Consider the following 144,179-nt stretch of genomic DNA (forward strand, 5'->3'; position numbering starts at 1 on the left):
ATGGAATGAAAAAAGATACAAATCAGTATATATATATATATATATATATATATATATATATATATATATATATATATATATATATATGTGTGTGTGTGTGTGTGTGTGTGTGTGTGTGTGTTCCTTGAATGTGCAATAAATATATTATTTAGATAATGCAATAAAATATGAGACCAAAATTAGACAATAATGGATTTTACGTTGTATTCAATGCTTCCTTAGCCATAAATGAGTCAGTGAAGTTTTCTTATTATCAGCCGTCCATTGTAATTTACACTGTTACATTTCGTTTCATTTATTGCTATTGAATTTGATCATTAGACTTTAATCCTGGAAGCCTTGACAACCTTCTACTTCTAAGATCCCTTGTGGTGTCATTCAAAATAAATAAATATTAAGCTAAAGCAATTAAAAGCGTTTAATTTGAATATAGGCGACCATTTCCAATAAAAAAAACAATGTTTACTGTGACGGAACGTAGAAAAGAAAAGCTTCAAGTGAGCGCATCATTAATAGTGTTATCCATATTGCATGTACAATTTAACAAAAACAGATTATCACATCTACTCATAATGAAACGTTTATGTCACGTGTCGTTATCTACAATGTTTGTTCACCTATTAAATCATCTTTAGTCAATTTTCCTGGAATATTTGTTTTATTTTCATATCTTCGAAATCTATATATTTGCCGGGACCTGATATCACTTAGGTCAGAAAAAAGAAAGAGATCACTCGTCTCTCAGCCACCACCCGAGAGTTAAAAATGGAAATAAAGTATACTTGTCCTCTGGTTATCTTAATATATAGGAGGAAATAATCATTTTACAAATGTGTAAGAATAAGTAACACATTTTGCTGGCTCAAATGATAATAATGTCCCGGGGGACGAAACATTACCTTGTGCGACATTTATTTTACATTTCAGAATATTTGCTATTTTAGAAATGGTTGATGAAGTGTAATACGCACCTTATTCACTGTTAATCCCTTATTAAAAGTACTTGAATCGATATAGCTTTGTTGATTTATATTTTCAGATATGTCGAGCAGTCAATGAATCCTTAAATCCCTAATCGTACGTAATCCATAACCAAAGAAAAATATTCATTATATGTTCTTGCATTGTGTAGTCTGATGTGATAGCATAATTGAGATATACTTTTATACCTTTTCAGGCTGTTTTGTCCGTCTACGATTACGCGAGGGATAACGTAAGCAGTGGAAATTCACATGACATCGGAAGTATTACTGAACACAGTTTCTATGATTATGCCAGTCCTATAGAAACCTGTCGTGTTGCAACAGCCGATATACATATAACATTTGAGAACTATATAACGCCCGTACATGACCCTGTCAGTCCTATTGAAATGTGTGATAGTGGGGAAATGGATGTGCTGGGAACAAATCGAACTGATATAACCACAAGTAGTGAACTCGCTCATTCAATTAATGAAATTAACCTGGATGATCCAGATCATACATATATAACCCCAATTATTTAATGATCATAACAAAAAAAATTATATGATCTCAAAATCATTATCAGTTATTTTAGTCCCGAAGTATAAATGCTCCTGTTTGTTCGAACGTTGAGGACAAGTACTGTTTTGGAAACGTTAAAGTGAATTCAAAGCTTGAAACATCCAGAATCTGAAGCAAAGAAGTTGTATAAAATATAAACAATGAATTACCAATATCATGCACAATATATTCGACAACATGTTTTATTCAGTTTCAATATTGTTTATAGGCGGCTTTTATATTCATCTATCATCGTTTTATGACTGCCAAGCTAAGTGGTGACAACGCCTATTATGACTGGCATACATATTTCAGTACAGTGTGCTTTATCGTATTTAGGTATAGGATATCTTATAAAGCTAATATTAAACAGTAGGAACTTATATATCTGCTCCCAAGAACTATTTTGACTCATTCATAGTCGGCATGTGGCAAATTATCCACAATTAGTGAAAGTTCAGATCTCCAAGTCACTCAATCTATGAGATTGTAAATCATAAATCTTTGCCCATTTTTACGTAATTCTCCTAGTTCATATATATATATATATATATATATATATATATATATATATATATATATATATATATATATGCAGCCGTTTCGAGAAGCAGTCTCAGAGTTGCCTGTTCAATGATACATATTATGAATTTATCTAACAGTCATCAACACTAGTACTATTATGCGTAATCTACTGAAACGTTCTGGGGGCAAACATCTTCATATAAGCTTTGGACGTCGCACAATGAGATGAAAGGTATTCAAATTACTATTTCGTTCGTAAAGTTCCGTTTGATGGTTTAATTAGCAATGTACAAACAGTGTGTTTGCGAAAGAGCTTTTTACAAGACTACACGTCTGCAGTTTCTTTCATTCGGCCTCCTACTCAAGCTCAATTCCTATTATGAAAAACACATAGACGAATATGACAGACAACTCAAACCTGAACAAAATAATAAAACACAAGTTATTTACTTTACTGTGAATATAGGAAAGACATGTGGATCGTTTGAGCTATAAAACCTTTGGAGTAACACTCATATGAGTGACAGATTTCCTTATATATGTTTTATGAGCTCTTACCTACAACAGAGTCTAATGAAAGGCCTTTGTTTTATTTCATTTAGACATATTGTCTGGAATATTTTAATATTCAGAGACCATGTTATGTATTACGTCACTGTAAAATGGCAGCTAAACTGAAAGAAATAAGTGAAATATGAAAGTGCACAGTTATTCCAATTTAAAATATACAAGATCTCTTTATTTCTCTTAAGACTGAATTAATTTCGTTGTTTTAATTTTGATAATATATTTCTTAGTTTGTTCTTTAATAACAGTCTTATTTTTGTGCTAGTATGTTTACTACTTAGTATCCTGAATATTAAATACTTAACGTATTGGTATTGCTACCATTGTATCCATACATTTCGTTGTTTCTCCCGGGTCGATTACAATATAAAGAAGCCACTAAAGCCGTAACTTGTTTCTTTCCACTCGAGCTTATTTAGTGTAGATATTTTCACACTTCTGTAAATATTTTCTATTTATTATGGAAGGCATAATCTGAATGCCTGTCTGCCTATCCATATATCCTTATATTAGTCCTATCTTGACCTTTTCGTCAACACTCCTACATTCATTCTCTCACATGATCAATACAACTTTCTCCCTCCCGATCTTTCTCTATTTAACAATGAATATCAACGAAGCATGCGGAAAACTATTAAGCAGTTCCTGAAGAAAATCACTTTCAAAATCTAATGATATTCTCTCGGATAAGGAAGAGAATTGAATAATATGTGTTATTATGAGAAGCTACATATGTTTATTTTTTATATTAAATATAAACTTTTTCGAGTGTATCATTAATGTTTGCAATTGACACATTATGCATTTGTCGATTTAAACTTTAGCCAACAACAGTTTTGAAGCATGCCAGAGCATAGGTTCCAGAGTCTTGAAATTTCTTACAAAACCAGTAAAACTGTATGACCACATTTTCAATCCCTGCTTACGTATTAAACATAATGGATATGTATCAATATATACCACCCCAGTAATATATTATCCATGCACTGTACAACCCAAGGTAATGGTTCCAATCAATATACATTTTAATTGAAAATGTATTTAAATATATAGATTGCAGAGTAAATAATGGATAACATCTTGTGTATTGTGACTTATATAGACTACATTAACGAGGAGTTCCGCATGTTAGAAAGGCCAGATTGAAATCTTACTTTTTCAAGTAAAGCGGGGTAGGTAAAGTTCGCATACTGCCATGTGGAATAAACCGAAGGTTGGAAATCCGATTTTTATCCTGCCAAGATGAATTATGATAAGTCTTTGAAAATATAGTTTAAAAAATTAATTATTTAGTACAAATATTTAGTATGAAAAAAATTCTCTAACTTGTATGACATCATTATTTGCATAAAATATGAATTCTGACTACTATGAACAAACATTCTCCTATATAATCCAGGGATAGGACTTTACGTTTTGTCTGGTATATATTTATAAGTCTCTATAATTAATCCTATATACCTTGATTTATTTCATAAGAATCCAGAAGGACTGTGTAGATGATAACTAATTGTTAGGTCACCATGGGAGTGTGTCTGATACGCACACTTGCATATAACAACGACTGAGTAGCATCATTTTTTGGTGATGTATCTTAGTCATGATGGAGTATTGGCTAGTATGTGCAGGAAGGGCGATCGGTACCGTTTACCCGCGTACCGGGCATCGAATTTCAGTAGAGTACGAATTAAAATTTCTCTATCCTGTATGATAGTATTATTTGTATTATATATTATATATTATGTTATATTATATACATACATACATACATATATATATATATATATATATATATATATATATATATATATATATATATATATATATATAGTAAGTTAACATATATTTACCATATATAGCGGAAAGTGATATTCCTGGGTCCTACAGGATCATGAGTGCTATTGTAAGTGCTTTTTTAATATGAAGAAAGAATGTTACATACAGGTTGGATAACTTTTAATTCGCATATTTGTGATGTCTAAATAATACTGGCAATAGCCAGTTTCACAAACGTACCTAAAGCACAAACCGTTCTTAAGACATATCGAAGGAAAGGATTCCTTTCTAAGTGCTTCCAAGAATGTTCAAAGCTTATAACACTACAATGATCATTCATAACATTACACAAGGGAACGATGTTCCTTAAGACAAATTGTGTATGTGAGATGCTTACTCAAATTATTTTGTTGCTTTTTAGGTTAAATTACAACAGCGAAAATATGTCTAAAGTTGTAGATGTTGTGATGAAGATCATCGTATTGATTATTGGTTTCTATGAGAAGGGGTGGATGCTGATTATGATATTGTCTTTTAAGAAAATAGTCTTTTGAAGTGTTATTCTTCTCGTCTCCACGTTGGAAGGCTTTTATAGAAAGATAAAAAAATAGTTTACCACCTTTTTATGAGTATGGGACAATATTCCCAACGACCATGTCTCGCGCTGTCATCATACAAATGGATTATCATCATGAAAATCAAAACGGTTCTTATGTATGAACCCAGTCTCTTCTTGCTTTCGTCTTTCTATTTGTATTTTACATTCCTGGTGATGATGACAGTACTATAAATGATATGCATTTATTTCCCACATATAACGTCAAATGGCAGGTTAAATTGTTTCAAATAACACCCAGTTCTTTATCACCTATTATACCTTTGTTTCTAAATAATTACTCCAACATCTATTGTAACACATCAATGTCTTTGTCTGTGATATTGCTTACTGGTATGGCGTTTTCTACATTATACCTGTATCGCCCTGTGTGCTCTACTGAGTAATAGAAGTTTAGGGGGAAAAGCTGGTTTGGAACTGTCATATTAAAATTCGTAAATATTGGCGGAGTTTACTGTCGCTTCTACATCCTTTTAATTATTAGCTGTTTCTATCCGTTTCCAAGAGAAATCGTGACGTACATATATCAAGAGCGGATAAAAACACACTCTACCACGAATTGTTATTGTTATTATTCATGGAATTTGTACATTTAGGAAGTAAAATGTCAAGTAAATAATACCCCCGTTGATCCATCTTCATTTCCAGATCGTTTGAATATTCTATAAGTTGCAAACTTCAACCTTAAATTAATAAGTAGGTAAACCGAGAGATTTATAAATGTCTGAAAAGTCTTAAGACAGTTTGGGTAGCTGACTAAAAACATCGATTTGGCAAACATTTTAGGATTGAAAGCAACAATAGCCGTCTGGATATAAATATGAATGATTATGCTAGCCATGTGTTTAATAATTTGCTTTGTAAATGGAAGTATGAGCTTGATAGCACCGCCATACAAATTAACAAATGGCAAATTGTCTTTTAGTCCGTCTATGACCCCGTGCATCACTCTCTCCGGTTAGGAAAAGAAACAAATAGCGAAATATTAAAAAGAGTTCCATGACATAGAAAACTTGTACTATTTACAATTAAGCATTATACAAAACACAACTGAATATTAAGATAATAGGTGCAGATTCATGTTCAATTTGAAATTAATAATAAATACTTTCTGCCCTTTGCTTACCATCCGGCCTCAGTGGTTAGTCCCCGTGTGTGTTGTGTAGTTCCTCTGCGTACATACGCTCCACCTCGTAGATACAACCCTTGGGATCGTATGCTGGCACATATTTCTGCAAGTTGTGAACAGGGTAGACCTACGGGGAACCTCTAGTTGGCAGGTTCTGCAGCATCGTCCAAGTTGCTGGAGCCAAGTTCACTAAACCAGCTTGACGGCTTTATGGCGTGGTAATCGGTTATTACGTGTTGGTGGTCTTCATGTTCCGCTTTTTCACTATTTGCGAGACCCCTTGGATCCCTTACCACGATCAGGCATATGACCATGTCCGTCAGGAACTCTTGACGAGTCTCCGCGTTTCCGTGATAAGGCATTGATGTTCTCGGTCCTGCTTCTGAAAAGAAAAAGTTTCTGAGGTTGTCATTGTCTCCCAGTAATCGTCGGTGGCGGGGACGTCCTTTCCCTGCCAGAAGGCGACCTGGGCTGTACTACATAATTCGTCAATATTTTACACTCATCGTCGGATGTGTAAAACAGCTCGAACTCCTGGTCGTTTTACATATTTGGCAATGATATGTCTAATGTCCGCGAATGCTTACAGGCTACCCTCGGCAAGCTTCAAGCGCAGACATGATTATACCTTCGGCAGGATGGTCTGCGTATCAACTGATTTATTCTCTACCAACATAGCTGGTTTGGTATCTTCGACGCGTCAGGTTGTGATTTAGACGCCCTGGCCTTCTCGGCACTCATCCTGATAATCTCAAGAAATGGGCCAAATATTGGTCGGCGGGTCATGGCCTACACTTTACGGTTTAAGTCCTGATAAGCCCTCAAGAGCCGCACATGGTAGACCCCGTCGCAAGAAACTAACCTTCTGCACAATTCAATTTTTAGAGCAAAACGCTTTCTAGACATTCAGTGCTAGCACCCACGCCTTAACATTCTTGCCTGCGGGAAAACTATTTGCTACTCTATGTCAACATCAGTGTCTTTCGTTAGACAAGCAAACCCTTAACCATCTGAAAAGGTCTTTTGGTCGTGAGTTGCCTGCACCCTTGTCAAACGCCTCCATTTCTTTGCCACCAGCAACTCAACTTGCGGGTTCATAATCATTGCAAATGATCTCTGACATGGTGGTAAAACCATCAGAATAAGTTACTTCGGGGGTTCCACATGGCTAAAATTTTATATTGTATTTCTCACATATTGGTATCGATCAATCACTGATTTACCCGGAATGTCTGGTTCAATTCCAACTCCACTTTGGGAGACAAGATTACCTCTAAATTTTTTAACTTTTCTGCAAGAGATGATATTTTGATAGCTTAACGTTTTTAGACATGTTTCCCAGGATGAGAGAAGTTTGCATTTGCTTCTCAAAAATTCTAACGAAACTTCCTTAGTTTCATATCCTGCCATTTTGCAAGTGAAACTAAACCATTACCCTTCATCAACAGACTCGAAATTGTGCAAAGTTCAAGTTTGACTACTTCATTCTAATTTTGTCCTCATTTTGATACAAAAATATCATCATATTGTTGACCTAAACGTTTACCAGAGATATTCAATTGTTCTGTTTCATACGGGCACTTTGTTACTCTGTCTGCTTTCTGCATTCAGTAAAGAAAATAACCTTCGTCTCTTAACATTTAGACCTACTGGTTTTGTATTAATTTTCCATGTGGCCCAATTTCACATGCTGAATTAAAAAGACTCCATTTGCTTCTCATATGCATCTAATAGTTTTGGTTAATGCTTCGATAGTTTGACAACTTTTTAGTCAATATTACTCACACAATCTTGATGTGAACTGAAGATACTTGCATCCATAACCCATTGATTCTCCGTTATGGCTCACTGCCATCTCACCTCTGTCTTTGTGGGTTTGAGTCTAAGATTCGGCCAATCTGGGTATGTGAGAAAAGTTGCCAGTAGCTTCTCATGGGTCGGTGATTCTTCCAGGGTTTCTCCCTCCGCCATTAATACTGGCTGCCATGCATATCCTATCATGTGCTGAAAAATGACGTTTAACCCCACAACAACAACAACAATAACCCATTGATTTATGCTAACAAGAGATCACCTATATTTGTTTTGATACCTCATTGCTCTCAATCCATATGAGTACAGTCAAGTCATGTCTTCAGTCATGAAAGTGTCACCAGTATGCTACAATATCTTCTTATTTGCACCATAAATACTATCTGTGAAGCATTCTATTAGAACCAGGTCCATATTTAATTTACCCTCTCATGGATCATTCTAATAGATTTCTTTTCTTTTCAGGTGACCTAAGGATTCTGTTACATGAAAAACTGCTTTGAAAATATCCAAAATTTCAAAGGTGTGTTTTTCTCACGAGAAGATTTCAATATTTTCTCCTTTGCATGGCATCTCAAACGATTCAGTAAAAACTCAAAATAATCACCACTCCTTTAATTACATTTTGAGTTCAATGTCAGACTGGCTTGAGGATCTATTCCGATATTTCTACATCAAGTTCTTTCACCAGCCTACCAGATAGTTAAAAAATGTTCTTTCTCTTTTGTTTAGAGTAATAATTTGAAGATAATATTGTTTAGAATTTTCATAAGTGAACATCATATGCTTTAATTTTAGTGGAATCCTCTTACAGCCATCAAATTTTAGCCTCAAGTTTGTCTACTTTGTCATAACTCTCAAGCAAAAGAACTTGAAGGACCCCAATAAGGACAATCATCTGAGCGATCCTAGTAAGACAAGGAGGGTACCTACATGCATATTCTAAATAATTTATCTTCTGCCATTTTTATTAAAGTCAAATTGTTATTTTATCAACAATCCAAGATAATAATTACATCAATCATTTACCTGGATTTTTAATTTTCTTTGTAGCTGTTTGATTTATACGGATGTCAAATATGGTGGCACTCTATAGTTTAACATTTTGCACAGAATTACATTTTTAAAGAACATGAATTTCCCAGTTCTCCTAACTGGCTATACTGGCCATTTGAAAAAGACCATGTATATCTTATGTTAAAAGTGCTTTTAATTCCTTTTAGTTTGGTGTATAAAATGCACAATTTGGCCTTAGTTCTGATGTGCACTAATCAAAACACTGGTAGCTCAGCTTGGTCATTTTCACTTCCATGACTTCTTAAGTGAATTGTTAAAAAAAAAAAGTTTATAACTTTCTATGACTTTTTAAATATTTTGTAAGTCGTTCATTGACTTTTCAGAAGCTATCATTGTCTTATCTGACAAAATCTGTTTTTCCCCTATTTTAATAATGCGAAAGAAAGTGTACTTTTGACTAATTCAGGTTGATTTTTCAAGCATATGGGAGAAGTCATTACGGTTAGCTGTGTGTTTAGTTCATGTACATTTTGCGCAAGTACAATATCCAAAGAAATTTCAGCCACAGTACATGAAAGTAACACTGTCCATGTTGAAATGCCAACAACTGCACCTTATCATAGGTAGGTCAGACAATTTATGAGTACCATGTCTTCAATGTTTGGTGGACTTGAACCACGTAGCCATTGGTCTGAAGCCTAAAGCAGTTGATGTGTCCCGGAATCAAAGACCCAGCACTTATAACCATTCGGTTACTCAGGCACCCGGATGCATAAACAAACATATAAACGCATGAGTAATACATCACAATACAAGGATATAACATCTTGGCAAGTCTATTAATGAACAGACTGGCAACCTCAAAATCCACTGGATTAAAGGGTTAATTATACAGCTGCTAAAAGATCAAAGTATGGTTAAATCTAATTTATGCAATGCAAATGTTGCTGCTAACAGATGTTAATTGTTAGGTTGAGATTCTTTTAAAAGAAATTATTTCTATTTATAGCTTTGTGAATCTGATACAAGTAATGTTGCATAAATGAAACAAGAGTGTAAACAACCTATTTATTAAGTGGTGTCATTTTTTGTACAAAAGCTTAAAATTCTTTTATCATAATATTTTTCAAATTTTAAAAATCTTTTCATTTTTTTAAAAGTCCACCCTAGGATACATTTATTGGTACAAAACAAATGTTCTCCTGTGCTAAAGTGTCTGACAATAATCTGCCTTTATGGATTAGCAAAATTCAGACAAATTTAATCCAGGATACTTTGCATCATATTTGGTCAAATTCTGTTTAGTGGTTTCCAAACAAAGTTTGAAGACTGACCTATTTTGATTAATGGCAGCCATATTTTATTGTGGACTGGCATAATTTGTATAAATCTTACAGCTCTTTATGCCTGTATTGCTTCTGTCAAATTTATTTAAAGTTCTGCAAAACATATTGTCATCAGAAATTGCTGCAAAGTTTTTTTTCATCCTTTTTTATTAATGGTAATCAAATATATTTCATGGTGATCAGCATCATTTGTAAAAATCTAAAAGGCCATCATGGAAGATTATTCTCATGTTTGGTCACATTTTGTTTGGGAATTTTATTTTTTAGATTATACTTAAAAGTGTTTCTGTTGAGCACATTTGCATGGCGTTTATGCCTGCTCCCTGTACATAGTGGTGCAGGTATCTGCCTTTAGCCACGTGAGGTAAAACAAAAGAAAGCAATTTGCAATAATTTTAGTTCTAATTTCAGTGGTAATCTTGCTATGGTGCTCAATAAAAGTTTCCGCTTGTGCAGACAGAACGAGAGAGAGAGGACAAAAAACGGCTGATATAGTGAAATGAAAGCCTATCTTGCAAGGGCAAAGGAGGGATAAACAACATGAATCAATTTTGAACATAAAACCTTAATGAGCACATGAACGGTAGTCTGTCATACAAGTCACAAGAAACATTTCCAATGTCGATCCAGAACCATTTTTAAAGCTCATATGGCCTTCAGCTAGGAATTTAGTTTTCAAAAAGTAACACACGTAGGCTATTTAGTGCTGAGACAGCTGGAGTAAAGTGCCTTGCCCAAGGAAGGAGAAATATTCTCAAAACTTCTGAACTTTTAGTGAAAATAAAGCACGTGCATTATCATGATAATTTTATTGATAATCAACAATCACAATGTTTGTGAACAAGGCATAAACTATAAGAAAGCATATTCCTGTCAAAAAACACGAGAAGAAAACAATAATGAATTTTGTAAATTCCATTTCAAACTTTGGTAACTGTAGGCCATTGTAGTGGAACACTGCCAGAAATAAATAATAAATACTGATGAATTACCTTTCATTAAACAGTATCATTTTCAAGAAAGAAACTTCCGTATTTTCAAGTGTATTTTGCTTTGTTCGTTTTAAATAGTAAATGTTTCAATTTCATATGTCTGATGACTGCTTTAAGAATGTATATTTCCTGCTAAAATTGCATTTTTCAGGATCCCATTAACATTTCATCACATTTCATCATGATTTTGGTATGAAATCACCAAGGTACAAATTTGAAGTCCTATTGATACTGTAAGATGATATGACAGAGATAAGTCTATGTATTAAAATGTATTTTTTATCCGATTTTAGGGACATAAATCGAAGCTAGTCTTTTGACAGTACAGTGCTTTAGAAGTATCACAGGTATGCTTCTAACCTACCAAAGGCATACAAATTGTTATAAAGAAAAACAGCTTTTATCACAATTTCAGCCAATTTACAAGCACAGACGCTTGCAAAATCCTAATAAGATTTAAAGTTATTGATGAAAAAATCATGAATAAAAAAATGTATGAGGCATAAATAAATTAGACAATATATGTGTATCACGAAATTATATATGGTGCAGGTATCTGCCTTTAGCCACGTGAGGTAAAACAAAAGAAAGCAATGTGCAATAATTTTAGTTCTAATTTCAGTGGTAGTCTTGCTATGGTGCTCAATAAAAGTTTCCGCTTGTGCAGACAGAACGAGAGAGAGAGGACAAAAAGCGGCTGATATAGTGAAATGAAAGCCTATCTTGCAAGGGCAAAGGAGGGATAAACAACATGAATCAATTTTGAACATAAAACCTTAATGAGCACATGAACGGTAGTCTGTCATACAAGTCACAATGAAACATTTCCAATGTCGATCCAGGACCATTCTTAAAGCTCATATGGCCTTCAGCTAGGATTTTAGTTTTCAGCAAATAAACACACGTAGGCTATTTAGTGCTGAGACAGCTGGAGTAATGTGCCTTGCCCGAGGAAGGAGAAATATTCTCAAAACTTCTGAACTTTTAATGAAAATAAAGCACATGCATTATCATGATAATTTTATATTTGTGAACAAGGCATAAACTATAAAAACGCATATTCCTGTCAAAAAACACGAGGAGAAAACAATAATGAATTCTGTGAAATCCATTTCAAACTTTGGTAACTGTAGGCCATTGTAGTGGAACACTGCCAGAAATAAATAATAAATACTGATGAATTACCTTTCATTAAACAGTATCATTTTCAAAAACGAAACTTCCATATTTTCAAGTGTGTTTTGCTTAGTTTGTTTTAAATAGTAAATGTTTCAACTTCATACGTCTGATGACTTCTTTAAGCATGTACATTTCCTGCTAAAATTGCATTTTTCAGGATCCCATTAACATTTCGTCACATTTCATCATGATTTTGGCATGTGCCTATGAAATCACCAAGGTACAAATTTGAAGTCCTATTGATAATGTAAGATTATATGAAGAGATAAGTCTATCTACAAAAATGTATTTTTTATTGATTTGAAGGCCATAAATCGAAGCTGGTCTTTTCACAGTACAGTGCTTTAGAAGTATCACAGGTATGCTTCTAACGTGCTTATGAAATATTTCCAAAGGCATACAAATTATTATAAAGTAAAACCGTTTTTATCACAATTTCAGCCAATTTACAAGCACAAATGCTTGCAAAATCTTAATAAGATTAAAGTTATTGATGTAAAAACCATGAATAAAAAATGTATGAGGCATAAATAAATTAGACAATATATGTGTATCATGAAATTGATACATATCAATGTTATGAATCCAACAAAGTGTTCCAAACAATCAGTGTGGAAGATATATAATAATTTCTGGAGATTTCTGGTCTTGTTATGTACTTGTTGAACTTAATTTTATTTCTCAGTTATATTGTGTTGCATGTCCAACTAATGGAGGTTCCAAATCTTAGATGTAAGAGGGAGAAGAATATACCATATACAATTTTGTGAAAAGTACATTTTCTCCTTTCGAAGAATATGATCTGATTTCTCTGTAAATATTGTAAGAAGCACTACCATTAAGTCCATTTCCAATTCTTTCCATTTCAAGTTGCAGTCTTTCGAGTCTTACTAATGTAATGGCTGATCAATTATCATATCAGCAAACCCTAGGAGAGGGCGTGTATCAGGTAAATTCTTTATGTTTTCTGAACTACATTCTATTTAACAGACCTCAAAATACTTAGCACTGTAGATGCATATAAAGAGATATTATCAACATGTTTCATAAATCTATCAGAGTTAGCAAATGTCATCCAAGGTATTTATGATGCTCAACAAAGTGAAAATCTCATTCTGAAACTCTAGCTTGGGAAGAACTGGGTCTAATTTGTTGGAGAAGATCATAACTTCAGTCTTTGATGTGTTAAAAGTTACTAACCATTGCTTGGACCATTGGTCGATAGTTTTGAAAATGTGATGAACATTTCAAATGTATGATATTCCACATTAAGATTAAAACCACAACACACTGATATCTCTTTATAAACAAAAGAGAAAAAAGTGATCAAAATCAAAAGAGAGACATATAACCTTGAAAACTAATTGAAATATGAAAAATGCACTCTGCAATAATTAGTTACATCTGAAATTGGCATACTATAGACTTTATGATTGCTATAAACAATGAATTTGAAGACTCAACGAAAGTATGAGGTGTTAAAAAATATACAATATTAGACTGCATGTTTAAGCATATATACAGTGGAAAATGATCTCAACATTTAAAGTGTCAAACATGCAATATTAACAGAATAACCACAACAATTCTACCTTTCATACTGCACCCCCATCAACAACAAAAAAATAACCCCTGAAACAACAGGTGAACCAAATCTAAACAGTAACACAACAGTAAAAATAACTGAAAATATTATCAACACATTCAATGCATATTCACATTTTTTTGGTATAATAGATATGTTATAATTGCTGTACACCATGAATCTGAAGACCCGATAAATGACAGTGCTATACAGTAGTTCCCCCTCCTGAATGGCCCCACTGAGTAGCAGCCACCTGCTTTTTATGGCCAGAATCTCTTGGCACCGATGAGTTTGTATTAAAAAGTACCTCTCAAGAACAGCCACTTATTGTTCTTCAAATGTATCCAGAACCAATAATTAATTCATGACATAAGGCAAGTAATCAGATTATCTCTCGTCAATACATGTGTCCCAATGTCAAATTTACATTACTGAAAGAAGTGTTGACTAAAGTACATGTAACAGTAAGATTAATAGTACAGTCAAACCCGGTTATCTCGATTACGTCGGGGGTGTAAAAAAATCGTCGACATAACCGGGTCCCGAGATATCCGGGTTCATAAAAACCGTTAATTTTAAAAATGTCCTTGAGCATTACTCCTGTCTCTTGCTGGTGTTTACTGGAATCCCCTCCCACTGCATGTTACAATAAAATAAACAAAACGCTTAATTGATAATAAAATGAAATGAACTAACCTGGTGTTGTTATCATTTATTCCTTTTTTATCATCATAAGTAATTTATTAAAGAAAAAATATATCTATGAACTCCTTATATCACATGTAGCGTATGCATCCATTACTGTAGTGTGCATCACTTATGTCAGATAACACACGACGCATTTTTATAATTGATGTGAATATTGAAAAACAAATCATGTTTGGTTGTACTCAGAGGTTTGAATATGTTATGAGATTGAAAAATGGATCAAAGAAAATCACAAACGAGAGAGTGAGAGAGAAACATCCACCGATTGCTTTCAGGCACCCGCCATTCACGCATAACGCGGTGTTAGGTGCAAAATAACCAAGATTGTATTATATCCAGGTTAATATATGACAGTATCTCGCAGATAAAGATCAATAAATGTTTTTGAAAATACATGTACATGTACATGTACATTGACTGTGAGTGCAAATGACACTCCTTTCGCTAGCATGGGTTACAAAGAGTATTTATTAAAGCAAGTTAATGTTGAGTAGACTACTTACCCCGCAGGCATCAATGCGAGTTTGTATCAATTATGATTCCAGATGGCAAATAAATAGATGCGCGGGTGGTGAATAAACACATCCGGTAGCGAGCAGTAAACTAATTCTTTGAACTTACCGGCAGGATATCAAATACAAAGGTTATTTTATTGCAAAGCAAACCGACCCTGCCAAAAATCTTAGACAAGTTCAAGCCATGCGATATATACAATGCTGATGAAACGGGGCTATTTTGGCAATGTCTGCCTAACAAGACGATGGATTTCAAAGGAAACAAATGCCATGGAGGAAAAAAATCCAAAGAGAGAGTAACTTTGCTTTTGGCCGGAAATATGGATGGAAGTGACAAGATCAAGCCATTAATAATAGGAAAATCAGAAAATCCAAGATGCTTCAAAAACCTGAATAGGTCTTCTCTCCCCGTTGACTATAAAAGCCAGTCAAATAGCTGGATGACAGGTGATATCTTTACCAGCTGGTTACGCAAGTTAGATCGCCACTTACAGTTTGAAAAACGAAAGATCGCATTGATAATAGACAAATGCCGTGCTCACCCACGTGTAGAAGGGTTACAAGCAATCACAGTGTATTTTCTTCCTCCCAATGCTACCAGTAAGCTTCAGCCACTCGACCAAGGAATAATTCAGGCTTTTAAAATCCATTATCGGAAAGCTTCAGTTTGCAATTATTTGCTTGCAGTTGAGGAAAAGCGATCCTATAAACCAACTCTGCTAGACGCCATCATGTATGCCCGTGCAGCTTGGAACAGTGTATCGCCGAAAACCATTCAAAACTGCTGGTTCCATTGTATTTTTCCGGAAATTTCTGATGAAGAATTTCACCAGCAGTGTTTAATTGCACAAGAAATTAAAGAGCCTCAATCAGAAATAGGTCTTGAAGCGATGGCTGATGAGATTGCGGACTCCATAGGCATTGCTCGGGATGAATTTTCTAATTATGTTCACGTGGATGATGATGCCAATGCCTATGGTGAACTTACTGATGAGGAAATAATCCAATCGGTGACAACGAAGCAGATACAATCATGCAAGCAAGATGATGATGATGATGATCAGCCTATCACTATCCCAAGCTACAGTGAAATGGCTGAATGCATTAAAAAAATGAAATTGTTTGTGGCAAGTGTCGACGGTGCCGAGCATATGTATGAAAACGTAAGTGCTTTTGAATCGTTCGTTACAAATCAGCACCGGAGTAAACAAAAGCAGACTGATATTACTTCATATTTTCTACAAAAATAATGTAGTGCACATTATGATATGTTTATGTACTTGTGTGTTTTATAGATGTATAGATTCAAAATGAAAAAAGTATTCATTTTTTTATTCATATATAGTATGCGTTTATTGTACATGTACGTGTAGGTAATTTTACCGTATATTTTTGTGTTTTCATAAAATAAAGTTACATTGTAATTTGTACACACTCTTGTCTTTGTGAATCCTTGAATATTTTATGTAGTGAACATGATATATTCTTAATAAACTAATCGATTAAGCTACTCTTACGAACCAAAAATAGAAAGAATATGAAATAAACATGTGACTACTGCCGTAACGGACCAAAATTGTGCCTGAAAATCGATCGCTTTTGCTGACTATTTCTTGTACAATTTCTGTGAGATTGACGTTAAAAAGTTGCATTTCGTCGAATTAAGCGGGTCCACATGTTACTTCGGACCGAAACTTATGCCCGACATAACCGGGTTATCGACTTAACAGAGGTCGAGATAAGCGGGTAAAAAATAGCATAACAAAGAAGAATTTTTTCGGGACCGGACCAAAACGCTCGACATAAGCGGGTTGTCGAGATAACCGAGGTCGAGATAAGTGGGTTTGACTGTATATCATTGTTATTACAGCCAATGTTTACAGGAAATGAATTTAACAATTGTATGATGTAGTTTTGGGCTTCACACATCTATCTAGTCCGATTTTCCTCTAACCCTTGCCACCCCATTTTTGATATTTGAACATTTATGTTGGGTGTAGGGTGAGAGTCCATTACCTATCAAAAAGTTAGCCGACATCATTAGGTATCGGCATAGGGTAGCCGCTTTCTAACTGGCCTAGTAAACTTTAACGACCTTTCTTCAAAATATACTTGCATGAAATCGATAGGAATATGATTTATTTTCTCAAAAATCACGAGCACAGCATTCATTATATCTTTAATCTGCTGACAACCAAGATGCAAATTACACCATTGCTAGTGTTGTTTTAGGTAAACAAAACAAACATATGAAGTAAAGTCACGTAATCTTTACAGAGAAATGAAAGAACACAAACTTCTCAAAATATTTATTCTGAAAACATGACCAGTAATCTATAAATGTTTCAGCAACTTGAAGAAAACTAGATTCACGAAGCAGAGGGCACATCTCAATGCAGTTGTCATGTGTTACCTACAAACCATCGCTCACACATGCTTACTGGTTGAAAATGGTTTTCTCCACCCTGCTGCAGTACCAATAGAATCTGGTCATTGTTCTCCGAATACAAATATTGAGAATTAATTGTGCAATATATGTATTTACAAACATTATGTGACTTCTATGTAATATTTTCAAATTCTATGTACTAGTTAATATCACATGACAATTTGACCTCTGATGTCATTGACATTTAGGACGCAAGATTTGTATAGTCATGTGACTCGGAATGCAAATGGCGAGATCCAGGTCAAATTTCAGCAATGATGTACTTTAATCTCGAATGTCAGTGGATTAAAGACACAACAAATGTGATATGCTCATGATTTTTGAGAAAATAAATCATATTCCTATCGAATTCATACAGATATATCTCGATGAAAAGTCGTTCAAGTTTGCTAGGTCGGCTAGTAACCAGCTACCTATGCCAACAGCAAATAGTGTTGGCGAATTCCAACTTTTTGATAGACAATGGACTCTGACCCTACATTCCAACATAAATGTCCAAATATCAAAAATGGGGTGGCATGGGTCAGAGGAAACTTGGACTAACATCTATCAAGTTCTTATCTTTGATAATTACAACCAGACGTAATTGTCAAGATCAGTACAGGGTCAGCATAGGCTAAAAAAAAATTGTGTATTAACACATACACACAGAAATTAACCTTGGCCTTGAGCAAAACTGAGTACCAGACAACAACTGAAAAATCATGTGACAACACATTATCGCTTCATTTACAAAGAAAGCAATTTGTCCACTTGATGAAAGTTTTTGTATGCATAATTAAATCGCATACAGTTAGCAACATTCAAACAAATCATTACCAAACATTAACATGTCATCACGTAAACAGAGATGTATTATTTTAGACGAAAGTTGGTTACTTAACAACATCGGGTGAGGTGAGGAGGGGGACCTGCCAAACAATTTTATGTAAAAAAAGACTTGAATAAAACAATTTTAGGTTGAAGAGACTCAAAAATACACAATGTCATAACCGATAAGGAGGTTATTCAGCAGCAGTGGGAAAATGAAGCAAATAGAAAGAGCATTATGTTTGTACCAATATTTAAATGACATTATTGAATGGTTTTGCAATGTGCATGACAACAATACCTGCTTGCATATCACGCTTATGCCAAGGATAAGAACTATTAATTTACATTCAGCTGGGATAAGTCTATTCTTATAACAAGAAGAACCTTTTAGTAATTAATGCTACTTTTAAACTAATATATTAAATGAAGATATTAAATACTTTAGAGTATGTAGCTGTCTTACTATGCACATTACATATACTTCTCACAAAAAAGTGAATCAAATTGGAATCTTTGTTTAATTAAATACTTTTAAAAGATAGTAAAATCATACTCTCTTTATAGATGGATTATGATTACATGTCAGATCTATACAATGTGTTATTTTGTATCTCACTTGTAATGGGAATTCAATTATGGAAAATATTTCCATTTGCATATCTAAATTACTAAATGAGTTAATAATATTCAGCCAAAACATATAGTAATCTTCGTTTTAATTAATACTCTACAGACTGGACAATGCTGTAAAGCAATACTGCAGTTGGTACAAGTCACAATATGGCTACAAGGCATAAAAATCACACTCATTTTGTTGACAAAGCATATCTTACAAAGGGCAGCTTGATGCAATTCTTGCATCTCTTTCATAGTTTCTAAATATAGACTGGGTTGATGCTCAGACAGCGTCTCTGCTTTCTCAAGCACTGGGTCTGCAAAGAAAGCAGAGTGATCTGAACAATTATTATTGTCAGAAAAATTACCCCAAAATCATAATAGTGCAAGCCATTCTAAAAACATCCAAAGGAATAACTGTGTACCAATTTTTTCATGAAAGTCACACTTATGAGCTCATTAAATGCATCTAGAAAAATATCCAAAAATATCAATAAATTATTAAGCAAGTGAACTGTTAACATTTAATCCATGTAGCACAATAATGTCAAATATCTTACCAGTCTGATGTGAAACCAAATTGTTTCTCCATCACGACACATTAGAGAAAGAGGCAAGATATACATAATGGATTTCAGATTGTTCACTCTGTACTATGATCATGGACAAAGAACATGAAATTAAACATATTTGGAAGTTAACTCTATATGTTATACACATATATCAGAGCTTAAAATAATCACATGAAATATATAGTTATCTTCTCCTTAATTTATGCTCCACAGAGTGGACTCTGCTGTAAAGAATTCAAGTGGCACATGTCAGAATATATTTACGTGGCATAAAAGCCACACTCATTTTGTTGACAAAGAATATCTTACAAAGGGCAACATGTTGCAGTGTCTGGACCTCAATCTTAGTTTCTGAATCATTAAAACAAATTACCCCATGATCATAATAATGCTAGCCATTCTAAAAACATCCCAAGGAATAAAGGTGTATAAATTTTTTCACGAAAGTATTAATGTACCTTATGAGCTCATTAAATGCATCTAGAAAAAATACAAAAAAGTATCAATAGATTATTAAGCAACTGAATTATCAACATTTAATCCATGTGGCACAATGACGGCCGATAACTTACCAATCTTAAGATAAACTATTTTGTTTCTCCATCACAATGCAATGAAAGAAGTCGGGTACATATAATGGATTTCAGATTGTCTACTCTGTACTATTGTCATGGGCATGATAAAAGAAATTAAACATAGCTGGAAATTTACTACATCTGTTATACATGTTTTACATATACACAACATATCTATGAATAATAATGTACAGTGAATTCATTTACCTTTGCATGGTTAGATATTTTGGAGATTTCGCAAAAAGTGACAGTCTCACCATGGATTACATTGTTAAAAATGGAGATAGGTCAAATTATCTTTTTGAATAGATTCTGATTACTTATATGATCTACACATTTTGTTGCTACTGTTAGTCTCACTAATAATGGGAACTCACTTTACTAAAATTATATACATTTTTGAATAATCCATATATTTATCAGATCTTATAATAAGCACATAAAATATAACACAGAGTTACTATAATCAGAAAGTGGCCAGAGATTAATTATTGTTGGGGTGGGGTAGGCTGGTGATTTTTGGGAAACAAAATGCATGCCCTCCAACAGCTTGAAATAAACGACCTTGCTCTGACTTGTAATTTGTAGAAAGAACTATTTTTATTATGTTTCTGATAATTAAGAAAGCATTATTTTATCAGGGAATTATTATTACTAAAACCACCCACCCCTGCAACCAATTAAACAGTTGGTGCAGAAGTTATATTAGATCATTAAATGTAATGTTGTCTATATGTCAAAATTACTTACATTTTACATCTGCCCTCCTCTCCCCCACCCCAACAATATCAAAAACAAATTACAATGAAAACCTTATACTTAAATTTATATGTGAATTTTTTAGACACTGAACAGTCATTTATATTATTAAATTACCAAACATTCATACATTTACAGCACTGCACATGACCCAATTTATACACAAACTAAAAGCTTACTTAGGTCCTACATCAACCAGAAATATAACTATGAATCTCTAAAAATCCTAATCTGAGTGCCCATTATCTCCAATATTTAAACATAATATTTTACCATATTTTCCACTCATTCCACCTAGCACCTTTCATTTTTCCAAATCTTTAACTCAGTAAATTTGTGGTCAGTGTCAAAAAAAGAAGCTAAAAATACATCATTTGTTTCACTAAGTATTTAAAATGAATTATGTACTTTTATGTACAGGAAAATTCAACCGCTCCAGTGGCCTAGTGGTAAGAGCATATGCCTTGGATGCATGGGGTCACAGGTTCAAACCCTGCCCGAGTCATACCAAAGATTTATAAAAATGGTATTAACTGCTTCTTCACTAGTTGCTCAACATTAGGAGGTTAGTGTTAGGACTGGTCGGCCGAGTATCAGGATAATGTGACTGGGTGGGACATCATGCTACTTGACTGCAGCATGATGCCCCACTGCTAGACATCAATATAATATAAACTGCCACACTGCAGACATTGTAGCGATATGACTGAAAAGTTGTTAAAGCTATCTTGAAAATACAAATGACACACACACACACACACAGAAAGAGGAAAATTCACAATGCTAATGTACAACAAACAATTATTTCAGCAAAGTTTTTTTAGGCCATGTAATTTTATGTATAAATAGCAAACACTTATTTTCTTTAATGTAAAATGAATGAAGAAACAAATACTTTGAAATATAACTAAGATCAACTGTAACAATTACAAAACACAATTTCATCGATAGCATCTTGATCATCAAATTGATGTTGAGCATTCTCATGACAAGCTCCACAATCATGAAGATGCTCCTACAAATTCGAAAGTTTCAAGCACTTCATTTCCAGATTCTTCAGCCCTATTATCAAGGGCTGGTTCTATGTCAGTCTGATTAAATTTCAGTGACTGGGGCAATGGATTAAAAGAATTTTTGGTTCTAAGATACTTGTTGTAACATGAGCTTGCTCTCTTTCTCTCAGCCATCTTGCAAAGTCACGCAAGCTTGTTTGTGAAAACCGCATCAATGCGTGTGAAGATACCGAGTCTGATTCTTCAGTAGGTTTTAACAGTTATGTACAACTATGCAGTCAGTCCCAGAATCTGGGGCTAGAAAATGTGCCAGTTTCCAACTTTTCTTAGCCCCTTTAATAATGAATAGGGGCCCCGAGTTGCCGAGTGGTCTAAAGTGCTTACCGTCACGGATCACTGTCATCTCACCTCTATCTGCATAGGTTCGACTGCATAGGTTCAAGTCTCGGGCTCGGCCAATGTGGATATATGAGAAAGCTTGCCAGTAGCTTCTCGTAGGTCGGTGGTTCTTTCTGGGGTTTTCCCGGGTTCTTCCTCCACCATTAATACCAGCTGCCATTTATAGCCTATTGTGTGCTGAAAAATGGCATTAAACCCTATAAAAACATATAACAACATTAATATTGTAGTGTCAGAGCGATCCTTTGTCTTTGAGAAAGCAAACTTTTCAACAAAATATTCTACTTCATTCATTATCTCAACAGCAACAACACCCTCAAAGCAAGTGAAAAGAATGAAACTTTTCCACAAAGAAGAGATGGGAGATGAATCATAGACTGTGTTTGAAAGTAAAAGTAAATATAACTGATGTGAGGAATAGCAGGTATTATTTCAGGCCTCTACAGAGTTAAGTGAACAGCTTTTTCTCTGACAAATCCTCTCCACGTTCAAAAATTTGTCCAAGAGTATTCTACACATTTGTGTGCGTTAATTAAGTTACATGATTTAATTTGTTTAGACTAAATTACAGATTAATTAATTTTAGCAGAATTTAAGTTTCTTATTTAAAAATTCTGGGCTTGAGGCTGGTAAATCCAATTGTAACATTTTCAGTTTTATAGCAGTTTAAAACAATGGAGGACAATAAAAACTTTAAAGAATGAGGTATCATAAAAATTTCTCTGCATTCAGTTAAGGAAGTTGAAACAAAATAATTCAGTGTATTAGCAGCCTGGGTTTAACAGAAAATTGAGTCAGCTCATATAACTGCATGAGTTTTAAGTTTACTGGTAAAAGAAAAGAAGACAAATGTCACAAGAAAAGCACTGCACCTCACCTGATGAAAATACAAAGTTGGTTTGTACCAGAACATTATAAGCTGTGACCTTAAGTGAAATATAATAAATGTTAAGACTGAAAATTATAAAAAAGATTGCTTAAGCAGCTTTCAGCTGATCTTTTCCTGCTGAGACTGAATTTATTAAATAAATGCACAACTATTTTGGGATGAAATATTTCAAATGGTGACAGCTGTCAAGTCAGAGTGGCCCTGGATCAGGATACAAAAAGTTTTGACAGTGCAATTGCTTAGCAACAATTTTTATCTTTAAAAAGATATTATTGTACAAAATTGAATAAAATAATTTGTTCCATTTAATTGCAGTTCCCCATGCACTTATAAAATTCACCGATGACAACAAGGATATGATTGTTGAGAACCCCAATGACTTGCTGATATTATCAGATATTAAGCAGTATGAATCTTTTGAAGAAATTGAAAGTGCTTTGAAGAAGATCAAACAAAAAAAAACTCTACATTAGAAGTGGCAGCTTTGTGGAAGTCACAGGACTGCCAAAAACAGTCAGTTGTGCTGAGTATAACAACTGCAGACTCAACAGGTACAACTTTGTACATTTGATTTGTAATGCAACTGAAACAGATGACGTGACCAAAAGTTGGTTGATTTTGTTTGTTTTTATTTGATCCCATTTCATTTGCAACTTGAGCTGTGATTTTTGTATATCCTATCTATTAAGTCAAAATTGTTTCATCTAATTATGTTGAATAAAAAATTTAACTCCAGTATATATCCACATTATTCGAGTCTGTGTGATTATGTAATGGGAAATTATCAATATACTCTGAACCTGACAGAATCCTTTTAGTTTCAGAAAAAGATTTCCTTTTTTATACAATTTAGAGGTACACTAGGTCAGCTGACATGTGCAATGCTAAGATAGCTGGATTTATAGTACCTTTTTTGGGGAAAAAAATAACTTTCACTGGACAAAACATTTCCTCAATTACAAAAAATAAAGATACCAGTACACAACACTTGAAAATCATGTGCATACTACTTGGTATCAGCCAGTACACTACCTTACACAATTAATGTTTGTTACATGTATGTGGTGGTAGTGGCTGTAGCAGCAGTTAAGAAAATTAACCAAAAATGTCTGTTTACACTGTCTGCTTCTACTTTTTCTCCAGCTGAAAATCCTCACCCACAAGTAGCTGCAAAAATAAAAGCAAAACACCTGAAGTCAACCAAGGTAAAACAGAATGTGGAATCAGAGAGTATCAACAAAAAGACAAATTTTAGAAGGGAGACAGGCTGAAAGACAAAATGACCTTGGTGAAGGAAAAACTGGTGGAACAGCTAATCGCAGCAGCAGATGAACCCCATGTTCCAAAAGACTCAGATGCAAGTTCACATGCTAGCATGGATAAGACTGATGAGCAAACAATATTTACTCACAATTTCAAAACTAAAGTTGTTACTTGTGCTATCCAAGGGAAAAATATGTCTCAGCTTACAGAACACCTGTTGGAGGTCTTTTCTAATGACAAAACTCTTGCAACTAGCAACCATGATGGCAATGTTCCCAATGGCTATAAACTCTTACACAAGACCATCACAGGTGAAATTAATCAATGTGCAGTTTTTCAACTGATATTAGTATTTGGTTTCCTCGGGTTGAGGTTGGGTTGGGTTGGGGGGGGGGTATAATTTATTTGGTCTTGCCAATTCTGTGGAAAAGAAAACTAGCCACTTGCTTAATTCAACTAGTTTGTCACTTTCATGTCTCAGCTTCAGGGTGTAATATCAAACATTTTATACAATTCTACATATCACAGAACATTTGGTTCTGTAAATCTAGAAAATAATAAGGCAAATCAGTTCACATTTCAAAATTATTTATATTTAATGAGAAAATTCAGAACACTGCTCTGAATTTGAAGGGAGAAATAATTCCGGCCAGTGGCAGAACAGTTTTCCAAGTAAATTTCTTTTAATATGATGCAGGTGTGAGGTTTATATAAAAAATAATTTGGCCGTATGTTTTAAGGATTTTATATTTTTTACCTTATTATTTCATTTCATTTTAATTCATCCCATATAGCAATAACTATGCTGACGTTCTATCAAACATAAATATCATAGATGGATGGACATAGTGATAGCTGTATTCCCCCCACACAACATGCCAGTGAAATAAAAAAATTGGTATCATTTACTTTCTATAAAAATAAATTCCTTCAGATCTGGATATAAAACTGATTATGTCTGAGAACTACTGTAAAACTGACCATTCTAATGAGTACATTCCCTTATTCATCAATTATTTGTCTAGATCAGTGGTACATTAAAATGCTCAGTCTGAGAAAGCACATAATTTTGTAATATTTCTAGGAGGTTTTAGAGATGGAGGACATATAGTTATCATCAATGGTGTTGGCCTAATTATTCTTATCTGTATAACCATTTTGCTACAACACAGATGAAATGATGAAACTTCAGTCACTGTTTCATTGTTTACTTATGATGTAAAGAGTACATGCATGACTCCATTTCCTGACTGGAAATTATCTCTAATTCTAACAATAACGAAATTATATAATAATTCTAATAAACACTGGAAGCTTATTGTAAATATATGGTCACTGTCTACAAATGATTTAACTGATCAACTGTTGTGATCTTCCTTTGAAAGTTTTTTTAAGGTGGGAATAAAAGTAGACACCACTGTGTGAGATCAGGGGTGTTTCATGTGCAAGTCCCAAAATCATCTGCAAGATCACAGACTACATGCAAAACATTTACTTTACAAAACCATGATCATTTCTTTAAAAGCAGAATTGATGATAAAATAAAGCGGTTTAAAAACAATACATAAAATCATATAGTTGTTAGTCTTCAAGCTGAAATAGGCTATTCTTGCATGTCCAAGTAAACAGTGACCCAACTAAATTTTACCCACTCCTCTGATCACAAAAGCCCCACAATGTATCCCAATAAATATTTCTGAGCTCATATTATTTTAAAAAGCTGAAGTTCCAGATTTCAAAAACTAAAAAACTTATAATATAGTTTATGTGACAAAATGTTACTTCTGTCCAAGCAAAATATACATTTTGAGGAAACGTACTTTTATTTAAAAACTTTTAAGGTGTGAAAAGATAGTTAAAGGTATTTAAAAAATCTTAAATGAAACTTAAATACATGTTTTATCTACAACAATGCTCATAAATGGGCTATTATCAAACTGCATGGCTCATGAGAATGAAGGCTTCATATGTGGATGTTATAATCGAAGAACCAATTAAAATGGAAAAATGATAAGATTACCATCCTCTATCCCAGGTTTAACAGCTTCATGCTGCTTGGATTTTATTTCCATCATGGGTACACTTTCCTCTGGAAAAAAATATTGGTATAATGTTATTGAGAGACATGGAATATCTGAATATTTCAACATTAAATGGGGCAATATAAATATGCTGGTTCTCTGATTCCTTATTTTATTCTAGCAAAGAGCAGCAAAACAAAAGTATGAATGAGGTACAGTCTCTACAGCTTAACAATAGCTATCAGAAGACAGTAAACCTCACCTATATACAAATCCCTTTCCAATACAGAAATTTATTATGAAATTTGCCTTGTTGTTTGTTTATAATTCTGATGTATAGTTACCGGTAATATATGACCAAAACCAAATTCTTTGAATTTCGATGAAAATACTAGCTTGATGTTTCTTCAAAATAAATGTTTGACATCATAGAGCCCAGCTGCTTTCAAAGGTCACCAGAACATGACTCCTAAGCAGTCACTGTAAGGTGTTCACGTATGACAGTGAAGATCTGATTTGAATCAGATTGCCATGAACTACATCTTGCTTCAAGAACAAAAAGATACCCTTCTGGGGTAAATATCTTGGTTTGCACTGCCTGTTGTTTTAGTTCTGTCTCTAGTTACCGTATTAATGCATATGTTGTGACACGAAAAAATAATTATTTTCTTTCGTGTCCCAGAACTTATGGTAATTTTTTTTAAAACTTACATCATATGTTCCAAGTGTGTGTGTGATTTGGATTTTTAACGTAGCTTTAACAATTTTTCAGTCATATCGCTACGATGTCTGCAATGTGGCAGTTCATAGTGATGTCTAGCACTGGGGCATCATGCCGCAGACATGTAGCATGATGTCCCACCCAGTCACATTATCCTGACACCAGGCCGACCAGTCCTAACACTAACCTCTTAATGCTGAGCGACAAGCGAGGCAGCTGTTAGTACCATTTTTGTAAGTCGTTGGTATGACTTGGCCGGGAATCGAACCCACGACCTCCCGCATCCAAGGCGGACGCTCTAACCACTAGGCCACCGGAGCAGTATATGTTCCAAGACTTAGGAAAATAAAATAAATTGTGTTCAATGTGCCCCCCCCCCTCAACCGGCCACACCCCATGTTACAATAAAACAGATAAATAAAATGCTTATTTGATAATAAAATGAAAGAAATTAACCTTGTACTGTTATCATTTATTCACATTTTTTTGGTCGACATTAGCATTTTATTAAAGGAAAAATGTATCCACGAATTCCGTACAAGAGCGCATGCATCCATAGTTTTATTGCTTTTGTCAGACAACACAACACATTGGTTATTGATGTTTATGTTGAAAAATGAATCATGTTTGGTTGTCCTCAAAGGTTTGAATGTCATGAGAATGAAAACTGGATCCTGCAAAATCCCATACGAATGAGAGAGAGTGAGAATTATCAACCCCTTTGCTCAAATGCACCTGCCATTCAAGCCTGACATAGTGTAAGGTACAAAATAACCAAGAGTGTATTATATCCAGGGCAACAATATGACAATCTCTTGCAAGCTAAAATCATTATTAGAAATACATTCACTGTGAGTAGATACGACTGATTTTTTTTTTAAAGCTTCATTAAAAATCCTAATCACACACACACAAATGACAATCTTTTTGATTCCATGTGTCACAAAAAGTCCTATTAAAGCAAGTTAATGCTGTGTATACTATTTACACTTAAGAACTCAATTATAACTACAGATGGCATATAAATGAAAGCCCAGGTGTTGAATAAACACAACTTGTAACAGCCATAAACTCATTGTTTGAACTTACCTGTAGGATATCAAATACAAAGGTTCATTTATTACAAAGCAAGCCGACCCCGGAAGCAGACTTTGGATGCCTTTTAGTGTGGAGACTATTTTTAAAACTATACATATGTATACAAAGTGGGCCGACATGGGGAAGCCAACTTTGATTTCTTTCTACTGGTTTTCACTGGGATTTTAAAAATAAATAGAAACAATGGAACACTTTGAAACAATAACTTCTCACACATTTACACAAAAAGGGATAAAGTGATCCCTCACTGTCATTGTTATCACTTATATAGCATATATAAAGGTGAATAAAAATAAAACAAACCACATTATAGATCTCCGCTATTATGGATAAGTTTGTTGTGCGATACTCAAGTAGTGAAGAGGCTTTGCCTCATGCATGGAAAGAAAATGCGTTGCTTTAAAGCTTAACTTAAGAGGCTCATAGGTCGACCAAAAAAGCATACCAGAGAGGAGGAGTGTGATGTAAAAGAAAATGAACCAGCTGCAAAAAGACACAAAATTGGAGACCCCTGTTAGAAGAGAGATGATGCCTATGCAAATGACGATGTCAGGCAAGGGCATTACAAGGATTTTACATTAAAGCAAAAAGAGGAAGTTGTAAATTTCTCAAAATTGCATTGAATTCGAGTAACAGTAAGACATTTCAAAATTCCCAAATCAACCATTGCAAATTGGTCAAAAATAGATTTTTCTCAGCAGCTGAATGAATGGGGACATTTAGCAGTGAGTGGGAGACCAGTGACATATGGCAATGAGTTAGTTGGAAAAATTGCAAAGTGGGTTCTTGTCCAAAGAAATCTGTGGATCCCTGTTAGTGTGGATTCTAAATGAGCTTATGCCAAGGAATTTGTGTCAAGTGAACGTCCAGAAATTGAGTTTCAAGCCAGTAGGAACTGTGCAACAGGTTTTTTAAAGCTACACAACCTTGTGCTTTGTTCACGGACAACGATGGCCCATCATCTCCCAGAAGATTTGGAGAAGAAAATAAAATTATTCCATGAACTCGTGAAGGCAAGAAGAAAAGACGATTTCAAACCAAGATGATAATTAACATGGATGAAACTCATATGTACTTTGATCTCATTCCCGGACAAACTGTCAAAAAAGAAAGGTGTTAAAAGTGTGAGAATTCACAATACTGGTGCGAATAAAAAGCATCTTTGTTGTTGTTGTTCTAGGGTTTAATGCCATTTTTGAGCACAAGATAGGCTATATATGGCGGCCAATATAACTGGTGGAGGAAGAACCCTTGAAAACTCAGGGAAGAACCACCAACCCATGAGAAGCTACTGGCAGGATTTCCCACGTACCCACGCTAGCCGAGTTTTGGACTCGAAGCCACGCAGGCAGAGGTGAGCTGGCAGTGATCCGTAATGGAGAGCGCTTCAGACCACTCGGCCACTCGGGGCCACTGATAAAAAGCATCTAATGTTAGTACTTGCAGTTTCTGCAGCAGGAGATGTGTTGCCGCCAATGATAATTTTTCATGGTGTGAGGGAGCTGAAGGATATTCAGGCACTAAAATGATGTATCGTACATGTGCAGAATGGTTGGATTGATGAGGAGGTAATGTTGCAGTGGATTAAAGAGATACATCTCAAATATACAGGAAAGGATTGATCTCTTTTAGTGATGGATTCATTCCAGGTGCATATTACAGATGCTTTAAAACAGGCTTTGACTCTTGAGAAGGGGTAACTTAAATATATTAGCGGCATTCAAGTTTGTTCAACAGTACTTGGATTATGTGAGATATCACTGCTGCTGTGTAAATAAAAGATGTTCGGTTTCGGAATTAGTATGTTATCAATCACTCTGTAACATCACTATCTACCGGTATCTCTCTCTCTTACTTTCTCTCTCTCTCTCTCTGAATATATGTTTACATAATTACAGTGAATAGTTTATACTGTGCTCGGCAATAGTTATTTTGCCAAAATAAGTTGTGTTATGAGCACGAACGGCAAATAAACCTTGACATTTAATTTTAAAAAACTTTGTTGAAGCATAAATTAGAAAAGAAAAGGTTGAACACGTTCTCATATACACAAAATGATTCATTCTTACCTGAGCTCTTGTTCTTAGCAAATTTGCATCTAGGAAGAAAAGTGTAAACAAACAACACTTACAGAATTTTCTTTTGAAAGTTTTAATATAATTTATGTCTGAATGCATTTTTCGATGTAATTTTTGAATGATTTAAAAGGTGTCCCGCAACTTATAACTCAAAAAACGATGTGTCCCAGAACATAACAGTGCACAAAAAATAGTTTTATGGCATCTCAACAAATATGGTGTCCCAACATATATGGTAAATAGGGTAATGGTCAAGGTTAAGCCTGTTATTGTTGGTTACATTCAGCAATGTAAAGATCATCATCTTTATATTTGGAAGGAGTTCAGAATGTTCAAAGTCTGTTATGTTACTTGTAAGCCAATCTGTGTCATTATTTCCTTGTATGTTATGAAAGCTTATTTTGATTGGATTTATATAATCCATTAGCATCAAAACAAAACCCAACCTGAGAATGTTTTCAATGGTTTTAACAATGAACTTAAAGGCAAATGCATTAGGCATTATTGATCTCAGAAGAGATTATGAATTTGTGATATGTTTTTAATCATCTGTGACCTTTCTGAGTAAATTATAATTTTCTCATGATTGTGTAACTTCTTACTCACATTTAAAACTAAACAACTAAGGGCTGTTCCAGTAAAACATATATCCCCCCTGGGGACGGCACTTCAAAAAATCTTCTGTAGGAGGTTGTGTTTCAAACAATTTTGATTCTGACAGTGGAAGGTTCGTTAGGAAAATCACTTCTATTGTGGGTTGTGTTAACAAAATGAGAAATCGCTGGTGGGGTTGTCAGAAAAAAAAAAAACCGAATATATATTTAAAATCGCATCTAACCCCCTCCTAGCAGTCTAACGTGAGTAAAACATTGGGTCAGAAAATGATAGTTTGGAAGGGACAGTAGCAAAGTGTAAGAAAGTGTGTGATGCCTAGCTTAGTGCTTTGAATAAGACCTTCCTTGGATCAAAAACATTCAGACTCACTCTGATGGACAAACAAGAGCTATGTCAGTGTTATACTGAATGTAGACAGTAAACTCTGGCAACCAGTAGTTCTTATAATTTGCAGTTTTCTGGGAGGGGACTGCAACTTTTGCTGGTGGGACTCATATTTTTACCAAAATGGGAGCCATGGACTCTAAGTTTTAAAATCCTAACGAGACTTTGGTTCAAAACTTTTCTTTTTGGTACAGAGAGATCCAAGAGAGAATACCCATGGGGCCATACCTGTGAGATGTTGACAATTGCACAACCATAAAGAACAATAACTTGTTCAAGCTAGTTAAGCATATGCATTTCAGACAGCAGGCAATGAAAGGAGTTCACAGCACAGAATAATATTCGTACAAAGAGAAGGAGGATCATATTAAATTTAGAAGCAATTAGCAGATTAATGCTCATAGGGAACATCAAAGAATCCCCATACAACATAATTACGTGTGTGTAGATCTCAAGATGACAGAACCACTATGGCAACAAAAGAATAAAAAGACAAACTTTTGTATCATGCAGATGTATGACCAAATGAAGTACATGCTCTCTATGTGCAAAAATTAAACGACATTAAACAAAAGAGACTGACTGATCTGTGTAAACTCAAAGCAAGATGGATAAAATCTGTCCTGTTTGTGTTCGGTTCTTCCTATGTATATTTTGATCATGGTGGTATTTTCTGCAGACCTTTTGGCACTTGGTTGCAAGCCATCATTTGGTATTTGTATTACAAATTGGATAACTAAAAAAGTCTATTATCTAGTACACAACATTTTTAAGCAGTGTTATAAACTAATGATGAAAAATACTTGATGTCATTCTGATATATGGATTTTATACTACACTACTAATCTGTTCATCCTGAATATTTTTTTTCCTCTCCTTTAGTCTTACTGGTACCAGTGCTTTTAATAAAACTGTAACTTCTGTTTTCTTCCAATCTAAATATTTGTAATGATGTGTTATTGTCAAAAGCTAAAATGTGCTTAGTGTTGTAAAATCTAAAACTATTAATTAGCAAGGGACTAAAGTAAAAAGTGGACAGAAATTATTGCCATATTACAGCGTTGTTAGAAACAACAGAGTAGTTGTACAAGATGTATTTTAGCAAAGTTGTCACCACATATTCCACTTAAATAATAATATCATTATTTCTGTATATTCCTATCAGTATTTTCCCAGTGGTAGTAATTTTCCGATCTGATGTTCATTTCTTGTGCAATTTTTACACATCAAGAATTCTCACAGTATCATTAAAAAACAATGTAATCTGCACCAAATTGAGTTGTTTGAGAAGGAATTATTTTTTTTAACCCAAAAATCACTGAAGCTATGAGTTCTTGCATTAAAGTCTCACATTAAATAACATTTGAAGTAGCCATGATAGTAGTTTAGGATGCAACTGTACTAATTTCACCTTTGGTATATCCAAATCTTGAATGTAATGGAGGAACATAGCTCCAAAATAAACACATCAGTTTTAGAGCTTGTTCATTGACTATGAATCAAGTATCCGAGAAAAAATGAATTTTTAAAAATTTTTTAATTCTTTTGACAAAATCATAATTAGCTGTCGAATATGGAGTAAGCCTATGGTCTTTCTGCCATCCAAACCAAGACCCCACCACAACCACATGACCATGCCCAATGACATCACATTAATAATCGCTATACAACTAGAGATGATATCTCTTCGAGAATTTTGATTTCAGTAGAGCCTTATCAGAGTGGAACAGTAAGAAAAAGTGACAGATATTTAAGTGTTAGGGTAATATTTAACATTATCTATTCCTCCCGCCACCACTTCCTCATTGGATATCACACACACACAAAACTTAGAGTAAATCCTGAAATCCTGGCAGCATCCCTGCAGGGGAGATAACTTGACTATTCGATTTTATTGGTCTCTGGTTATCCCATGGTATTTCTGTTCCTTGAACATTATTTTACAGCGTGCCCAGTCAGCATGGTCAAAAAGGCTTACAACCATTACAACCATTGAGAGTTGTTAAAGGACTCACATTACTACAGATGTGAAAGAACGAGAACCACACTATAAATCAGTGAAGATAAAATAGAGTATATATGGGTTTGACTGTCCCTAATTGGTTAATAATGACATTAAGATTTTAGTAAAAACAATCTTTTGAGAGCTTGTCCTACTTGTAACTGAAAAAAGCGAGGGACATTGTTTTATTAACATAATTTCTGTCCCTTTACAGACCCGAGTTTGCATGACTCATTACTGAAATCAGCAGCTGACTCTTTGGTGCAGTATTGAAAGCACACATTTCAGATTTGTATGGATCCAGAAAATGGTGCGGATTCATATGGTTTTCTTTTCACAAAACCTGTCATCATAGATGTGTCTATACTGATACAAATTTGATCATGAGCACTCAAAATGTTAAGTTACTGAATTTTAATATCATGGTGTTTGCACAGGTTTACGGTGGGAACTGAATTAGTACAGAGTCCTGAACTCTCAAGTTTTGTGCAGAAATACAGAATCCAAGCAGAATACATCCAGAAATGAAGAAGTTCTCAATCTTGGATTTAGTCTCCCCACTGCATTTCACACTGATATGCATATTCACAAAACAGTTGTATAGTAGTAGGAAAAGTAAGTGAGAAATTTAGATACATATCATAAACAAGACACAGTATGTGGGGGGGACAAGATCATAAGAACAGGCTGGAATGGAGAAGTATAATAAAAACAATAATGAGTAGAAGTGTGCCTCTTTTTTATGTGTGCAACATTATTTTCTCAGCTTCAGTAAGAAATTCCTTGGGAGAAATGGATATAACTTTTCAATGAAAACAAAAAATTACTAGACTAAGAATGAAATTTGTCTGTTTCATCAAAAGACTGATATTGAAAACACAGTATAAAAATTGTCATGTAAAGAAAACAAATTCATCTCATATATAAATCAAATAATATGTAAATTATGCTACTAAACCAATACCAGATTAAGAAATAAAGGGAAAAAGCATTAATGCTACAGATGGTGTGTGTGAGTATGGTGGGTTTTCTGATTCCTTGTTTCAGAAGTTGCATTCATGATAAAGAAGTCTGAAACAAGGAACCAGTCTAGAAATCGATTTGTGTCATTTTAAAACAAAATAGTGGTAGGGGAGTTCCATGAACAATATTATCGGAAGATATAGTTGGAGATATGGTGAGTAGTTAGAAATGATAAGCAATTTTTATCATTATGTAATACAGTATTATCCTCAGTATTTCAGATAATAAAATTGTATATCATAACACAAAAAAAACCTACATAACAGTGCTGTTGAGTCATGGAATATCTTGACAGCTATGTGATACTGTACCGTCATTTATTTTCCAGGGGCTCAAATTTCATGGTTTTGTAGAAAAAATAATTTTCTAGAGTATTTAAATTTGTGGTTTTGTCTGTCAAAATGTGCATAGTAATAAGTATTAAATGTTGTGTTTTAACCACAGGAAATACACAAAATATAGAATACAGAATAAAACTAAGGCGACACAAACAGCGAACATGTAAGAACACAAATCAAAGACCCGACAAGTTCAATACTTACACCATGTATTTGTCAGAGTGAATAAAATCAGTGGAAGTCAACCACTTAGGCGAACTAAGTGATTAGAGCATCCACCTTGGATGTAGAGCTTCCACCTTATATGTAGAGCATCCACCTCAGATGTAAATCATCCACCTTGGATGTAAATCATCCACCTGGGATGTTGAGCATCCACGTCATATGTAGAGCATCCACCTTGGATGTAGAGCATCCACCTCAGATGTAAAGCATTCGCCTTGGATGTAGAGCATCCACCTCAGATGTAGAGCATCCACCTTTATGTATAGCATCCACCTGGGATGTAGGGGGCAGTGTGTTTCGATTAAAACACATCTGACGGTGGATCATATTTTTTTAAAATTACTTCTGTTGTGGGTTGGTTGAATTTGAAAATGCCTTCTCCCTGTAGGGTATATGTTTTACTGGAACAGCTCTAAAGATCAAGTGTATTTCCTAATTATTTCCAAGCACTCAGAATTATTAAACGAACCTCAAAAAACAACAACAAAAAAAACACACACACCAACTCTCACACTTAAAAATCTTAGACCATCAATCCCAAATAAATATAGCCCCAACGGACCATTAAACATTACAATTCTAAATGAACCTAAACCACCAACCTTGAATTCTTTATTTGCCTTCAAAATATACTATGTCCCCAACACTTCCCCCAAAAATAACCATCTCTATTGTCCAACATCTGAATTATTCTGTAGAAATGAATACATTCCCAGTCTATCTGAATTTATTTTTTGTATCCTTGTGTCAGATAAATAACTCTTTATCCTCAAGTAAGTTTTGACCACAAAAAGTCAGATAAACTCTGCCTCATTATAATGCGGTAGCCAAGATACATAACTGCCAATCGCATTAAGTACCAAACACTGGTATAGTGAAAATGATTACAATTATAGGAATAATTGTACTTGTGTGTTTGTAAGCGTGGGTGGGTAACAATGTCAGACAATTATGGTATATACAGTATAAAAATGCCAGGTGTTCACTAGTGTAAGTTTCTAAGGTGGGAATGGTGCTATATAGCATATGGAGTTACAGCATTTGTAGTGATCATTCTTAGGATGAAATTAATTGTCAACGATTTTACTGTTGTGGTTTATTGTTTGTTCTGTTTTCTTTTTTTTACTGTTCTAGAGGTTAAAAAAAAATCATTAATTGATGTGAATGTTTAAACTTAACATTCTATTTAGTGAAGAAGCGAATTCTTTCTAGTAATTATTTTGTCACAACAATAATTCACAGGTGATACCATAGAACATGTACGACTTTTTTCCTTTTTAGGAGAAATGAAAATCGAAGACATAATGTAATAATCGGAGTTCTCTGCAAAAATCATAAGATATTATGAAATCAGGAGGTAGGCATGGAGCAACCCCAAAAATCGTTTGGTTTTTTTTTCCCCTCCCAACAAGAACGTTGACAGGTATGGTGTAAGGTCACTTACATCAAAGCAAAACTAAAACTCAGCTTTTATGGTATTAGCGTAATTTTTTAAGCATTATTTCTGAAACTTCATTATTGTATTTTGGAGATACCATTAAAGTTTAGCGCAGTGGTGCCCATGATTCAATTCTATGGGATGTACTTCATTCAGTGCGTGTTCAAACCTACAATGTACATGTGGAGGCCATAATGTTCAGTTGCCTAATCGTCAGCATTGAATTGAACTGTATTGTCGTTCGTTGTGTTGTCATACTGGGATTACATTTTAATGAGTCAGATATTTACAGTTTCTAAACAAAGTAAAAACATAATTACTGGTGCACTGGTATCAAATGTCCAATGCAATAATGCATAAACAAACAATAATCGAGTCAAAAGTGAGAGGTAGTGTTACAGAAACTCACAATGCAAAATTCTTGTCATCATTCGATCAAATTATACACAAATCTAGATTAGGCAGAAACAGAAAATTAAATATATTACTTTTCAAACAAGTTTATACCATTTCTTTTTAATAATCATGCACACCAACCTCGAGATAAGTATACATGTCATTTTTGTTAATATAAGTTTGCCGAAATAAATGCATTTAGAACTTACCTCGTGCATTTTGTGATGTCTCGGAGTTGAGGGTCAACTTATACGTGGGTCATGCACTTTTCAGTGCTTATACCTGTTGAGTTGGAAAAGGGGGGGGGGGGTCGGCTTATACGCAAATATATCCAGTATTTTAAAATTGTTGATAAAGGCATACAAGTATTACAAACAAAACAAATACTCAATACTGTATTAAGATTTTTTCTATAGAATTGTTTACAATTCATATATATGAATTTTATCTAACCAACACTTACTTAATGTAATCACTATTGGAATTATACAAATCTAAGCATTTCTTGCCATTTGATGTCATGTAATAATCTTTCAGTTTGTTCTCTATGGATTTCGTACGTACAATCCTGATGAAAAGTGCACAAAAGTCATGAGAACTTGATCCAATTCCAACATCACTGCTTCTTGAGTGCTTAGATCCAGTACTGCCTTCACTAACTGATGTTATTAATACCTCTCTCTCATCCAGGGAATTCCCATCATTTTTCAAAACTGCCATTGTAAAGCCTCTGCTGAGGAAACCAACACTAGACCATAATGATTTAAAGAACTACCGCCCAGTTTCTAATCTCCCATCCATATAAAAAATCTTAGAAAAGGTTGTTCTATCCCAGCTTGTATCTCATCTAAATTCAAACAGTCTTTTTAGCAATGTACAATCTGCATATCGCCCTTGCCACAGTACTGAAACTACTCTTCTAAAAGTAGTTAATGACATTCTTTCTGTGTTGGATAGCGGAAAGATTACAGTCCTCACCCTCCTTGATTTGTCTGCAGCATTTGACACAATAGACCATGATATATTACTTCACAGTCTCCAGCATGTGTTTGGCATTCATGATACAGCCTTAATGTGGTTCAAGTTCTACTTGGTCAACACGACACAAATCGTATCTGTAAATGGAATACACTCTAGCCCAGTTGATATATGTTGTGGCATTCCACAGGGGTCTGTTCTTGGACCTGTTCTCTTCATTCAGTTCACTCAGTCACTCTCAAGTGTCATAGAGCATCATCCAGTGTCTCAGCAATTGTATGCTGATGACACCCAGATATACAAATCTAGCCACCCAACTGAAGTTGATGCTACCATCCAAGGTGTAGAGAGGTGCATTTCTGATGTGAAATTATGGATGACATGTAACAAGCTGCAGATGAATGATGATAAAACTGAGGCCATTCTGATCATAACACAAAGACTTTCTCATTCACATCTTTTATCTCAAACAATAAATATCAGCAATGCCAACATTATATTCACACAATCAGTATGAAACCTAGGTGTTACTCTGGACAGTACTCTCACACTGCACCAAAATGTCATGAACATATGCAAGGCTGCATATTTTAAGCTGAGATGCATCAGCTCAATTCGAAAATATTTCAGTTGATGCCACTAAAACACTTGTGTGTTCATTAGTACTTTCAAGAATGGACTATTGTAACTCAATTCTGTCTGGTTCATCTCAATATCTACTCCAGAAACTTCAAAAAACAGCTGCTCGGATCATACTTAGAATACCACGATCAGAGCACACCTCCCCACTGATCTGTACCCTACACTGGCTATCCATTCGATCCAGAATCAAACACAAAATTTGTTCTCTGTGCTACGTTTCACTGTCGGACTCTAGTCCTACATACCTATCCGATCTCACCCATGTGTACACACCAGCAAGAAACTTATGCTCCTCTTCTGACAATCATACACTCACTATTCCCACTATGAAAACAAAGTCATATGGACAGTGTTCTTTTGCATGCCAGGGCCCAGCAATGTGGAATGAATTGCCCACTGAACTCTGACACAAAGACACAGTGATCACAATCAAGAGGGCTCTCAAAACTCACTTATTTCGACTGCAAGAACAAACTTAAAGACCTAATAATGTTTCCTACCTGAAATATTCTCAGCATGTTTTTTATTTTTTAATGTTTTTCTAATTTCATGGTGTTTGTTTTTGTAATAATATTATCATGTTTTTTATCTTATAAGAGTTGTCTAATGTTGTAAAGTGCTTAGAGCTTCTAAAGATTAGACGCTACACAAAGTCCTCATTATTATTATTATTATTCTGCAAAATGTCTACATTAAATTTTGTCAAGTGGAATAATATTTACAGCATGAATGTAAATTACAACATACGACAATGATATGGAGGTTTCACATTATGAATCTGCTGTTCTAGCAGCTTTAGAACTCACAAATATTTCATATATTTTCTTAATCTGCTTTCAACCAGACTTCCTAATATTTTTCACTTATTTTTTTTGTACCATTTATCTTGTGGTACATTCAATTTGTAATAGATATTGTTTTTCCTTCTTCTTTTCTATAACATGCCTGTTCTTTTCAAAGCTGGGCTTTGTCCTTTCATCAATGATAAAAAAAATCATACAGTTTGTAATATCTATGACCGATTCCTGTCTGTACTGTTCACATACATGCCAATCCCTGGTGAGGGAAAAGTGTAATCCAACAGGACAAAAAGAGTAATCTGAGCAGAAAAAGAGTAATCCACATATAGCATAATAAATTTCAATAAGCATAGGTACCAAGTGATGTATTTACCCCTTCTTGGCTTTGAACATCAATTACTGCTTCAAATGTGTATATAACGCACTTCAAGCTTTAAAAAGCAAACGTCTCTCATACTGCATTTCAAAACACTTTGTACCAGCTGAGGTTATGAATGTTTTACACACCAGTAGCGAACCAAATGCTGGGTTACAAAGCCTGGATCTGAATTCAGATTTATTTTTGTTAACAATACTGAACAATCTCACACAGTCAGCATTAGGATGGTGAAGAACCAATATTCCTTTCATAACCTGACAAAGAAGAGGAAATATATATCTTCCAGTTAATGGATCTTTTAGCTGGGAAATAAGGTGCCATTGCACATCAACTCTGTCCACATGAAGTACATTGTTAGGTAGAATGCCAAGTTGATACTTCAGGAATTCTCCTAATTTATCAGCAGCCTTTCCTGTAGCAAGGTGCATCATTTGACAGGGACAATCTGATATGTACAATGATGGAGACATTTAACAAAATATGGAATGCAACTCCTTTATGAATTCCAGTCATCACTGATGCATTATCAGCTGAAAATCCCATACAGTTCTGCCAACTTATGTTTATTCAAAGCATTATTAAGCAAATAAAAAAGGTTTTCTCCAGTGGAATCTATACTGTTAATTCTGATAATCAAAGAAGAGCACTCTGACTTTGCCCTTTTTCATTGTCAAAGTCTTTAACACAGACTGGGTACAACATTTTGTCATCATAATCACTGCTCCTGTCAGTTGCAATACTAAATGGCCCAATTTTCATGGCTGCTGCAATTTTAAATGAATCATCTTCTGCTAAACACCTAACAATATTAGATGATTTTGTTCTTGCAGATGCATATTTTCTGCAATTTTGGAATCAGGAAACATCCATTTGAGCAAAGGATCAATGTAGTCTTCTGCTGCTCTAGTCCATGTTCTATTAAGAACTTGGTAAATAATGCCTCTGCATTTATTAGTTCTGCTTTGAAAAAGAAGTTACAAGTTACCTTAATATTGGAGTTTGTAAAATGAGCTAATTCAAGGTTTCTTTGTTTTATCATCATGACCAATAATGAAATCCTTTACACACAGCCTGCAGTAGGTATGAAGCTGCCCTAGAATGGAATGCTGTATTGTGTAATTTATGTATTCATCTTTGAATCAGTTTTTCGTCTTTTTCTAATCCATCTGTGAAATTATTTGAAAAATATTTTTGATCTAACACACGCATCTACTAGAATAAATCTGACCTGACTTTTAGCACCAAATACCTACTGTAATTTCTGTATCTGCAAGCAAAGATTAAAAATTAGAAAACCAGTCTGTTCTCTCCTAATTAAGCCATACAGCTGCTATAAATAGAAACCGAGGTCAAACATTTGAAAGTAAAACCAGCATGTTTCTTGGAAATTGGGCAGATGCTATAAATAAAACATAATACTGTTAGGAAAGTTCATGCAAGGTTATGGACAAGCATACTCTTATGCTGTAGTTATGTAGCAGCCGTCTTTTCTAGAATATGGTCTGAAAGATTAATGGGATGTTAATAAAAATAAGAAAACAAATTAATAATTTTTTGGGGAGGGGGACATACCGAAAATGCATAATCCAAATATGTTTCAACGTAAGGCGTAATTTAGTGAAAAAAGTGTAATGATTACACCAAAAGCATATTGGTTGGCATGTATGTGTATTCAGTCTATATTTTTCTCTTTGATAAATCCCATTCTTCGCCCAGGAGGGCTTTGTCCTATTATCAGTTATAAACCATCATGGATTGCAGAATAATGTATCAAAGTCAATATAATGTTATTCTTGTATCATGAAGATGTGCTAAGCACTACGTTCTCCTACACAATCTTTGTTATATAAATAACTGAAGAAGTGGCCGAGAATACATAAGGATTGACAAGGCAAGCTTAATACTAAAAATGGGGCCCCTAGTGGGTCTGTGAGAAAGCTTGCCAGTAGTTTCTTGTGGGTTGGTGGTTCTTCCTGGAGTTTTCCCAGGTTATTCCTCCACCAGTTGTACTGGCTACCATGTATAGCCTATCTTGTGCTGAAAAATGGTGTTAAACCTTGAAAAAAAACCCAACAATAACACTAAACACTGTTATGTAAAACCTTAATGTATAACAGTCAAAGTTTTGAGGAAATCAGCATCAAATCAATGCAGAAACCCAAACCAGTGCTAGTGGTCAGACTGTAAAGATGTTTTAGTCAAATTAAGTTGGATAACAAATAAAGTGATAAATGGGTGTTATAGGATCTAAATAAATGTTAGAATCTAAATAATACTGTTCAAAGACAAAGAAATAAAAGTATCCAAGAAAATATATATGAGAACATTGGACAGCAATTTGTAATTTGAATAATTATTTCGGCCAGTCTGAATTTATTAGTTCTCTCTGGACTAAATTCATTCAATACATCACTGCTTTATGCCAGTAGAAATGAGTTTGGTGTGCAAATTTCATTCCAAAGTAAATAACCTATTTCTATTTAATTTACGGGTATGCTGTGTAACTGACCTTTGTTCATGACTTAAGTTCGAGTTGTGTTCTAGCTGACTTTAATAATTGTTTTTAAAAAGATGTTTACTTTGATTTCAGTTTAAGGCCTAACCTTATTTACAAAGTTTGAATGTTCTGGAAGCAAATTTGTGACTCACATTATGGTCATTTTATTGCATCTCAGTGAAATTAGTATATAAGGATCTGTTAAATAAATATATTCATTTCTGTTCCATGTTCAGTCTGTAAAATTTAATGTTGTATTTAAATATATTGTGAAATAAATTATTTAAATTATTCACTGGAATTACAATGTTCTCACTGATGTTTTGGACCCAAGCACCATTTTGGGATTATTGCAAACTCATTCAAAAACATTCTGGACATCATTGTGATACAGCAAGACAATTAGTACAACAGCCAATTCAAGACTATTGGTACAAAAGCACATTCAAGACTATTGGTACAAAAGCATATTCAAGACTATTGGTACAAAAGCACATTCAATATTTGAATTCACTCAGATTACTATAAGTTTGGACTTGTGATAAAACATATAGGATTATATGGGATTTAATTCACAGAGGTTAAAATTCCTCTCAAGTTTTCACTTTTGAACTTAAGAGAAATACATTATCAGGTACATTAACTAAACTTGCAAGTTCTGCTTTATTATGTTACCTTGCTTAAGACCATAGAGTCATAATACACTGTCAGTATACAAACGTTTTTATCTATTTCTTGATAGTGTTATACAGTAAAACTGATGCTAACTTGTGAGAGTAAATAATGGCAAATGAATAAGTTAGATTTTACTTTCAAAAATATTAGTCAATAAATTGTCATTTCCAAACATTTTTTCCAAGAACTGCATGTTGTTTTTTTATTTTACTGTAAAGTACTGGTTCAGACTTGTCATGACTTTTTATGATGCTGTGTTTTGTAAAGGAAATTCTTAAAACTTTTTTAAATAATTTATCCTTCGATTGACAAAATTCATTTATATTATCATCTTTGATAACTAATTATTTGGACTGTTCATGTCTAACAGCATATGCAATTAAAAAAAAGGAAATGTTAGTAAGTTGTCAAAAATGAATTAGATATAATTCAACTTTCTTGAAATCCATTTCTGTTGCACAAATTAACAGCTATTTCCCTTTCTACAATGTAGTTGTTGTTGTTGTTCTAGGGTTTAACACCATTTTTTAGCACAAGATAGGCTATACATGGCGGCCAGTATTAATGGTGGAGGACGAACCCTGGAAAACCCAGGTAAGAACCACCGACCCATGAGAAGCTACTGGCAGGCTTTCCCATGTACCCACGCTAGCCGAGCTTTGGACTCGAACTCACACAGTTACTACAATGTATAATAAATGGCAATGGTTTGTGTTTTAATGTGGGTCTTATGATTATGTTTGCAAAGCTAAAATATAATAGCTTTAAAATTGATTGGTGTGGAAAGAAACTTTGTGTTTCCTCTCTTTAGGAATAAATTAGTTTAAATATAACAGACACTGTCACTGATTGTTGTTGTTGTCGTTGTGGGGTTTAACGCCATTTTTCAGCACGATAGGCTATACATGGCGGCCAGTATTAATGGTGGAGGAAGAACCCGGAAAACCCCGGAAAGAACCACCGACCCACGAGAAGCTACTGGCAAGCTTTCTCACATGCCCACATTGGCTGAATCTTAGACTCGAACCACCGCAGACAGAGGTGAGATGGCAGTGATCCGTAACGAAGAGCGCTTTAGACCACTCGGCCACTCGGGGCCCCCACTGATTGTTGTATGTAAAGTTATCAGTTATACTGCAAAAAGTGTCAATAATAAACTTAATTTCTTTTCTAAAACATAATATATGGATTTTTCTGAACTAAGCTGCTTTGTAACAAAATCAAAGAGAAGATACAAAAAACTACATGCAAATAAAAGATAATGATCAATCAACAACATTTAAAAAGGAGACAGAACTGGTTTTATTTGAACAAATGAAAATAAAAGCTTTATTTCATCTATTCAGTGGAAGATATTAAGCCTAACATTATCTGAAAAAGTAAGCTCATGTAACCTTAACACAGGCATGTCCTTTACAAGTAGAAAATTAGTGCATCAACTTTAATGCAATGTCTTTTCAAATACTTTCCAGATGACTGTCAATTTCTGCAGTTTTAAAGTAATATGAACTTAACAACAGCAATTTAATTAGGGCTGTTCCAGTAAAACATATACCCCCCGGGGAGAAGGCACTTTCAAATTCAACCAACCCACAACAGAAGCAATTAAAAAAAATTATGATCCACTGTCAGATGTGTTTTAATCGAGGAACACTGCCCCCTACAGAAGTATATTTTTTTAACATAATTTCTGGCTATGGGTTAGTGGGCAGTAGAAGCGATTTTACTATTGGGTTGGGGACAGAAGCGATTTAAATGACAGCTGGCTGGAGGTAATCTACTGAATTCATATACATCATATAATCTACTGCATATTTTTATTTGTATTCATTCATTATAATCAGTCTTTTGTCCTTTTGTTTGTTTGTCTGTCAGCCAAGTATGTCTCTGATACTGTGAAATCACAGATTTTCATGGTGGCTTATTATTTGTAGATGTCATTGATCAGTCCCTTAATACCTACTAATTTAACATCCATGAATACAGATTTTATAATAGATATTTCTATTCTAATACAGAAATCATGAATTTGTGTCCTTACTAAACTCTGTTTCCTAAAGTGATCACTATGTCTTGCTATTTTTCTTTGTTCTCAGGCATGCTGCTTTTGATTAGAATAATAGTTAAATCTTGTATTGTTTTAAATGTGTGGTCAGATTCTATGATTCTTTGTTATTCTCTTTTCCAATAAATGTTTTGGTAAACTTATATGATTTCTCCGAAGAAAAACCCAATGATGCCTGTGGAAGTGAGGGGCTTTCATGGCAGAGTGGTATAAGATGCTTGTCTTGTGATACAGATCTAAGGGGCTTCCATGGCAGTGGTACAAGATGCTTGTCATGTAATTACTTGCCTCCAATGTGCTAATGAGAATGTTGCCAGTTACTTGTGCAAGGTGAGTGGTTCTACATAAGTGGTGTTTGGTGTCTCAAAAGGACTTGAATTTTCTTAGCAGTAAAACTGGCTGCCATATATAGATTCTCTTCATCTGAAAATGGTGTAAAGGCCATAATGATCTACTGAAACCCCGAGATCTCATGTCTAAATGACTTCAGCTGTTGGAGATAAACGTCAAATCAACAGAGGCTCCATGTGCCCAAGTGTACTAAGGTGCTTGCTTTTACATCACTTAAACATCTCACAGAGTGAGTTTGTGTCACAGATCAACCAATTTAGGTTGGTGGTCTTTCAGGGTTCTTCCTCCACCTAATATATTGTAAAAAAAATCACCAAAAAACCCCAAAATCAAACCACACTGAATCAACCAACTAATCAACTGTGGCAACAGCAGCAAAGGCACTAGTCAATCATTTCTGCCACAGCAATATCAGTTTATAACTTTTGACTCAAGTAATTTTTGTAGACCTTAGAATATTGTCAATTATGCCTTTATGACAGTTAACTGAAAGTCATCATCAGTTGGTGCAAATGGATTTTTCATGGTGAGTATATGAGATGGAAAGGTCTTAAGCAATCCTGCATCACACACTGCCGAAAAGTTTACATTTTAGCTCACTTAAATTTTCTCTTAACAATGTTCATTGTTCCAACTAGAACTGTTATAACTTATTTAAGCTATATTCACCAATAACTGGAGATATGCATCTGTAATAAATATTTGTAACAAAGTATGAGAATGCATCAATGTTTTTCAATGATGCATTTGAATTGAGCAACAACCACAATCAACAAACCAAGAAATAAAATTATTCACATCTCTCAGGCAGATTTTTAAATTTTTAAATTTGCCAAACATTTTTTCCAACCATGCTGATTCAGTGGACTTATCAACAGAATGGACAGAAACAGACCAGAAGGTTAAAATCAATTTGGTACAGCTTTTAAGTAGCTAAATTCATATTGGTTTAGTTAACTGTACACCCTTTATTGTCTTCCTTTTGATAAAATTTCTTACTGAAGCTAATAAAATAATGTTGCACACATGAAAAAAGAGGCACACTACTACTCATTATTGTTTTTATTATACTTCTCCAATCCAGCCTGTTCTTACGATTTTCTCCCCCCACATACTATTTGTCTTGTTTATGATATGTATCTAATTTCTCACTTACTTTTCCTACTACTATACAAATGTTCTGTGAATATGCATATCAGTGTGAAACACAATGGGGAGACTAACTCCAAGATTGAAAACCTCTAAATTTCTGGATGTATTCTGCTTGGATTCCATATTTCTGCACAAAACTCAAGAGTTCAGGACTGTACTAATTCAGTTCCCACTGTAAATTTGTGCAAACACCACAATATTAAAATTCAGTAACTTAAAATTTTGAGTGCGCATGATCAAATCTATATCAGTATAGACACATCTGTGACAACAGCTTTTGTGAAAAGATAACCGTAACAGCCGCACCATTTTCTGGATCTATACAAATTTGAAATGTGTGCTTTCAATACTGCACCAAAGAGTCAGCTGCTGATTTCAGTAATGAGTTGTCCAAACTCGGGTCTGTAAAGGGATGGAAATTATGTTAATAAAACAATGTCCCTCACTTTTTTCAGTTACAAGCAGGACAAGCTCTCAATAGATTGTTTTTACTAAAATCTTACTTTCATTATCAACCAATCAGGGACAGTCAAACACATATATACTCTATTTTATCTTCACTAATTTATAGTATGGTTCTCGTTCTTTCACATCTGTAGTAATGTGAGTCCTTGAACAACTCTCAATGGTTGTAAGCCTTTTTCGACCATGCTGAATGGACACACTGTAAGATAATGTTCAAGTAACAGAAATACCATGGGGTAGAGACCAATAAAATTGAATAGTCAAGTTATCTCCTCTGCAGGGATGCTGCCAGGATTTCAGGATGTACTCTAAGTTTTGTGTGTGTGTGATCTCCAATGAGGAAGTGGTGGTGGTGGGAATAGCCATTATTAAATATCTCCCTAACACTTAAATATCTGTCACTCTTTCTTACTGTTCCACTCTGTTACAGCTCTACTGAAATCAAAATTCTCGAAGAGATGTCATCTCTAGTTGTATAGCGATTATTAATGTGATGTCATTGGGCATGGTCACATGGTTGTGGTGGGGTCTTGGTTGGAATGGCATAAAGACCATAGGCTTACTCCATATTTGACAGCTAATTATGATTTTGTCAAAAGAATTCAAAAATTTCTATCAGTTCAGTTGGACTTGGATACTTGATTCATAGTCAATGAACAGGTTCTAAAATTGATGTGTTTATTTTGGAACTATGTTCATCCATCAATTCAAGATCTGGATATACCAAAGGTGAAATTGGTACAGTTGCATCCTAAACTACTATCATGGCTACTTCAAATATTATTTAATGTGAGACTTCTAATATGCAAGAACTCGTAGCTTCAGTGATTTTTGGGTTAAAAAAATAATTTCTTCTCAAACAACTCAATTTGGTTCAGATTACATTGATTTTTAATGATACGGTAAGAATTCTTGATGTGTAAAAATTGCACAAGAAATGAACAACATCAGATCAGAAAATTACTACCACTGGGAAAATACTGATAGGAATATACAGAAATAATGATATAATTATTTAAGTAGAATATGTGGTGACAATACGAGCGCTAGTTCTACAACTTTGTGCAAAATACATCTTGTACAACTATTGTTGTTTCTAACAGCACTGTAATATGGCAATAATTTCTGTCCACTTTTTACTTTAGTCCCTTGCTAATTAATAGTTTTAGATTTTACAACACTAAGCACATTTTACCTTTTGACAATAACACATAATTACAAATATTTAGATTGAAAGAAAATAGAAGTTACAATTTTATTAAAAGCACTGGTACCAGTAAGACTAAAGGAGATGGTAAAAAAAAAGAAGAATCAGGATAATTAGTAGTATAGTAAAGAATCCATATATCAGAATGACATCAAGTATTTTTTCATCAATTTCATCATCAGTTAATGATACTGCTTAAAAATGTATTGTACTAGATAATATACTTTTTTAGTTATCCATTTTGCAATACAAATACCAAATGATGGCTTGGAACTAAGTGCCAAAAGGTCTGCAGAAAATACCACCATGATCAAAATATACATAGGAAGAACCGAACACAAACAGGACAAATTTTATCCCTCTTGCTTTGAGGTCTTGAGTTTACACAGATCAGTCAGTCTCTTATGCTTAATGTCATTTAATTTTTGCACATAGAGAGCATGTACTTCATTTGGTCATACATCTGCATGAACAAAAGTTTGTCTTTTTATTCTTTTGTTGCTCAGTGGTTCTGCCAACGTGAGATCTACACACACTTAATTATGATGTATGGGGATTCTTTGATGTTCCCTATGAGTTTTAATCTGTTAATTATTTCTGAATTTAATATGATCCTCCGCCTCTGTGCATGAATATCATTCTGTGCTGTGAACTCCTTTCATTGCCTGCTGTATGAAATGCATATGCATAACTAGCTTGAACAAGTTACTGTTCTTTATGGTTGCGCAATTTTCAACATCTCACATGTATGGCCCCATGGGTATTCTCTCTTGGATATCTCTGTTCCAAAAAGAAAATTTTGAACCAGAGGTCTCGTTAGGATTTTAAAACTAAGAGTCCACGGCTCCCATTTTGGTAAAAACAGGAGTCCCACCAGGAAAAGTTGCAGTCCCCTCTCAGAAAACTATGCCAATTATAAGAACTATTGGTTGCCATAGAGTTTAATTTCTGCATTCTTTATAACACCGACATAGCTCTTGCTTGTCCATCAGAGTGAGTCTGAATTTTTTCGATCCAAGGAAGGTCTTATTCAAAGCACTAAGCTAGGCATCACACACTTTCTTACACTTGGCTAATGTCCCTTCCAAACTATCAGTTCCAGCAACTTTAACCCTCTCCTGAATCTCACAATCTTCGTCAGTTTGCTGTTGAACCCCAAAATACTCATTCAAGTCTATGTCTCAACATGTCACGATTCCGAGGGCATGTGCACTGCTTATTCCGTTACACTCAGAAATGAACACAATAATGAAAGCTAAAGTGGTTTATTTGATGTACTGTTATAAATGACCACATGTACATCTCTGGGTATTTCTGCCTCTGAATTCAAGCACTGTAAATATCAGTAGATTTTCCAACCCAGCTGCCAGTCAAAGCCTTTGATCTCGCCACTTAGCTATTGCAGCATGTTCTTTTTGATGTACTCTTATAATGGTGACGACGTGGGGGGGGCCCTTTCAACCACTAAATTCTGTCATTGTAAATATCATCACAGCTAACTGGTCAACACATTTTCCCACTATGCAGGTGACTGAAGCAGGAATGGCAATTCTTTGAATTTTACTGCCCACCTAAATAAAAACAACTGGCATCCAAATACGCGTGATTATAAGCGTTTCTGAGACCTCTGTCAGTTTTCACTAACATGAACCCTGCCAAAGATTCACTTCCTTGAATCAGTGTTTTGCTGCCTCTTATGCCAGATTTTTCTCTTCCATAATGCTGTATTAGGGTTTTAAGTCCAACATTCCCATAGTCTGCTTGTTTAGACATGGGTATATTTATAATAAATATAACCAGCATATTGTCCATCCAACACATACATCGGACTCACACTCAACATCAATTTTGGGCTCAAAATCACACACTGGTATTTCCAGGGACATTTTTCCAATGTCCAACAGACCGATATACATGAAATTCATTGTCATCATAGCTATCACCAGCCAGTATTTGCAGACTGAAAACGTCGTCTGAAGACAAACCGTGTTGTGATTCAACCATTTTGGTTTCCTTTGTGGCCCTTATTGGAAACACGCATTTGCAAAACTTCCACGATGAAACTAAGGCTAAAACTCCATAAAATGCCTGTTCCAGGGCCAATGAACGAATCAAATTTAGTTTAACAGCTATTCATGTTGAACCGAAGTATCCAGATATCTGGATATTGCATCAAGTGCTGTGAGACAGCTGCGGCAGCGCGAATTACGTCGCAAAATGCAGTTTTAAAGTTAAAGTTAAAAGTTTAATAAAAATTGCATACTGCGCAAAGCACAATTTTTATATCTGTGGCGTTGACGTAATTTGCTGAACGAGTATCACTACTTTAAAAATACGCGAATTTGTACAAATTACGTGCACTCGCACGTACTGGCATCATTTTCTGACCCAATATTTTATTCACGTTAGACCGCTAGGAGGGGGTTAGATGCGATTTTAAATATATATTCGGGGTTTTTTTTCTTCTTTCTGACAAACCCACCAGCGATTTCTCATTTTGTTAACACAACCCACAACAGAAGTGATTTTCCTAACCAACTTTCCACTGTCAGAATTAAAATAGTTTGAAACACAACCTCCTACTGAAGTTTTTTTGAAGTGCCATCCCCAGGTGGGGATATATGTTATACTGGAACAGCCCTAAGAAATTAAGGAACTGCCCCACCTACTAAATCTCAACCAATGTATAGGATTGTTGTAACCATAAATTCATTTTAATTGACTTAAGAAATCAGAATCTGATTCTCTTATAATGTAATCATGAAAGCTGTTTCTAGCCTTATATTAAAAAGGATTTACAGATATTGCAAGATAATGTTGAATCTTGTAAATTATAAAATTGCAATTTGTGGCTGATACTGTGATTAAGTCAAATGTTTTCTAGCATACATCTTTTATTTCTTAAAGAAACAAGAAAATATGTCTTTCCTAAAATAAATATACTGTACCAACAACAGTTAATGTCTAATGTGGAGTCTATTTTAATGGCCAGAATTTCACTAAATTCTTTCACCACTACTGTAAAGGAAAGACTACCATTCAACACAGTACTAAGAAACTTTCAAGATGTTTAATAAGTATTGGCAATACATTTTCAATGATTTTTTAAATTTTCATTTCCGGTGATAAGAATACATATCTGGTACCATTATAAAAAAGACAATTTCAAGTCTGAAAATATGAATAGAATTAAATTCAGTCTCCCACAGGTAAATACATGTAAATTAAAAGGTCTGTTCAAAGTAATGTGTGTGTGTGTTATTTTGGATTTGAATGTAGCTTTAACAATTTTTCAGTCATATTACTACAATGTCTGCAGTGTGGTAGTTTATAGCAATGTACAGCACTGGGGCATCATGCCACAGATATATAGCATGATGTCCCACCCAGTCACATTATCCTGACACCAGGCCGGCCAGTCCTAACACTAACCTCTCAATGCTGAGCACCAAGCGAGGCAGCTGCTAGTACCATTTTTATAAGTCTTTGGTATGACTCAACTGGGGTTCGAACCTGCGACCTCCCACATCTGAGGCAGATGCTCTAACCACTAGGCTACCGGAGCCATCAGCTCAAGGTAAATTTCACTATATTGTCAATAAAGTATTAATAAATGTTTAAGGAGTAAAGCAGCAGAGAAACTGAGCCCACCAACTATTTCGTCAAACAGAATCTTCTATCGAAAACACTCTAGATAGAAGATCTTATCTTCACAAAATAAACCCTTCTAGTCAGAAAACAATGATAAATAAGCTTTCTCCGCTGACTAGAAGGGTTATCTCATGAAAAATATCTGCCTACATAACTACTTCTTGATACAAGGGTCTACTAGACGAAACATTCGGTGTTGTTTCAGTCTCTCTGCTGCTCCTGGAAAAATCCTAAAGGATTTCTGAAAGTGCAAGCACTTTTAACGCTAGCGTTTCTAACTAAAAATTGTATCTAATCCTATTCGATACCGTGTCCGAGGATCATGTAAATTTATCGTTACAAATCCGTGTGGTTTTGCCTGAGCACGACTAAAGAAATTTCTGGATTTATTTATGTCCATGTCGCCGCTGCACCAAGTCTCATGTATTTTTCGTAACGTGTGCGCGTCAACACCGTTAAATACCGCGAGAACGTTACAGTTATCTCTGATCACTTTTGGTATTTGTGTATATCGTTGAGTTACATAAATCACATCAGTGTTTTTGTGTCGTCCACGTGAAAATATCCTGGCAGGGTTTGATTGTTTGTCCAACATCACATCATTGTACACAACTAAATTATTAATACTCCCATCAATATCATCGATACTCGGTGCTTCATCAATATCAGTTATAAAATCAACAACATCTTCTTCACTTATCGATTTTGCACTTTCGTTAAAATCTTTTAACACGCTGTAGCATCGCTGATCGTCCACTGATGGTGCTATCAAATATAATTTATCCCACTTCATCCACTTCATTATTAAATTAAGTAACAACTGCGTTTTACCCGACCCAGATGGACCTATAATAATCATTTGAACAGAATTTGGTAGCACTGAGTTATGTTTAATTGGCTCTCATCTCTTTGACGCAGAAAAGTCAGTGATTTCCATTAGATATATCATAAAAATAATATGGATTTATATTGTGTGAAATGCCGAGCACGTACCCCAACTGCGGATATGACAACAATTACAACAAAAAATAATCGACAAGCGCTTACAGGCAAGTGTGAACGATGTGGCACAAAAAAGTTTAAATTTATTATAAAAAAAGGGAGGTGATATCGCATGCAAGTTAGCCAAGTTACCAGGAACACCATGGGCTAAATACCCAGGAGAAAAACATCTTCCAGGATATAATTACTGTGGTCCTGGAACCCGACTTGATATCAGACTTCATGCTCAGGATCAGCCCAATCCAGGTGAGTATCCGATAAACGCTATTGATAAGGCATGTCATGCTCATGATGTAGCTTACCAAAGTAAGGATTTGCAACAGCGTCATCTCGCAGATGTGAAATTAATTCATGCGTTAAATGCCATCACTGATAAATCTTTCAAAGAAAAGTTAGCATCCTGGTTAATAAAATCCGCAATGAAAGGTAAATTAGCGCTAGGTGCTGGTATATAATGGAGTCGATTTATTAATCCCCAAGCGGATATTGGAGAGGTAGCGCAGCAGTTAGTAAACTTGCTGAAGCAGCAAAAGTTACAAAAGTTACTGCTAAAAATTGGTTATCCTGACAGGCAATATGGCAAATTTATCTACTGCGCCCTAAACAAATTCACTTTGCACATTTCGATGTTAGTGTGCCAAATGAGGTTCATCAGGCTGATATATTATTTCTGCCATACGATACTATCCAAAGACGTACATACAAGTATGCGTTAACTGTAGTTGGTGTTGCAAGTAGATACAAAGATGCTGAACCGTTAACGACTAAAACAGCATCTGAGGTTGCTTCTGCGTTTGAACAAATTTATCAACGAGGTGGTCTGCGATGGCCAAATCTATTACAAGTTGATCCTGGCAAAGAATTTCAGGATGCAGTATCATCACCGATGAAACAACATAACGTCACCATTAGATGAGGACATACTGAAGTTCATCGCGATCAGGCAATTGTTGAGCGATTCAATCGAACACTTGCTGAGCGGTTATTTGGATATCAGTACGCGAAGGAATTTATTCAAGATACAAGATCGCGCGAATGGGTTGCAAGATTACCAAGCGTGATAGCTGCGCTAAATAATGAGATTACAAGAACAACCAACATGAAACCTGCCATCGCGATCACAAAAAAAAAATATACCACTACAACGAAAGAAAGAAAAACAAAAAATACTGGGTGATGTTACAGTTAGATATTTATATGAACCGGGTGAACTTGAAGGTGGTAAATGAAGAGTGACTGATCCTATTTGGAGCATCACGACACACAAGATATCTAACATAAATAGATCCACTGGTAGACCAGCAATCTACAGGTTGGATTCAACTGCTCCTCAACGCGGATTCACATGTGAGCAATTACAAGTAATTCCCGAGGACACACAATTACCACCCCGATCACTTAACTAGCACCCCGACGTCGATTACACTCAAGACAGGTCAACATGATATTATCGCATGTATGACCGTGATTGTTATCTTTTCTGTCTATGGTAAATTGTCTTGAATTTTTATTCGAATACTGCCATAGCATTATACAATTACAGCTCGCGCAGTGATTATTCTGCTGTTGTTTTAACTCAATAATAAATTCAACATCAAGATCAAAGTCGCGATTATTTTTTTTGTCACTCTGTAACCAGAGAGTTTTTTTCTTATTACATCACCATCGGTGTTGTTTTTATCAGTTATTGACTCTTCCAAGACAATCCTTCGCAGCTGAGATATTCTTCTGACTCTGGACACAGCTAAGTAGACTAGGTTTGACCATTTGATTCGATCATCAACAATCCAGACAGTTGTATCACTGATAGTTAGTCCTTGAGATGAATGAATTGTCATTGCGTATCCTAGCGTCCACGGAGATTTATTCATTTTTAGTGCGTCTTTGACAGCATTAATATCAACTAACACAATATCATTCAATACTAAATTCTGCTTCTCTGTCCCTGACGCAGTCAGGTGCCCTGGTACATCAACATCTATATTCTGTAACCGCGTATCAGCTGGTCTATAACATAACGGCACTGGCAACATTGGAAACTTTTCTTGTTGTAATTGAAATAGCTGTTGTTGAAGTGTGTCTCTATCTTTCTACTTGCCACTATCAAATCGTCTGGTTTCCACACGCTCCAAAAGTTGCTCATCGAAGTTTCAGGAATCATCTCGCGCATAATTTCACATTGAATTTTATTCGGTTGTAATCTGATTAATGTTTTAAATTCTTTCAACGTTGCATCAAGTGCTCTATGATCATCAGACACTTCTTCGTAATAATCAACAAACTCTTTTAACCAATCATGTGGAGATGCGCCGACAGACGGAGGTGGTTGACCGTGATCGCCGCACATAATCACTGCAGTATTTTTCGTTAGCAGCCAATCAAGAAATGTTTTTAATGTTTCCAAGGGCACCGTACATATCTCATCCCAAATTAATTTCTCGGGAATATATTTTGTTCCCATTCGATCTGGAGTCCACACACCGCCGCTGTATTTGAAAAAGCTGTGATAAGTACAAGAATTGACTCCTCGTTGTTTCATCTCCCTGGCAAGCCTGTGTGTAGGTGTTAGCACAATCATATCTGATTTTCAAATAACTCAATCGCTCGAGTTGTTTTACCAGACCCACCCGGCCCGTTTAAATAAACAGTTTTGTGTCTAGTGATTGGATCATACACAGATGGCAACAACGAAGTTGTCAAAGACATTTCTGATAATTCTGATTTCCAATAATTATCCTTAATTGTAACATCAGCGGATTCACAATATTCATGTAACATCTCCGCTTTTATTCTCCATGAACTCCATTCATCGTTGCTTGTAAAAGCCAGTGATTCTGAATATCTTTTACTTAGATAAAATGAATCCGTTGCAACTCTAACTGCGGTGTCAGGAAATCGATTTATCATTGATAGCAAATTTATAGAAACATAAGCCAGCATTGAAGATCTTAGATGTGTGTACACTTTTTCCCGTCGGACAAGAACGCATCCTCCCCATTACAAAATATATTTCTCGCAACAGCGTCAGCAATTATAAAATCCAATTCAGCATCATCGATAATCAGTCGCGAGTGATGTAGTTTGTGATCATATGCAGCACCTTGAGCAAATTTACCGATTATTCTTTGTCCGAGATCTTTTGCTGTTTTATCACTATTACTAAGTTTGATCTTAAGAACTTTAGGAGCCTCACCAACAATGACATCCATCGGGGTATTTGGACTCTCTTGTGCATACTCGCTAATAACTTCATCGAAACTAATACGCTCCGGTGTTGGCAACCAAACTGAGGTCTGTGGTTGATATGATATGATTGCTTCACTGACAGTCAATGATACCAGTATTCGGCTGTCAAGTATATATCGCAATAACACTATTGGTACCCAGCGTTTCTCTGAGAAGTGTCTGCCAAACCAAACATAACAGCACGGATGAAGTCTCGCGGCGAATTCAAACGAAGTCACACGAGCAAATCCTGTCAGGTCAAAATCGGGTAAAGGACCGTTTATAGCAACTCATGTCATCGAGTTCGTGGGATGTCCAAATCGCTTAAAGTATTCGCGACACTCGCCCATCCCGAGAAAGCTTCCTGGGTAGCAAGCAATCATATCCACAGAAATCATATCCCGGTAATCATACCGGGTATTCCACAACCCGCCATGTCCATACTCGACACAACTTAATTGTATATCCGAGAGAAACTGACTTCGGGTTGGTCTCCATAAATTCCTTTCTCTTCCGGCATGAGCGGCAACACTTGGAACTGTAAAACAATTAACCAATAACTGCTCAATGTTTCTAAAATCTTCGATTTTCACATATTTCTCTGCGAGTTTTTTCATTTCTTGTTGCAAAGACTCCGTCCAGTATAATTCACCGTTGGGTTTTACAGATTGATCATATTCGCCATCTTCGGAACTCTTAAATAACCACACTGACACAGGGTCGGTTTTACTCAGTGTGTAAATAACATCAAATATGTTTTCTGAGTAAAGTTTTACAACACGATCTCGTGGAAATATTGTAACTGCATCAGTCCAGGCATGAGAGTTATGATCAATAATTTCAATCGGTGATCCTGACTTTTTATAATGCTTCGAATTATATAATATTTCCCCGGTTAGTGTTTTTACTGTTATTGAAAATTTTAATTTACTTGATAATACAGCAACATCATTTATTGATGCCCCAGTATCCTTGACTTGCTCAGCCCATGCTGCTATTTTTTCACGTCGCAGATCGGTTAAACCGTTTCCTCAATTTGCGTTTTTAAAATGTTCCATTACTCGTTCGGCTACACAATTTAACATAGTCATTGATGACGTCTTCATCAGGGTGAGTTTATCAATTTTTTTTTTTTTTTTTTTTACCGGATAGATTCCATAAATGACTGCGGTTACAGGATACGCTCGAGCGTAATATGGTTTATCAATCCCGGTCACCATTCCCTGGTTTGGAATCTCTACTTAACAGAATGGTCTTTCCGTTAGAAGAACAGGGTCGAGTTTGTCACGGATAATCCACGTATCGGAATTTGTTTGTACAATAAATTTTATTCTGAAAAAAAATTTCTTATCGAGTTGATGTTTATCAAGGGGAAGATAATCAATAACTGTTTTCGCTTGCGCATCATTCATTGTAGAGTCAACAACATTAACTTTGTCATCCTTGATTTTATCAACGACACTGACTTCGTCATCCTTGATTTTATCAAGGTTACGGATAATTTTAAATGACGACCATACATGAGATGCGCCGTCGTCGTGGACTTCTTTTTTGGCATTCCTGATAATATTAAATAGATCAGTTAGATTCCGTCATCGTGAGTCTCTGTTTAGTCTGTCAAGATCGAATCTCCCGGTGCCAAATAACTCCTTCATATTATACTTAAGACAAATATTTAAATAAGAAATATTATATATACAAATGAATAACTGCAAGTGGTTAAAAGTTGGATCTGTAACAGTCTGTAATAAGCCCTGCTGGAAGGAATTCTGCAGTGAACACATACAAAGCATCAAACGAGGAAGCACAGGACCTATACCATGCCTGCGATGTGGCATTGGGGTCAGGGGTAAAACACAGTTATGTGCAATGTGCGGAGGAAAGCGATACCGTGAACTCAAGCGATATTACAATAAAAAAAATAATGGAGATGCGCTGAAATCCGAGAGCAATTATATAACTAAGTTCTCAGACAAATTATAAATTAGACAAATACATTATAGTATAAATGAATCAAGAATTTGTCCCACATCCAACCATTAAGAATTATGAAGCATCTCGCGAGGGAATAGTGAGACATTGTAGGTTGAAAAAACCAGTTGGTGTTGGTAATAATTCTGGTTATCTCCGATTTAGGGTTTCTGGAGGTAAAAGCTATTATAATCACAGGTTCTTGTTCGAGTGTTTCTTTGGAGAGATCACAGATGGTTTTGTGATCGATCACAAAGATAATAATAAACTTAATAACTCTCTTCAAAATTTACAATCCATTACTCCGAGCGAGAATTCTGCACGAGGTGACACTGGTAAATTTAAGAGCATTGCAAGAAGAGCTGTCAGATCTCTCAACAAAAATACTAATGAAGAAAATATACTTCTCTCAATGAACTCAGCTGCGAAGTATTTTGGTATTAACTTGCGTTCAGTCCAAAGTGTTGCAGAAAATATTATCAGATCAACTTTTTCAAGTGAGTTTGATAGCTGGATTATATTTTCTTATGTAGATAACTCTACAGCGACTGCGTGAAAGTCAATGATACAATTATTTCCCCCTTGTCACCTTGATAAAATCAAGGATGACAGCGCTATGACACTTCACAGGTACGAGCAGATGGTTTTCTGCACAAGGAAGTAAATAACTTCCCTTTATTTACCCTTGATTTTATCCCTGACAAAGTCAGGGACAAACGTGTAATTGTCTATTTATCTTTTTTTTTACAGACATTATCACTATTTTATTACACTTGTTCGGTTTTATGGTTCATCTGTATTTTTCACACGATCATATTTAAGAAAAAACATTTTAAACAAATCACGCTGAGCTATTTTTTAACTCCCAAGTATCAGTCAGTTTATATACAATATCGTCCGAATAATATACGGGGTTTCGAAACCCAACGAAGTTGCACAACTTTCCCCATTATCATCCCGTTAGGGGTGGTCTTTTACCACTCAATGGGATTGATTTTGGGGGAGGGAATGCAACTTTGTTGGACGTAGAATATAACCCCGCCTACCGTAAATACTATATGTTGTACCGTCCTAGGATAAGTTATATATGCAATTGTAAATACAATGCTGTAAATATGCTTCTACTGTTGTAAATACTACCGTCTTAAGATAAGTTAGAATTAAGTACCTAGGATAAGTTATATGTTATGTGTTGAACCTGCTAGCATATCAAATGGTAAGCTAGGGGTTCACAAATGGGGAATGTCTCATCTCTCGCAAACACGCCCTCTGGGCTCTCTAAACTGTTATTTGACAGGTTAGGGGCTCATTGGGGGTCGTGCTTGCGCACCTGAGTTTGGTAGGATGTCATAAGACACCCTAGAGGCTCAAAGGAGATGTGATGTTTTCTTTCTTTTAAAGATAATATTTATATAAATATGAATCACGAAAATATCAATAATGTGATTGATGCTATTAAAAAATTAGAAAAACAAGGATTTAATATATCACTAAATCCTGAAACAATTCTGTCCGATTTTGAATCATTATATGAAGCTAAATGCGCAGGGCGTTATATTCTTCCTGCTCAATATCGATTCATAAAGATGATCCAAAATAAGTTACATAAATCACTGGCCAGCGTAGAAGAAGCACAAATAAATGAATTTGTTCCATTGTCTCGTGCAATTGAAAAGATCAGGCTGGCATTGGCAGCCGAGTATGAGATGAAAAAGATAATAAATAATCGCGTTGGAAAATTAAGAAATTATATGTCCCTTGATGAAGTCAAGGATGACAAAGTCAACGCTGATTTCATCAACGATGAAATCAAGGAAGTAAATATCTCACCTTGATGAAATCAAGGATTTTACTTGGAAGTGAAATCGAAAGTAAAAAAATATTACTTTTTTTACCGTCCGATTTACTAGTAAATACCCTACAGTGTTGCAGAATAAAGTATTTTTACTGCAATATCTTATCAAGATGATCCCGTGAAATACACGAGTGAGCATAATTCATGATTTGGTCTGGAAAACACATGATCATTGTGATATGATTCTCTTGTAGTTGTTTCAATTGTGATTCTGTCAGTAAAATATCATCATTGCCGTATTTATCAATAACTATTTTAACTTCACCTATCAATGACATTCCGCTGAATACTTTCTTGATATATTCTTCAAGTACTTATTTGTCGTGTATGGAACATTTCACGTGTGTGTACATAATATATATTTTTTTATCATTTAATATAATTTATTGTAATGGTGATGGCACTGTTATTGTACGTCTTCGTCATCACTGACGTCACTGTCGGTGACAACAAAATCACTGTCGGTGTCACTGTCGTCGTCATCGGTGACGTCACTGTCACTAACAATAAAATCACTGTCATCAGTGAAATCATCATCACATTTTTTTGGGAAGTCTTTGACTTTTGGGACATTATTATAATATGATATTATTAATTGAAAGTCTCGAAGATTTTTAGGACTGAAAATCCTTTAGGATTTTACCAGCAAATTAATACTAACAGTTTCATTTCTCAGGTCCAAAAGTCTACCCCGTTGGTCGGTGACTTTAAAATTCATCTAAACACTGTAGAAATACTGGATTGATTGGCTCTTGTACAACCAAAAACCCAGGTGGTTCTTCAGGAGTAAATGAATATAATATAAACCCTTGCTGGGCTTGATTTGATACTGCTGTGTCTATGTTGTAACTGCCATCGATTATGTCACATATAAGACTGACCGCGACCACTTCAGTGATATTTAAGATTCCAGGAGAAATATGTCTGCCATCGCTGGCTGTGGAATTATCATGTCTGAGGATAGTTTGCGGTGGCAGTATTTTTTTGTGCTGGTCAAGTATGTCATCAAAGTACTCATCGACGATATCAGTGACAAATTTTCTCAAGATGACCGGGGAAACGTATCCTGGTAATTTATAATTCGGTAGCTCAGCTTCTTTCAGCGAGTACTTATTCAGAAATAACTGTTTAAAATGGGGTTTACTGTCAATTGTTGCCTGAATTGCTCGCTAGTTAATATATTCCATATCTGCGGCAAGTTGATTTAATATCTCAATTTGCTTAATAATTTCGCTGCGTGAACTTACATCAAAAAGATGTTCTTGGAAGCGTTGCCGTAGATGCGCTAGTTGCGCTCTATGCGACACATTAATAATTTTAAGATATTCAGTAATTTCACTTAGGTCAACACGAAATGCATCATATCCCCCATCTTGATATAGGGCATTAGCGAACCACAACCAAATTTCACTGCCATCTTTAGAAAAGCTAATCCAGCTACCCGCCGTTGTATTTTTTATACTATCAAGACGTTCTTTGTATAACGGTGTAATTCCGTGATATGACTGCGCGTCAGTGATATAATCAGACTTTTTGGGTTCTGGTGGTATCGGTGGTGGATTTTCAGGCCATCCTAATACTGTTCTGATTGAACTGTTATAAATGTCTACGGCGTAACCCGGTGAAGCGACTTCGATGATCGTTGACAACGTTGGCTCGTGAGCACTTATTGATATTTTTGCTTCTTTTCCGGTGATACGCTTCATTTGACGCTGTATTTCTTTGTTGATTTCTTCTATCTGATAAGACCCTGTTTGTAAATGAATGACGTCCCAATCTGGAGTACCGTCGGGGTTATTCTTATACCAAAATACAAATGAATTATCTGGCAACTGTCCATGAAATGATGTCGACCTGATGTTGGGCCAACTGTGATATACTCGTAATTGTACCAGTGCGATTTCTTTTACTGGAATTGCAGTTGGAAAATTAATATTAAACTCTGGTTGCGTCGAAGATATTGTTATCATTGATGTTTTTACCGGAGCTGTGTTTGCGGGTATCTCTTGAAGTATTTCCGTCATTATTTATCTTCATCGTTTTCAAATCAAAGTACTTTGTACTTTGAATGTAATCGTTGTATGCGCTGGACATCAACGTGAATTCGGAATTGGATATAACTGTATCGTCAAGGCTGGATGATATCAACGACGACAATTTCGAGTAGGTGCTCATGGCCGCGCTGTTTAACTTTTCATATTCGTGTAATTTTGTTAGCGCACACGAGGATATTTTTTTCGCAATTATATTAGCAACTCCTGCAATTGTTGTTGATGTTGAAATTGTGATTGTAATCACAACTGCAGTTGTAATTGCAGTTGTCACCGGAGTTAACGCTGATAATAGGACACCAGTGGATGCAACTACTGCGGATACCGAATATACTATTGTGTCTAATACAGTTACATGCCGTTTGTATTTTTTTATCTTTGTTGCGCATTTGTCAATAGTATCTTTTAACTCTGACTGCCATTCGCGTACTTGATCATATCTATATTGCTGCACACTTAATGAGTCTGTCATTAGAGTTGTCGTTGATGCCATTTTATTATTTTACACGGTAACCAATTGAGGCGTTTCAGCTACAAATTCCAAACACCACCAGTAGGATGTTGCGGTTAATTTCTTGTCTGCGGCTTCCAGTATAAATGTTTCTTCGGTTTCCTTGTTTAATATGATAGTCACAACTCCGGAATACTTATCGGTGGAATGTCTCCAGGGATATGTTGTGAAGATTTCAAATTTAGCGGCACTGAACCCAGACAGTCTATACACTCCAGTGGCTGTTGCTGTATATTTGATAGTATTATTTTTTGAGACCATGTTGCAAATCCAGATGATACTGTATACACGATGTTGGTGATATGCCCAGGAGTAACTCCAGTGGGGACTTTAATCTAATCAAACTTGTTTTGCGAACGATCTCAGGAATCCCCACTACGATGTTTTGCTGTGTTTGTTTGATCATGTCAATGTTATTTTGTATCAACGCGATTTGATCTGAAATACTTCTATCTGTTCTGACTACACCTAACCGGGCATTAATCGCGTTGACTTCGCTGGCGTTACCAGTAAGTTTTTGTTTGATATCAGAAAGTTTCATGTCGATGACGGAAGGAGTTCCAAAGAACTTATCCGTGGCATCATCGGTTTTTTGAAAAGTTTCTTCGAAGTCTTGAGAACGCGTTTACATGAGCATCATACTCTGCCCGCAACGTGGTTAGTTTACTGTCAATGGCACTAGTGCTTGTGTGGACACTCGTATCTACATATTGTTTGTTTGTGGCATCTTCTGGGGATGTTGGATCTCTTAAAACCACTATTTTGTTACCGTTCATGCTGAGTTCACCTGTCATTGTATCACCGGTCTTCGCTACACGTTCCCCTGTGGCTTTTCGTGCATCATCTCGCAGCATCGCAATTGATATCAACGAATCTCTGATTCTGCCGTTGTCAGTAAATACAACAATGTTGTCCATGGTAGCTCCAAGGACCCTGCGAATTATGTCATTCCACTTAATGTTACTGGTTTTTAGCTTGCCATGTCGATCTTGAAAAATTACAACCTCATCTGGGTCTATTCCGGTTAGACTTAAAAGATTATCAATTTCATCTTTGGTTGCATACTTTGATAAATCGATATCTTTTTTTTTTTCCTTTGTTCTGCTTGCTCTTCCGTAAATATCAACCATTATTAGATATGGGATTGTTTAAATTTGCAGTATATTCATGCACGACTTTGTGAGGAGAAATCTTTGATTTCGAGATTGCATCAAGAACATTTAATACTTCACGGCCACATATCGGAGGATCGGTCAGTGTTTGTGTTGGTAATGTTGAGTACCAAACCTTTGTCATCGACAAAGACCCTAACTTTGGGGGGATGTTTTTTATATACCGAAGAAATTCAACTGGCGGTGCTAGCCCATACGAATCAAAATAGATGATTCCACGTGGATCGATCGCGTAAGCTACCCAGTGAGTTCCTGGACCGTTGCTGTTATCGAGATTAATAATTCCGGTTTCTGGATTATTCGGTCGTGCTGGTAATTGATCTCGCATAAAGACGCCTCGGAAATTTTTTATATTTAATTGTTTAACAGCATCAAGCAAATCAAAATTAGAAGCTGGAAGCTTCAACATCGGTGTGAAAACACTAGCATTTTTCAAAACCGCTTTGGGTACCATGATGGCGGAGTTCCTGGAAGTCTTAGCCCGGATCCGCGGGCGGATCGTCCCTTTTTTTTGTATCCATTCCCTGTGGCTTTCTTTATTGCCATTCCAGCAGCAGTTCCAACAGCTCCTAACGCGGCAGCTTTGGCGACTGCGGGGGCAGCAGCAGCTATCAATGATGGTATTGCCACAAGAAGAGGAAATATACCACCGGTTTTAACCATATCTTTGACAGCTGCAGGAGAGAAATCAAGTTGAGTTCCAGTCGTTGCTTGCTTTGCTTTATTGAAATGTTTTAGTTGGGTTTTAGTTAATGACAGTTTGTTTGGACCGCCCATTAGCTGATCGTGTTTTAGTGTTATTTTTGTCCCACATGTGCTCGCATTCTTCGATTGTAATTTCTTCACCTGACCAGGAGTCAGAGTGACATTAACATGACTGTATGACATTTTATTTAATACGATATTGATTTAATTGTTTACATATTTTTGGAAAATATTACATATTTTCCACTGGTGCATCAGCGAATATCATTCGGCCGCCAGCACCTTCAAGCAACATTGCTTTATCGGAAAGTATGACCGTGATTGCTCTGTAATTAGCTATAGCTCCTACGTCTCTATTCACGGTAGCCCGAAAGTGAATATCAACAACAGACTGTCTGGTTAAATCAAGATGCTCTAATGAGAAGTAATAGATTGGATAATGAGATATAAAATTCAATTGTGACATTTGCAAACCAGTATCGATATTTAGATCGCGCGCTAGATATTTCGTCAATCGTTGATATGCACGTGCAACATGATTATTACCAAATTTAACAGTATGTTCTCAGATGGTTCCTGATGTCCGTTTATTCTCAGAGAAACGTCAGTGATACCAAGTTGATCAAATATCATATGCGAACGTGTTTCATTACCCACCCGTGCAACATCCTGAAGAGCAATGAAAATATGTCGCGGCGCGGAAACTCCCTGCTGTGATGTTATATGCCATGTGAATAAACCGTTATTGGTATTTTGAATACTATCTGTGGTTGTTGTAAGCCACGATAACAACACTTTACCGCCTTGATCCATAAAAGAAAGCAGTTGCTGTTCTTCAGTAATTGCAGGAGTCATTACCGGCATCCACAGTGATAGTTTTGTTATGTTTACCTTACCAGCGTCACCTAGAGATCGCCATATAGCATCATTGTTGTTGGCTTTTCTAACAAGCACGACCGTATGTTTTGCTCCAAAAATCACCTTTCTGACATCTCTACAAAATCCAAAGATGTGCGACAGCGGAATGGCACATGAAAAATTTCTACGATTACCTTTTAGCATTTGTCTACGTGCAGCGAAACCTAAATTAAATTCTGTATTAGCACCATGAACCACTGAATTCACATCAGCATCAGCGTTGTTGGCAAAGTTTCTTGGTCGTCTAATATTGTACTGATCACTGTTAGGAAAATTAGAAGTGTCCTTGGCAAACATCATTGATGGACCGGCTGATCTTGTATAATCATCAGAATATCTTGCTAGACCAATTATTGTTGTAGCAACATCGACATCCTTTTGAATTGATTCAATATTTTTTCCATCAATCATGTAGATAGCACTAAAAAACAAGGCCATAATTCCGTTATTGACAAATCCGATTTTAACCTCAGGTCCATATTCTGTATCATCTACTGCTTTTATAATTTCTCCTTCTACCTCAATAAATGCTTCAGCGGGCAGGAAATATCTACTTGTATCCTGAACTTGCAATTCAATTCGTCCTCGTTTATTTGGTTCTCGTGCGTCATAAGAATAATACTGATAATCACGCACTGATTCATTTTTAAGAACCGGTTCGTCTATGTCGAATGCTGGGTCAGATTCCCGTTTAAACATTTTATCATAAAAGTTATCGTCTAAATCGAAGACCACTTCCCGCAATCAAACTTGTGTTTATTTGTTCAGGATTTATCAGCGCCGCTAGTTTTTGATTTGCGGCTTCATTTATTACTTTACTAACATTTGCTGGCATGTCTGCGGTGGCTGGTAATTTTACTGGCGGAAGTGGACCTTTTTGGGTTCTGCGTATTAATCGTGCTAGTCTGTCCTTGACTGATTTAAATGCTTTTCCAGCAAGGTCACCAACGGTTCCAACAGCTTTATCTTTAATAACATCAATGGCTTTCATCGATAATTGTTTTGTGATCGGTATTGCTTTAGGTGCCATTCTCGTGAGTAAACCCCGAACAACATCACCTAATCCGTTTCCATAAGTCATCCTGTATACGGGTACTCGTGAATTTACCACCCTGACCATGACTGGTCTACAATGAGAATTGTGTACGATCATTTTATTTAATTAGTTATTTATTTAACTAGTCGTTGTCCGCGAGTTCATCAATAAGTTCTCGATAGATGTGAGTATCCATGATGCCGCCGCGAAATAATTGCTGACAGATATCAGCTGCTTCATTAATTATTTCTGGTGAGTTATTTCCAGCTCGCTTTCCTCCTATGAGAACTTCTAACCGTGATACATCATTGATGATATTATCAGGACAAGTAATTCCCAAACCACTGCCAGTTGCTCCTTCTTCTGTTGTCTTCTTAAATAGTCTTAAGGGCGATCTTTCTCCTCTTGCTTTTGTAAGTAGCTCCTCAGACTTTTTAAGTTCCGACATCAACTTTTGCTGCGGTGAAGAAGACTGTTGTTGTTCTATCTGTTGCAGAGGTGGAGGAAGCTGATATGAAGGCTCTTGCTGGGTTTCTAGTTGTTTCAGCATTTCTTTATAAAGCCTCTTTACTTCTTCATCAAGACTTCTGTATTCTAAATCATCATCTCTGGCTTGTTTTTTGTTTTTATATATGTGATATATCCATTTAATAAGATTATCATCAGTTACTTTTTCAGAAACGGGTTTTAAGATATTAGATTTATTAAATATACTAATTAATATTTTTTCAGGCATTTTTTCTATTTTAGTATTTCTAATATCTTCAATAAAACCCTCCCTAAATTTTGCAATCAGTCCAATATTTTCCTTTATTGGTTTAGATGCAAGTTCAGTACGAATTTGTCCAATACCTTCAAGCATTTCTTCGCTGACGGACGGAAGTTGAGCTGCAGCTATATCAGTTGGAAGATCTCGTAAAATCTTTTTTGTTTGTTTGGTTCTTTTTGCAATCTTTTCACCCTGCGTGGCGGTTTGTTTTAGCACCGGAAGAATACCCAGTTTTGTTATATCTGTTGGATCTCCCAGTAAAGCTCTTTCTGTGATCTCCGCAGCTTTCTCAGTAGCTGTTGTAACGGGTTTAAATAATTCTTCTGCACCTGTTGCAAATTCAACTTGTGCTTGCTGCCGTGCTTGTAATTTTTGTCTTACACTATCTCGTACAGGAAGAAATTTTTCAATTGCGGCTAGTCGCTCTTGAGCCAGTCTAGCAGAATGTGCTTCTCCAATGTTGGCCATTATTGTTAACTTAAATTTTTAATTTATGGCGACGACAATCAAACCCTGCCAGGATATTTTCATGTGGACGACACAAAAACACTGATGTGATTTATGTAACTCAACGATATACACAAATACCAAAAGTGATGAGAGATAATCGTAACGTTCTCGCGGTATTTAACGGTGTTGACGCACACATGTTACGAAATATACATCAGACTTGGTGCAGCGGCGACATGAACATAAATAAATTCAGAAATTTCTTTAGTCGTGCTCAGGCAAAACCACACGGATTTGTAACGATAAATTTACATGATCCTCGGACACGGTATCGAAGAGGATTAGATACAATTTTTAGTTAGAAACGCTAGCGTTAAAAGTGCTTGCACTTTCAGAAATCCTTTAGGATTTTTCCAGGAGCAGCAGAGAGACTGAAACAACACCAAATGTTTTGTCTAGTAGACCCTTGTATCGAGAAGTAGTTATATAGGCAGATATTTTTCATGAGATAACCCTTCTAGTCAGCGGAGAAAGCTTATTTATCATTGTTTTCTAACTAGAAGGGTTTATTTTGTGAAGACAAGATCTTCTATCAAGAGTGTTTTCGATAGAAGGTTCTGTTTGACGAAATAGTTGGTGGGCTCAGTCTCTCTGCTGCTAGTAAGATGTGGTCTGTCCATTGAGGATTTATTACAAATCATGCTTTGACTAAATGTTACCTCACATTTTATGCAAATCCACAGGTGTGCAACAGTATTTTTACAGGTGTTTACAATACTGAAGGATACAAGGTTCTTTTTTCATTTTTATGGAAATACATTTCAATTAAACACACGTTTTGGTTCTGTTAATACCAACTTTCTTTCAGCAAAAGTCCAAGACAGTTCTGTGGCATACATCATTTACAGAAGGACCATCCACCGACACCTACTGTGCTTGCCTATGCATGGTACATGGAGTAAATAGCCTTGATCAAAGTACTAGGACAAAGTGTCCCAAGAAGTCCATGCAGTGGTATAGAAAAGCAGAAGCATAGTTGCAGGAGCAGTCATTGTATAATGACTATATCATCAAGGAGACTGTCATTGATCATAGTCCTCCTAATAAACAGAGAAAACAAACAGGAGTTGCTGTCATTTCATATTGATGATTATGACAGGACTTGATAAAAAAAGGTCACTGACCAACATGTGCAGGTGGTTCAGATAGGTTGTGCATTGTGTACATCAAGAAAAATCACAATTATGTGGCAGTTACTCTAGTGCCTCTTGTGAGGGACAACCCATACAAAAGGACAACAACAACAATGGCTTGTGAGAAGTATGATGTTCTCCTGTGCTGCATATAAATAAAAGTCTGTGTGAATAGTGTTCCTATGATTAACAAATTAGTGTTTTTTTAAGAAGCTTTCAAAATATGCAGATTATTTAGATATAAAAAAGCTGCATTAAAAATGATAAATAAGTGGGCAATCTCTTGCATGTGCTTTCATTCATAAACAATATTAAAGCACCTTGTGGAATAACAGCCTAAAGCTAATATGAATCATGTATAATTACACTTACCTTTTACATCCTTATTGTTCTTTCTCTTTCTACAAAGCATTATTATGGCTACCAGGGCAAATGTTGCTGCCAGTGAAGAAACTAAAAAAATGACCAAACCATAAGCTGTGATGTAGTGGAAGTTGGTGGATCCAGTATCTCTGTCCCGGAAAACTAAAACAAACATAAATAAAAATCTTAAACATCAGAACTTCATCTAATTTCATGGAAAAAATATACGAATAATTGTTTTTGGTAAATTAAATATTTTAAACATAATACCATGTGGTGAACACCATTCCGTTTGTACCCTTTATGTCTCTGAGATAATCCCAACTGCATTCTTTTGCAACTTCGAAGAACCAAAAGTAATGTACATCACAGTTATAAATAAATCGGATCTACTGCTTCTGTGTTTTTGGATATGCATTGAAATTATTTTATTGTGCCCAGTTCTGCATGCATACACAAGTGTACTGCATTACTAATATCATACATTAAGCTGCTATATGGCGTTTTCTGATTTTGGAATACAATTGACTACTATTTGAGTATTGCAGTCTTTTAAGTTGGACTCATCACCTGTGATGGGTGAGTTCAAAGAGAGTAGGAATGTGAGAGAGAGAGAGAGAGAGAGAGAGAAGCAGGGAGATGTGTGTATGGGAGTGTAACTAGAATATACCATGCTGGTTACTATTTATTCAATAACTGTGTTCTTGTGAGCTTGGCTGCTATGGGATCAGCTTATGTCATGTTTCAATGATGCTGAACAAGTGAGAGTGACTTTTTACAAGATATACATGTATGGTAAATTAGTCCATCAAACGTAATCCATCTAGTGTGGTTGTTATCAGGCTTTGTCAAAGGGAAAATAAGTTCCATATTGTCCCTCAAAAACTGGCTCAAAACGTGCTTCCAAAATTGGTGTGATAGTATTTCTTCAACTTGAAAAGTTCTTACTTAATGTCATACTAGATTTTGAAGAAAAAAGTCTGATAAGGAGAAAATGGCAAAATAAATGATGATACATACATGATTCTATTTTAGTGTATGTCAAAACATTTGAAATTGGAGCCATGATGTTTTAAATTTAAGCAGGCCCAAAATATATGAAGACTGATGGAACAAATGGACTCATATGACTCATATGGGTGTTTAATACTGGTCAATTTCTTCATCATGACTTTCAAAATGTGGACGACTGCTTGATACATGCATCCTTTAAGGCAGATTAGACTGTTCACTGCTAGCGAGATAAATATATACATCAAGTTTTTTAAATATATTAATTAAACAAGTATTTTGATTATAAGGTATTCCGTCCTACTTTCCCTTCACAAACTTTTAACCCACTAGGATTGAAACATTGTCATATCTAGTACTGTGACACCAAGCCTATAGTTTTTCAAACTTGTGTTTCCATTTTGATTTCAGAAAGGATAAAACAGAAACCTAGCATATTTCTACAGAAAAGGTGTAGTGAATGAAGATATATGAAAATCATTAGGTACCGTATATGTTTTGCCAAATTTAGAGAATTCAGAAGTTTTCATTTTTGGATATTAAATTCCAAGAAAATGTACAGTCCATTGTATGACTGTTTGTAGATAACACTGCCAATTATATTGCAGTTGTCTCAATGAGACAGTCCACACCATTACAAATTTGCCTGTCAGAATTGTAAAAAATGGAAAACTGACTGTGATATGGAATGGAAAACAGACTGTGATATGGAATTTAATCCAGCAAACTGTCTAGTTTTTGATGTCATTAAAAAAATCTGCCCAAACTGATTTCTTAAGAAGATTACATGTACACTGGATCAAGTATCATCTGCTAAGTATTTGGGTGGGACATTTCAGATGACATTTCTAGAACTTGCAAAAAACCAAAATGAATGCATACATGAAGCAATGCAGAAATTAGGATTCAATGAAACAAACATAAGGATACATCTGAAGCTCTAAAATCACTGGCATACAACTCACAACTCAAGTATTGCTCCTGATCATACAATGATACAACTATAACTGAAATGGAGGCTATCCAATGAAGGGCTGGAAGATGGGCTGAAATAATTACAGAAAAACCATCAATGTAACTGCAAATCTTCATTCTTTAAATTGGAGATGCCTGGAACCATGTCACGTTGACAGTAGATTATGACATACAAGTACATAATCACTAACAGTCATGTTGCTATTCATAGTAAACACTTGATCCCACTGAAAATATTATTTGACAAAGACATTCCAGTTCTTTCTCTTACTGAACTATGAGTATTACAACAGCCTACTACCACTTTTCTTCCTCTGCTCGTCATAGTTTACTGGAGTTCATCACCAATATATATTTCATTTATTCCATATTTGGGCCAGTTCAAAACAATAGTCAACCAAAATGAACACGCATCACAAAGATAAGTTTTTGTTCTTGAGCTTTTATCTTTAGTAACACCCTATGCAAATTAGGATTTGGATTGCAATTTTTAAATATCTTTCTAACACTCTTTCAGGAAGACACCTATTGTGTGTGATATTATTGATATGTATCATAGTATGGGATGTTTTCCTTATTGAAATTGCTTGATTTGTGTAGGGGTGAAATGATTAATCAATGTATTGATACTTTTTTCGCATCAATACCCATATTGATACAATATGTGAAGAATAGAGATCTTCAGCAGTTATTAGTTGCTTTTTATTCTTTAAATTGAGAACTGATCTGAAGCAGCTGTTGCATGCACTAATCAATGTCAATGTTTAAAACAATTTTTAAAAATACTGACAACACCCACTCAACTTCTACAAATTAACACTTGATAACTAACTCATGTGGTCTAAAATCTGTCCCCACTCTGCAATTCTTTTATTCTATCAGCATGTTCAGCCACAAAAAACATATATCGACTGTCTTAATTTGTATCATGGGAGTTGGTGTTGTGAATCATTTCCTTTCTCTCTGACATAAACGAGTGCATGAGACCATGGCAGTTGTTTTGCATTGTGCAGTAAGTAAAATGTAACTGATCTGATTTTTGATCATCACTGCTTCACACTCAAATTTGTTCTAGATATTTTACTTGCACTGCTCCTTCAGATTTGAAGAGAACACCATTATCAGGTCCTAAAAACAAGGTGGCTCAAGGTACTGGACCAAATGGTTTTACCCATGGACCAATTATATACAAGCAGCACTTGTCCATCGGACCTTCAATCTTATTAATTTGTTTCTATAACTTGAAAAAAATTTGCCTTTTAATCTTTACAACATCTGAAAAGAATCATAAAAGTGCAATGATGCAAGTGGACGTCAAATGATAGTGAGATACTGGTGGTGTAAAATTTGACAGGAAATCTGCATATTTAACAAGCAATATGCTGATCTAAGATTTGTTCTTCATCAATCAAATGTTTGTCTGTTCTCAACCATAGCTAAAACTAAGCATCAACAGTATTGGATTGCAAATGTTCTAGATTCTAAATGACATGCGTTTGTTTAAGTACCAAAGGGATTTCAGTTGTTACAAGATGTGTTGCACTGCTGGGCTTTAAATGTCCAAAATGGATGTTGATTATGATACAAATAAACGTAAAAAAATTGGACTTTCCAGGATCACCAGAAAAAAGCTTGGCGATGGGTTGATTATGGTAACAATAGGTCATTTATGTTTTGTTCCACATGACTTGTACAGCATACAGAGTCTGCTAAGTATTCAAGTGCCTTGTTCAATCCAATCTAATAACTGATCCATTGACAGCATGTGAAGCAAGCAAAGTTGCACCAGACAGGCTACTGATTGTAAATAAAAATACCCATCTAAAAAATTAAGACCCTCTTTCCCTGAACCGTTACAAAACTGAGAGCACAATGAGTTAATCACCATGTCACTGTCATAAGACCAGAATTAGTTGATATTTCCTGATGAAACTCTTACCTGCTGACTGCCTTTTTTCTGAGAAAACACAGCACTTGACACATCCAATCTGAGGGAAAGTTCATCTGAGGCTGAGCAACTTGTCAAGTGGTCTGAATATTCTCTGACCTTTCCCACACCATTTTATATATTTTCACAACAAAATTGTAAAAATATCTGATGGGTGGAAAAGGTCAGAGGAAACTTGGACTGTCTGCCAAACAAGTTGTTACTTTTGGGGCTTATGACTTTATATTTGTTCTGCAACTGGTATCACTGAACAGGCCCTAAATGGCGATTGAGTTCTATTTTATTGGGTGTTATATATATTCTTTTTTGAGAACACAAGACCTGAATTTTTGGCTAACAACAACAGTGAGATTGAAAGGAGACATCAATATAAGCCATAATCACAAGATTCAAAATTTTAAAATGTTATGGTTAGTAAAAAAAAATCTAAGATTTTAAAAATGTGTGTGTGTGTGTGTGCATGTGTGTAACTAGGATTTTTCAGTCATATCACTATGATGTCTGCAATGTGGCAGTTTATATTGATGTCTAGCAGTGGGGCATCAACCTGCAGATATGTAGCATGATGTCCCACCCAGTCACATTATCCTGACACAAGGCCGACTAGTCCTAACACTAACCTCACAATGCTGAATTCAATTATAGATCACACAGCAGTATAAAAATAGTTAAAAATGTTCCAAATCACAATATCTCTTAATATGTTAATTCAATATGTCTCCAAAATAAACAATGACAGTTAAGTCCATGTTTTTTAATCACAGTATCCTACAGATGTTACTACCTATTATCATCTGGTACAAAATCCAGGAATTCATCCTCACTGTCTGACAAAGATTTTAAATCCTCCATTTTTGTCTTGTAAATCATCATGGTCTAGTCATATATATCATCTGACCCTTTCCCTGGCCTCACTGTCATACATGGATGTTTATGTAGAGAGTTAGTTTGGACTTTGTAAGTAACATAAATCTATGATCATACAGGCTGTGAAATCTATTAAAGGTTGCAACTGAATATGCGCAATTGTGCAAAAGATCAAACAACCACCTCCTTTACTTGCCACTGAGCAAGTATCACTCGCTGCTCAATCACGTGGGAAAACAAGCTAAGAGAATAAGGTCAAACATTTATTGGACGAGATAGAACTCTACCTGGCACTGAAGAAGTACATGTATTATATTCACAGCCTATCAAAAGGAATGTCAACTTGAAATAAAGTAAATGCTGTCCTTACAAGCCAGGCACTTCTGGGACAATGTACATTGTTAAAAACTTGTATATGATAAATGGGTACCTGATGGCTAATTTTATTACCTTGGTTATTATTAACTGGCGAGTACCAGAGTACTTGTGTGCAGCTCTAATAAAATTTTGTCAATGATGAAACTGGCATATGGACAAATGACTAGTCTATGTCTGTCTGTAATCAGCATGCTGGAAATACAAACAATATATCAACACATACAATGGCACTACCATACTAGCTACAGCTCTTCTCATGATGAAAAGACCACCAAGTTCATATGTGTGTCGATAATGTATCATATTGTAAGACATGCATTATCAATTGTACTGACACATGGTGCAGTGTATCATTTGACCCCAAGATTCTTGCCCTTGTTATTCTTAGTAATTTCATCACATATGTAAATGGATAATGTGATACTAGATTGTAATTATTCTTGATAATGTTTGAATACCTGGAATTGTCACTGAATCTGTGTGTTGTGTGTTTCCATCTTCAGATGGTGTTTGATCATCTCGATGAGGAATGCTTACAGAGGTACAGAATTGTCCATTGTCATCAACACATTTCATAGCTTCTCCATCTTGACAGCAAAGTATTTCATTATCTTGCAATGACGAATTGATCAAGATGTAATTTCCTTCTCCCTGTTGTGAAATTAAAAATTAAATTTAAATCAATTCTACAGTTTTTCTTTCGAGTTTTACATGAAAAATTACATTGGAGAATGTGTGTCTTCTCATGGGCTATCTGCCAATAGAGTCTCTGATAACACAAACATCATGACCTGTGTCCAATATTCATGATAAAGTATATATGTTTAATGCTCTGTAATTCAGCAACTATAATGAATCAAATCCCTCAAGGTGTATATTGTTGTTTTATTATCCTCCTTGTTAGCTGTTGAGCTGTACACTGGTATTTCCATTCACAAAAACAGGCATCAGCAAGTGAACAAATTTGTAGCAAACACAAGCATGACTGTACAAATGAAAATAAATGATCTTTTATTTTTGTTCAAAAATATTTTATTCATTTTTCTAATACCATTGCTAATACTACTGACTACAGGTGCACACAAATGATTACACTGACAGAAATATATGTTTCACAGCAGTAAAACTCTAAACATTGAACAATGTCTGTTGTTTGTCATTTAATGCCATTTTTCTGCATATTATATGATATATATGGCAGCCAGTACAGCTGCTGGAGGAAGAACTCTGGGAAAACCCCAGTAAGATCCACCAACCCACAGGAAGCTACTGGCAAGCATTTTCACAAAAACTATCATAATCATATGCAGTGTACTTTGGCAATATGACTTAAAAAGAGAACAACATAAGCTATACACTGTAATGAATTTTAACTTAGTAACTAGACAGTATTGTAATTGCAAGTTAGTACAAATGCTTAATCAGCTACCCTTAATCAAGAATTTTTCTTTTTACTTTCTGAAAGTTCACTAAAATTGCATTCGACAAGATTTCTAAATTTGTTTGAAACAACCTTGTACCACGTACATGAGAGCAAATGCACACATCTTTCAGCTCTCTGTCCTAATTACTTTGTTGTCGATAAAGCTTTAAAGTAACTGTTCAAAGACAACACATATAAGAATTAAAGTCAGTACATGAATTAACTAAACCCTTTTTCAACTGAATTGAAACAGCCAAAATTCAAGTGAATCTGCTTCTGGAAAGATGTGTTTTCTTAATATAACCACTTATTTTATAGCTTCATTACAACAGTCCACTGATAGCATTGCAAATATAAGGTTTTATTATTTGTCTACATAACTGGTGTAACATTAGATATTGGTTGAATATTATTTGCCTTGCTGTTTTTATTTTCTTCTTTGCATTTTCTCAAAAATGAGTACTTGGAATATGACCTTGACCTTACAACATCTAAATTCCACGTTTCAATGTAACACATATTTCTGACCTACATAATTGCATTTTAATGCTAAATCTTTAATAACGTAATATTTTGACAATACTTTCTACGACTTATATATTTTCTTATACATATTTGCCTAATAGTCTACGAAAAAAGAAAATCTAATAAAACGTTATTTCCCAGAACAACGATGACTGGTTCACTTATGGTTCTAAGCTGATTTTTATGAAGAAAATAATATATAAGCAGCAGTTAAAACATTCAAATTACCAATTCCATTCTTAAAACACAAATTGCTATTAACATAAGTTTAAGTTTCGAAACACAAGTTTGTGTTTTTCTATCATCAAAAACATTATGGAAACTGAGCAGTAATAATTGCTAACTTACCCAGGAAATGGCTGATGGTATCAACTATCCAAACACATGCCTGTGATTGTGCAAGAGTTTGTTTGTTGTCGTAATTGATATCAACACCAACTATTTGATGGCTTGAAGCCTATATTTCACCTTGAGCTATATACAACATAAGACTGGACCTAACATGGCCAAGGCTAGGGAGAATCTTAAAAAGGATGGTCATTCAGTGTTACTCTAAATAATAACCGGTGAAGTCATTTTTGCTTTCCTAACGAAGAAGGCAAAGTTTATACTTTTTGAGCAAAACTTAGTCATCCACTTCGCCTGGTAGTGTGACCCCTTTTTCCGTGCAATATAAATTATTTCCAACACATGACTATATTCACACGTCATTTATATTTAATGCTTACACAGAAGTGGACTGCCCGATTCTGGTGCTCTATCTTTCATTCCAAAAGGAAACCACTGATTAATGCTAATTAATCATTAGTACGGTGGGACCCCGCTATAACACGGTAGTTGGGAGCCATAGAATCCAACCGTGTTATGAACCGAACCGTGTTATATGCAACCAAGTCAGCTAGCGGAAAAAAATGGAACCCCCCCCCACATAAAAAGGGGGGGGGGGTAATAAATGCGGGCAGTGAAAAAATATGTGCTTTTTCGGCACAGTTGCTATCTTGAATTAATGCATATTAAATGAGAAATACACCTGTAGTGAAAAGAGAGAAGACATCATATAATAGTTTACTTTATTCAGAGAACCATGAATTGGTACATATACGTGAATACTGTTTACATATAAATGTCTAATGTATGGCATGAATAGAGTATCAATGCAGTGTACTCACCTGCGAACCTCATCATATACATTGAATCCACAATACAAGTGATTCCATCGAAAATATTCATTAATTTTGTAACAGGTCATATTGGTCTGAATTCAGAGGAAAAACAAAGCACAATCACGCAACGAATGATGAAGCACATTTACTTTGAAGTATGTTCGAAGTCGGTAAAAGTCAGTTTGCGTTTTAATCCGCCGTTGGCATAAACTTCATCCCTACAAAAAGTAAATTTGCACAGCACAGTTAAAGTGTTCCAGTCACGTTGGAAAATGCAAAAATCCATCAGATTCCATCACTTTTATTTCAGTTTGGTACTGACTTCCTTTGAAGAAAACTTCTTTACTGTTATTGAAAGATTGCAGTCGGCTTTCTTTGATGAAGGATGCATGCGCTTTTGAAGTCGCCACTAAAGAACAGCTTTGGAGAACCAAACGAATGTCCATTTCTTATTGTGTCGGCAACATCAAATAATTGTATTGCATGATTGAGACGGGGATTTTTTCCATTTGCTGAGTACGTTTTCATAACGGTCGGTGCTTCAAAGGTAATCTGTTTCCTTTGAAATTTCAGCAAACTGTTTTATCTAGATACATTTTTAAAAGGAACTGGACGTCGTTTAGACTATTCTAGTTACTGTCCCTCCATGCCTACTGAATAAACCAAAAAGAATTTTTTATTCATTTTTTTTACATTTGTGGTAGCAGCGTGATGCTGCCTTCTACGCATGCGTCTGAAAATTAACAAAGGGTCAACAGACGATAGAGACGCATGTAATCTGATGACATGGATTATTACAGAAAACTTGAGTGTTCTGAAGGATTTAATTCTGAGTGAAACGAAGAGGAATTTTACTTACCATCCACACACAAATGCCAGTCTTTGTAAATATATTAATTACTAGCGAGCAGCCGAAAATCCGATGAAAGACAGATTACGAGAGAATGCCTCGTCCAGTTGATCTCCATTACCAGAAATATCAACAACAAAAAATCGGATATTTCACAACATACAGAACTCATGCTAGATGTCAGGATAAGCGGATTATGATATAACAATGCACTGTTTAGATGGTTTGTCAGCATAGACAAAGAATTTGTTTATGTAACAATAGATAAATTTCAGTGCATTTTATATCTAGTTTGCGGCTTCCTTTGGTGGGGCCTCTGAATTTCTGCACTCCAAACCAATGGTTGTATATAAAAGTTTAAACAACCAACAATGTCGCCAACAAATAAAAAAGCCACATGGTATGTTTTGCAGCCAATAAGGAAAAACAATACAAGTTTGCGACATTGGCGAAGACCTACACAATCCCAGATAAACTTTTTATGCGTTTTTTTCTTCTTACTTTTAAGAAGAAAGAAAAAGCACTTTTTTGTATACGAGAAAAATACATATAAAATTTCAGGAGCCTAGCCACGATCGTCTTGCATTTTTTATTCATATGTGATCTCTATCCCAAAATGATAAGCAACTTTTACGGTTTTTTTCCTCATACTTTTTAAGAATTTTTTTTTGTGCACAAGAAAAATACATGTACGTGAAATTTCGGGAGCCACGCCACGACTGTGTTATATCCAAATTCGCGTTATAACGGAGCGCGTTATAGCAGGGTCCCACTGTATTATCATTAAGAAATGTTTTGCAGGGTCCTAGAATACTGACAATCAATGTTACAATTAATGATTACAGTATGCTTGAGTGCATCTAGCTTTGGATTCATGCTCTGAATACTGAGATTTACTATATACCAAGTCTTTTCTTAAAAATTTTTTAAATAGAATTAAAATCAGACCAAGAGGCTTCCTACATAGTGATTATACATTTATAACTTACCAAAACTTCAAATGTTTGCTTTCTTTTCCAAACAAGTGACACTTGTGGCCTTCCACAGTATGATGCTGTTCGTTCACCTTTGAAATCTGATGGGTGTCCCAATTTACAAGTACATTTGTTTGTTGGTGGTTCTGTAAAATTTAATACAAATATTCATTTAAAATATTATTTTTATAGACTGCATAAATAATCAACTATAAGACATCAACAAATTCAGTCCAAAAGTAATTTTGTTTGACACATTAACAACTTTCTCTCTAGCCATTCTTATGATAGAAATTAACAATACATAAAATGCTGAATGCACTTTTACGATACGAAAATTATGTAATTTCTTTCAGTTATTTTTTTTCAAACTGAATATTGTAGATTTAATAGATATGTTGACCAAAAGGAACCAACTATTAAACTTTCTATCAGAATATTTACTTATGCCTTGTCTACCAAAATGTTATGTACATTGATGTGCATTCCTTCAAAATACTTCTTATATGTATAAGAATTTGGCAATATCCAGCATTCAGCATCTAGCAAATACTGTTTTTTTAAGTTATGTCGGTTCCAAAACAAGGTTACCCTATGAAATTAAAACATGAGGTCGGGTCCTTTAAATGGAACTAAGCTTTTTATATTAAAACAAAACTGATCTTGAAGTGACTGACGCTTTACTGGGTATAAATAAATTCCAGAAATTCAAAATAAGAACATTTCTTTCTATTCAACATGAATAAAGGTCCCAGTGACAATTGGTTCTGGAAACTTTTTAAGAGACATCCTGAACTATCAGAAAAACATACTGAAGCAGGAACTAGATGGCAAACATGAATGTGATGAATCAATACCTGACTCTTCTTCAAGACACACTACACAGATTGGGATTACACAAAAAACTAGATCGGATTTTCAATTTTGACAAAACATGATTTAGTGGAAAAGAAAAAAGTAGGCAGAAAGTTATTGGTATACACAACACAGTTACAAACAATATGTCACAATATCTGGTCACATCAATGAACATTTATGTATATCTGCCAGTGAAAAATTGTTCCTTCCTTTTTGAATTTCAAAAGATGTTTACCCCATATGGCTTATGAGAAGTATTTCCAGGCTCATGCATATTTGGATATTCTGCTACTGGTTATATGGATGGAACACTCTTTACTCATTGGTTTAAGGAATTCTTTTTACATCATTGTGGATCAGTAAGACGATTGCTACTTATGGATAACCATGACAGCCACATAAGCCTAGATGTTATAAAGCCTGCACAAGAGAATCAAATTGAATTATTGGGGTTGCCACCACACACAACCCACGTTCTACAACCAATGGATGTGCACATCAAAGCAAAATTCACCTCAATTACAGTTTACCTTAGTTACAATAACAAGAATAAAATATTAAACAAGGCTAAATTTCCAGCAGTGCTTTCTTGTACGCATGAACAGTTTTCCACTTATCAGGTCAAGGAAGCCTTCAGAAAAACTGGTCTTTACCCATGTAATTAGTTCACAGCTTGTCAATAACCATTTGAAAATGGTGAAGTGTCAGCCCATTCCATCATATGTCGGGGGCTCAGAGTGGCTGAGTGGTCTAAAGCGCTCTCCGTTACGAATCACTGCCATCTCACCTCTGTTTGCGTATGTTCGAGACTCTGATTCAGCCAATGTGGGTATGTGAGAAAGCTTGCCAGTAGCTTCTCGAGGGTCGGTGGTTCTTTCTGAGAATTTCCCAGGTTCTTCCTCCATCATTAATACTGGCCGCAGTGTATAGCCTAATGTGTGCTGAAAAATGGTGTTAAGCCCTACAACAACAAAAAAATATGGTGTCCACTATATTTAAAAAAATGATATGACTACTTTACTCAATGTTCACCTTGAAATGATAACAGACGAATTCTCGGCAGAAGAATGCCTGTTACATATGTAATTCTATGTCAAATCAAATATCTACGACTCCTTCAACTTCATTATTTTGAGATATTTATTAAAACTGAAGAGAAGTAGATGTTATTGTAACCACTCCATGTCACATAGTGTTAAAAAATATCCCCTTTCCTCAACCAGTGAAAAATAAAATAATATGCATTCCAATCATAATTCAAAACACATAAAGAACATTAAATTAAATTACAAAGCAACACAAATTAAAATTTATATAATCAGAAATAACTATGTTTTCATTTAATTAAAGAGTAAATATAATCTAATAATCATGCATGAGTAGATCATCATTTTTCAACATGTGACAATTGTACTGACTCTCCTGTAAAGTTTATTACCAACGTTTTAATTAACGGTCCCTATGTAACAGGTCATGTTCCTGAGTTCACATTAAACACGAGGGAAAATATTGTTAAAGGCCATACCTTTATGTATTCTATTGCTATGAAGCAAGTTTGTCAATAGTGGATGATTAAAAAAGAACCAGGAAAAAGTGATGAGAATGGACCTCCAGCTAGTACACTTGAAGATGATGGTATCCACTCTTTAAACACGTCCTTGCCTCCTTGGTTCATATGGGTCCCTTCTTTCTTCTGTTTTCCCTCATGGAACAAAAATGTTCTCCTCTATTGTAACAGCCAGGTACACAGCAACATGTCCCCGGCATTAATATAATTTAATGCTTTCAGCTTCTGACAGTTGTTTCACACTCACCTGAATCACAATAGATTGCCCTGATGAATGATAAAATCTGAAGGGGGTACCAAAGATTGGGCCTGGGTTTTCCTGTGGTGCCACCTATTGGGCAGATAACTGGCTACAATCCCTCATTGGTATTAATTTCATTTAGGACCAATTACATATCTACCGGTGAATACCAAATGTTCATATAACTTAATTTGGAATTAGTAAAAATATCAATCTTTTCAAGCTGGCTAATATGCTGAATCATGTGGAACCTACTAGACACCATAATAACTCTTGTGATGAAAACTCCATGTCAAAATGTCTTTCCATTTACATGGAGAAACAATTACAAGACATTTAAGATGGTAACTACGCAGTCCTTATTACAGATCACCATTTTAATTTAGCACCAACTAGGCAATATACAAAGTCTTCTGGTGAAAACTCTATGCTGATATGACTTTCCATCTGGGTACATAACAACAAGATTTTCAGGATGGCTGCCATAGTGACCATGATGTATGTCAAATGCACACCATTTCCATTTAGGATCAAATGCACATCCTAAAAAGTCTTCTGGCAAAAGCACAATGACCAGCCAAAATGGAGAAGCAGAGATGATATGATTTTTGAGATGCAGTTGTGTTGGCCATATTGGGCATAAAATTGGCACCATGTTCACTTTGGATATAATAGACAGCATTAGAGGTCATAATGGAAATCCTGGAGGCACCAGGTGAATTAGCGACCAATCAGACCATGGGTTGAATGTGTAATGTTTTATAGCAATCCACAAAGTAGTTTAGGAAGAATAACAATAACGATTTGTGATGACATGTGACAGATGCACCACGGATGAAAAACCATCCCATAAGTTCTTTTGTTCTATGAAAAGTACAGCTAAAATGTGGATCTTTGACAAACAAAATTTACACACAAATACCTAGAACGCGAAGGACAATTTTCTGCATGTTCTGGCTTGTGGACCATGCAAGTAATGGAAACAAGATATATATTCCTTCATCGTCTATGGATACATTTTTCAGTCGAATCTCTGTTTTGCCTATCCTCTCTATTCTACCCTGATAGGGAATGTTCACTGTAAAATCCTCTAAAGGCGAACTGGTACAAATCATTTTGTTGTTGAAATACCACTCCAGTTTACTTATTTTATTTTCCTCTTCATCAACTTTCCAAAGCAAATCCACATCATTTCCTTTGCATATATCAATTGAGCTTGATTCATTTTTATGTTTCATATCTGAAATAAAATTATAAAAGTACACATTCTGTGATAAAAAATGTGCTCCCATTGTTTGCATTGAGGCTACAACCAACAGTAAATTAATAACAATATAAAAATAATGCATGAATTACTATTTTCTGTTATTTATCATATTAGGTTTAGTGTCTGCAGCTGCACAGTCATTTCAAAACTACTGCTGATGTATATGCTTTGCTGATGCACTTCCAATATTTACAGGCGAGACTAGGCAATACAACGATGGTTGAGGAGGCAACGATCAAGTTTGAAAGTTCTTTAATTATACTTTTTAATTGTTGTGGCATTTTCTTGCAGCGGAACAGCTCCATTTCAGTGAGACTGAAAATTTATTATATCACAAAGATTTCTAATAATTTTAGTCAAGTTCATTCTTGGAAATTTCAGAAAAGGTTACTAAATGATGTTTCTTTTTAATGTGTAATATCACCCAAGTTGGATAAAAAAGAGCTGCATGCTGTAATACTATCAAATTTAATCAATTCTGTGAGCAGTTATTGAGCAAAAGACATTAAAAGTTTTGTGCCTTTTTGCAGCAAGTACCATACTGGGCACCGGATTTAATGCTGAAAGTTTTATTCATTTTAGTAACAGGTGAAATATTGTGTAATGGATTTAATATTGCACATATTGTGTATGTGAATTTATTTTTTAACTGTTTGTAATAGTAAAACATAGATGCTCTCAGTTGTATATGTTGTGTCATATCATAAAAAAATCTACCAGAATAGAGAAATATAAAGAAAGAGAAAGTCTGCTTACGCTCTGAGAAATGAATTGCCTGTGTTATCAATATCAGCAATAACTTGTAGTGTGAAATAATATTCATCTTTGGATATCTGAAAATAAACATAAATATTTACATATTCTCAGGGACAATCAAAATCTTTATGCAGACCTGCGCCTAAAAAAATTAACCAGAAATTGTTTGTCTTACATTAAAAGTGTATACATAAATCTATTTTGTCTAGATGTTTAAAGGAACTTGTGTTCATGTATTATCTTAAAAGATTAAAATACTAATTGACACAATGCACCAGATTAAGGTATACGGCTATTTAGGCATACATCCATACATAGACAGTTATTTACAAGGCCTCATTTGCAAGTTCAAAGTTATATTCTACAATCATGTTTCATCCCATACCATTACAGGCTGACCAAAGTACAAAATTTTATAGAAAAAAAATCACAATTATTAAAAAAAATATCAAACCTTCATTGATTACTGGTGTTGATGTCTGTCTACATATTTAAAATGTTAAATCAGGCAAATATACACAGAAGGACAGATATGATCTGGTTATCAGTCAATCCTAGGTTGATCAAAAGCTTACTTGGCATAAAAAAATGGCAGAGAAAGTGCCAAAAGCAAGCACATGGTGAATGGCTTGATACTTACAACAAATATTTACGCTCATAGTTATGCCAATTATACGACGTAATCAGTTCTAGCTAACAACTGATTTCAATTCACACAATCCCAGCATTTTAATGCAGCATCTGCTATATCTATGTAGGTAGTGCAAGATTAAGCTTGTGCAGGGCTTGTAGTATATGTTATAAGGGGACACTAAATTTAAAAAAACCACGTGAATATTAAAACATACATTTTTAACTTGCATAGTAAAGTAATTTGCTATAAAGCCAGATAATATGGCAAACATGTCTGACATTTCAGTAATAGTATTATTTACATGTAGACAATTGATAGCTTGAAATCAGGAAGATATACTATGTACTGAAAATACTGAAGAGTGAATAAGTATGTGAAATACTTCAGTTAAATCACATTGCATGAAACTTATGGGGCTTTTGTTCTTCATTACAAAAATTGATCAGAAGCAATACTTTGTAACTCTAACAGTGTTAACTCCCTGTCACAGAATTGTAACCGAGTGGGTTTTTGGACTAAATGAACAAGACAAACACAATGTGGGAAAGATGGAAATTTATGAATGAAATTAATAATGATAAATATATGATGTAAAAATACAATCTAAAATAAACAAAACAAATATTAAATAAAATGAAGTGCAGATCCAAGAATCCTCACTTACTGCTCATACCCCTCAAACAGAATTTTGTTCAACAAGATATTCACAAAATCTCTAACAAAATTATATTAAGATTCAAAAATAATCTTAACACAAGATTCAAAATAATCTTTCGACACACCTTAAGATTCACAATAATCTTATCACAACTAAGATTCACAATAATCTTATCACAACTAAGATTCACAATAATCTTATCATGACTAAGATTCACAATAATCTTATCATGACTAAGATTCACAATAATCTTATCACAACAGACAGCGTTGTCCTGGAAACTCCAGATGACTCCAAGAAACTTTAGACGGCTTCGTACAGCTCCGGACCGCTCTAGTCATATTCACAATCACATTTCATAGACAATCATGGCTACAAACATGGTCAGCTACCATAACAGTCAGCTACTATAACAGTCAGCTATGAACACAGTCAGGTACGAACACAGTCAGAAACATCTTCAAACACAGTCAGAAACATCTTCAAACACAGTCAGAAACAGCTATAATAAAACCAAATGGGACATAATAGTTTCTGTATAATCTCTAGATATATGATAATACTTTAAATCTGCATTGTAATAAACACATTATTATGCGATAACATAGTACAAACCAAATAAGCTTCGCCTATCAAATAAAAAGAATGTAAATTTAACACTTACCCCTATGGCTGGAGAATAAAGGAGAGTGTATACTCCTTGACGTGATCCAAAAATGACCAGTGTGGTTTTCAGAGATTCGTCTTACTTAAATCCATAGGAGAGTGAGTACAAGTCGGGGTAGAATACCCGTGCATATCATGTTAGTCATGATACCTGACACAAGTAATCTGTGGCTAGGTACATGTTAATACAGTCGCTTACCTGGAAAAACACATTCACCCTATCTAATATTGTACGCATGTACAACGAGAAATAGTCTAATTGTTTTTAAGACAAAACCAAGTTATTTCTTTGCCTAATTCTGTGACAATACCTCCCCCCTCAGAAGAAAAAAAATGCACACATTTTTTTTTATAAAAGCCCTCACAGAATAAAAGAAAAATAACTACTATCAATATGTTACACTATTTACACCGGTAATACCGCAATCTGGATTTTCTATAAAAATAAATTTTATCCAGATTTCCAATCGTGCCCTACTCAAGTAGTCTGCCCCTATATTTTCAACCCCTCTTATTGCCTCTACACGGAAGCGATATGGTTGTAGTGTCAGCGCCCAACGCATCAATCGAGCATTAGCGACCTTGGCCTTGTTTAAATACAATAGGGGTTGGTGATCAGTTTCGAGAACGAAATCTCTCCCAAAAAGATATGCATGATATTTCCCTGTTCCCCACACTATGGCCAAACACTCTTTCTGAATAATTGAATAGCTTTTTTCCCTGGGTAGCAATTTTCTACTCGAGTAAGCTACGGGTAACTTATTGTTATCTTGCTCTTGCAGTAAAACTGCTCCCAATCCAGTTTCAGAGGCATCTGTTCTTAAAATGAAGGGTTTGCTAACATCTGGCAATATTAATATAGGTACACTAATGAGTTTTTCTTTCAGTGTGCAAAAAGCTATATCCTGTGTTGGTCCCCACTCTACTTTGTTGGGTTGCCCCTTCTTTGTCAGATCAGACAGTGGGCTAGCAATAGCTGAAAAGTTTGGTATAAACTTTCTATAAAACCCTACTAGACCTAGAAACGAACGAACTTGCGTTTTGTTGTCCGGTTTAGGTGCGTTCCCAATCGCTTCCACTTGCTTGGGGTGAGGTTTCAACTGTCCCAAACCACTGACCCTATGACCCAAACAATCTAAATCTGTATAGCCAATACTGCATTTAGTGGGTCTGACTGTGAGGTTCGCTCTGCGGAGTCTATCGAAGAGTTCCCCCAACACGGACACGTGCTCACTCCAAGTATTCATGTACACAAATATGTCATCTACAAAACTATCAACGCTTGCTAAACCCCTTAGCAACTTGCGCATCAAACGAAAACAGGTGGCACTGGCACCTACTAACCCGAATGGCATTACCTTGAATTGATATAATCCTTTCTGGGTCGCAAATGCTGTCAATGTACAGGAGTCTTGAACAATGGGAACCTGCCAATATCCCTTGGACAGATCTAATTTGGAAATCCATTGGTTGCCCGACAACTTCGCAAATAGACCCTCCATATCTGGCATTGGTTCTGCATCGAACACAGTGATTTTATTTAACTGTCGAAAGTCGATACAGAATCAGTTCGTCCCATCTTTTTTTCTGACCAGCACTACGGGAAAAGAATATGGCGAGTTGGAGGGTTCAATCACCCCCAGATCTAACATTTTACTCACCTCTTCGTCCACAGCTTCTCGTGCGTTGTATGGTACTTGATAACCTTTAATTCTAATGGGGTCAGATGTATTCAGTTTAATTTTGAGGTCTACTAAGGTTGTACAACCTGGTCTGTCGGTGAATACATCAGAGTATTTAACCAAAAGCGCATTAATTTGTTGACGCTGGTCTTTGGTCAACTCTGCACTCACATCGACTTGATCTACCCCTTCCCTTGCAACACCCAAGGGACACTCAAGGGGAACCTCGTGTTCTGATTCTCCCAAGTCATCGTCGATGACTGCCATACAAACGATATTCAAGACCCCTTTTTCTACATTGTCGCTCTGTCTCTTGATGTACAACTTAAGCATGTTACCATGGAATGTCTTTAAATTACCGTCTATGTCAATTTTGTAGTCCATGTCATTCTTGACCTCCTTAACTTCGTTGGGGCCTTTCCACTGGACTAGTGATTTATTTGTGCTGGTAGGAAGAAGCAATAAAACCTAATCTCCTACAAGAAATTTCCTATTTCGCGCTCTGCGGTTATAATACTTGGCATATCTACGTCCCGATTTCATTAATTCGTCGCGTGCCATCTGGCATGTACTTTCCCCTACCCTACTGAAGATGTCAACCAATGCTTCAGCCACCCGTTCTGTTTCAATAGTTGGTAACGCTACAGCTTCAGGATATCTGGTTATGTAATCCATAAGGGTAAGAATATACCAGTTCTTCCTTTCGGTAACTGGTTGTATTGGGCCTACAATATCCACCGCCACTCTTTTAAACGGTGTATCTATTAATGGCATCTGTCCCAAGGGTACCCTTGTAACCCTTCCCTTACATACGGTTTTCTGGCATATGTCACAAGACCTACAGAACCGTGTGACATCGCCATTAACACCAGGCCAGTAGAATTCAGCAACTACTCTACTGGTGGTCTTCGCCTTTCCTAGGTGTCCTGCCATGCTAGACTCATGGGCCATCCTAAGTACTTGAGATCTGTATCTCTGGGGTACGACCACTTGCCAATACCTCTTACCCTCCGGAGTGATAAACTCCCTATGAATTAGCTTGTTCCTACGAATGAATCTCAAGCTGCCCCCCCCCCCTTGCAGTGTCTAATTGTGCCGGACACGATTTTCTCAATGACAATCTTGATGGATTCATCACGTTCTTGTTCTCATTTGAATTCATCACGCGAAATTCCAGAGATCGATTCAGGGACTATTAATTTCTGAAACACGCTTTTCTTTCGCCTGGTTTGCGCTCGCGTTTCGACTGCCTGGGCCAAAGGTATCCTGAAATCTGCCATGGTTGGAAGACGGGAACCTTCAACATTACCGATCGTCAGATCGTAAATAGGGTTTTCCATACAAAGGGCATTTACAGTTCCGGTTAAGAAAGGTGTTTCTACCGTGATCCTTGCTACGGGAATGCGACTGATCGTTTGATCGAGTAGCATGCATGGGGACTCCCACCCGAGCATTTGGTTATCCTGCACGAGACTACGTTTGATCACTACAGCCATGCAACCAGTGTCACGTAATGCTACGATTTCTTGACCGTTCACGAAACCTCTCGCAGTTGGTACTCGCGCTTCAGGATAAAGACACGTGCCAAGTGTATGAATACCTGGTTCTACCTGCATCATATTACCAGATACACTTTTACTCTGTATAGCCACGGCTACCTTATGCATAAATCCCTTTCTCTTAGGACATTTTACTTGAATATGACTCCATTCCTTACACAAGAAACATTGTATACCCTGACAACCTGTGTCCCTAACTGACCTACTTGCCTCAGCTGATTTCACAAGCTCCCTCGGCATTGGTCTCATAGACTGGTTTCCAGACTTAAAATCTTTTGAAACCACGTTCTGGGTTCCCCCATGAGCCTCGGCATAGAAATCGGCTTGGTTAGCCATATACTGTACGTTTGAATAGACTTTCTCTTTCAGAAACTGACCTAGTTCCTGCCCCACTGTGTTCAACAGTTGATCTCTGAGCAAGAAATCAGTCAACCCTTCAAACGTTTTCACCACTTTGCCACATTCAATCCACCGCTGAAAATACTTCGCTATTCTAACAATGAACTGATCAAATATTTCTCTCTTCTCAGGCTTGCTACACCTGAACTTTTTACAAAAACCCTGTTCAGTCAGCTCGTACCTTTTTAGAAGTGCTTCCTTCAGAACATCGTATTTGAACACATTGTCTCTAGGAAGTCGCGAGTACACATCCAGCGCTTTACCTTTTAATAAAGCACTGAGATGCAGTGCCCAGTCATTTTGACTCCACTTCTGGTTCTCGGTATACCGCTCAAACCAATGAAGATAACTATCCATGTTATCTTTCTCATCGTCAAAGGGGGGTAGTTTGGACCCTTTAATTTACTAGAGGCAGAATCGTGTCCTCCTTTTCTAGCTGTTGCTAACTCTACCTTACGTTCATGATCTCGTTGCCTTAATCTTTCTTCTACCTAGAACGCTTCTAACCTTGCTTGTTTTTCTAACTCTATCTTCTCCCTCTCAGCTCCCCTTTCCCATTCTATCCTTTCCTTTTCGGCCTGTTTTTCTAGTTCTATCTTTTCCCTTTCTAATTCTGTCTGCCTTTCCTCTGTTTCCCCTTTTTCCCTTTCAAGTTGTTTGGTCATTTCCATCTCCTTTACCCTTCCATCCCTTTCCCGGGCTAGCAGCAGGGAAGTTGAACAGACCAGTGCGTCCAGCCAAAATAAACCTTCCTACGCGAACTTTCTCCGTAGAAGCCTCAGAATTCAAAAATAACGCCTTCTACGGAGATCAATTTTCATGCATTTCAGACCGAGTGAATCAGGTGTGTATATCAGGTGTGTCAATAAACATAGCATCCGAGACAGGAAAAATAAATGTCGGGGAATAAATTTTTGTGTTATGTTTTTTGTTGCAACGTGGGGCTGCTTTGGTCCATTTTACGTCACATTAAAATGATATACTTGAAAATAATATGAGTTCGAAAACTAGTACAGTTGGAGAGCCTCATTCTGCTAGATTAGCGCGAGAACAATTAGCGGCACTAAAGAAACTTATTCCAGTAAAAAAATTATTCAAGAAAAATGTTCGTGATTACGAAGATACGCAATATGGAATTACCGAGATATCGTCAAAATGGTTAAAGCCAGTTACCGAAGTAACCGAAAGAGTCTTTTTTGGTGACGATGATGATCCGGATATTAGGAAACGTGGAATTCTTCCCGTGTTGAGAGGAATCGAGGAACACTCACGAGAATTACCGGAACGATTAGCAATACTAGCACAACAACACGGGCAACAACCAGGAGGAGGAACCCCTGCAATTGGTTTTAAAATAAGTAAAGGAAAACCTGGAGGAAGAAAACCTGGAGTAGGAAAACCTGGACCAGGAAAGATGCCTCTTTTCGAGAATACACCCAGAAATTTTACCGAGGAGGGCTGGGATATGATATCACAGCCGCTCTCGATTTATAAAATAGATGATTTTGGTAGGAAGGCGGAAGATTATTTTAATGAAAAAGAAAGATATCTATCAGAAGAAGGGCTAGGCAAAATGAGAACCCGCGATGATTGGTATAAAATGTTATATAGAGCCTATTCGGAAAAACCACAGGCAAGAGAAGACGATCCGCGTTTTAGGAGATTTTTGGTGGCCGCGAAGGAAAGAAGAAATTATAATAAGCAACAAGCGGAAGAAGAAAGGCAACAAAAGAAAGAAAAAATTCAACAAGCGAAAGAAAAAAGACGACAGGAGAAAGAAGAAAAGCCTAAAACTTCACGAAGAAGGAAAACAGAACCAAAAGAAAAAGTTCAACCTCAGGAAGAAGATATTCAACCACAAGAAGAAGATATTCAACCACAGGAGTTTGAATTTCGACCACAGGAATTGGAAGAAGATATTCAACCACAGGAATTAGGGGCCAGACCAAAAGAAAGAAGTCAGCCTCAGGAAAAAAAGAAAAAACCAAAGAAAAAAGATAAGAGCGACCAGGAACCAATAGTTCAACCAAGCGATTACAAACCACCTGCGGACAAGGGAGTTCGATTATTAACTGAGGAAGAAATTGAATCTCGTTTAAGAGAAAAAGTTGATTATAGTAAACCTGCTGATATTTATTTGAATGAAGGTGTTGTCGATGATCTCAAAGATAAAGATAGAAGATTAAGTATTGCCGCGGATTATTCTCCAGAAAATAAAATATTATTCTTGAAAGAAAAGTACATTAATTCATTCGGACCAGGAACATGGCCACAGTTAATTTATTTTGGTAGTTTAAGAAAACCGATGAATTTATTCGATATCGGATATTCAGATTTTATGAAGGAGGTCAATGAAGAAATGGAAAGGAAAAGACGATTATCATTATCACGATATCCTGTAAAAAGCGGGTCACCACAGAAAGATCCTAGACCAAGCACACCGCCACCACAAGATACTAAAATAGGAAGCGGATATACCGTTTGCCCTGACAGCGTTGTCAACGACGTATCTCGCCTCGAAATATTAATCGGAGGAAAGCGAGCCGGAAATAACTCTCATGAAATAATCAACGAGGCCTCAGATATTTGTCGGCGATTATTTCGCGGTGGCGTCATTGATTCTCACGTTTACAAAGAACTCATTGACGAACTCATCGATTAAAACAACATAACTGAAATAACATGATTGTTCACAAACATCAACGCAGACCTAGACAGGTCCGCATAGTTAACTCTCGATTGCCTGTATACAAATATATTCACGGCAATGGACTCGGCGACATCGTTAAAAGTTTTGTTACAAGGATAGTCCCTAAAATCGGACCTGTAGCTAAGCAAATCGCATCAAAAGCAATAGGAAAGATCGGCGAGACTGTTATTTCTGGCGTTGGTAATTTGGCCAGTAAAGGCTTCGATGTTGTCAAAGGTAAAATATCGAATTTAATGCGCAAAAAAAAGCAGCCTATCAAATTACCTAGCACCAGCGAAATGCCCGCTGATGTCAGTAAAGTTATAAACGACGCAGCAAATAAAAAAATAAATGATCTAGTACAGGAAGTTGCAAATACAAGTTTTATTTCGGGTAGTGGTCTTCGTTTTAGACGATAATTCTTAATAATAAATGTTCGCACAAGTGTCAAACGAAGTGTTCGACATGGACGAGCCTGTAGGCAAGGACACATCCGTGCGTGATTTCCAGTATTTCTCGTACGACGCAGTTGAACCAAATACACCTAATCGCTTGGAAATTCAAGTTCACGATACAACAAGATATTTTCTTCCATCTGAGGCATATATCGAAGTTATCGGGGAAGTTGTTAAAACAGATAATACCGCCTATGCAGCAGATTTTAGGGTCGGATTTGTTAATAACGGTATTATGGCATTATTCAAGAGTGCCACTTATATGATTGACGGAAGAGAAATTGAGTCAATTACTAATGATGTTGATTTGGCAACGACGATAATAGGCCTAGCTAGATACTCGGATGATTTTACTAGATCAGCTGGCCCTAGTATGATGTTTGCCAAGGATAATTCTGATCGTCCCGAAAGTAGGCCGTTCCTTGTCAGACAACCCAACGATCGCGCCGCTCCTGCCGCTCCCGTTGCAGGTATCGAAGATATGATCATTAAATCTTATCCTGATTATAATCTCGGATTTGCCACGCGAAAACTCGCGCTAGTAGGAGGTAGCAGAAGATTCTCTTGTGCTATTCCGTTATCCCATATCTTCGGATTTTGTAGACATTTCAGGAAAATTATCTACGGAGCAAAACACACCGTTACGTTTGTCAGAAAGGAAAATAGCAACGATGCTATATGGCGAGAAGGTGCTGTCGATTACGATACTAGCGTGATAGGTCCCAATGACGTCGCGCAAAATGGCGGCCAGGTAAAATTACTCAAATTTACTTTGTGGATGCCAGCGATAACTCCATCAATAATCGAGGAAGAAAAATTATTATCATTCATGAACCAAGGCGGTAAATCTGTTATGTCTTGGCTGACAACAGCAACAGATTCCACAACTATCAATATTAATGGCGATTTTACCTGGCGTATTGCATCGCAGCAGGGTACCTCTGCGCCTAGGCATATCTTTATCGCTTTTTTGCGTACCGAAAGATATAATCAATTATACAGTCTAATGATATTTGATCACATTGGAGCAACAAATGTGTCTCTGAGAGTAAATGGCCAACAAGAACCATCCGAGGAAATATCGATTGATTTTGAAAATCATTCGACGGCCCGCGCGTATCATCGCTTGTTAAGTTTCATGGGTCGTGATCAAAATATCGATACCGGATTGCAAATATCACAGTTGGATTTTAATAAACTTTATCCTATCTATTACTTTTCCCTGGAGCATCTTGATCTGGTAAAGCAATCTGTTGTTGATATCCATTTCAAAGCCAGAATTAACACAGGTGGACGTAATCACAAAGCGATCGCGGTTATTCTCAGCGATAGAACAATGATCTTGGAAGGAATTAGTGGCAGAATGAGAATCATCGACGCTCCTGTCGAGAAAATGTGACAAAACTCTAGATTTTCTAAATTTAGATTAAACGATTATTAATATGCCATACGAACACGTCAGCTTAACTCTGACCCTGGGTCAGATGAAAAAACTTCAAACAGCAACAGCAAAGCGATGTGGTGTGAAATTAACCCTGAAAAACGATCAAATTCAGGGCGGTCCTAACAAACTGTCGCTAACTAAGAGTCAACGTGAACGTTTCACCAAAGCCAAATCAGCAAATTCTGGCGTTCATGTGAATCTTAGTATAGGTGCCATCAGAGACATGGTCAAAACGGGCGGAATTTTCCCTTTCCTAGCTGCTATTCCTGGATTATTATCCGGGGCTCTTCCGGCAATTGCAAAAGCGATAGGATTAGGTGCGGCCGGAGCTGTAGGCGACAAACTAGTACACAAAGTAATGGGAGGGCGATATGGTAAAAAAAAGGGAAGCGGCCTTTATCTAAGATGCTCCCCATACGGATCCGGCCTAAGATTAGCACGGCCTATTCAAATTTAGATTTATTCAACGAAGCAAAGAATAAAAAAATAAAATTTTTCAGAGGCGTATTTATGCGGGATCAACTACCAGAAAAACCAAACCCCACCGAGACAGGAATAATAAATCTCGATTCAAATACCGGCCCTGGCACACACTGGGTCGCCTACGCGATTAATCCTCGCGAAGTTGTTTACTTTGACTCGTACGGACTAGCTCCACCAAAAGAATTTATCGATTACGTGTCAAAGTTAAATATTCCAATTTGGTATTCGACACTTCCGACGCAGACGTTAATGGATCCACCGATATGCGGCCCAGAATCAATTGATGTCCTCGACGCAATTTCAAAATCATCCGGTCCGTATCATAGAATCGTATTTGAATATGCCATAGATAAATATCATGGTTGATATTTACGGGAGATTCCTCTACAGGAAGAAGGAAGCAGAAGTGACTGACGTCGATCTATCAAAATTCGCAACCAGGGATGATATTAACAATCTTCTATCGCTGTCAGAAGTGGATCCTGGCGAAGTTGCTATTTTTCAGAGCCGCGAAGGGAGATTACAAACAAGCAACGTCAAAATAACTGATATAATCAAGCGAGACGAATATAACGATCGCATTAATCAATTTACTAGCCTGTCAGATTCGGTATCAAAATCCATCGCTGATATCGCCGATATTATAGCGAAGTTACCCCTGAAGGCTAATATCGCGGATGTGGAAAAAAAGGACAACGAGTTATCAGCAACGTTGCTTCTGAAGGCCAATAAAACATTATACGACGATCTTCAGGACAGAGTGACAAAAAGACTTAACAGGCTAAATAACGATCTTAAAAAACTCGACGATACCTTAACTAAATTTAGTAAAAAAATCGAGGAAGATATAAAAACATCCAGCGATACTTCCTCCGCCGCAAACGAACTAGCAAAGAGAAAAGCCGATCAAGCATCGCATGACGATCTTAGCGATAAAGTAAGAAAAATCAACGAGGATATTGCTAATATTCTCGCCGATATTACCGAAATAAATATCGTAATGAGTCAGAAAAGCGATAAAACATCGCACGATGATATCAGCGAGAAAACGAAAAAAATCAACGAGGATATTACTAAAATCAACGAGGAAATTAACGTGGTACGTGAATTGGCGCGTCAAAAGATCGATGTATCGTTGTACGACGGAGAAATTCGAGATTTTAACACGAAACTTCTTGACGCAACTACAAAAATTAGCGATATTAACACAAAAATATCGTCAATGAATCTTGGAATATTAGCGCGTATTTCGATACCAGCGGAGGTAGAAACAGAAAATATTCCTTGTCATGTATCATTTGTGGTAAAAATACAGGATCTTACTTGGACACCTGAGAATAACACATTTAGCTTTACCTCGCCAATTACTGGCGTATATCGAGTATATATTATCTCCTTGATGACAAAATTCAATGTAACAATAGACGATGGTTATGATTTTCGTGAATATTATCCTGGGTTTTTTGTTATGACTATATTTAAAAATATAACGAAAACTTTTAGGCTAGAACCACCAACTAGAACCATGATGATGGCCGATTGTCAAGTAATTTTCGAATATTTATCCGGAATACACGCAATTGGTTAGATAACCTAACTAATAAATGACTGCATCGGATTACCGATACAATCAGGCGCGTTTATGGCAGGATTCGCTAAAAAAGCTCCTCGACGAGTATCGGGTAAAAATAAAAAAATATCAACGCAGATTAATTGCCATCGATGTTGCTGTGTACGCGGTAAGTGCAATAATCGCCGGTGCGGGAATAATCTTATCCGCGGTGACAACAATCGTGCCAATCGTAGCAACGATAATAATCTCGTCGACAACAACAATCGCCGGTGTTCTCAATATCATCGCAAAAAAAATATCCTCATGTACAAATGAAAAATTGTCCTTGTACACGAGTAAACTATCCCAGGTCAACGAGGCGTATTCGAAATTATCGTCGTTGCTTTCTGAGAGTCTCAACGACGGCGTTATATCTGATCTAGAATTTTCTGTGATGGTAAATATCTACTCCGAGATTGAACAAATGAATATCAATAATGTCGGAACTAACTCAAATCGTGACAAACACGACACCGCAGATAACAACGCTGATATCGGCAAGCTCAACCAGGCCAGAATTTAGTATCGATTTTCCAATACCAATTAGCGTCAAGGAAATTGCGCTGTCACAGTTACGCGTCTATAATAGCTGGCCCAATATTAGATCGAAATCATTTGGTAGATTATCATCGAATAATTCGCTTGTTTTTGCCAATAAAAACCGCCCCGATGGAACTCCCGATTGGATCGTCGTTGGCATACCAACAGGCAGTTACGAAATTGAGCAAATTGACAAGGAACTTACCAGTAGAATATCGAATATAACCGGCGATGATAAGCCAGGAATAAAAATATTAGCACACGAACCAACGCTGTCATCGATAATCGAAGTAAAATCGCCATATGTCGTCAATATTTACCAGTCATCGATTAGGACAGTTCTAGGTTGGCCCGAAATCGCACCTCTGGCAAAACCAGAAAAATCTGATTTTATTATTCCAGGTTGGCACGAAGAAGCTCCTCCAGAACTACCGGAGCCAAAAAAATCAGATTTTATCACCGACGAAGGATGGTACGGAGATGTTGGACACAGGATTACGATCCACAATGCCATCAACCTCATGAATAACCACAAATTTAACCTGGTAACGTTCGCTTTTACTTTCAGGGACAACAAAATTCTCTCGTGGTTGCCTCTTCCTAAAATTCCCCCTGGTGTGGAAATCTTCGACGCTACCAACATTAACAGGATAATAGCCCCCATAGACGGTATCTTGATAAGAAGAACCATCGACGATTTTAATCAAGAACATAAAATACATTTAAATTTATTGCGGGGATTCTTTCATGAATGTATCTTAAATAAATCAGGCTCATGCAGCGAAATTATCGGACGCGTGAAGTTTTTAAATCAACTCGCGAATGATGTTGAATATTATCATGGTATGTTCATTCGGGCGATAATTGATGATATATCAATTGCCGATTATGTTCTTCCTATTAGCAGCTTCAAGTTGATCAAAAATTCAGGAGAAAAACAAAAATTCATGACAGTATTCGGATTAACCGAGGAAACGCTACCAAATTTCAAATTTCCCGATTATGATGTTGATAAAATGAGAAAATCCGTCGTTGATACCATCGATGATTTATTTCCGAAATTACATGCCGCGTGGACTAAAAAAATACAATCAGAATCGATTCTCAAACATAATAATGATCCTGCCGGGCAAGGGCGGCATATCTCGCCGGGTATCGTCAATATAACGGAAGTTATCGCGATTTATCTTCACGCAGATGTCGTCGAAGGTAGCTACAACGTGGATTCGTCTGTGTCAGAGCAGGCACAGCAGGGATTTATCTTATATTCGTTTTCACCTAGCGCATCTCCAGGTTTTTTGATAATAAAAGAGCCAGTAAATCCGTTTTATCTGCGATGTCACAATCGATTATTATCGAAGATAAATTTCAAACTGACGGATCAAAACGGAAATTTACTTGATATACGCAAAGAAACGCCGAGTATCAACTTGCTGGTGAGATCGTAATCTTTCCGCCAAAGAAAAATGGCCAAAAAAATAAATAAAAACCAGGAAATTTTTCAAAATTAGTAAAATTTTTTAATTTTGATGGGGTAAATACCCGTCAAATTGAGTAATTTATATAATTTCGTAAATCTGTTGGGGTAAATACCAGTCAGAGTGTGCAATTTATGTAATTTTATGTTTTTGATGGGGTAAATACCCGTCAAAATTAAGAAAATTGTACAATTTCAGTAAATAAATTAATTTAGTAAATAATAAAAAAAAATAATAAAAATCAGGGAAATTAAGAAATTTGTGTAATTTTATGTTTTTGATGGGGTAAATACCCAACAAATTGTGTAATTTATATAATTTCGTGAATCTGCTGGGGTAAATACCCGTCAAATTGAGTAATTTATATAATTTCGTAAATCTGATGGGGTAAATGGTAGTCAGAAATAAGAAAATTGTACAATTTCAGTAAAATGAATTAAAAAAAATAATAAAAATTAGAATCGGAGATTCTTGAAATTTTGTTTTTTTTTTGTGGCAAGAATGAAAATCAAAGATTTTTAAGAATCTTATGAATCTTTGACGCTAATTTTACTTTCATCGACCAGCTTTTTTAGCTGCCTGACGCGCGAGCTGGTAATTTTTCTTGACTCGTACTCGTCTGATAAACTCGATCTAACTTTTTCTACCAGCGTCGATAATTTAACGAAATCCTCGATTTGATCATCGCTGACAGACGCAAGCGATTGGTACATGGCAATCTGGATTTTCTTTATGAACTTGTATTCGGATGGCAGCGTGTACCTGTATTCGAGCTTTCCTTGGACGATCGTTTCAAATTCGGACCGGATTTTACCTGCGTCCAAATCAGAAGATAAATTTACATTTTTATTTTTTAAATCCTCGATGGCTTCGATGATGTTATTTATATTCTCCTCGTTCATTTATATTTATATTTGTAATCTTCAATTTAATTTTAGAAAATCCTGAGATTTTTAATCGGATATTATCGGAATATAGTAAAATTCGAACCATTCGCCGAATTAGTAGGAAAACGTCGCGGATTATTTTTTCTGTCGCACGTTGCACCGATGCTGGATTAATACTAAAATATCTTGCAGCGGCACTCATCGACGTGAATACAATTTCCTCGTTTGTTTCTCGATTTACTGATTTAACTGCCTTAGATGGTCGCCATACGCCACCGGTATTACCAAATTTGGAATTTTCACTCGGACTTACCGCGCGAAGATTGAATATCTTGTTGTTAAGCTTATCTCTGTCGATGTGGTCGATAACAAGACCGACTTTTATTGGTCCGTGAAAACATTCAAATACAAACTTATGACAAAAATAACTTGCGCATCTTCGTTTTTTGTTTTTGTTAATGGTAAAAATAAGATAACCTGAATTACAAACCCTACCGATCCGATTCTTTGTTCTAATATTTTTAACGATACCATCGGACGACGCCTCGTATCCAGTGATCGTTGGGTGAGATTTAAACTCTTGTGTCATTGTTGATTCAGGAATCTCTGATTTCAGGCTCATATATGATAATCTATATGTCTAAATCGTTATTTGCTTTGAATCGATTAATATAATCTTCTTCGCATGTTATCACCGACGAAGATCTTTTTTCATAATATCTCCGCAATTCCCGATAATTCTTTCCTCCACAAGCCAAACACAACCGAGTTTTCCCTCGCGTGCCAACTTGACAAACTAAACATCGCTGTGGTCCTTTGCTACCACGCCGAATCGCATGTATGTGAGCGCCGCAATAATCGCCTCTGCAGGATTTATCACAATTATTTGTTGAACCGATTAATATCCATTTGCAATGCATTATAATTTAAACATTTGTCTAAAATATAATCAATGGATGTATTTGATCTTGATGAGGCAGAATATATTATTCCTGAGGTTGATCAAGCCAAGAAAGAGTTCTTTGATGATGGAGCTGTTCACACTTGGTCGACTTGGAAAACAAATTCTATCGATGCTACGATGAACCTGGAGCGAGCTAAGAAAATAATCGAGCATATAAAAACCGAACACAAAGAAGAGCGATTTATCTTTGGAATAAAATTTATCGCACAAATGCCTGATGATACCTGGATTATTCGCGATAAGCGAGATCCTGTGCGTGGTGGTAAGAAAAACGTTTTTGATAAAAATTCTAAACCCGGATTGTTACTTGGAATCGATGGCCCTTATTACGCTAGATCCTATCCAGCTAGTGCAGTCGTTTATGGAATTTATCGGCTAAATAATAATCCTGATGTGAAAAATCTACCTGCGATGAAAGAATCACCGTTGATAAATTGCGTGGCCGAGCGTGTTATCGAGCACATGAAAAACGCTCGACGTGGATCTGGTCTGACCCAGTTGAGGTTGAATAAAATTAACGCGTGGGCAAGGACTGTCGCTGATGGTGCGTCGGTGGACGATGTAGCTGCGTTGAGCAAGAAACTTAAATTTCCAATTACCGTGAAAACGTTATCGGGAGAAATATTATACTCGTCGCCATATAGATCCCGAGGAGCACCAATCGAGATTGTCGATCACAATTCCCACGAGTGGTCGCAATCGGTAATGATATTTCCACGAGATCGTATTGTCAAATTTTATCCTATAGATAGTAAATCTGCGGAGAATAATAATTCCGATTCCATGTTCAGATTTATCAAAAAATTAAGCGCGTCTGATCCAATATCGATATGGTTGTTTTCGAGCGAAGAAAGATACGATCAATTTATCCTACCATGTGGCGATATTTACCGGGATGAGATATTACACGAGTCGATGAAAAAACTTGCGGTAAAATATTCGTCGAATCCCGATCAGTTGCTAACGAATTGCTTTACAGTTCCGTCTGTGGCCGCTCACGCCGCTAGAGAGAAAAACTCATGGAAGCCTACGAAGAACGAATATCTCGCTGATATTCAACTTAGCTGTATCGAATACGGCCATGGCGGACTGTGGAATACCAAGTACGATTTCGAAGATATGATCTCCGTTGACATGAGCGCGTGTTATCCTGGAAGTTTCCTTGGATATGGCGATTGTGCAGATTATTTTGCTAAATTCGGCCATCCTACCAGTGAAATGACAAGAGTAGCAATTAACGGACCGTTGCCCGATTTTGTCATGACCGGATTCGCTTGTGTAACGTCGTTCGAGTTTGCTGAAAATTTACATAAAATTTGCTACATTTGGTTCGGCAGGCATTTATCTCAGCGCCGTTGGGTTCCTACGGTGTTATTGAGATATATGCTAGATTCGTCGATGTTAGTGTCGTTGACAGTGAGCGAGGCGATTATATCTTACAGAAAACAAACTAATGTGTGGTTGCCGACGGACTGTGACAACGCGAAAGATATAGGAAGAAAAATAATTGGTAAATTTACCCAAGGTGGATCTGTTGATCATAAACACCGGCACGCTAGATTATTTATCAATGACGCCGAGATGGATTTTATAATCGCCGATACGGTATCACGAGGAATATTTTGTAACAGAGAGAATATTATTATTGATGGAACAAAGTTAGGTACCGTGATTAGTTACCTTGACGGAGAATCAGCGCAATATACGCATTTACGATCGTCGATGCTCGCTTATGTTAGTATAAATTTACTATCGATGATAAACAAATTTTCTGATATCGCAGTAAGAGTCGCGACGGATTCGTTCTATATCGATAAAAAATACCAAGATAGGCTGGAAAATTTAATCACCAATGGTAGTTCATGGGGAACCTGGAGGATAAAAAACGAGGATATCCTAGATTATTGCGAAGACGCCGATGTTGAAGATCGCGATGAATTTCATCGAGGTAAATTTGGAGAATCTTCGATAGAATCTTTGATTCTGGAATCTTCGACAGCCGCATCTGCGTTTGATCCAATTTCACGCAGCAAATTCGTTTACCTAAATGGACCTGGCGGTAGCGGTAAAACAACGCGAGCGATAAATTTGCGAACTCCGATATGATTGTGTTGACTCCGACACATAGATTAGCGCGAGAAATAAAGCAACGTGGCGTTAATTTGTGCACGTATCACAGTTATTTCAAGTACAGCGGTGGATCATGGGACTCGGCTCGTATGGGCAATAAATATATCAACAAAATCATAATATTCGATGAGATTTGCACGGTGAATTTAGATATTTTAAAATCGATATTAGCTTGGCTGGAAGGGAAAAATACCGCCGTGATAATGTGCGGAGATCACGGCCAACCTGATCCGATTGATGGCGAATCACCTCACGAATGGCTCAGAAACTTCGTTGACTATTATGAGGAAATCGACGCTGACTATAGATCTACAGATATTTTGTTGACCGAATTTAAGAAATTGATTCGATTACAGCCGAATAAGATTCAGTGTGACGTAATGAGAAGAATAATCAACGAGACTCCGATGAGCGATTTTCTAAATTTGTGGCGTCCCGATCATCTGATCGTCGCTATTAGGAAAATTATTCGTGATATTATTCAGGAAATGTTATTCAAGCTGCATTGCGAGAAATTTCCAACGCTGCAGGTACCGTTATGCTACAGGCCCGCTAATACTCGACGACAAAATATCGACGTTACTTTGCCATGCGGAAAGGAAAAAAACTTGGTCCTAAATGATATTATCTTTGTTGATATTAGTCTCGTTAATGACGCGATAAATGCAGAAAAATCACCGTGGAAATTAGGATACGCAACAACGATACACTCGTCGCAGGGATTGACCGTCGATGGACAAGTTTGGATCGTCGATGACAGAATATCTTGGTCAAATTTGGTATATTTGGCCGTGTCGAGAGTAAGAAAATTATCTCAACTAGGACGAATTCGAGTAAACTACATCAGTGACGCTGGCGGTAATTGAGTATCTTCTGGTACTATTTACAATTCTCTTTGGTAAATCCGCGTTGAGGCGCTAACGAATCTAGGATATAAATCGCTGGTCTTCCTGACGATCTTGTTACGGCGGATATTTTGTGTGTTGTAACGCTCCAGGTTGGGTCGGTTGCTCTTTTTCTGCCTCCTTCGGCTTCACCTTCCTTATATAAATACCTGACTGTGACACTACCTAGTACAGGCTGAATTGTGGAATCTCGCTTCAAAGGTATATTCGATTTTGTAATTGCAATTGCGGGTTTCATTGCTATTGTTCGAGTCGTCTCATTATTCAGCGTGTTGATTACATGAGGCAATCTTGATACCCAATCGTGAGATCGATTATCTTGAATAAATTCACGCGCGTATTGGTATCCAAATAATCGTTCTGCGAGCGTTTTGTTGAATCTTTTGACGATAGCTTGATTGTGATGAACACCTACAATACCGCGACGGATTTTGACATTATTCTTTCTCATCAATGAAGTAACCGCACCAAGAAATTCTCGACCTGGATCAACCTGGAGAAGATTCGGCCATGTTAACGGGGATCGTGAATAAATTTCTTTAAATGCCTTGGCAATTTTCGTTGCTGTTTTATTCGATAATCGCTCGGCTTCTTTGTACCTACTAGCGATATCAACGACTGTCAAAACATATTTGTACGTGACACCGTCAACGGTATCGTGAGGAAGAAACATAAGATCCGCTTGATGGACTTCATTAGGTACACTGACAGTGAAACTCGCGTACGGTATTTTCTTAGGAGGAGGAAGATATATTTGCCAGATTGCCTGTTTTGATAGCCATGATTCAGCGACAGATTGTTTTACTTTAGCGGCTTTAGCGAGTTTGGCGATCGCTGATTTTCCTCGCCAGAATCCTCGCGGAGAATAATATATCTGCTCCATATTATTTACCAGCGCCGAGTACTAATTTACCTTTCATCGCGCCTTTTACCAGCCAGGTTGCTAATTTCTCTTTGAAACTTTTATTAGGAATCGCGTCTAATGCGTGAATTAGCTTGATATCAGCGAGATGCCTTTGTTGTAAATCTCCGCTGCGATATGCAAGATCGTGGTAGTAACAAGCTTTATCGATAGCGTTTAACGGATTTTCACCCTGAAATGGTTGGTTATTATCGTCGAGTCTGATATCGAGCCTTGTTCCGGGTCCACAATAATTATATCCAGGTAGATGCTTTTCTCCGGGATATTTTGCCCAGGGCGTTCCAGGTAGATTTGTCAAGGAAGCGGCAATGTCTCCTCCGGTTCTTCTAGTTTTTTTTTTACAAATCTGAACTTGCGTGTCTTGCAAACTTCGCATTCTCCTGCGATTGCATTTCTGTTGTTGCGTGTAACGATTTCGGTGGGATATATCGTAGCTGTGTGTGTGCGACACTTAACACAATATAGATCCATGTATTTTAGTAACATGAATGTAATTGATTTTTCAGCCACAAAACGACGCGAGCAGGTGAAACATCATGCAGTATTACCGAATTCGATTAGAATGATAATCATCGGTCCATCTGGATCTGGTAAGACGCAATTGTTACTGAATTTGATCATGCGATGGCTAAAATGGGACAAATTGTATTTGGTTGCACCATCCGTTGACAATCAGCGATGTTATCAAGTGTTAAAAGAATTCAGCAACAATACCGACGAAGGCACAATCGAATTCATCACAGACATCAATGAAGCTCCATCTGTGGAGAATTTGGATGGCGATATTAATAATCTTGTTGTTTTCGACGATGTTATGCTGGACAAGCAGACCAACCCGGCTAGGATATTCTCGCGTGGCAGACACAAGAACACCGATGTTATTTACGTAACACAGAGATATACGCAAATTCCAAAGGTGATTAGAGATAATTGCAATATTTTATCGGTGTTCAATGGCGTAGACACGCACACGTTGAGAAATATCCATCAGACCTGGTGTAACGGCGACATGGATATAAATAAGTTTAAAAATTTATTCAGCCGCGCTCAGGCAACGCTGCATGGTTTCATCACGATAAATCTTCACGATCCACGCAGTCTGTATCGAATTGGTCTCGATCAAATTTATTCATGAAAAAGCAGCCCCACGTTGCAACAAAAAACATAACACAAAAATTTATTCCCCCACATTTATTTTTCCTGTCTCGGATGCTATGTTTATTGACACACCTGATATACACACCTGATTCACTCGGTCTGAAATGCATGAAAATTGATCTCCGTAGAAGGCGTTATTTTTGAATTCTGAGGCTTCTACGGAGAAAGTTCGCGTAGGAAGGTTTATTTTGGCTGGACGCACTGGTCTGTTCAACTTCCCTGCTGCTCCGGGCTTGTTCTTCCCTTTCTAATTCCCTCGCCCTTACCCTTTCATCCCTCTCCTTGGCTTGTTCTTCCTTTTCTAATTCCCTCGCCCTAACCCTTTCATCCCTCTCCCTGGCTTGTTCTTCCTTAACAAATTCCCTTAAACTTTCACCCTCATACCCAAGTTCTTTACCTAAGGCGACCAAGTCCTTAAGGGATGACATGATTAATATTAACAAAAATATAATTTATCAAAAGAAACAATTCCTAATGAAGGCAACTCAAAACAAAATGAATATATATATTTATACTAGACCCACAGACCTAGAACTACTAAACAAAATAAACACCTACTTGATTGTCTTCTCAAGAAGGTCACACACGAATATAAACAATAAGAGTTTACTTTCACAAACAATGTGATGACGGTTCACTTAATCCAAATATCCCACTTCTGACACCATTGTCACAGAATTGTAACCGAGTGGGTTTCTGGACTAAATGAACAAGACAAACACAATGTGGAAAAGATGGAAATTTATGAATGAAATTAATAATGATAAATATATGATGTAAAAATACAATCTAAAATAAACAAAACAAATATTAAATAAAATGAACAGCAGATCCAAGAACCCTCATGGACTGCACATACCCCTCAAACAGTATTTTGTTCAACAAGATATTCACAAAATCTCTAACAAAATTATATTAAGATTCAAAAATAATCTTAACACAAGATTCAAAATAATCTTATGACACACCTTAAGATTCACAATAATCTTATCACAACTAAGATTCACATTAATCTTATCACAACTAAGATTCACAATAATCTTATCACGACTAAGATTCACAATAATCTTATCACGACTATGATTCACAATAATCTTATCACGACTAAGATTTACGATAATCTTATCACGACTAAGATTCACAATAATCTTAGCACGACTAAGATTCACAACAATCTTATCACAACAGACAGAGTTGTCCTGGAAACTCCAGATGACTCCAAGAAACTTTAGACGGCTTCGTACAGCTTCGGACCGCTCGTCATATTCACAATCACATTTCATAGACAATCATGGCTACAAACACGGTCAGCTACCATAACAGTCAGCTACTATAACAGTCAGCTACGAACACAGTCAGAATCATCTTCAAACACAGTCAGAAACATCTTCAAACACAGTCAGAAACAGCTATAATAAAATCGAATGGGACATAATAGTTTCTGTATAGTCTCTAGATATATGAAAATACTTTAAATCTGCATTGTAATAAACACATTATTACGCGATAACACAGTACAAACCGAATAAGCTTTGCCTATCAAATAAAAAGAATGTAAATTTAACACTTACCCCTATGGCTGGAGAATAAAGGAGAGTATACTCCTTGACGTGATCCAAAAACGACCAGTGTGGTTTTCAGAGATTCGTCTTACTTAAATCCATAGGAGAGTGAGTACAAGTCGGGGTAGAATACCCGTGCATATCATGTTAGTCATGATAACTGACACAGGTAATCTGTGGCTAGGTACATGTTACTACAGTCACTTACCTGGAAAAACACATTCACCCTATATAACATTGTACGCATGTACAACGAGAAATAGTCTAATTGTTTTTAAGAAAAAACCAAGTTATTTCTTTGCCTAATTCTGTGACACTCCCTTCTTCTACTACGGCTATCAAATCTAAAGGAACTGTATGTGTGGAATACCTAATAATGCCAGATTAAAGACATGGAGGTAATAAGGAAATTATTTATGGCACAGTGAATCACATTTGACAAGACCGAAAAAAATGACACTGGTTCTTAAGGTCTCACTGGAAGTGTGTCTGGTGAATTCTCATCCGACAATGACCTATAGCGCTTGTACTGAAATCTACTTTGGGCTAAAAATAGATGATGTCACTGTGCCCGACTGCCGCCATATTGTTTTCAAAGTACCAGAAGGCGCCTAATAACATGTAGTAATTCATGACATATATTCAGGTGAGTAGTGGGAAACTGTTAAGCACTGACGCAATATAGTCCTACAATGTTAAGACATAGCACATGTTGGTTTTGTTATAGTGCTATGTCTTACTATCCAAATAACGGCCTTGTGTACACTGTTCCGATGTCGTTGACATGGGAACTAGAAGTCAAAGTTTCAGGAACATCTCAAACATTTGGCAGCACATATCGACACTCTTCCACTAATTTATGAGTAATTAATATACTTACTGTGCTGTCTTTATCCTGGCGGAATGAAAATATGATCCTAGCAAATGGATGCATTTTCATGTTCCATTGACATACATCTGAATTTGTTGCAATGCAACGGTAGTCGAGGTATGCCAAAGTATGTTTAAGTAGGTTCATGTGATGGATACATTTCTTGAATGAAACGAAACGTTGATTTACAGTTCCAATAGGCATATTATATTTTTATTCATTTCATTAAAGAGTAATATTTCAACTTTACCCGATTTTTGCATTCTTGGCTTTCATTGCTTTCCAGTCAACTGAAATGCAGGCTAGCGAAAATTTAAAACAGGTCCATTTCTTTTGTGAGAATTTGAATTTATTAGAGAAAAGACATTAGAGTAAGTAAAATCTGACTAAAACATTATGACTTTACTTTGTAGAAAAGATCTGTTATTTTATATGCCAGTTGTGAGATATTCCTGAAGATCTGACTTTTGTTACGATGTTAGTCGACATCAAAACAAACTACACAGCGCTGTTAGTTAGGCAGTAAGACACTGACACCCAAAACAAATATCAGCATCAATGTCTTACATGTAGGACTATGATGCAATACAGCATTTGAAGGAAACATTGTGATCTGGGAAAACATTCACAGGTTATCACCAACTTCAGCAAGGTATCAACAACCAATAACAGACTTTATTGTCTATAAAACTGATACTAGCATAATTCAGGACTATTCTATAAAGACAAATATTGTCAACAGAACAGATGCACAATTCACAATGCTAGTACTGTTCTATTAAGACAAATTATGTCTAGAAAGCAGATCAACAATTCATGGAACCAGGAAGACAAATGTTGTCCATCAAAACAGATATGCAATTCAATAACCTGAAACTACTTATTGAAGACAAATTTTGTCTAAACATCTATACATTTCATTAAGCAAGGACTGTTATATGAAGACAAATTTTGTCAACAGAACAGATACACAATTCAATAAGCCATATTGTTTTATGAAGACATTTTTGTCCATCAAAACAGATTTACAACTTAATAAATCAGGCCTGTTTTATAAAAAAAAACAAATTTTGTTTAAACAGAACTGTATTTTTTTCTATTCTGCTACCTAATATAGTTATGTTGGCACCCCATAACTCCATTCCAGCAGACGCTGGTGAAGAGTTGGAGGTGTCACCCTGTTTTTCATTTCTAAAGGTCATGGTTTGTGATTTATGTATCCCCATTCCTCCCAGTTCTTGATTTCATATGTGATTTTGTTTTGTTTGTATTCATTTGTTTTTTAAATGTTTAATTTTAATTATTATTTTTTATTTCTTTTTTTCTTCTTCTTCCTGTCAGAGTTGATCTTTGTTTCATTTTGCCATATATCTCGAGTTGTTCCTGCATGTGGGTTCTGAGTTGTACTCCTTTTCCACTCAGTACGCAGGTCAGTTTCCATTCTCAGGTCAATACTTACAAACACTAGTGCTTGTGGTTGTTTTCTTGCCTTGAACCCGACATGCATGAAACTTAGGATCGTACTCGTTTTCCCTTTGTGAAAGTTCAGGGTGGAAGTTTCCACTCCCATCCCCAGTTTGTTATTGTTATTATTTTGGAGTGACTTGCCAAAGTCATAAAATCTGGTGTGGTGCTGTTTGTGTGTTGTGTTGTTACTGCATTTTTTTAATTTTTTTTTGTATAGACTGGCACTATCTAGATCATATCTTAAGAGTTCTGGTTAACTATCTAATTTTCAGTAGTGTTACAGTAGACTTGGTATTAGTCCCTGGGGAGTAGTTCTATCTGTACCTGGATAATTGTGTGATTGCTTTTCAGGCTGGGGTGTAATTGATCACTGGTAGTTAGTGTTCCAATTCCTGGCATCGTAAGCTAGAACTGAGATTTTAATGGGATAGTTTGGATACATGTGCGTCATATAATATGTCGTTTAGGAGGTTATTCATATTTAGTTGTAATTTCTGCTTGTTTTCTTTTTTTAATATATATATATATATATATATTTAGTGTGTGTGTGTGTGCAGTACGCAGTTTACTTTGTTGTTCTGCATACATAGCTGCCAACCTTCCAGGCTCAAAATTAGTGAAAATAGGGAAAAAAAAGTCGTGAATTTGGACAAGAATTCGTGATAAATACCATGACAATAACTCCATCCACTCTGACTAATCCGACCGTCAATACTACACTATATCAAGTTCGCAAAATAAAAATAAAACACTACATATATGCAGAAATATTTATTTATCAAGACATGATACTGTGGCAGACTTGAACTTCCTCAACTGCTTGATCGTAAATTTGTTTTCTAAACAGTTCCGACTTCTTGCCTGCTGGTTGATCTTGTGGACTAAACTTGCTGACAAATTTTCTGCAGCTAAGGAGGCCTAAAGTCTGTCTTATTTTTCCTCACTAAAGAAAATACTCTTTCGCTGTCACTGTTGCTGTGAGAAATGCACAGGAGCTGCAGCATTTTTGGTTCTTCCACAGGAAAATTTGGAAGCGGTTTTCGAGTCCGGGAACATATGTCAGAACAAATGTTTAGCATGGCATGGTCTACAGCTGATAAAAGTCGATTGTGTTTGACACAAGAAAACTCACAAATAATGCTTAAGCGTTGGAAGCCTGCGGGTCTTCCGCCAATGGTTTAAAATATTCCAGAGCTGAAATCTGCGAATTCTTAATTTTCCCAACTTCTACGTGTTTTTTGCAACCGACATTCTTCCTCACATCGTCTCTGCGATGGCACACTTGAGTGCAAAAAGCATGAATGAATATCAATGTTTAATGGCAGAATGCACGGCCAATTTTTGATATATTCCAAATTAAACTTCACTTTTTGAATAATACATTTCTTTTTCCTTGGTGGTGAAGACATTTTCAAAATCTTACATGCGATTTCCGGTTAGGCCCCAGTTTCTCTCAAATGCATTTGTAAAACTACTCTTATACATATAGATTATAATAGGCTAAAATGCCTGCGACGGGGCCAACTGTACTAATCGGCTGTAGATCTACTAATATCGTGACCAGCGGTACCGGACCGTTTCGGCAACTGCGGATATCACGACTAGCGCTTAACAGGAAATCGGTTATTTTATTAAAGATTTAAAATAATTGAGGATCGGAAAATTCGTGAATTTTTGTCTTACGGCGTGAATCCGTGAATCGCTGAAAAAGTCGTGAAATTCACACCAAATTCGTGAGGGTTGGCAGCTATGTGCATACTTATCTGCTTATTGTTCAGACCAGCAAGTTGTTCTCCACCTTCTTCTTTTTTTTTGTTTTGACTGGCGTCCGCCGCCAGTCAAACAAAAAAAAGAAGGTGGAGAACAACTTTGGGGGCTCTTTCTAGTAACCCGTTCTAACCTGTACCAATGTAACACAAGGGAAGACACCGGTCCACACCCCTCGGTAGTTCCAAAACTGCTAATTCATCCTAATTTCTGTAGTCTGGTTACCTGCTTAGCATACTCTCTGCGTTGCAACGCTGGAGGTATACTAATCAGAGAATCAGACTATAATTGCCGCGGCTGTTTTTTTTTTTTTATTCGAATAAACTTGGATCTCACCAGCTATTTTGACAATGCATAGATCCGAAATGACTAGTTAAGCTCCGCCCCCTTAGAGACTGTTACTACGAACCCCAAGCTTTCCATTAAAATGGCTGAATCATCACAGAATACAGGCACCATGTCAGATTCTCTCTCGCGTATTCCCGATAATATTTCACTTAAATAACTTCCTAATCGAAAGAAACTTTCCAGTAAAGTGTTGCAGAAGGGTTTGAACTACTTTACGCAAGGATATATACACGAGATCAAAGTTATGGAATTTGAAAATAAGATTCGCGTAGAAGCGAGATGCTGGGCATCTACGAGGAAGAACCAGCCTCCGCACCGTCTGCACATCGAAATTATTGAGGAAAAGTGTGAAGATGCATATTGTTCATGTAAAGCGGGATAAGATTTGATGTTTTGTATTATTTTTATGAACTATTTTTAATGTCTGACCTTTTAATACCCTGAAGTAATGGCAACTGTTATAGTATAAGTCATACAGGTCATGTAGGTGTTCGGTACCGACTATTTAAGTAATGTGTGTTATTGTTTACAATTTGATTGCACATACTTTAAAATGGCAAGTATTCACTTTATTTGGATCCTCATTCAACCGTATTCCTTTAGAATGTCATTGTATACACACTGTTCGAGAAGTACATACCGCAAAAACAAATGTTAAATTATGTAAATGGATATATTTGGATAAGGTCAACATAAATGTGTTAGCGTGCTGTAATCTCACAATGAAAGCTGCAGCTGTTGAAAATAAAAATCGTAGTATCATGTTAGCTGTTGAATTCACCAAAGGTCCTTTTCTCTTGACCCAGTTTATGACCTGGCCACCTTTGTAAATGTCCACAGTGATCAATAATTTTAGTCAGGGGTCATCCATATGACGCCACGTAATTTGGGCGGATGTTTTGTACCTCCGCCCCGTGATAATAACTCAGCCCCGTCGTTAGATGTCACAAAGCTTTGACACTTCCAACCAATAAAAATTGTCAAAATTAAAATTGGTTTGAAATCCTGTTACATTAGAAAAACAACACAACACTGCATTCTAAATTATTTATCTTGTAGATGGCGCTGGTGTTGGTTTTGTGACATCACATTTTTTAAATACCCCAACTTGCATCATAATACTTGTTTGATTCCACTCGGTGTACAACGTCATGTATGGATGGACTCTGGAAACTTTTCGATGATATTTATGGTGCAATGCCTTCATTGAATAGACTTTGCATAAACTATATTACTATTCATTTTTAGAAAAATTAATATTTATTTTTGTAACTTTGACACATGTTGCTTGGAAACCTAATCAATAATATATAAACACTTCCTCTGGCATTTCACTGAGTGGTGTAAGCAGTATGCTTCAGAGACATGCACCAATAACATTTATTTTACTAATTAATGTGTATGATATCTGAAAAAATATATATGTATTGTTGCAGGGTCAGTGGGCATTGCTCCCATGTAGTTTGGTTAATTTAGTCCCTACAGAGTTTCAAACTACTTAACTCTCCACTGTTCCTGACCAGTTGAGCAGCACAAGCTTACCTCAGCAATGGCATGTGCCAATGGAATCAAAAATAAAACCAGTACCACTTAACCATGTTGTGGTTGCTAGACCGACAGAGAGTAGGAAAAGGAAGCCAGTGGTTTGCCAGACAGATATAAACAAAAAATTATGAATTTAAAATACAAATAATTTACCAACAGAAATACTTGTTTAAAATCTGGTTGTTGATGGAACATAGAGTTAACTATTTATTACCTCCAGATTAAAATAAACACAACAAAAAATATAGCTTTAATACTATTTTTATTCATTATGCTGATACAACATGCTTGAACTGATACATAATAGAAACTTATTCATGTAAATCTACAATATAATGTCATCAAATTGAACAATTAATAAGGTGTTCATTGAAAATATGTGCAAAAATTATAGATGCCTAAATTAGGCACTGACATGAAGTAAACACAGAAACAACATTGTTTAACACGATTATTTCATTACATTTCTTTCACATTTAGGAAGAAAAGGACATGTCTGATCTCTCTAGTCTGAAGGGAACACCCCTAGAGTTCAGAATTGCATCAAACATTCCTAAAGTATCAACACCTCTAGGAGACATGCAGATCGGGTCAATATTATCATATCAGGTACTATCCAATCATAGTATATTCGGTATTCATCCTTAACAAAAACATCTTGAAAAAGTGTTAGAAGACAACAAACTGTCCATATTTTGTTGGCCTTTTGACACAAAGATGTAGGAATACAATGTGATAAAAGTTTGTATGTTTTAACTTTACATATGAGACATTCTATGTACCTTATGTTTGGCAATTTTGTTAGTCAAAAGTGTCTCAGAAGCTGTCATTTGCCTACTTGCTGATGCAAATGGTGGAATGTTTATTTTCAAACCAAGTTTATTTATTTCTTTTGCAATGTTAAAACCTTTGCCATTATGGCATCTCCTTCTTTTATATAACCAATTGATTTTAGTGTTTTAAGCATATCATAAAAACCAGATTGTTCTGTGATAGATTTATCTGAAATTGATCCTGTAAATAATTCTGAAACAAACATTACACAACCATTAGGATCACAACCTATCAAACCCTATAGATTTGTTGCAGATTTATAATCACTATATAACTGGCTCTGTAGGCAAAGTGCAAAAAGTGCAAAAAGTATTTCTTTTCTTCATTTCAGACAAAGTACCTGCGAGAATCTGAGTTTCAATTTCAGTTCTATCTATAATAATAATGGTGGTGGGAAAATCTTTCCTATATTCAGATGGCATGTTTTTTATTATAGTATCTCTATGTGGCCAAATTGAAAGCTGGCGAAATTTTAAATACATAAGATCGAACCATGTGTTAAACACAACACTAGCTGACTGTGCTGAGAGTCCAAATCTTTTAAACCAAAACCATGCCTAAGCCAACATATTGTTAAACACAGTCTTTGTATCCCTTCGTCCTGGTCCATATTTGACTGGACACTCTATAGGGGCTAGAAAGGCTAATAAAGCTAAAAATCTTATGTATGCAGTTCCTGTATAGTATTTAAACAAATTTTTCAGTGTGTTTTCCTTATACTTCGCAACTACTACACTCAGTATTTGTTTCTTGGCAATTATTTTCTTCAGATGTTGAATTTCTTTATCTTTTGATGACACTTTAAGTTGAAGCTCTTGTATCTTTCTTGAACTATTTGACAATTTGAGCCTTAGATCCTGATTCTCAGCTGCAACTGCTAACATATCCATTGCTGATATCCCTGAAAAAATAAGAAAAGTATTTCTTTTCTTCATTTCAGAAAAAGTACCTGAGAGAAACTACACAAATAACTCAGGAGTGTGGTAATACATCTGTGACAAGGGCTTCTCCAGTCTGTTTACCAAATGAGTTAAACCACTCCATGAGAACACGAAGTGCATAAATCCATGTGACACTGAGTACAGACAAGATCCCGTACGAAATAATTAGGCAGATTCCACCTGGAACTTAAGCAGACTCCAGGCGGAATCTGCCTAAAATGTTAAAAATCTGGTTACTACAAAGGCGGACATGGAAAATTTGAAAAGTCAAAGATGAATCCATCTAAGAGTCCGTCTAACTCTAAGATGGACTTTTGTCAAATTCCTGCTATAAATACATCTTTAGGCGTAATTTTGGACTTGGTTGATTTTCCACCCACCATCTAGGTGCAATTAGGAACTTAGTCACTGGCATCTATTATATGAAAGGAGGAATCAGGACTTAGTTTATTTTCTAACCAACATCTAGGCGGAATGAAGAAGTTAGTCATTTACATCAGCTAAAGAAGGCGTAATTAGGACTTGGCTTTTGTGTGTCTGTAAAGTTAAATGACTGAAAATGTAGTGATATTTTGTGATTGTAATATCACTGACAGTTCAATAAAAATATCAATGAGATATAATAAAATTTATTGTTTCTGGTACAATTTGAATGATTTTCAGCAGCATTTAAAATTATTTCCTGTTTCTGATAGCTGTAAATTTTTATTGTTTATTTTTGACACAATTTTTTTTAATAACTTCTTTCCACAGCTTTCCTTGTTAAATTTCTTTTTCAAATTTGTTGTTGTTGTTGTTGTATTTTTATTTAACTTCAATTGGATTTAACTGCCCTCGAACAAGTTTTCATCCTGTTTTCCGTTTTAAAACATAATTTCGCTTTTCTTCTGACCTGAATTTCCTCGATATGGACCCATTTTTTATTATCGTCTCCTAAACTCTTTTTTAAATAATGCTCTATCCGGTCCCATTCCACAACGAGCTTTCAAATAAGTATTTGTTCCGTTTATTGTTTAACAGAGGATCGTTGTAAAAAGCTTTCTGATTGGTCAATATTTTGTAATTGCCCAATGAATCGTCGCGTAACAGAAATTGAATGGAAAGAGCATGTTTACTAAGCATGGTGATTCGAATTTTCGAGCGGGAATAACCGTTAGAAAAATGTGCGGCAATGAGAATACCCTAAACGCAAATTTGATGGGAACATAACTGGTCAATCTGTATGAAAACTGAACGCTAGGACAAGCATTTTGCTTTTTGTGCCATAAAGAGCTTTACAGTAGTGGCTAACGTGCTACTACAAGGAATTGAATCGGGACGATTTCGAAGTAATATACAACTCCAAACTGATTAACTTCAGAATTTAAGGAGGGACAACGTGTAGATCACTGGTGGGAATTGTTGCCAGATATCCATGTCTATCAAAGATAGTCATATCTATGCGGAGTTTTCTTGGCCGAAAAGTAGAATCTACTTTCAATCTTGTGAGGCATTACTGTGTATATTATCAAAATATTCTTGGTGTGTTGGAATTCAGTGTAAAATAAGAGTTATTATATCATGATAAACGTTTTTCGCGGCTGCTTTTGGAACAAGGACTAATTCGAGAGACCACAACAGCATCATAGTTTGTGGAATCAAAATTCCAGTCTACAGTACAAGTGACATAAGACAGGCTCCTAGCTTTTCTTCTTCTCATAATCAATGTCTCAAATGGATGCTTTTCTGTAATTTTGCATTATTTTCACAGCTGAATTTTTCAATGCAGATTAATATTTAATATTTTATATATGTTTATGTGTTCACAGATGCCTTTGCATATGTTCCAGATTTGATACTTTGATTTTTAAAACCACTTAATTATTTAGTGTCAGATACTTCATATCATGTTGTATATACTGTATATGTTGTACATCACAGATAGAAGGCCTCAAGGTAGATTAGTTATGTAATTAATTGAATTACCTTCTCTAAATAAAGTCATTATTATTATTATTGTTTTTATTAGTATTAACTCCCATTTCTCTTGCCTTGGATGTCATATAATTACAACATCAGTATAATTGTTTTCATGCACACTTAAATATCACCTTGGTTAATAAAGCCCTGTTTAATTCATATCCATTATTTCTTTGAAATGTCTGAAACACTAACAAAAACTTCAGTAAAATACTATATAATGATCAAAATTTTAGTGAAATCTTAGAAAAGTTGTAGTCATTTTTTTGTGAAACCTCACAAATATTGCAAAGAAATTTTGAGTGAGACCTCAACATAATTTCAATGGAAGTTTTGGTCAAAATATGTGTGAAATCTCGCCAAACTTTAAAGTGAAATGAATATTACTAAGTGATGCCATGTTGGATTAAATTTTGTATGCAAGAAAGAAAATGACATTGCCCCTTAGGACAAGTAAATCCTAAATCTTATTTGATAATGTCTGTCAAAATAAAATTTATGATCCATTTTAAATATTACCGTGAATATTTATCACTGATTCCGAATAATATCTAAAAAAAATCATTAGGCAGTTTAATACATAATAGAAATCTGAAGTATATTTTTTATGGTTTAGGCAGAAAATGCTTTAAAAAAACCCATATGAAATCTGCCTTGACATTTTCATTATTGGACGGGGTTTCTGCAGGTATTTCCATGTAATTAGGCAGAAATAAAGATTCCGCCTAGTAACAGTAATTTCAAGCAATATTCCACCCTGAATCTGCCTAAAAGTGATAATAAGGGGAATCTAGGCTAAATAAGCGGAATAAACAGATTCTGCCTGGTAGACGGAATAAACAAATTCCACCTAGTAGGCGGAATAAACCAATTCCGCCTAGTAGGCAGAATAAACAAATTCTGCTTAGTAATAGACAGACTAATTTGCATATTTCGGGCTGTATTCCGCCCTGAACCCACCTAAAATTTATAATAAGTGGAATCTAGGCTTTAAGGGAAATCCGCTTTAAAATTCCACCTGGAATCTGGTTAAAGTCAGGGCGGAAGTTTTCGTACAGGAAATCAGGCCTTATCGGATCACTGGTTTAATGAGAGAAAAGACAGACTTACAGCATCTAATTTTGGAAAAGTAATATCAAGGAAATCTAAACCCAGTAAAAAGTTTATTAACAGTTTATTTTCAAAAAATGATGTGAAAGGCAAAGCTCTTGGATATGGTAAAAGACACTAGAAAACTGTTAAAGAAAAGTATCTTGAATTGTATCCTTCTAGGCATTTCCATGAGTGTGGCTTTGTGGTTAATAATGACTTTTCATTTTTGGGTGCCTCGCCTGATGGGAAACTATGTTACAATAGAGTATGTGGAATTGTGGAAATTAAATGCCCCTTCTCTGCTAGAAACATGACTATTGAAAAGGCATGCAATGATATACCAGATTTATATTTACAGAAGGATGAGCATGTATCATTAAAGAAAACACAGTGACTATTCACAGATTCAAGGCCAACTCATGGTTACAGGTTGTGAATTTTGTGAATTCATTGTGTACACACAGGAGGATATGTATCTGGAAAGAATTAAACCAGACATTCCATTTATGACTTCAGTGTTACAAAAGTTAGCTGAATTTTACAGAGATTATGCAATTCCACATCTGCAATCCTCAGAATAAGTGGCTAAAATACTTACATGGGTATTCAGTCTGTGTAGACACTCCTGCCTCACAATTCATATCTGGACTGTTCAATCTGTAAGAAATAAATACTTATGCACAATGATGCTAGTCAGCAAGTAGTTTTCATATATTGATTGTGAAGTATAAGCAATATAAATGAAACACTTTTCAAGGAGTATCAGTTCATTAACTTGCTAGCTTTGCATATTTACTTTAAGATTAACGTCGGAATTTATTTCCTCCAACAAAGTGCTGAAAAATATGTATATTTACAAAACAATGCATTATATGACAATCATAAAAGCAAAGTAAATTTGACATTTTATATTAATATCAGCAAAGAAACATTTTATATCTATATTTTAATTTAGACGTATGGACAATGTAGTCTGAAATAAAGAAGTTTTATTCTTATTCATGACCTAGTCATAACACAAATGTATGCTCCATTATACATGCACTGACAATAACCCAAGGTATTAACCTGTTGTTAATTCCTTCAATACAAGATAAAAATATCGAAAGGGCTGGTTTGGGATAAATGTATACTTATAATTAAAGCACTAGCATTACAGGGTTACATGGATGCCCGAGTGGTCAAAGACTATCACCTTTACTGGTCACTGCCATCTCATCTACGTCCACATTGGTTTTGATTTTGGGCTCGGCCAACGTGGGTATGTAAAAAAGCTTTTTAGTAGCCTCCTGTGAGTCTCCGGTTCTTCCCAGGGTTTTCTTCCACATGAACCTGCCCGCCATGAATAGCAATAGTTTTACGAAATGTGTATTAAATATTTTTTCTATTTCACTTTACTTTCTAAAATACTACATAAACTTATTTACCATAGTGAAATCTAAACTGTATTACCTTTGAGCAAACGGCCTTGTGTTGGTTTGCTCTGGTGATATTAAGCTGTTCGTGCAGTCGACCACACGCTTTGATCCATCGTTTCACCTTTTCCAAATCATGTTTCGGAGTCAGAAAATGTATAAAACGGCCTCCTTCCAACCTTTCCAGATATCTCTCAACTGCATTGCATTTTCCCCATGCACATCAAAGCACCAATTTGTCAATATATCCCGGTGGGTTTTTGTCTTATAAGTTTGAATTTCTTTTAGACCCGCTTCAGTAAATTTTCCCCTAAAATCAACTCCCCATTTTCCCTTTTTTGGTTCTCCAACAACAACTTCAGGTTGAGGCTGGACCACAGCCATTTTTTTCAGCAGTTTCTTTTAATACCAGAATAAGACTTTCTTGTTTCTCACCTGGTTCCTTTTTAGGTCCCCTGATAGCAGTTAAAACATCTCCAGTAACCATGATAATAGGTTTAAACAACTGTTTCGTTTCTGCTGCGTACTCAACTTGTGCTTCCTGTCACGATTGCACAGTCTTTTTGAACTCCTGTTTTACAGGGATATATTTTTAAGTGCTCTCTAGCTAGTCTAGCTGTGTAAGATTCCGAATGCACCATTATTTGGTATAGTAATTTTTAATTGATAGCAGCAGGGAGGGCGACGACAACAAATTGGTTCATTTTTTGTAATCAAAGCACCATTAATGGATTTTTCAACCAGAAACCATATTTAGACTAACTCAGGAGGACCTCCCAAAGAGGTTTATCTCTCTGAGAGTTCCTCTTGAAACGTAGTTGATGGGTTATTTCTGGTTAAAAATCATTTTTTTGGAGGGTTTATTTTGACATTTGGAACTTTCTAAATTTTGTAGGATTCGCCCTCCCTGCTGCTGTTCATCAAAGAGAGTAGTAATTTGGTCGAATGATTCAGGGGCAATAAAAGAACTTGATGCATCTTATTCAGTTTTGGATATCACCTCTTTAGGAAATACAGATAAAATGTCATTCATGATTTTATGTTAGATTATAGAAACATTAAAAATAAGATGAGTCAGTATAAAACAACACAATTTAAAGGAATTGTTTAAGAATTGTGTTGAGTCTGAGGGGAGAAATCTAGAAGGGCATGGGGGATGGGATAAAGGATTCCTCTGTTCATGTGTAGCTAGCACTTATTAAAACTAAAACACTAGCCTTCATTTATGAGGTTTTGCTGAAGGCTTGGATTGAGGTCGAGTATGGAATGAAAATCTCATTTTGACTGATTAATCCAGAATGTACCAAATTGGTAAATTCTTATTTACTTTGGTGTTCTGTGTTTACATGGGCATATTTGTATATAAAAAACAAGTATTAAATTAAACTATACATACATGCCAAAGTTTATGATGAAATCTTCATGGTATTAAGTTAAATATATATCCTTTTGTTAAGTGAACTTAAATTTAATGTTGTATGTTTAATGACTGACAATAAAACAAGATATGTGAAGAATTTATCATAAAAAAGATGCTTTCAATAATATCTTTACTATATCTATATTTTTTTCACAACAAAAAATGATTACAAAATTAATAATAATTATTGTGTCATTTAAAAATACACTGAATTGATTCTTTGATACCTAGTGAAAACCAAAAATAAAAAACATGTTTCTTGAAATATTCAAATGTTCAAATTTGATTTTATTGAATGGAACGTCATCCTAGTTTTCACACCTATTGTAAAAGAGAGAGGTCGTCACCAACAGGAAAGACTCCAGTGCAGACAGTTAGAGGTATATTATACTATTTACAGTTGGCAACATTCTGTACTCATTCACTTTGCACAAAGTCTGAATGTCTATCCTCAAGGTTTGCGTTCAAAACCTTCTTTAATGAGATGCTTATTTTATGCTGATACTCACTTTGCCTCAGATCTGTTACAAAAGTGAAACATATTCTCTTAAAACTATACATGAATTTTTTTGCTTTTAACTCCTCAGTAAGACAAGTAAGTAAGTATTAATTAAAATCATTTATTTATCATTATTTATGCATTTGTAAGGTACACATGGGAATATAAAAAGTATTTATTATTATAATGAAGTACTGTAATGAAAAATCATATAATCACTCTATATATCTGAATGTATACCATGCTATTATTTTATGCATACATCAAATACAGTGTGACACTTACATTTACTGTATTGCAAGATGACTGTATTGTATTTTATGACAGCATGTTTTTACATTGAGATATAAATGACATATAATCACACATTTCATTGGCTTATAGATTGTAATCAAGTATTATTTTCATTATATACTCTGTGTATTATCTTGGTTGTTATAATAGTTGTTAGCAGGTAATTTTCTTACATTATTATCAATTAACAGCTTTCTAACATTAAGGGTTGAAAATGTAGTCTTTGTTTCCAGAAGACAATAGGTAAATACTTGCATTATTAAGTAGCAATAGGTATTTAACTAACAGTTATTTGTCTTTTCAAATTCTTGATAAATTTAAAGTATCTGTTACTGAGTCTGAGATTTATACGACAAGTACCAACTCCTACTTACAGTTAATTTCAAACATTTTAGCCCATAACTGTTTACTGATTGCAGTTCCCAGACCAAAATAGATCGTACAAGAAATGGACCAAAGAAGAGAAGTTAGTAATGATGGAGTTTGTGGAGGAGCATGGGATACCATCAGCAAATGTCAGCTGATTCTGGGAGTGGTGTGCACTCTACTTTTTCCAACCTACTGGCCTTGTGAAATCAAGTTACATTTAGCAAAATATGTACAGAATATGAATCTCTATGGATCTTAAAACTACCTACCTTTTAACTGTACTGTCACCCACTCTGGACCAATATACTTAAATTGAATGTGTTCCATTAAATAGCTTCATTGAACAATCTTTATTGAATTAATTTGTCTTAAATTTGTGCCCTCATTGTTGCATTGTACTGATTAATTTTACAATGGTACAATTGCCCGGAGTCATATGCTTTGAGAGCAATGGAGATGTTGGTCAGGTTATTAGTCTGGCCAGATTTTGGAATGTAGGTGTAGAAAAACACTTTGATAAAACAATTTATTTACAGCATGTCAGGTAATTATGATACATACTGTGATTTGAAAATATTTTACTAATGGTCTTTGATTAGGAAATATTAGTTTTTATTGTCAGCTTGGTTTGGTTGTAAACTTCACACTTTGTCCAGGTCTTTTCTTTTAAATACCCATGAATTTCTAATTGCTAGAACTGGTGAATAGTCTTAGTTTAGTGTATCATAATGGGTGTGGCTTCATTTTCACGAGTTTGTGTGGCAAAAAGTCTATAATTTATTGCTAGATCATCAAGAATCAAAAGGTTGATTGTTCAAAGAAATTGTTTTTGGCATTACCCCATTTAATATATTTCCTTGTCTTTGAATCATGTCAGGCATTATTAGCCACTTGTCATAGGTCAGGCATTTTTAGCCAGTTGCCATTGGTAGGCATTATTAGCCACTTGCTATAGGTCAGGCATTATTATCCACATGTCATAGGTCAGACATTATTAGCCACTTGCCATAGGTCAGGCATAATTATCCACATGCCATAGGTCAGGCATTATTAGGCACTTGCCATAGGTCAGGCATTATTAGCCTTTTTCAATTCTTGTTGTCACTGATGTTGAAGCAAAAGTACCATAATAAGGATTGACATTTAGAGCTAATTGATTAATATTGTTGAGTAATTAAACTTTATTAGTGCATGCTAAGTCATTAAAGCCAAGGCCACACTATAAAAAAATAATGGAATGTGGTCTTGGGTTCAAGTCTCGCTTGGCCATTGTGGGTGAGGAAGCTTGCCAGTAGCTTCCCATGGGTCGGTGGTTCTTCCCAGGGTTTTCCTGGGTTCTTCCTCCACCAGTTAAACTGAGAAATAGCAATAAGTTCACAGCAACAACAATAAATCAATCACACCTAAGCAAACAAAATGGCCACCTGGAAGTGTTTGTATACTATTTTCATGCAAATTTTGGCTTTGAAACTATATTGATGTGTTTATTTTTAGGGAAAATATTTTAAAGAAAGTCCACTGACCTACTTAGCCTAATATTTTTTATTATTTAATTGTAGCATGTACATTGCCTCATTTGTTCTATAGTGATAGTGTCTTCAACAGGTAAGTTTAGGTCTTATCTTTTTTTCTCCTGCAATACAATTCCCAAATTCTGAAGCTATTAATGTCATACATTTCCCTTTTTTGTCACAATTCAACCATAGTGTCCTTCTGCTCCTGATACAAGTTTAAGGTAATTTGAGAATAATGAATAATTTGTTATTATAGTCAAATCCCAGATTCAAGGTGATGGGATGGGAGGTAATGATCTTATTTTTAAATTATACTTTCACCTACACAGATGCCCACCGTTAATTCTGTCCTGCTGTCAAGGTTTTATAGTCAATAGAAAATTAAAATGGATTTGAATTAAAAAGGGTGACAGGACATACATTTACTTGTGTGTGTGATTTGCATTTTTAACCTAGCTTTAATAATTTTTCAGTCATATTGCTACGATGTCTGTAGTGCGACATTTTATAGTGATGTCTAGCACACAAACACCATTACACAGACATGTAGAATCATGTCCCACCCAGTAGCATTATCCTGATACCAGGCCACCAGTACTAACACTTGACTTCTTAATGCTGAGTGCCTAGAAAGGCAGCTGTTAATACCATGTTTATAAGTCTTTGGTATGACTCGCCTGGGGTTTGAACCCATGATCTACCAGTATAACCTGCCAACCCACACACACCCCTTTTGCCTTTATGTCGATCCCTTTATTGCTTTTGGCCTTTTGTATAGGTCCCTCAATAACGCGTGCCTCACTTATAGTGTGGTCGATGTTTTTGGACCCCGATGTGAGCGAGTTATCAAGGGAGAGGTGTACAAGGTAGATGCTCTAACTACTAGGGCACCAGAGCGGTCGGCATTTACTTGCTTGGTCTGAATAACTTTATAACTTTTTATATCCTAAAGGTAACAAGTATTGCATTCATTAAATCAGCAACGTACCTAGGAATGTTGTAATACTGAACATCTTCATTTATGTCCATAGGTATAATATCAAATCTTTCAGTTTTCAGTTATGCGTTGAAGTAAATCATCATTCAGGTGAAATGCAATTTCACCAGATATATCAGCTCTCACATATTCCTTTAAAGTCATATGCACAAGGTATCTATCTATTTGATGTTGTCCTGCAATCTGTTTCATACCAAATGCACTTCCAAGTGCATCATTTTGACAAAGGTCACAGCATATAAATTCAGCTGCCTCATATAACAGTCAAAATAATTATTCACAAATTGGCATCTGCAGCCAGTTTTAAGTGTTAAATTTCCTTTCATATCCTTCTCAAAAAGTTTTGAAGATAGAACATTCTAAACAAAGTATAGCTTTACATGTAATGTACCATGCATTATAAGCAAACTTGATGAGCATATATATATATATATATATATATATATATATATATATATATATATATATATATATATATTCATGCTTGAAAGGCAAGTAATTTCTCATATCCTAAAGACAAGTTCAGAATATAGTGGAAGTCAGAATAACAAATAATGGGTTTTCCTGCTTCATTTTCCTTATTAAAATTAATAAGGAAACATTTTTTTCATTTTTAGTAGACTTGATGAGAAGAGAAATATTTATACGTACATACATTTGAATTAAATATTGCATTCCTTCCAAGACTACTAAAATAAATTAATTGAACTGGTAAATTAATTGAGAACACAAGGAAGAAGTACATTTTCTATCACTGTTTTGTGTACAGATCTTTTCTTAAGGACCAACAGATATAAGCTATTATATCTAAGGCAGTAGAAATATGCAGGTATCAAACTGTATATATTTTCAGACCTAATATATATGTAACAAAGACTGACCTTATGGTGTGCATGAGTATACCTTCCACAAAAGATGGTGGTCCAGCATGAATCACTCTATGTACCTTTGTAAGATCTGCCCCCCACCCCCATTCCATGTGCAATTGTCGAAAAGTGATTTTTGTGATTGTTTTCACTTGAAAGACAGCACAGAATATATTCATTTACTTTGCTATATTGTGAAGAGTGGTATTGCACAACAATGCAATTTTCTTCCTTTTTTCTCCATTGTACATCCAGAAGTAGCTTAGTGTACTCAATAGCTTTACCACACCCATACAAGTCTTGTGTAGACTATTGTGACAGGAAAGCAAGACCCATTCTTCTTTGTTCTAATAAGGTCTTAGAAGAGGTGTACAACTAATTGTGCTGCATCTGGAAAGTTTCAACTCTTTCTTGATAAATTCCATGCTGCCTTTATTAATAGTTGCTGTCATAGTACAGATTGTACAAACTGGGAAAAGAGCCAGAAGATTTTTAATCTCCTTGTATGCAGGTCTAAATTCATCCTGCCACTGCAGAATGTAGTCACAGGGCCTCATCCATAATTAAGCATACCTGTTGCTTTGTCCATTCAGCCTCATGTAGATTTTCAAAAACATTTTTATACAGTATGTCTTCTGCGTGTCCAACCATATATGAAAATTCACCCATGCATAAGGTACTGTGATCTTGAAAATGTTCAGTGACACATATCACATGCCATGATCAAGTGTGAAGCAAAGCTGATTAAGAATGGCAATGAGAGGTTCCAGTACTAAGACTTTGCATTGAACGTAGAAAGGAATCAGTTAAAAAATCAAAGTGTTTCCATATCCTGTGGGTAATACAACAATTAAGTCTTTGGATTCTCTCAGGTTGTACAAAGCATCTATTTGTCTGGGTCTGGGCCCAGTAATTGATGTCTGTGAAGCAAGAGTTGTTTGGTTATATTTCATGACAGCTTGTTTGAGATTACACATTCGATCTAATTAAGCCATCAGCAGATAGGATGAAAATGAGAAAGCTTTGATAATGTAACACTGGCAAACAACCACTTTTATGAAGGTTGCGTAATACCAATAAGTGTACATGTGATTACATTAATGAAGGTTGATATATATCAATAAGTGTACATGTGATTAAATTAATTTTTTTCAGTCAGCAAGGCAATCTTAGTATGAAGCCATTTATCATTTATGCAGTCTGTCTTCTGAAATACTTTTACAAATACCATATTGCTAAATTATTGTGATTTTTAATGTCAGTATAAACTACCTCAATTTATTTGAAGCAAGTTTGTTTTAGAAGTTGTTTTTAATGTGTGTGTGTGTGTATGCATATGTGTGCTGGAAGATACCATTACTACCTGAATGATAAAGGATATTCAAGACCATACAAACTGTTTTATGCCATCCAATTTAGTTGAAATCTGTTGATGTTGGAAAAAATCCTTTGAAAGTGTTCATTCTTGCTACATAACCCCCTTTTTAGTTTTTTTTTCTATAGCACATCTTAAGTTGAAACCCTCTGTGCTTCAAAAGGACTAAACAAACATGAATCTCATACATATACTTGACGAATACTTCACTGATTAACACTTAACCAAGTTTGAGTCATATTCTGTTGATGCATATTAAATAATTATCATGAAAACTACATGCATCATGATAGACTGGCATGTGTTTCAGTACTAATACTGTACAAAGTGTATGTACAATGTGTGTTTAAGCTGATGTTCATCGTAACAGTATAATTGAAACTACACATTAAACTCTTTTGAATCAGTCGATATGAATGTTAGATAACTTCTTATTAATGAACTCATTTGAGATTATATATATATACACACAAAACAATCGTAAGACATGCTGCCACGTTCATTTTTTTTCCTTTCATGTGTACACATGGGCGTAAATTGAAATATATATCACATTTGCATATAACTATATGTATTCAGTTATCAGAACATGACAAAAAGAAACTAAGAAAGTCACATATGCAAGTGTTATTTTTGATACATTTCCATTTAAATCAAAGTAACTCAGAGTTACTGCTGTCCATATTTAATCATACAAGGCTCAATGATTTCTTTAATGCACATGTCTGTGTGTTTTATTTGTTTTTATATTTAAATCTAATAATACATTTGGTTAAATTGAGAAATCACTGTTAGGACATATATTTAGATGAATGATTGTGACAGTATAAGAAATGAAAATACTGTTCAATTTCATGTCATACTTCAGTAATGATGAAAAGTACAAAATAAATATGAAACATATGTCTCAACTTGTCTACATTGTTAGCCTTAATAATGCATTTCTCAACAATACAGTGATACTGAAAAATTAGGTTTATACTAAGTTTTAGAATTTTATATACTAAATATTGAAAACAACATTCATTTTGGAAGCAAATCAAATTAATGATGAGAACATTAAAATTTCTGTACAGTGCTTAACATTAAATGTACTAACACTCTTTCAGTTATGATGATATAATGAGTGAATTTTGAAGAATCTTACCAATATCAGCATGTGAATGAAACTTGAATGCAGTGCATCATTTGTTTTGGAAAACTTGCAACACAGTAGCACATTAAATTTTTAGCATGGCTAATGAATAGAATCTATTTACAGTAATATATCAATATCAGTGTAAGTGGTGTAGCAATAAATTTGGCTCCTACTCTCCCAAAGACTTATTGATAGGGCCCACTCCCAATAAAGTTTGTCTGATGGTATTTTAGGCTCCTTAACCACCACCCCAGATTGCAGGAAACGCTATACCACTTTCTTTCAAGAAATCAATTTGAAATGGAACTGACTGTAAGAAATGCCCAACGTTAACCAAATTGTCAGCTTAATAAAAAATGGTTGGTATTGTGGTCTTAATCTTTTGCAAAATGTGGTTTGTCATGTTCAACGATACATCAATATCAATGTAAAATTGATCAAACAATTGATTTAAAATGGAACTTTGAGATGATGCTGACTAAAATATTCAGTGTTTGGCAACATTTGCCCCTCCCCTCCCCATTGAAGGGATTAGCAGCAGAGAGGGCGAATCCCACAAACTATTTCGCTTAACAGAGCCTTCTATCGAGAACATTTTAGATAGAGCGTTTCTTTTCACAAAATAAACCCTCCAGTCAGTAAACATGACAAAATAGGCTTTCTCTGCTGACTTAAAGGGTTATCTCATGAAAATATCTACCTATATGACTATTTCTGTTAATACAAGGGTCTGTCTTGCGAAAACACTTGATATTGTTCAGCCCTCTCTGCTGCTCTGAATTAAAAATTGTCAGCTGTTATTGTCGTCTCTGATCGTTTTTGGTATTTGTGTGTTACATAAATCATGTCTGTGTGTCTGCCGCGTGAAAATATCCTGGCAGGGTTTGCCTGTCGTCGCCCCTCTCTGCTGCTGTAAATTACAAATTTAAGTTAACAATAATGGCCAACATTGCAGAAGCACATTCCGCTAGACTAGCTCGAGAGCGACTAGAAGAAATACAAAATTTCTTCCTGTGAGAGATTCTGTAAGACAAAAGCTTCAAGAACGTCAGCAAGCACAAGTTGAATTTGCAACAGGTGCAGAAGAATTATTTAAACCCGTTACGACAGCTACTGAGAAAGCTGCGGAGATCACAGAAAGAGCTTTATTGGGAGATGAAAAGGGTATTCTTCCACTGCTAAAACAAACCGCTGAGCAAACTGAAAAAATTGCTAGAAGAACCAAACAAACAAAAAAGATTTGACGAGATCTTCCAACTGATATAGCTGCAGCTCAGCCCCCACCCACCGCTGAAGAAGGCACTGAAGTCGCCGAAGCTGCTGCACCCAAAGCAGTGAAAGAAAGTGTTGAACTGACTGTAAAATTTTTATTAAAGTTCTTAAGAGCGCACCAGAAGAAAATTTACCTGAATTGATATTAGCGGGTTTATATAACAAAATAAAGTTTTAAACCCGAAATATATTTCCGTGAATGATGACAATTTTGTTAGATGGGCGTATCGTGTATACTACAACAAAAAAGCGGTCAAATCTAACGATCTAAAATTTGCAAAACTTATAAAGGCAATGCAGGAGATTGACAAAAGTAAACAACCACAAGGGCCTCCACCTCCCTATTCACCACCTGAGCAAACTTCATCGATGTGGCAACGGTCCACACCTGTAGCATTTTTTACTAGTAAAGTTCTTAGTGTTTTTACTGACCTGGATAAATTACTCGATATTGCTGCACATGGTTATGATTCTAGAAAAAGTTATCTAAAACCCCAACACGTTAAAGCAATAAAACCCGAAGACTGGGCCCCTTTATTATATTTTGCTCCTAAAAATTTACCTATTGATGCAGAAGATCCCGGGTATAAAAATTTTGCAAAAGATGTAGAAACCAAAAAACGACCACAATCTCCAGAAGTATTTTATGATGTCTCCGACATTGGCACAACTGGTAGTGGTCTGGGGGGTGATTTTATTCCCTGCCCTGATAATATCATCAATGACGTATCGCAGTTAGAAGTTCTCTTAGGAGGAAGACGTGCCGGAAATAACTCACCAGAAATAATTAATGAAGCAGCTGATATCTGTCAGCGATTATTTCGCGGCGGCATCATGGATGTTCACATCTACCGAGAACTTATTGATGAACTCACAGACAGCGATTAGAGAAATAACTGATTAAATAAAAATGATCGTACACAATTCTCATCGTAGACCAGTCATGGTCAGGGTTGTAAATTCACGAGTACCCGTATATAGGATGACTTATGGAAACGGACTCGGCAATGTTGTTCGGGGTTTATTTGCGAGGATGGCACCTAAAGCAATACCGATCGCAAAACAATTATCAATGAAAGCTATTGACGTTATCAAAGATAAAGCTACTGGCGCTGTTGGTAGCACTGCCAGTAAAGTATTCTTGGCAATCAAGGACAGACTAGCATGATTAATACGCAGAAAACCTCCACCAGTAAAAGTACCAGCCACCGCAGACATGCCTGCAAATGTTAGTAAAGTAATAAATGAAGCCGCAAATCAAAAACTAGCAGCGCTGATAAATCCTGAACAAATAAACACAAGTTTGGTGGCGGGAAGTGGTCTTCGCTTTAGACGATAACTTCTGTAATAAAATGTTTAAACGGGAATCCGACCCAGCATTCGACATAGACGAACCGGTCCTTAAAAATGAATCAGTGCATGATTATCTGTATTATTCTTATGACGCATGAGAACCAAATAAACGAGGACGAATTGAATTGCAAGTTCAAGATACAAGTAGATATTTCCTGCCCGCTGAAGCATTTATTGAAGTAGAAGGAGAAATTATAAGAACAACCAATGCAGAATACGGACCTGAGGTTAAAATCGGTTTTGTCAATAACGGAATTATGGCCTTGTTTGATAGTGCTATCTACATGATTGATGGAAAAAATATTGAATTGATTCAGAAGGATGTCGATGTTGCTACAACAATAATTGGTCTAGCAAGATATTCTGATGATTATACAAGATCAGCTGGTCCATCAATGATGTTTGCCAAGGACACTTCTAATCATCCTAACAGTGATCAGTACAATATTAGACGACCAAGAAACTTTGCTAATAACGCTGATGCTGATGTGTGGCCGGTGGTTCATGGTGCTAATGAAGAATTTAATTTAGGTTTCGCTGCACGTAGACAAATGTTGAAAGGTAATCGTAGAAATTTTTCATGTGCCATTCCGTTGTTGCACATCTTTGGATTTTGCAGAGATGTCAGAAAGGTAATTTTTGGAGCAAAACATACGGTCGTGCTTGTTAGAAAAGCCAACGACAATGATGCTATATGGCGACCTCTAGGTGATGAGGGTAAGGTAAACATAACAAAACTATCAATGTGAATGCCGGTAATGACTCCTGCAATTACTGAAGTACAGCGACTGCTTTCTTTTATGGATCAAGGTGGTAAAGTGTTGTTATTGTGGCTTGCAACAACCACAGATAGTATTCAAAATACCAATAACGGTTTATTCACATGGCATATAGCATCACAGCAGGGAGTTTCCGCGCCGCGACATATTTTTATTGCTCTTCAGGATGTTGCACGGGTGGGTAATGAAATGCGTTCACATGATATTTGATCAACTTGGTATCACTGACGTTTCTTTGAGAATAAACGGACATCAAGAACCGTATGAGAACATACTGTTAAATTTTGGTAATAATCATGTTGCACGTGCATATCAATGATTGACAAAATATCTAGCGCATGATCTAAGTATCGATACTGGTTTGCAAATATCACAATTGGATTTTATCTCTCATTATCCAATCTATTACTTCTCGTTAGAGCATCTTGATTTAACTAGACAGTCTGTCGTTGATGTACACTTTCGGGCTACCGTGAATAGAGACCTAGGAGCTATAGCTAATTACAGAGCAATCGCGGTCATTTTCAGCGATAAAGCAATGTTGCTTGAAGGTGCTGGTGGCCAAATGAGATTCGTTGATGCACCAGTGGAAAACATGTAATATTTTCCGACATTGTTAAAACAATGTGTAGACAATTAGATCAATCGCAAAGTTATAAGAAATGTCATACAGTCACGTTAATGTCACTCTGACTCCTGGTCAGGTGAAAAAATTGCAATCGAAAAACGCGAGCACATGCTGGACAACGATAACGCTAAAAAATGATCAAATCGCTAATGGTGGTCCAAACAAACTGTCGCTGACTAAAACCCAACTAAAACATTTCAATAAAGCAAAGCAAGCGAAAACTGGAACTCAACTTGCTTTCTCTCCAGATATGGTTAAAACCGGTGGTATATTTCCTCTTCTCGTGGCAATACCAGCACTGATAGCCGCTGCTGCCCCAGCTGTTGCCAAAGCCGCCGCGTTAGGAGCTGTTGGAACAGCTGCTGGAATGGCACCAAAGAAAGCCACAGGAAAAGGATACAAAAAAAAGGGGAGATCCGCTCGCGGATCAGGTCTAAGACTTCCAGGCACTCCGGCGTCATGGTACCCAAAACGGTTTTGAAAACACAAAGTGTTTTAAAAAATGCTAATATTTTCACACCGATAACAAAATTTGATTTGCTCGATGCTGTTAAATAATTAAATATAAAAATTTTTAGAGGCGTCTTTATGCGAGATCAACTACCACGACAACCGAATAATCCAGAAACCGGAATTATTAATCTTGATACCAGCGAACGCCCTAGAACTCACTGGGTTGCTTACGCGATCGATCCACGTGGAATTATCTATTTTGATTTGTATGGGTTAGCACCGCCAGTTGAATTTCTCCGATATACAAAAGACGTCCCCGCGTCCTTGACAGGGTCAAAAGTTTGGTACTCAACGCTGCCCGCACAAACACTGACCGATCCTCCGATATATGGCCAGCAAGTATTGAATGTTCTTGATGCGATTTCAGCGTCAACCAAAACACCTCACAAAATCGTGCACGAGTATACCATGAGTCGATTTAAACAGTTTCCTATCAAATAATGGTTGATATTTGCGGAAGATCTCTTATCAAAACAAAGACACAAAAATGCGCTGACGTGGATTATTCAAAATATGCAACCAAAGATGAAATCGATAATCTTTTAAGTCTGACCAGGATAGACCCAGATGAGGTTGTTATTTTTCAGGACCGACACGGAAAACTAAAAACCAGCGATATCAAATGGTATGAAATAATTCGTAGGGTTATTGGAGCTACTCCGGGTAACATCCCTGTGTTCACTGATAGCGAAAAAATCAGAGATTCGCTAATATCAATTGCGGCGTTGCGAGATGATACGCAAAAAGCTGCAGGGGAACGTGTAAAAAAGACCGGTGATACAATGACAGGTGAACTCAGTCTCAGCGGTAACAAAATAACTATGTTAGTGGATCCAACATCGTCGGAAGATGCCGCAAACAATCAATATGTTGACACAGGCGTTAGCGCCATTGATGGTAAACTAACCACGTTGCAAGCCGAGTATGATGTTCATGTAAACACGTTTACAAGATTTCGAAGAAACTTTCAAAAAACCGATGACGCCACGGATAAGTTCTTTGGAACTCCTCCCGTCATCGACATAAAACTTTCTGATATCAAGACCAACATTGACACGATCAAACAAACACAGCAGGATATCGTAATGGGGATTCCTGAGATCGTTAACAAAACCAGTTTGACTAAAATCCCATCTGGAGTTACTCCCGGGCATATCACCAACATAGTATACACGGTATCATCGGGATTCGTAACATGGTCTCGACAAAATAATACTATCAAATATACAGCAACAGCCACTGGAGTGTATAGACTGTCTGTGTTCAGTGCCACTAAATTTGAAATCTTTACAACATATCCCTGGAGACATTCCACCGACAAGTATTCCGGGGTTGTGACTATCATATTAAATAGCGGAACCGAAGAAACATTTATACTGGAATCCGCCGACAAGAAATTAACTGCAACATCTTACTGGTGGTGTTTGGAATTTGTAGCTGAAACGCCTCAATTGGTTACTGCGTAAAATAATAAAATGGCCTCAACGACGAAGTCAACGACAAAGTCAACAGCACAACAATACAGATATGATCAAGTACGCGAATGGCAGTCAGAGTTAAAAAAAACTATTAACAAATACACAACAAAGGTAAAAAAATACAAGCGTTGTGTAACCGTGTTAGACACAATAGTATATTCGGTGTCAGCGGTAGTTGCATCTACGGGAATATTATTATCAGCGCTGACACCAGTGACAACTGCAATCGTGGTCACAATTACAGTTTCAACATCAACGACAATTGCAGGAGTTGCTAATATTATTGTGAAAAAAATATCCTCGTGTGCGCTAACAAAATTGCACGAGTATGAAAAGTTAAACAGCGCGGCCACAAGCACCTACTCGAAATTGTCGGCGCTGATATCATCCAGTCTTGACGATACAACAATATCAGATTCTGAATTCGCGCAAATGGCAAAGATGTACAACGATTATACTCAGAGTATAAAATACTTTGATTTGAAACGACAGCAGATAAATAACAATGTCAACGGAATTACTTCAGCAGATAGTCGCAAATACAAGCCCGGCGCGAACATCTTTGTTAACAGTAACCTCAACTAAGCCAGAATTCAGTAGTAATTTTCCAACTGTGATTCCAGTAAGCGAGATCGCGTTAGCACAATTACGAGTATATCACAGCTGGCCCAATATCGGATCAAAATCGTTTGGTAAATTACGAGCAAATAATTCGTTTGCGTTTGCATACAAAAATAAACCCGATGGTACACCAGACTGGAACGTCATTGGGTTACCAACCGGGTCTTATCAAATCGAAGAAATCAATGAGGAATTACAACGTCGAATAAAAAATATCACAACAAAGGAATCCAAAATAGCAATAACTGTTCATGGGCCAACGCTGTCTGCGATCGAAATAAACGCCCCAGACTACGCCGTGGATATATACAACAGTTCGATCAGAACAGTGTTAGGATGGCCTGAAGTTGCTCCACCGGCACAACCAATACCACCAACACCTAAAAAGTCTGATTATATCACTGATAAACAATCATATCATGAAATTACCCCGTCATATAAACCTAATTTGGATGCTATAAAAAGTGCAACGTTGGGTAGCAGAATTGGCTCCTACGATACGAACCATATTCGGTGGATGTTTACTTATGAACGAGGTACCCAAGGAATTAACTCTTATTTTATTAACCTAGAAGATATTATTGAATATTTTAAAATCATTAATCAAGAACATAAAACACAACTAACGCAGCAACGGCGGCTCTTCCAAGAACATCTTTTTGATATAACAAGTTCATGCAGCGAAATTATTACGCGGACTGAAATATTAAATCAGCTTGCTGCCGACATGGAATATATTAACCAGCGAGTAATTCAGGCAACAATTGATCCTACTGACGTCGTCCATGGCACAAATCGTAGTAAGCAACAATTTCTAGCTGCATATTCACTGACGGAAGCCACGTTGCCAAATTTTAAATTTCCCGGGTATAATGTTCCCGAGTTGAAAAAATCTGTCATCGACCTCATCAATCATTCCTTCGACGACATAATCGCACAACACAGACGAACACTACTGGAGCTAACTGTCCTCAGACACAACAATAACCCCAAAGGGCAAGGCCGGCATGTATCCCCGGGCATCGTAAACATAACTGAAGTGGTCGCGGTCAATCTTGTGTGTGATGTCATTGATGGCAGTTACAACATGGACACGAGCAGCAGAGAGGGTGAACAGACCATAGAATTCCGACAAAACAAATAAAACAAACAAATAAATCATCTCGTAGAAAGGTCAAGATTTTACAAATGAACTTTTCCTTGAGATGTTTTATTTCTGCAATGACCGATTGTACTAATAAAACCTCAGTTCGAAATAGTATCTGAAAAAATAAAGTACTCTACGTGTTTATTTATTTCTTGTTTATTTTTTTGACGACCAACGTTGGTAGGTACCCTCTCTGCTGCTCCTCCTCTGCTGATATTAATTAAATTATTATGTTATAATAAAATGATACATCCAGAATCTCATACTGCAAGAACAGCTCGAGAACGATTAGAAGCAATTAAAAAATTTCTTCCTGTCAAAGACTCATTTAGAAAAAATCTACAAGCGCAGCAAGAAGCAAAAGTTGTGTATGAAGAAGACACTAAAAAACTGTTTAAACCCGTCACTGCAGCTACTGAACAAGTTGCAACTGTCATCAAAGAAGATCTTCTTCCGGTATCAGAAAAAATAGCAAGAAGAACTAAACAGGCAAAGAAGATTTTACGAGACCTTCCAACTGACATAGCTGCAGCTCAACCTCCACCTGTTGGTGAGGAAATACTTGAAGGTATTGGAGAACTTCGTACTGAAGTCGCCGATGTGAGAAAAAAACTTGCATCTAAATCCAAATCAGGAGGAGAGAGCTTAAAATTAATTGCAAGATTTAATGAAGGAGTTGTTGAGGAAATTAGAAATATTGAAAGAGAGAAATTACCTGAGATGACATTAGATAATATATCTAATAAATCTAATTTTTTAAAACCCTCTCATGAAAATACAAGTGATGATAATTTCATTAAATGGATATATCGCGTATATTACAATAAAAAACAAGCTAGAGGTCAAGAATTTAAAAGATTTAATGAAGAAGTAAATAGACTTAGAGGGAGACGGGAACAACTAGGACAAGGAGAGTCCTCCCAGTATCAGCTTCCTCCACCTCTGCAACAAATAGAACAACAGCAATCTTCTTCGCCGCAGCAAAGGTTGAAGTCGGAAATTAAAAAGGCTAAAGAGTCACTTAAATCACCCTCCTCGAAGAAAATTTCTTCACCTTTACGTAAAATTTCTGCACCGGATGTAACATTTACACCGACAGATTCACCACATGGATTTCGAGAAGGTGACTCACCCCCGGTCACCACTGAAGTACTTACTCCGGTAATGCAACCACCAGTATTTAAAACACCTCAAGATGAACCTAAAACAGGACATGGGTTATGTCCTGATAATATCATCAATGACGTATCACGGTTAGAAGTTCTCATAGGAGGAAAACGAGCTGGAAATAATTCACCAGAAATAACCAATGAAGCAGCTGATATTTGTCGGCGACTATTTCAAGGTGGTATCATGGATATTGGCGTTTACCGAGAACTTATCGATGAGCTCGTTGATGACTAGTTGTTAGATAAATGGTAAATAAAATAAGATGATAATACATAATAATCATCGTAAACCCACACAGGTTAGAGCGGTAAACTCACGATTACCAATCTATAGTGTTATTTACGGAAATGGACTTGGTGATGTCATTCGGGGATTATTCACGAGGATAGCTCCAAAAGTAGCACCTGTTGCAAAACAATTATCGATGAAGGCTATTGATATTGTTCGTGATAAAGCTCCTGGTGCAATTGTCAATGTTGCTGGTAAGGCGTTCTCGGCGATCAAAGAAAGATTAGCACGGTTATTGCGACGAAAACAACAACCACCGGTGAAACTGGCAAGTACTGAGGTGATGCCCGCAGACGTAAGTAAAATAATAAATCAGGCTGCAAATCAAAAACTAGCGGCGATATCTGAAGAAGCAGAAAAAAATATAACAGCAAATTTAATAGCAGGAAGCGGTCTTCGTCGACGATGATCATCATTTGGAAAAATGGTAACTATAATAAAAATGTTCAGGCGCGAATCAGACCCAGCATTTGATATGGAGGCACCTGTCCTTAAGTACGAGTCGGTACGTGATTATCAATTTTATTCTTATGACGCAAGACTACCAAATCAGCGGGGGAGAATCGAATTACAGGTTCATGATACAAGTAGATATTTCTTGCCCGCTGAGGCATTTATTGAAGTAGAAGGTAGACTTGTAACGAATGTTGTAGCTGATACGGCATATGCTGCTAATTTGCGTGTTGGTTTTGTCAACAACGGGATCATGGCATTATTTAGTTGCGCCACATACATGATTGATGGAAAAAATATTGAATCAATTCAGAATGATGTCGACGTTGCTACAACAATAATTGGTCTGGCGAGATATTCTGACGACTTTACAAGATCAGCTGGTCCAACAATGATGTTTGCCAAGGATATTACTGACAACGCTGATCATGTTCAGTATACTAAATTACTGACACCACAAGATACTGCATCTGATCCACAAACAGTTGACTTTGAACACGCAGCCAGACCAGCTGCTGCTTTTGATATTATAAAAAGTGTCAATGCGACTTACAACCTGGGATTTGCAACACGCCGAACAGCGCTGTCGGGAAATGATAGAAATTTTTCGTGTGCAATTCCATTATCTCACATCTTTGGATTCTGCAGAAATGTTAGAAAGGTCATCTTTGGAGCTAAACACACAATTGTGCTCGTAAGAAAAGGTGATGATAATGATGCAATCTGGCGAGGTGCTGGTGTTGCTGATGCTGGTAAAGTAAATATATCAAAACTTTCACTATGGATGCCAGTAATGACTCCATCTATTACTGAGGAACAAAAATTACTATCTTTTATGGATCAAGGCGGTAAATCATTGCTATCATGGTTAACAGTAACCACAGATGCTGCTCAAAGCAATATTAATGGTTTATTTACATGGCATATAGCATCACAACAGGGTGTTTCTGCACCACGACATATTTTTATTGCACTGCAAAATATTGACCGGATAAATAATCAAGAACGTTCACATATGATATTTGATAACCTTGGAGTTAATGAAGTTTCCTTACGGATAAATGGACATCAAGAACCGGCTGAGAATATATTGTTAAATTATGCACAAAATCATGTAGCGCGCGCATATCATCGTTTAATGTCATTCATGGGACGTGATCAAAATATAGATACCGGTTTGCAAATATCACAACTAGATTTTACAGGTCTATATCCGATTTATTATTTTTCACTAGAACATCTTGATTTATCCAAACAATCTGTTGTTGATATACACTTTCGAGCTCATGTTACTAACCCACCAGGTGCTGGTGCCTTTTACAGAGCGATCGCGGTCATACTTAGCGACAAAGCCATGTTACTTGAAGGTGGCAGTGGTCGAATGAGGGTCGTTGATGCACCGGTGGAAAATATTTAATCGTGTTATTTAGAAAAATACTATTTATATAAAAATGTCGTACAGTCATGTTAATGTTACTCTGACCCCGGGTCAGGTAAAAAAGCTTCAATCAAAAACCGCCAACAAATGCGGAACTAAAATATCACTAAAACGAGATCATATTAGTGGTGGTCCAAACAAATTATCGTTGACAAATAATCAGATTAAACATTTCAATAAAGCCCTAGAATCAAAAACTGGAGTTCAATTCCATCTCTCCCCGAGCGCTATCAAAGACATGGTTAAAACGGGTGGTATATTTCCACTACTTGCGGCCATTCCGGCATTAATAGCTGCGGCTGCTCCAGCCGTAGCAAAAGCGGCCGCGTTAGGTGCTGTTGGAACAGCCGCTGGAATGGCACTAAAGAAAGCAACAGGGCAAGGATACAAAAAAAGGGGCGCGGCTTAAGATTGCCAGGATCTCGTTGGGGGAGAGGCCTAAGGCTTCCAGGGTCATTTCGTTAGACGTTCCAGCATCAAATTTTGATTTACTTAATGCCGCTAAAAAATTAAAAATATCTGCCTTTAGAGGTGTTTTTATGCGAGATCAATTACCGAAACAACCAAACAAACTAGAAACAGGTATTATTAATCTCGATGAACGTTCTGGACCTGGTACTCATTGGGTATCATACGCGGTTGATCCACGTGGAATTGTTTATTTTGATTCGTACGGGTTAGCTCCACCTGTTGAATTTATCAAGTATGTCGCACCACTCCACGCAACAACCAGAGGTTCCAAAGTTTGGTATTCAACGCTACCCACACAAACAATGACAGATCCGCCAATATGCGGCCGTGAAGTAATTAATGTACTCGACGCTATATCAAAATCATCCAGGCCGCCACATAAAGTCGTGCACGATTATACAAGCAACCGATTTGTTGCGCGTAAGGCGTTTTAAACAACGGGTCTTATTATAATGGTTGATATTTACGGAAGATCTTCTTCACGCGTTAAGAAAAAGCTCGGCGACGTTGATCTGTCGAAGTATGTGACTAAGGATGACCTCGCTGATATCATGAACCTGGCTGGAGTTGACCCAGATGAAGTTGTTATTTTTCAAGATCGATATGGTAAACTAAAAACCAGCAATATCAAATGGAATGATATAGTCCGGCGAGTACTCGGTGCAGTTACGGATAATATTCCCGTGTTTACTGACGGTGGTAGAATCAGAGATTCAAGTATGTCACTTAAAACCATCAGAGATGAAATTGCAAAAAGTGTTGCTAATCGCGTGAGAAACACCGGTGACACAATGATGGGTGAACTCAGCATGAACGGGAACAAAATAGTAGTTTTAAGAGATCCAACATCTGACGAAGACGCAGCAACAAAAAAATACGTCGATGTCAACTATGGCACCGTAGACGGTAAATTATCCACGTTACGGGCTGAGTATGACGTTCACGCAGGAACTTTTGGAAGATTTCGAAGAAATTTTCAAAAAATCGATGATGCCATAGATAAATTCTTCGGTACTCCACGCGCCATTGACATGAAACTCGTTGCTATCAAAACTGACCTAGACACGATCAAACAAAAGCAGCAAGACATCGTAGCGGGAATTCCTGAGATTGTCAGCAAAACCAATTTGATTAAAATTCCAGCTGGAATAACTCCCGGGCATATCACAAACATCGTATGCACGGTATCATCGGGATTTGCAACATGGTCGCAGCAAAATAATACTATCAAATATACCGCAACAGTCACTGGCGTGTACAGGCTGTCCGTGTTCAGTGCTGCAAAATTTGAAATATTTACAACGTTTAAATGGCGTCATTCCACAGACAGGTTTTCCGGGGTTGTATCTGTTGTATTAAATAGCGGAACCGAAGAAATATTTATTCTGGAAGCAGATGATAAGAAATTAACCGCAACATCCTTCTGGTGGTGTTTGGAATTTGTAGCTGAAACACCTCAATTGGTTACTGCATAAAAATATATATGGACGGTGCACAATACAGATACAATCAAGCACGTGAATGGCAGGCGGCGCTAAAAGATCAAGTCGATCAATATACAGTAAAAGTAAAAAAATATCGACGACGATTGGTTATCGTTGATGTGATTGTTTATTCAGTATCCGCTGTTGTTGCTGGAACCGGTGTCATATTATCAGCGTTGACAACGATGGCACCAGTAGCTGTAACTATTTGTATTTCAGCAGCAACAACTATTGCAGGTGTGCTTAATATCATCACAAAAAAAATATGTACTTGTACGAACGAAAAATTATCCGATTACAAAATAAAATTACATACAGCGACGGTAGCATACTCGAAATTATCCTCGTTGTTATCAGCGAGTCTCAGTGATGGAATTATATCTGATTTCGAATTTTCAATGATAACTAAAATATACGACGAAGGTATTAAAGATACAAGTATCAATAATGACAGAATTACTCCAGCAGATCGTGACCAACACAACTCCGCCAAAGATAACGATGATCTCGGTAAGTTCAATTAATCCTGAATTTAGTGTTAATTTTCCCACTGCAATTCCAGTAAAAGAAATAGCACTAGCACAATTACGAGTATATTACAGCTGGCCAAATATCAGATCAAAATCATTTAATGGTACACCAGCAAATAATTCGCTCGTATTTGCTAACAACAACAAACCCGATGGAACACCTGACTGGGTTGTTGTTGGAATACCAACTGGCAGTTACGAGATTGAAGAGATCAGTGAGGAATTTGCGCGTAGAATAAAATCAATAACGGGAAAAGAATCAAAAATATCAATTAATGTTCATGAACCCACCCTGTCCTCGACGATTGAAATAAACTCGCCTGATTATGCCGTTGGTATTTATCAATCCACGATAAGATCCGTACTAGGTTGGTCTGAAATATCACCACCGATAACACCGATACCACCAGAACCGAAAAAGTCTGATTATGTCACGGATAGACAATCATATCATGAAATTAATCCATCATACGGGGAAGAAATACGTATTTTAAAAAATAAATCGATGCTCAGCAGGTTTTTCGTTTTCACTTATGATGAGTTATGGGCTTTTAACAATTCCGGGGAAAAAGCAAATAGTTTTAGTCTTCATCGGAGTGATATTATTAAATATTTTCAGGAAATCAATCAAGAATGTAAAAAACAACTAGATCAACTAAATCAATATTTTAACGAACATATTTTTGACATATCAGCGTCATCGCGTGAAAAATCATCACGCGTGTGGAAATATTAAATCAGCTTATATCAGATATGGAATATTTTAATAACCGAATAGTTCAAGCGATGGTTAGTTTAGAATCATTTGAAGGATATGATGCAAAAAGATGGTTAGAAAAATATAAATTAACAGAAGCCGATGTACCAAATTTTAAATTTCCCGGGTATAGTGTAACCGAGTTAAGAAAATATATCAATGATGTCATTGATGAGTTTTTTCCTAAAATACTCGATGCATGGAGAAAATTAATTCCACCAGCAGCTGTTCTTAGACATGATAATGATCCACACGGCGGCGGAAGACACGTATCTCCGGGGATCGTTAATATAACACCGACGGTCGCGGTCAATCTGGTTTGTGACGTAGTCGATGGCAGCTATCAAATAGATCTCGGAAAATCAAATCAAGCTCAACAAGGATACATCCTGTACACGTTCACACCACAAGTTCCCCCTGGAAGTTTAATCGTGCAAGAACCAACTAATCCTGTGTATTTACGGTGTCACAATAATATGTTAACACGAATCAATTTTAAACTCACAGACCACCTTAATCGCTTAATTGACATACGTGAAGAAGAGCTTGTAATAAATCTGTATGTAAAGTCGTAAGACTTTTGTCGTAAGACTTTTGTCGTAAGACTTTTATCGTAGATCTTTATGTAATAGAGGGTTTACCAACTCACCCATCAGAGTTATAAATAAATAAATAATAATTCAGAAATAAAATAATAATTCAGAAATAAATAATTTGTAAAATTAAGAAATTTGTACAATTTTATGTTTTTGATGGGGTAAATGGTACTCAAATTAAGAAATTTGTACAATTTTGTAAATTTGATGGGGTAAATGGTACTCAGATTAAGAAATTTTTACAATTTTATGCTTTTGATGGGGTAAATGGTAGTCAAAATTAAGAAATTTGTACAATTTTGTTAAATTTCAGTAAAAATAAATAAATTAATTCAGAAATAAATAAATAATAATTCAGAAATAAAATAATAATTCAGAAATAAATAATTTGTAAAATTAAGAAATTTGTACAATTTTATGTTTTTGATGGGGTAAATGGTAGTCAAAATTAAGAAATTTGTACAATTTTATGTTTTTGATGGGGTAAATGGTAGTCAAAATTAAGAAATTTGTGCAATTTTGTTAAAGTTCAGTAAAAAAAAACAAATTAATTCAGTAAATAAATAAAATTAATTTATAATAAATAAAATTTATAATAAATCAAATTTATTAGGAACAATTTGACAAAGTTAGAACTTTCTTGATTTTGACTACCAATACACGTGGTCAGCGTTGACATGGACCCCAGTTACCAAAACTTTCATTTTCATTATCACCAGTAACGAAGTTACTCTGGATCGTTTCACCAGTAACGAGGTTACTTTGGATCGTTTCACCAGTAACGAAGTTACTCTGGATCGTTTCACCAGTAACGAAGTTACTTTGGATCGTTTCACGATCTAACATAATTTTTCTTAATAGTCTTATGCGAGTACTAATCGTTTTCTTTGCCTCGTACTCGTGAGATAATAACGATTTAATTCTTTCTACGGCGGCAGAGAGGGGAACGAACTTTTTCACATGATCATCTTCTACGGTAGCTAGCGACTGAAACATTGCCGCCTGAATCCGTTTCATGAGCCTGTATTCAGATGATAGTGTGTGTGTCCCCTGGGTTTTACGTTCTTGTAAAATCTCAAAGTCAGAAACTATTTTTTCAGGATTAAGTTCATCAGATATATTAATTCCATCTTTTTTCAATTTTTTAATAGCAACAATTACATCATTGATATTTTCATGGTTCATTTTATAATATATGAATCTTTAAAATAAAAAAAAAATATCCCTAGAACACCTATCGAGTGTTTAGCGAGTTCGTCGGGATGTTTCAGGGACAGCACAAACATATAACTTAACTAAGGACAGTACAAACATGTACGCTCAGCAAAATCCCACCCACAATAATTAATCTAGTGGGTGATACGAAAAATATGTATCAACCACAAGTCAATATTGTGGTTGGGAATTTTGCTGAGCGGGGGGTTTTTTGCGGTTCCCCCCACTATTATAAAAATCGCAATTTTGCGTACACCACCGACAAATTGTCAGCCATGGGGGTTTGATCCTGGACCGCGAGCGTCACAGTCCAATACCATACTGATTGAGCTATCAAACCTTGTTACGAACATATGTTTTGGAAGTTAATATATAGTTAGCTATATAGCTAAGGAACCAATATTTACACTAAACAGCGGTTTCTGAATAATAACAGTTTCTGTATTCATAACAGTTTCTGAATAATAACAGTTTCTGAATAATAACAGTTTCTGAATAATAACAGTTTCTGTATTTATAACAGCGGTTTCTGAATAATAACAGTTTCTGTATTTAACAGTTTCTGAATAATAACAGTTTCTGA

General features: G+C 36.0%; 1 protein-coding gene and 1 pseudogene across 1 annotated transcript; both read right to left on the bottom strand.

The window, feature by feature from the left end:
* Window positions 1–40,794: 40,794 nt before the first annotated feature.
* Window positions 40,795–111,010, bottom strand: LOC149793493 (uncharacterized). The gene is made up of 7 exons (XM_089969009.1): window positions 110,931–111,010; window positions 83,866–83,942; window positions 82,765–83,082; window positions 79,192–79,322; window positions 74,700–74,892; window positions 69,072–69,224; window positions 40,795–40,871 (listed from the first exon to the last, which is right to left on the bottom strand). The coding sequence occupies exons 2-7, from the start codon at window positions 83,930–83,932 to the stop codon at window positions 40,795–40,797; spliced, it is 939 nt and encodes a 312-aa protein (XP_089825135.1). The 5' UTR covers window positions 83,933–83,942; window positions 110,931–111,010.
* Window positions 87,974–89,820, bottom strand: LOC149793494 (uncharacterized; annotated as a pseudogene).
* Window positions 111,011–144,179: the final 33,169 nt, after the last annotated feature.

The sequence above is a fragment of the Sinohyriopsis cumingii genome, chromosome 8, assembly GCF_028554795.1.
Source record: "Sinohyriopsis cumingii isolate HCF-2022 chromosome 8, ASM2855479v2, whole genome shotgun sequence".
NCBI classification, from domain to species: domain Eukaryota; kingdom Metazoa; phylum Mollusca; class Bivalvia; order Unionida; family Unionidae; genus Sinohyriopsis; species Sinohyriopsis cumingii.

What these genes read in the sequence shown, in the direction of transcription:
- LOC149793493 (XM_089969009.1), bottom strand. Translation starts at nt 83,932, where the DNA reads ATGAATATTATTTCACACTACAAGTTATTGCTGATATTGATAACACAG. An exon ending in AGCAAACATTTGAAGTTTTG is followed by an intron (nt 74,893 to 79,191) that starts GTAAGTTATAAA and finishes ATTTCACAACAG; the next exon opens with GGAGAAGGAAATTACATCTT. An exon ending in AGATTCAGTGACAATTCCAG is followed by an intron (nt 69,225 to 74,699) that starts GTATTCAAACAT and finishes TGTTTGTTTTAG; the next exon opens with TTTTCCGGGACAGAGATACT.